Source organism: Tamandua tetradactyla, chromosome 6 (genome assembly GCF_023851605.1).
Source record: "Tamandua tetradactyla isolate mTamTet1 chromosome 6, mTamTet1.pri, whole genome shotgun sequence".
Classification (NCBI taxonomy): domain Eukaryota; kingdom Metazoa; phylum Chordata; class Mammalia; order Pilosa; family Myrmecophagidae; genus Tamandua; species Tamandua tetradactyla.
The window spans coordinates 172,842,968-172,987,146 of NC_135332.1; positions in this window are offsets into that span (position 1 = coordinate 172,842,968).

Here is a 144,179-nt window from a genome sequence, read left to right on the forward strand (position 1 = left end):
CACTGGCTTCTTGGGGTTGGTAAGAGGATTAGAGGAGACAATACATAATGCCCTTGGGGTTAGGTCTGTTGCATTTGCAAAATCTAATAAATAAACTTCCTTCTTGTACTCTTGTTTGCTTTCTTCCGTCTCCCCCAATGTCATCTCTTCTTAAACACACACACTGTCATCCGACCTCACACCCACTTCAGATTTTCAAATATTCTCTAAGGTGCTTTACTACAGGGTAACAGATGAGTAAAAATACAGGCTACATGCAAATTATCTCTGGAATTCATTCCACCCCCCACCTTTGCATTACCATCAGATTCCTGTTTGCAAGGCCAACGCCCTGTCTGACAATTCTGGTAATAGCTGCAGTGAGAACCTGAACCTGGTCTCCAAGCCCTTTTAAAAGCAAGGTTTGCTAGTAATCATAATGAACTGGATTTCAGAGCAGGCAGAGTGCTATCAGTGAGCAGTATCAGACCTTCAGAATCATCAGAAGAAACTAGGTTGAGTTGGTTGGGAGACAGATTCTATCTCATCCTGTCTAAAAGTGAATCAGTTACACCAAAGTGGCTCCTGATGCAGCCTGTGAGGGCAACAGCATGCCAGCATCCTTGCAGTGTAGGATTCTCTAATGCTTCGACTGCAGGGCACATTTACTAGAGCATACAGTTGCTTAAGTCTCAATACTCAGATCTAAGGGAAACACAGTTGGAGCAGAAGAGCAGATAATGGAGGATAAAAGAGAAATAAGGAGGAAATGAAGGAGCAAAAACAGACCATTTTAGATGGTTGTCGCTCCGATACTTGGTATCGCAGGTCTATTTTCTGAGTATTGGCTGTCTGTTAAGAATTTTCATTTTCTCCTGACAGCTACTAGAACTTGCAAAAGATACTAAAAAAATTCCAAATGCTCAATGAATTCTCATAAATGATATTCATGTTAAGAGAAAAAAAATTTCCCATTTTTAAAGAATTATATTAGATAATCAGAAATTTGAATAGTTGGCAAGTTTTCAGATATTCCAAATTTACAGTAAAACCCCAATTTTCTGGAAATAAGTGATTCTATGGGGACCCATCTTCCTAATAATTTAGTATGCAGTCTTTCAATTGCTAAAGATTTATTTTATTACTGGATGCGTTTCTCCCCCTAAAATAGCTTGCATACTTCCTAGTCTTGTGAAGCTATGATGTAGACTCCATCAAGTAAATTGAACTTGCCCTGATTGAAACTATTCATTTTCACCAGCAGTTATACCTTATTGAGACTTCAGGGTCAGTATGGGTAGCTTATTGACCTTCCACACACTAGCCTCAGGGTGCTTTGTGCTAGGGATTTTTGTGTTGATTGATTTGCCTATTTTTGTTTGGATTTCTGTCCCATCCCTTCATGAGGCTTTCAGCAATCACACATTGTTTGGGACAATGTGTCTGCCTAGAATGGAGCTTTGTGCTGCCTCCTGTCTGCGATGGGGCTGAAAACAAAACTTTTCTCACCCTAATTTCTTTCCTTTCAGAAACCATGGTGAGTATCTACTCTGTATCAGGTCTGTATCAGGTATGTGCTAGGAGTTGGAAGTTGGAGCTGGATGAACCCAAGCAACCCTTGTACTAGAGAAAGGACAATGCAATGCAACATAGATCCTAACAATGGTGAGAAGAAAGTGCTCTGACAAGGATCTCAAACTCACATGCCTGACAGAAGGTGAATGGGGAAGAGGCAGGAGGCAGCCAAGGGACAGTCCTACCAGAGAGGCTGTGGCCATGTAAGCTGGTTCTCAGCTCCAATATTTTTTTACATGAGCAGGCACAAGGAATCAAACCTGGGTCTCCAGCACGGCAGGCAAGAACTCTGCCACTAAGCCACCATTGCCTACCCTCCAGTTGATTTTTGTTGTGCAGAAATGGAAGATCCTGCGTAGCTAAATCTTCATTGTTTAAATTGTAATCTTCTAATTGTAAACAATCCAATGCCCATCAATAGACGAGTGGATAAACAAAATGTGGTATATGCATATGATGGAAAATTATGTAGTAGCAAGACAAAATGAGGTTCTAAAACATATGACAATGTGGATGAACATTGAGAACATAATGCTGAGTGAAATAAGCCAGACACAAAAGGGCAGATACTGTATGATTTCACTATTATGACTCTGTTAAAGGTAATCTCAGTGGTTACACTGTAGAATATAGCACACCTAGAGGTACACAGAAGATACAGAAGGGGGAAAGTCTACCCAATGAGGTTGAACTTAAATGCAAGGGAACAGATGGAAGCCTTGGTAATTAATTAGTGGGTGTGATGGTGAAGTCAATATGTCAACTTGGCCAGGTGATGGTGGCCAGTTGTCTGATCAAGCAAGCACTGGCCTATCTGTTGCTGTGAGGGCATTTCACATACTTAAATCATGAGCACATTGGTTGCATCCACAGCTGATTACATCTGCAATCAGCTAAGGGGAGTGTCTTCTGCAAAGAGTGACCCTTAGTCTAATCACCTGAAGGCTTTTATGGAGAATTCAGAAGAAACAATCTCTCTTTGCACTTTACCCAGCCAGCCTCTCCCGGGAGTTCATTTAGGACCTTCACTGGAGCTGCCCGCTTGTGGTCTGCCCTACAGATTTTAAACTCTTATGTCCCCACAGTTGTACAAGACAGTTTTATAAATCTCATATTTACAGATATCTCCCGTTAGTTCTGTTTCTGTAGGGAACTCTGACTAATACGGTAGGATTATGAGTAACATTTCCATATTGAAGATGAATATGATTGAAAGGGGATGTATAGTGCCATGTGTGCTACTGATTAAATCTACAATTATGCATGAGTCCTCATATAAACTATTGCAAAGCTTTGATATTGGACAAGAGTGAATAGTAGAGGGTATGGGGGAAAATTAAAATTGCATGCTATGGCCTACAGTTAACAGGAAGACATCAACAGTACCACAGCACTACCAGGGGCAACTAATTAGGGGGAAGGACAGGAGATAAGGGATACTTTTGATTTGATATTTGGTGAGGCTGTGTTTGTCAGTTCTTTGTCTCTATAGACCAATGAAAATTATCTAAAATTGAGGGTGCTGCTGATTGTATAACCAAGGGAGGATACCATAAGACATGGTTTGTTTGTTTTGGATATTACCCATGATGCCCAATAAGTGGAGGAAACTGAAATGTATAATTACTGAGAAGCAGAATGGCAAACTGTGATACATACATATATATATATGATGGAATATGGTGCAGCTACAAAAAGAAAGGATGTTGTGAGGCATGCAACAAACTGAATAAAACTTGGGGACAATGTGTTGTGCAAGATAAGCCAGAAACAAAAGAACAAATAAGCTGAAGTCTCTTTCAGAAAATACTTGTAGGAAAATTGGAGCCCAGATTGTAAGCTTTTATAGCAGCCACACTTAGTCAGAAGTTGTAAGTGTATTTCTAGATTCTGAGACACTGGGCTATATGAGTATCAGCCTGGATTTCCCTGGAACTTTGAGTAACTCTGTGATGCCTAAGACCCAGAAATGGAGTGTTGCAGCCCTCCCTTATGCAACAAGTTAGTGTAGTTGCATACAATAACAGTTGAAGTAACTGAAAAAGAGATCAGGCCTCAATTGGAGATAAAAATACAGCCAATCTGGCTGGGACTAAGGTAAATCAGAATACATGGTAAAATATGATAGAATATGTACTCTAGATCTTCATCTACTGTATGATACCAAAGGCAGAGAGCTTTATTATGTCCAGTACCTAAATTTTCTGTAACACACAATCTAAATCAACCTGTCTGTATAGCTAATTTAAACAATCCAAACTCCTGAAGTCTGCAATGGGAATGAGGCCTTGTAATTCTATATGGCTTAATGTAATACTAGGATACATCTCAGATTCTGGTGGGCTGATAATTAAAACTTATTGGTAGAATATGCAAAGGGAAAAAAAATGGGACTATTAAACTTTTCCATCTGAGAAACCCCAGGTACCCTGTCAACCACTGGGGATTCCCAAGATAATGGGCCAAGCCCTTGATTTTGAGGCTTCCTCTTATGAAACTGATTTCTGTAGTGGAGAAGCTAAGACTATCTATAACAAGGCCTAAGAATTGCTTCTAGGAAACCTCATTTGTTGCTTAGATGTGGCTTCTCTCTTTTAAGCCCAAATCTGCAAGGAAAATCATTACCCTCACCCCTATGTGGGACACGACATCCAGGGATGAAAGTCCGCCTCACAACATGGAACATGACTCCCAGGGATAAGTCTACCCTGGCACTGTAGGATGGACAACTCTTTCCTGATCAAAAAGGGGAAAAGAATGTAATAAAATAAGGCATCAGTAGCTAAGAGAGATCAAATAGAGTCAAGAGGCTATTCTGGAGCCTACTCTTATGCAAACTTAATTAAATAGTGCTAATTGACATGTTTGCTAACCCCCCAACCAACACACTCCTATTAACCTTAAAAACATCTAGGCTCAAACTGAGACCTTATAAAGGTTTCAGGCACTAAGTTTGCTTTCCTGAAACCTATACTTTTCAGAGGGTCCCTAGGCCAGATAAATCCTGAAACCCAGAGAGACCAGCTTCTCCAAGATTGTCAATTAATTACATCCCTTAGCTTATCCTTTAGTGTTGACACCCCTTCTCAATGTGAAAAAGATCAAAGGGGCATTGCCTAAAGATCCCTGTAGATTAGAAGAAGGATCAAAGGAGAAGGAGGAATTATAATAGAGAAAATAGGACTTAACCAATGAGTATGACTACTGAATCACTGTATTGATATTTCTTTTAGCCTCCAGTGTTTTGGAGCAGCTAGAAGAAAAATGTGAAGTAGTGGACTAGTAACCTATAACAAATTCTGAAATCTGTTCTGGAACTACTTGTTGAAGGGTACTTTGAAAATCATTGCTTTTTCTTCTTTTTCTTGGTATATATGTTATAGTTTACAATAAAAAACATTTAAAAATAATAAAAAAACACTTGGAAGGCTTGATCAAAGGCTGCCTGTTTGAGACTCCTGGGTACAATGGAGTAAGAGGCAGGGACATTTAGTTATGACTGCGAAGTCAGGAAACATTTTACAGCTGAATGGAGCCCTAAAAGATGAATATGAACAGTTGGACAAAGCAGGAATAGCATTCTGCGGTCTTAACACAATCTGACACACTGTATATCTTATTTATTTGTATGTCTGTTTCTCCTCAGTGGAATATAAATTTGGGGCACTGAATAAATAGCTTTCGAATAAATTTTTTAAAAAGCCTCAGAGAAAGGTAATAGCATTTAAAATATAATGCGATGTGAAAATGCTTGATGTGGTGAGTTCAAGGGATTGACCTTGTTGGCTTCTTTCCTTTTCTCTTTATTTATTCAACAATGAAATATCGAAGGTCTGCTCTACTGCAAGCACTGGAGTTACAGCAGTCAACCAAGCAGGCAAAACCCCTGTTTGCACAAAACATTGCATTCTAGTTGGGAAGATGCAGGCAATAAACAAATAGATGCATAAGTATATCAGTATGTGTGCATATATAATTATATATGTATACACTGATAGATTGATATACTGATACACTGAAGTGCATGTGTGTGTTTGTTGAACACCTATCACATGCCAGGCTCTCTCTTTTAGGCACTTGCGTGAGTTTCCAGGATGCCGGAATGTGATGTAACAGACCACAACAGCTTTTAAAAAGGTGAATTCAATAAGTTACAAGTTTACAGTTAGCCTATGAAAATGTCCAAATTAAGGCACCAACAATGGGTTACCCTCATTCAAAAAGGCTGATGGGTCTAGAACCCCTCTGTCAGCTAGGTAGCCATGTGGCTGGCATCTGCTGGTCCCTTGCTCCTGGGCTCCATTGCTTTCAGCCTCTGTTCCCATGGGGGTTCCTCATTTTACCTTTCCAGGACTGGTTTTCATCTCTGGGCTTCCCTTGGCTCTCTCCAGGTTCTGGCTTGCTTAACATCTCATGGCGATGTCTGCTGGGCTCCAAGCATCTCCAAACATCTGTGTCTCTGTTCTCCACATGTTGGCATCTGTGTCAGCTCTTCTATGAAGTTTCTGTCAGCTCTGAGGCTTCTGTCATTTCTGAGGTTTCTCCAAAATGTTTCCTCTTTTAAAGGTTTCCAGTAAACTAATAAAAACCCATCTGGAATGGGTGAAGTCACATCTCCATCTAATCGAAAATTAATACCCACAATTTACTGAATCAGGATTAAAAGAAATGGCTGCCTCCACAAGATGGGATTGGAATTAAAACATGGCTTTGCTGGGGTACATAATTCTTTCAAACCAGCATAGCACTAAAGAGGTAGTAGTGAGAAAAATAAGCAAAGCTTCCTGCCTTCATGTAGCTAACTTTTCAAAGGAAAGAAATAAATCATAAACAAGACAACTAAATTTATGCATATGTATATATATTTGTGTACATGTGTGTATATATACATATTAGCTTTTAGTCAGAAGGGGGAGGGGACAGAGATGAAAAGGAGGTCACAATTTTAGATAAAATAAGCTGGCAAGGAAGACTCAGTGGGAAGATAACTTTTGAATAAGGATGTGGAAGAAATAACCTCTTTAGCTTTCTTTCTCCTCCATCTCCAGAAATCAACAGGATATTGTTCAGAAACTGATTGTTGTGATGATTAATGAGATTAAATAAGTAAAGTATCTAAACCACTGCTGGGAGCTCAGTAGATGTTGGTTATTAATTGATTGAATATGACTATTGCCCATAATCAGACAATGTGCTGAAATCCGGTTTACCTAGGAATACATTTTTCTACCTCGTTCCACCCAACCTTAAAAAAAAATAAATCAACCTCCTGAACTCACTCTTAATGTGATAAGTAATATTTGCTTGCAACTAATACATCTTGCACTTAGGCTTGTCTCTATTCAACTTTTTTAGCTCCATAGTGCTGAAGATGCCAAATTTTTTTGTTCATTCCGTCATTGCTTGAGAGGTGTAGAAAAGTATCATAAATGAAATTTGGTTGCAATTCCAGGTCAGGATGAAAAAAGACCTCACCCAAACACGACGACAACCTAACACCTACCCGGAACAAATGTCCTGTGTGTCTGTAGCTGGGAGCCATGGATCAGATAGCACATCACCTTGTGGAGTGACCTTGATAGGACACTTAACCTTTTTAGATCTCAATTTTCTCATCTATAAAACAAAGGGAGTGCTAAGCTTCTCTGACTCCTTAGAAGCATTAGGAGGGGAAAATAAGTTAATGTTTGGAAAGGCCTGTGTGACCCTTTGAGCCAAGACATTATCAAAGTACAAAGTAAATTACAGGAACTGTTTGCTGTCCCATTAGTAACTCAAATAGTACAAGGGGCTCCTCCTGTCAAATCCTTGTGTAGGCTTGCAAATGCACATTTGCTTTCTTCACCAGGACGAAAGTAGAAATAGAATGGCTGGAAACTCTTTCTCCTCAGGCTCATTTGAAAAAAGTTGTGTGGTAGAAATACTTCTGGGCAAGGCTCCCTCCTGTAGGAACACCCAGCCTCAATCCTTCATTGAGCCTGGAAACAAGATAGGGTTTGGAGGCCTGAAGCTGGACCCAAGACATCCAGACTTGCTTCTGGGCATGAAAAATGAAGACAATGATAATAATAATATCTTCTTGGTTATGATGCCTCTTTTTATATAATAGCAAAGATACATAGACTCTTAACTCATACTATGTTAAGCACCCTATAAATACTCTCTCTCAAAATCATCACGTAAACCCCATGAGGTAGAGAATATTTTTGTCCTTAATTTTCGTATGAAAAAATTGAGGCTTTGGAAAATTGAGTAACTTGACCTTAGTTACAAAGCTTACAAGTGGAAAGGCTGTGATGCCCAGCAGATCCGCCTGAGTGCAAACTGGAGCACAGGCCCTGAGTTTTCTGTGCTCTACTCATCTTTGTGTGCAGTAAACTCAGCATAGAGTAGGCTCTTTGCACCTGCAGAATGAGAACGTGTTATGACTTATGAAGCATTGTTTAAATTATGGCATTAGGACTGATACATCTCCCCAGGTCATGTGTCCTGTGCAGGACAACAAGCACTGACACAGTGTGACTCATCTGCCTATTTAGCTCTAGGTAGCACAATAATAAATTCTTTCTAGCTAAGATGAGGAGAACAAGGATTAGTACATTACTGTACTAGACAAATGCTTGTATGAGACCAAACCCTCCCCACCCCACCCCAAGCATTTATTCAAGCTCTTTTCAACCTGTTAACTCAAAATGTTAAACCAAATCACAAGTACTATAATCTGTAGTTTATTCTTGAGTATACTTTCACACTAATAAGGGATAGAGGCTCTGGGGTTGTTGAATAAGAGAGGAAATGGTGGTAAAAGGCAAAAGAAAGTACAAAACATTTAGGTCCTGATAGGCTTTCATTTTCATCTTTCTTCTAAATCTTTAGGACACCAACCCATATTAAGGATAGAATAGCATACACAGAAATATTTGGCAAATTAGTTGAGAATGGAATCTAATATTTATCCTTTTCCTAGTTGCTTAGAGGGAAGTATCAAATTCAACTATGTTTATGGTGAAAGAAGAGGTCAATATTTGAAAATTGTATTTAAATGGATAACTTAATTGTCTCAATGTTCATATTTAATCTTTATGGAATAGGAGAAAGAAGGAAGGCAGTCGCTGAATCCTTACTATCCATGTTTCCTCTAAGGATTGTGCATTCTATTAGGGTGGGCCATGGGTGGGTGGGGACTGGTGAGACAAGAGGGAATGAAGTGGGAGCTCTTAACTCCAGGTCATAAAAAATAGAGGATCCGTGGGAGGCCATGATGGTGCTTTCATTCCAAGGACTCTTCGTCACTGATAGTCAAGCTGTTCCTGGGGTAAAGAAAGTGGATTCAAACCCAGTAAGAATGACTTTCAGTTCACTGCAGAAACTTATGCCTCTAATACGTATAACCGAGTATTATAGGATTGAAATAGAGAACTAGAGGCCTTTAAAAATGATCCCACAGCCTCCAAACTTAGGTCTTCCACATTCACTTTCCACAGAGTAGTGCTATGGGTTGAATCGTGTACTCCCTCAAAATATGTTGCGGTCCTATCCCCCAGTACTTCAGAATTTGACTTTATTTAAAAATAGGACTGTTGCCTATTAAATTAGTCAAAATGAGGTCATACTGGAGTAGGGTTGGCCCTTAATCCAATATGATTTATCTCCTCATAAGAAGTGGAGAAGACACACAGACACAGAATGGAATAAAAGGCTACATGAAGACAGAGACAGAGATTGAAGTGACAAGCCAAGTAACATCAAGGACTGCCTCACTCACAGAAGCTGGAAGAGGCAAGGAAGGATTCTTCCCTCCAGTTTTCAAAGGGAGAGTGATCCTGCCAGCACCTTGACTTTAGACTTCTAGGCTTCAGAACTGTAAGACAATATGTTTCTGTTGTTTTGAGACACCTATTTTGTGGTACTTTGTGACAGCAGCCCTAGGAAACTAACACAAGTAGAGTCTCATCATATGAACAAGCAACTCCCACAAATGCAGCAATTATCCACTTCATAAAGAAAAAGAAATCAATGGTTTGGGTGATTTCTCCTATCTCAGCACTAAATATAGTAACGTGCCAGAATAATCCTCTAGATGATGAGTGGGGTGTCACATGCAGGTAGAGGGATATGTCCTTTTCTGAAATACTAGGAATGTCAGATCTTACTGTCTCGAAAGGATGAATGCCAGTCTCCAAGTGGCCATGTACCTTTATAATCCATTTCAGACGTAATTTTGATTTTGAACTTTTCATCTCACACACTGACTTTAGAACTTTATCTTTGAGAAAGATACTATCTTATCATCCTGCTCCCAGAATGCTATTCTGAAAAGCAAGCTAGACCATGTCCCTAATCAGTTTACTCATTGACTCTGAAAATACAGCATTAAGTAAAATATAAATGATTCCTTCTCCCATTGAACTTCTATTGCAGTGGAGGAAGGCAGAAGATACATAAACAGACATGCACATAACCAACATTATTCCATATAGTAGAAAGAAAACAAGCAGAGTGGTAGGAAATAAACTGGTGAATCAATTTCAGGTTAAGTGACAAGAGTCGTCTTTTCTGAAGAGGTGAAATTCAAGCTGACACTTGATTGATGGGTGATGAGAAGGAGCCAGTCACGTGACCATCTGGGGCAGAGGGTACCAGAGGCATCCATTATTGCAAAGACCCTGAGGTAGAAAGGATGCTGGTGTGTTTGAAGAACACAAAGGTCAGCAGGGCTGGAACTTCAGAAGCACTACGGGTAAATCCTTTTTCAGCATATGAAACACTACTTGGTTTGATTCTACCCAACTTTCCAAACCCATCTCTCAATACTCTTCCTCTTTTACTCTATCCTCTAGTTTTGCTAAACTACTTGGAGAGGCTTGCCTGGGGCAGGCTGCTCCTGTCTCCATTTATGGGTACATGATAATGTGTTTCTCACTGCAACTGCCTGAAATGTGTTTCTCACTGCAACACTTGATGAATCCTACTCACCCTTCAAGATGAACTCACCCTTCGGTTCCTTTGGAATAAAAAGAAGGAATGATTGATTGAATAAAATTATCCAGACCTCTATCACTATCAAAATGCTCTACGATGCTTCTTTTAGAGCCTGTTTGCGAATTCTACTTTGACCTATCATACAATTCAGCATCATCTTTTAGGTAACTGACTCCAGAATAACATTGATCTTTCTTGTATCTAGCACAGCTTTTCTTTTTTACCTTCTGTTTTCATGCTCCTTAGAGACTATTCGAAACTTGTGATAATGCCCTGGAGAATGCGGCATGAGTTTCATCTGGAAGAGAACCAGTTATTTGTCTTAAAAAGATCCCTAGCCTTGGGCACTTATTTCTGTCACCTGGGTTTGATGATGACATGGTATGAATGGCTTAGATCAAATATATCTCTTCTTTTGCACTTATCGTAGGGTCTTGTCATTAAAGATTTATACACCCACCTTCCCACTAGTCTCTGGGATACTCAGTGGCAGATACTGCATCTTACTTGTTCCTATTCTTCATCTGATACCACTATAGTCCAGTATTTTTTCTCTAAAACAAACTGCCACAACAGTAATTAAGGTACTTGCTCACTTGCTTTTCTCAGAGCATGCAGGAAGCTTTAGAGATTATGTTGGTTACCTTCTTATTTTTTAGATGAAGAAAATGATGGGAAGGATAATGTTTAAAGCAAATGGCAGAGGCAAAACTGTGACTCAGGTCCATGATTGTAAGGCTCGTGTGCTTACCCAGGAGTCTGGTTCAAAGTCATATCTTTGCTTGGAAAGAAAGGCGCCATTCTTGAGAGTCACGCTAGGTTCATGAATTCTCTGCTCTTACATGGGAAGGCAGGAAACAAGAAATTAGACTGAATTCTAAACTGATGTTTATCTAGAAGAGAGGAGACATTTGCCAATCTGAAAGCAAGCAAACACTGCATATTCTGTATTCTAGTTTGTAAGCCAGAGTGCAATACCCCAGAACTGGAACAACTTTTAAAGGGGACAGTTTAATAAGTTGCAAGTTTACAGATCTAAGGCTGTGAAAATGTCCAAGTTAAGGCACCAGTAAGAGGTTACCTTCACTCAAGAAAGGCCGATGAAGTCCAGGGTTTCCCTTTCAGGTGAGAGGGCATATGGCAACCTCTGCTAGCTTTCTCTCCAAGCTTCTTGTTTCATGAAGCTTCCCTAGGGATGTTTCCCTTCTTCATCTCTAAAGGTCTCTGGTTGTGTGAGCTCTTGTAGCTTTTTCCAAAATGGTTCCCTCTTAAAGGGCTCCAGTAAGCAACCCTACCTTGAATGGGTGGAGACACATCTCCATGGAAACTATCTAATCAAAAGTTACCACCCACAATTGGGTGGGTCACATCTCCATGGAAGAAATAAAAAAGATTCTACCCAGCAATATTGAATGAGGATTAAAGGACATGGCTTTTCTGGAGTACATAGTAGCTTCCAACCAGCACACTTTGAGATTGTTATTAGCAGTAAGGAGTTAGGAGCTGGTACTACCTTCATCATATCAGGTGATGTCAAAGGAACACATTACTTTCTGGAGGCTGGTCTACTGCAGTGGCAATAAGGGATAAGACCTGAGAGCAAACTGAAGGTAACGGACACAGTCATCCCATTTAGGTCCATAGGATTGATATTTTTCAAGGAATTAGCATTTAGCATTCTAATTCTTAGATAAGCAATACACCTCATCAGTGATACATACCATGTTAACAAGTACACTCAAAGCAAGAATACTCCTATTTTCCAGTTTCTTGAGAAAATCCTTAGATTGCCCTGATTCTCTTAAGATCTCAGGAAAACAAAAGATAAAAAGAGAGACCGTAAATTGTTAAGAGCACAACATTTATTGACCATTTCTGGTTGGAAGGACTGGCTTCCAACATCAGTTTGATGGGTATGATGGTCTTAATTGTTTATGTAACATCTTAAGTCAATTCCTCTCCCAAAAAATGTTAGTTTCCTGTAGGTCCTGTTACGTTAGTATAATGTTTCATCAGTCAGATTCCATCTACATCTCAACAGCCCAAATACTTGACCTTTTATCATCTGGCCTGCTGATATATTCTGGACCTTGATCAAAGTCTTTCTAACGGTTTAACTATGGATTGCATACAAAGGTCAGACAGCAGGGCTGGGGAGACATCCCAGCTGGCGTAGGCAATCCTTCATTCTCAAAAACTGTTGCATTAGCCCCCAAATATGCAATAGAGCCAATATTTGCATATTCTGCAAAGTATAAAAAAAATGAATATATTTATTTTTGTAAAACAGCTTCTGTCTTATTTGGGGCCCTCATTCCTGCTGTGATCATTTCAAAGAATACAGGCAAGGCCGCAGGAGAAACCTTTGGCCTCTGTAAGAAAATACACTGTTGTGACACAGAGAAGGGAGGGTGTGAGGGGCTCAAGGATGGCACATGAGAGGAAGCAGTGCCTGAGTTGAATTGTAAAGGATGACTCATTAAATGCACAGGAAGCTGGAGTCATTCCAGGCAGGGGACAGTAAGTGAAAAAGAAACAAGGCAACCTTGGATAAAGAGGCATTTGACTTGACTCAACATACCTACTCACAGAAGGCAGACAATTACTTCTGCAGTGGTTAAATGTTGAATGCTGACTATTTAAAGAACATAAAACCAAAGCCCTTCTCTCAGGACACTCAGTCTGGGCACAGGACTGGGAGGACAGACTGAGTTAATAACCTACAGTGAGAAACTACGGTGTCTATGGGAAAATAAGGGAAGGGAGGTAGGGGTGTGAGTTATACTTTCTATGTAGACTGCAAGATTGTTTATGCTTTCCCTAGACCACTGGTTCACACGACTTGGAAGGCAGATCGGAGGGAAGTGATATTCTTTAGAGGGAGCAGTATTTTATAGAGAATAGTACAGGCAGAGACACTCAGAAGGGCTTACATAGCACAATCAGAGAGTGGGTTGACACAGAACCCATCCGACTGGGTTTTCTAATACCCTGAATTTTATAAGGCATTGTTTCCCATCACCATTTAATGATATACTGGATGAGATTTCTTTTTATAAGAGCAAAGACACCTTGGGAAGATGGATGCGTGCTACTGAGCTAAAGAATTAATCAACCTATGGGAGCAAAATCATCTATGAACATCTCATTCATTATAGAGTCACTAATTTCACATCTATGATTGCTTAGACTTTTATATCTTTAGCACTCACAAAAGGTATGGATATGGGAGAAAAGTTTAACCCCATAAGAAAATTCACAATGATCAATAATAATCTAGTGAAAGAACCAAACTATAATCTAGATCTTCTATTTCCCAATGTGGTACTTTCTCCTCTAGTTGAAATTCTAAGACATTTATAAAAACAAAACAAAACAAATTTTAAAAAAACAGAAAAAATGCCCTGCTTTTCTAAATAAATATTGCCTATGAGCCACTGATACATAGGAGAAAAAATATTTTTATACAATAGCTATGTTCCAGGCGCATGTCTAAGTATTTCACGTATATAAATTCATTTAGTCTTTAGGATGACTGTATGAGAGGTATGCAGTATTACTCCCAGTTTATAGATGAGGAAACTGAAGCCTATGGAAGTTAAGATTCTTGGCTAAGCTCAGACAGCTACCAAGGAATAAAGCCTGGGCTTCAAATCCTTCAAGGCCACTGGCCTCCAAATCTTATATGCTTACGCACTACAATAAACTGCTGCTTTCAAGCTTTTCTAGCAATTGAGCTTAGAATTTGGAAAATTGGGAAATAATCCCTGACTCATGATGTACTATGAGAAGAGGGCCTTGGCTTATTTCTGAGACAGAAGGGTTAAGTTCTCAAGGTCTCTAGAGTTTGGATGACAGGGGGCATTCTGGAGTCCTGGGTTTCTGAAGCGGTTATGTAGATTTTCAGTCCTCCTGGATGGAAAGTGGGACCCATCCCAGAGAAGCCTTGCAGGGGCCAAGGGTGTGGACTGGGCCCTCGGTAGATACAGAGACAGGGCTCAGAGGCTGTGAATAGGATCCCGGGATGTTGAGTTGAATTGAAACCCAGTGTGGGCTACGATATAATGGGCATTGGGGAAAGAAGAGCTGAGGAAAATAGGGAAGTTTACAAATGGATAAGGATAGAGGGAGGCTTCTTTTATGTGACAAGAGGCTGAAATTGTTACAGACTTAGAATTTACAGAACAATATTCCAGTGAAATGAGTTTTCACCAAAGCCCAGATCAAATTGTGCAAACATCAACCAGGAAATCTTGGTGTTAAGCCAGAGTGTTGATTTGAGACTTGGATGAACAGGCAAAGGGCTTGGGCAGGCTAATACTCTGGTATTCCTTCAAAAATATGTTTGTTACATACACGTTCAAAACTTAATTTTACATACCCACTCCATAATACATGTGCCCTGTGCTTCCCCAAAGCCATTCTTGTTATAGGGCAGTTGAGATACCATCCTTTGTGATTTGACCCGCCTGTGCGTGAGTCCTCTTACAGCCCATGGAGCTTACTGAAATCTTCTTTCCAACCATGCACAGAATTCACAGAGCATAGTTATAATGAATACAAATCTCTTCATTCAGAGACATTTCCAGTGAGGTTGAAAGCCCCCCTTGAAATGGGAGATCCCAGAATGTGCTCAGTTAGTATTCTGCTAAATCTAGCTAGTCCTAGTTCTTGTTATGCCCAGAAAAATCCATGTGAATTAGGTAATTTGTTTCATAAAGTGAGGCTACTTAGAGAAAAATAAACAGACATAAGAAGTCCAAGTATCCAATGACTCCATTTATAGGAAATATCCAGAATAGGTAAATCCAGATAGACAGAAAGGCGATTGGTGGTTGCCATCAGCTGGAGGAGGGAGGTATGGGGAGCGATTGCCAATGAATACAAGGTTCTTCTGGGGGCTTCTTTTCTCCCTTGCGAAATGTCCTGGAATTAGCTAATGGTAATGGTTACACAACTTTGTGAACGTACTAAAAAGCACTGGATTGTATACTCAAAAGGGTGAATTTTATGGCATGTGAATTCTATCTCAATTTTTTCAGTAGAACATCAAAAACATTTCTTGGTTCTGTCTTCTCTTTGCTCCCAAACTGCAGATCACAATTCTTGACACTTCATCCAATTGCTGGTTTCCCCAGCAGTGGGAACTTGTTAATTATTGACGAATTTACCAGATGGGCAAGTTCAGGGAGAGTGGAAGACATTCCCTGGATTTGAGCCTTAAGATATGTAAGATAAGTATATTTATCTCAACGGGCTTCACTCCCATTTTCCTGAGCAGTTTAAACTCAAGCGATTTGGCTGGGATACAAATAACACACATTATATGCAAATTGCCCGAGAATATGAACACAATCACATTCACAGTTGGAAAAAAGTAAAACAAAATCTATATATAACTGTAGAACTACTTATTGTGCTAAAAATACCACATTTTTCCTTTTCCAGTGGTTGGAAAATAAATGTGTACCATGCCCTCTGTGGCACTAATGATTAATTGTAAAATTATGGCATAACATTTAATCTGCTATTCCCCCTCCTACCCCCGAGCAATTGATTCTTGGAAGCAGAGAAAAAGTGTCTGTCTTGTGTTTCTAGGCCTTTGAGTAAAAGTGAAACACCTGTTTGGGTCTTAAAAATTATAAAATTCAAAAGTATGTTCAGTGACACATTACTCCCAGCTTTGCAGTACTTACTACACTTGTGTCATGGGGATACTTCTATTTAGACAGAGGCTGGGAGGGCTTTTCTTTGTTGATTTTGATCAGCATCCATACCTGGAATTGCTGCAATTCAGAGAGTAGGCAGAACTTTCTCCTTAGAGCATGCCTCCCAGCTCTCGGGTGCTAATAACATTCAGGACTATGAGAAGGAAAAGGCAAAACAAATATCAGGCTTTTTATCTTCTTAATTCTCCTCACATCCATGTGGCTTTATCTTCATTCTCTGTGATGGAGGCAATCAAAACAGCTGCATGGCCTATAAAAATGTTTTCCATGCTGTTTTTCGGGGAATAGTAGCATATATGAGATTTAGGTAGGTATTCCTTGGAAAAGCATATTTTCTTTGTCAAAAAACAAGACAAAACTGGAAAAATCTTTATATGATTTTCTGGGACCCGGGGATCCCATGGATCTCAGTGAGTTGAAGGGGGTGAGTGGGGGAATGATTGGGGTGAGGATGGACAGCTGTGTTAGAATGTACATTAGCATATTAAGGCCCTACGAAGCCTATGGAACACTTGCTTTCCATGAAATCCTCTTTGGGAAAATATCTACAGGTTAAAAATCTTAACTCTTCCTGGCATTTAAGGCCCAGGAAAATGCTCAATCTCATCTTTCTTACTTTATCACCCATTTTTGCATAAGCACTGTCTTCAGACACTGTTGTTCTCCTCACTTTCAATCAAATATTTTACATGAAATTGGAAAAGTTTTGCCTTTTTTGAGTCTCTTTGGGGTAATCTTATCTACTCTCATAACTTTAAACCACATATAAGAAGCCATGTTTTCTTCATAACCCAGGCTAATGTGTCCCCCTTACAGCTAATACACAAACCCCAAATCTCAGTGGCTTAATACAACAAAAATGTATCTCTCCCTCATATCACAGTCCAGTGTGGGTTGGATGGCTCTCCTCCAAAAAGTAACTTAGAGATTCCAGTTTCTTCTATGTATGTATATGACTCCATTAACTTAAGGTCCTGCACTTCCAACCATATGAATGGAGTTAAGAATGAAGACTGGGGTCCTCTTGGAATATTTTCAGACCATACATGGAAGTGGCTTCCTTTGCTTTCTCCCGCATTCTACTGGCCAAAACTAGATACAATCTAAGTACAGTGGAAGCTGGAGAACACAGCCCTCTTGCATTCCAGTAAAGAGGAAATGGAATTGGTGAGTATCTAATCAGTCTGTGGTCACCAGGGACCTATTTCATGCTTCCTTCTAAACATAAAATATGTTTGCCTCCTTCCCAAGGGTGGAAATTCCTGCCCACTAGACCTGGATCTCCTGATGGTGTGCAGTCCTGTCCACTAGGTCCAGATGTGGCTCTGCATGGTCCAGTGACCTGTTAACTTAAAAATACATCCTCTGTCCCCAAGCCCCTTCCCTAGTTACCACCACAATGGTAGAACAGGGAAGGGAGAATCACATTATGTATTCTCCTTTAGAACAGGGAAGCCGCGAGGCTCATGTGAGTCACTTATTATAGTGGATACTGCACTGCACAGCCCAGATCCCCCTGACAACTAAAGACTTCATTTTTCCAGTTGCCAAGAGTATTGACTGCCAATGGCTCACATGTCCCTCTCAAGGTCCAGCCTCTGAAGGAAGCTGCCTTGACAAAGGTTATATCCCCCTCCTGGGGCAGCCTGAATCCAATGGTTGACTCAATGTCACATACAAAGACACGGAGCTGGAACAACTTCAAGGGCTCTTCCAGTTTCTGAGCACTTGTGGGATTGGCTGAAGCCTCTCTTGCAACTATTTTACTAGTTTAACTTTTTGTCTCTGCCCAGTTCTACTTCCCTGGCCCCTTAGAGGTGGTATCTCCAATAGCAGAACTCTTAGCCTTGTGTACACCTATCTCAGCATCTCTGTGTCAATTTCCTGGGGAACCTGACCTGCAGCAACACTGGTCATTAAAGTTCTGAAATCCCACTGAAAAAATATTGTGAAGTGTTTGTAGTCTGGGTGGATAGAGGAATTTTCTTAATTGAACCTTGATTTTGTTCTGTTGGGGAGGAACTCCCTTGTTCTTTTTAGTCCATGACCCACAGCTCCACCTTCAGGAGTCTATTCTTTGTCCAGAGGTCCCTTTGGGGAAATCCAGAGTGGGTGTTGGAGAGCTTACCATCCTTAGGTGGTCTGAGACCTGGCTACTGCTCCCAGTAGGTTAGGGCCCCAAGGGTTTCTTCAAGTCTCAAAAAAGCGAAAACACATTGAATGAAGCATTAAACCAAAGGAAAGTGAGATTTCTAAGCCTGCACCCCTGTGTAATTTGTTCAAAGTATAGTCATATTTGGCTAGCATAAAATTCTGAGTCCATGTTATACCAGTTGACTTTCACCCCTGATGCTGGCTAGCCTTCAACCTAGGAATGGTCTTTTAAAATTAGTTTAGTTCAGCTTTGTTGTAAAGTTGCAACAGAGAAGAGTTGTCATTTATGAAAGATTTCACCTTCCTTCCCTCCAAAGACCAAAGTATGGATGGCAGAAGACTGACAGGGTGAGTGAGACGAGCAGGACAATTTAAAATGAGTGCAAGGGAACTAATGGAAATAATATTTTACTAAAAAGTTCTGTGAAACTTCTCTAAATTGAGATTTTTGTATTCAGACATGCATTGGAGGGGGTTTCCCACTTTTCCTTCAATGATCCTGGGAAATTCTCCAAAGCTGCCAGTGGCTTTTTACTTGCTCCATGACTGAGACAAAAAAGAGTGGGGACTATTGTTTTTTTTTTTTCATATTGAGCACAGTACAGCATAAAACAAAGGTACCTTCTACTTACTGAGATCACAGAGTGGGTTCTGAGAGAGGAACATTACATAGGTGTTACTATCTTTATAATGATGCTGTATGAATGTATGATTGTTCTCATTTTATAAATGAGGAGCTTGAGAGCTAGAGCAGTTAACTAATATAATAAAGATTTTTTTAGGTAGAAAGTGGTGGAATGGGACTTCAAACCCAGATCTTTCTAATTCCCCAGCACATGCTCTTTATTTAAATATTTGACATTGTGTCTCCTCAAGTATTTTTAATAAATGAGGGACCTTAAGGAACAAAGTTTGCCCATTTTGGCAAGATCATAGGTCTAATTAGAGTCAGAGCTAGGCTTCAGTAAATATTTGTTGGGCTGTCTCTTTTTGCACAGAGTTAAAAAGTGAAGTGGTAACTATCTCACTCAAACTGTTAAACTGTTGAACATATAAGAACTTAACCAGTTTCCATGATAGTCATGTCCTCTCCAAAGTAGTTCTTTTGGAAAGATGCCCACTTATTCCACTGGTGCTGGATGACGTCAAAGGATAAGCACAGACTTTGAAATCAAAAGACCCATCTCAGTCCCATGATTTTTCAGCTGGTCAGTCTTGGGCAAAATGATTTTCTCTCCAAATCTGAGTGTAGAGAAAGATATGAGTGCCTCACACACAGATGTGCTTAAGAGTAATGCCTCTAAGGATTTTCTTTCTTCTCTCGTTCTCTCTCTCCTCTTCCTCCCTCCTATTTATTTCCTTTATTTCTTTCATGAGTATTAAAGGACCTTCTGCTACATCTCCAGCCACAGCCACATCTCCCCTGGTGCATTTTGCCGTGACAATCCAGAATTCTTCCTAACATAATGGCATTTTTTTCACTTCTCCTTGACTTCCTCTGTCTGCAGTGACTTACATTTATTCTTGACTTGTTGAGATCATCCTTCAAGATCTAACAGAAGTATTACTTCTTCAGTGTTGTCTTTCCTATCTCCCCTCTTCCCCTCCTGATAGAATTAATTGCTTCTTTCTTTTATTTCCTTGCCCCCACTATATCCTATATAGATCCTTATAGTTAGAGGCTCCAGTTTCAGCCTATTCTCTTCCTACATTTGATATTTCACATCTTATCATGTCTGGCTCATTGATGGAAAAGAACCATTCTAAGACATTTTATGAAAAGGGTTGAGGATACTCATAGGAAATAATTTGTCGTAGGAAGGAGGTAAGGGAGATAATCTTGAGGTCATAATAGAGTTGTACCTTTGGAAACAGTAAAAACAGTACAGTGATCCACTAGGATTCACCCGACCCTTGAGTCTTATCCCTGTCCCACCCACACTCGAATCTGTATCAGAGAGAGAAAGAGAGTTGTCCATAAAAGAAAAGCATCCTTTTTTACATATGCATGGAACTGTTTGAACATAATAAAATTACCAAAGAACACAATGCACCTGAAAGGCACCAAGGCTTGCTACCCAGCAAAAACAAGGGACATGCCTGAAATGGTGACAGCTAGTAAAGACAGGCTCTGGACTGGATTTCAAACTCCACACCCACTTTATTCTACCTCACTGCCTCTTCAAACATGTCACTTAATAAACATTCATTTGAAACCAGTGCTTCAGTCTCGTTTTTGCCCCTGACTTAATGTAAGACATCAAGTGAGTCTCTTGGTCTCTGTGGTAGGTGTCTTACATTTCCCATCATTGAAATGGGGATAACATTTTCCACCTACCAGTTGGTGGCTTGGTGTGGATTATGACATAATATTTGCAAGAAACCTTGAAGGGAGACATCAAGGTGCAGAACAATAGTGCCATTGAATAATTTGCCAAGCATTTATTGAGCTCTGACTACGAGTCAGGGAATAGAATAGGTACTGGATTAAAAGGCAAAGATGATAATGAAATAAACTTATGAAAACAGCCTTATAAAGGTATTACAACTTTATTGAGATCTAGTATGACTCCATATGGGAGTGTGAGTTGTAAGCCTGCTGTGTCATATGCTATGAAACAGAGGATAAGATCAAAATGGAAAATATCTGCCTAACCTTAAAAGGATCTCTCCACCCATCCCCCATCTCTGCAAAAAATTCTACTGGTTTTTCTGGCCCCTAGCAGTAACTCACACAGCCTCCTGGCCAGGCAAATAATCTACAAATGCCTCAGGTTCAGGTGAGTTGCAGAAATGAGGTCAACTCTCTAAAATTCTCCTCTCCCTAGAGTCATTGGCCCCTGACTCATGTCATCTCAGCAATGCTGCAATGGAAAGAAAGGCATTCAAGTCAGAGGGAACAGCAAAAACAAAAACAAAAAGCAATTAAAAGGCATATTACTTGGGAAGCTTGGGGAAGTTAATGTTCAATTTAAATGCTTACAATGGATCTGCAGGTACCATGAGTAAAGCAGAAAGAAGTGAAAATGCAAACTGGAGAACCATACGCTGGGGGACTATAGAAAACTGAGAAGTGCAAAACTGTCTCTAGGGCCCAGGTGCTGGGCAGTATGGGCCAATTGTTGTCATCGGAAAAAGCAGATTTATTCTTGACTTTTAAAAAGCAATGGAAAAACTACATATTTAATGCAAAATCTCTTGGTTTTTAAATGGTAGGTGTCTTGGCTTGCCAGGCTGCTGTGACATGTACCACACAGGGGCCAGTTTAGACAACAAGCAGTTAATGGCTTATGATTAGAGGCTAGAAGACGTCCAAAATCAAGATGTCAGCAAAGCTTGCTTTCTCCCTGAAAACTGTAGTACTCTGGTGTAGGCTGCTGGTAAGCCTTGAGGTTCCTTGGCTTGTATTTCTACTTCCCATCACATACGATGTCCTTTCTTTTCTTGCTTCTGTGACTTCCATGTTTTCATGCTAGGGCCTCTAGCAATCCAGATTAAGGCCCACCTTTGGTTCAGTTCATCACACCTAACAAAAAATGACATATTCTATGGGTGCTATTTGCAATGGGTTCACACCCACAGTGACAAGGATTAAGATTAAGGACATGTGTTTCTTGGGGTTCATAATTTAACCTACTACATTGGGTCAATTTTCTTTTTAAAACATTACACAGGCAAAACTATGGGTTACCTGTTCCACGACTCTGTCTTGCAGTCTAATTTTTTCCTATTTCTAATATGGGGTTAAAAATTCTTACTTGGCAGTTTTACAAGAATTAAAGTATTTGATATCTAAGACTTGCTTGATACATGTGACACTAATGACACATATTCACTGGTGATTAAATAATTAGAACATGATAACTGGGCTATTTAGGGAACGCTTCATCTAAAGCATGCTTGATCAGAAACTTGATGTCCACTTGTCTGCAATATTATTGAGGAGATTCATTCTTTGGATTTAGGGTTGGACTTGATCAAAAATAGATTTCATCTTCCATGCCAGATTATAGTGACTGGACATGGCTGTCTGGAGTACTATTTTAAGAAGTGTCCTGTATCTGTAGCCAGGTTCAATAAAGAGTCATTTGATTGAATAATGGTGTTTTCCAAGGTCTCAGAAAGTGGGAGTGGCAGCATGCATATGCAAATTTTCCATCTCTGAACCAGATGATTTCTAAGTCCACATCCAACCCTGAGGGTTTAGAACAAGTTTCAGTCAAAGGCTGCCTCTATTTAATGCTTCAGAAATTATTCTGAAGTCTACATTCTGAAGATCAGTGCCAATGATGTATCAATTAATGGAGATTTCTGTGTGACCAATTGTTGTATAAACCAGCTTTGTCTGCTCTTATTCTCATGTAGCATCCACATTCAGCACTTTGAAGAACAGGCTTATTAACTAAATTATCCAAGACCATTAATTTTTACTATGCATGACAAAATCCTATCTGCTTCATTTTGGTTTAATTTGAGACACTTATTAGGTTCTGTTCAGTATGCAAAATGCTAGGACACACTGATGAATAACAGAGTGCCTTTACTAAATATGTTTCCTGACATCTTACAAACACAAAAATATAAAAATGAATAAAAGTTTCCACTAAAACTGAATGGAAAGATTGCCTACCTCAAGAAATCTGAAGTCAAGATCCAAAACTGGTAGCCACAGAGTAAATATTTTTTAAGGAGTCTTATTTTATACAACTTATAAAATGAAAACAACATTCTAAATCATATATTTTAGTTTTCTAGGCCGTTTCAAACAAATACCAGAAAGGGGTTGGCTTAAACAATGGGAATTTATTAGCTCGCAGTTTAAAAATGTCCAAATCAAGACATCGTCAAGGTGATGCTTCCTTCCCAAAGACTGGCTCCTGTGACCCTCGGCTCCTCTTCCACATGGCAAGGCACAAGGTAGCATGTTATGGTCGCTTCCTTCCATTCTGGGTTCTGTTTCAGCTTCTTGCTTCCTGCGGCTTTCTCTCTCTCACTCTGTCTTCATTTCATTTACAAAGAACTCAAGTAATAGGAGTCCTGAATGAGGCTGGACACCTTAACTAAGGCGGCCTCATCAGAAGGCCCTTCTTACAATGGATTCACACCACAGGAATGGATTAAACGTCATATGTTTTTTCTGCAGTACTAACAGCTTCAAAACACCACAGTATGATATATCAGTTTATTCTCATTTATGGTTCTTCTTTTCCTCAAAATCTTCACGCATAATTGGTGAGCAAAAAATCTGCTGGGCTTCTGATAGGGAATCCTGGGAGCTTCACTTACCTACAATGATACATAGACTCAGTTCAAGAAGCAAGGTGACTAACATAGAGAAGGATTGTGGGGTGGGCTGAGGAAGAAGTTATTAGTCTTGTCTGGGGAAGGAAAATAAGGGGAAGCTTTCCAGATGACATCAGACCCGAGAGGAAGGTCAGGAATGGTAATCCATTCAGAAAAAAAAGCTTGTGAAAAATCATGGAGGCATTATTACATAACATGGTACATCCAGGCAACTTCGAACACTTTCATATGGTTGGGTATAAGATTTCCAGATTGAGACTGGCATGAATAAGACTCAAAAGGGAGGGAGGAGTCACATTGTTTTTAAATATGTATTTTTCGTTATCTTTTTAAACTGCCCTTTTCCTTCTTGCTGCACTTCTCACTCATAGAACAAAAGGCAGATCAGGTGGAAGCATTTTTTCCATCATTCACAAACAGCACTTCAAAATCAAATCATCCGTGGTAAACTTCTGCTTTGCCTTGGCCACCTACCAAAGGCTTCCTCTCACCATTGATCAATGGTTCTTCTGGTACTGGAATTGAGCCAAGGAGGAAATAGCCATTGATGAAAGAGCCAGGCAGCAATGCAGCGAAACCCAAGCATCCTGCCCAGAGCGCAGGCTGTTTCTTCTTAATTAAGAGCATTCTGCTAGTTTAGGGATCATTCACTGAGTGCCCCCCAGAGGGTTGGCAGTGTCTTAGTGTCCTTTGACAGTCACTAATAACCTCCCTTTTGTGTTTAACCTCCTTATTATTTTGAGGAATTGTGTATATTGTATATTATAACAGATATTGAGGCTGTGCTATAGAAAACCAGCTCTACTTTGAGGGTTGCAGATCAAAACCTTTGAAAATGACCTCCTCTTCCCACATTCTTTGGCAATGTGCCATGATGGCACCCTTCTTAGGTTCAGGTTTGGTTCACACCAGAAAGAACTTCAATAGGTCTTCACATGCATAGGATGCAAAGCATCAATATTTTTCTTCCTTAAAGCCAAAAATACTTTAAATAATATTTGTAATGCACAGTGCCTTCCAAGTCATCAATACATTTTAATCAGTGGACTAACTGGCTGTACTGCCAAATTCTTTTGCATTACGCTTTTGTCTTATGCAATGTCAAGACTGTTGTAAATAAGGTGCTGAGAGTAACGGGAATTGTTAATAGGAGTTCTTTCCTCGATATTGAGATCTCAAAATATATTGTACTGAAAGCCATTCAACTATGTACTGCACTTTGCTTACATGCTATTTGAGGTAGAATGCGTATTTATCTCATTTCGTTTACTTATTGCTGTCAACAACCACTTAAGGAAGCAATGATAACTACCACTTCAGAGATGGGGGAACTGACACTCTGAGGGGTTAAGAAAATTTCCAAAATTTACAATAGCTCAAGAATCAAGCTACTGAGAACCAAGAGCTCCCGGATTTCAAGTATTTTCTCTTAATTAGTATTTTCAACTGGACCTCACACACCTGTGCCTTTGTCCTTGCTGATCACAGTGCCTGAATTGCTGCTTCATCTCTGCTTTTTATTTGGCCAACTCCATCTTTTCCTTTAAGATAAGGCTTGGATGGCATCAACTTTAGGTAACTTTATGTGTCCTCCCAAAGGCTGGCCTAGGCGGTTTCTGTCTGTAGTTCCTTAGAATCTTATGCTTCCCTTCCTGAACCAGCCACTCAGCTATTCAGAGTCTCCTGTAGGCAGACCCCTGTCTTTCCCCTACATGTGTTTCCCCAATCCCTGGCAGAAAGCTAGTGCTCAGCAGCTCTTGGGGTTTACAATGCATCCCCTCAAATATTTTGCAATTGTGTGGCACCTTCAGTTTTATGGAGCATCTATATAAACTGGTTCATTCAGTGATATATAAAAGCACATGTAACCAGTCTGGTACTCTACCAAGTGAAATAAAGTAAATGAAGCGCTGAGGATTCCCTGTAAGAATCTGATTGAAGAGGCTAACATGTTTCTAAATATTATACACAGGTACACTAAAGAAATACTTTTAAACAAATTTCTGAAAAAGTGGCTAAAAGGTAAATAACATCATCTCTAAACCGTAACTATATACATGCTAGTCACTGTTGTATGGTTGGAGTAGAGTTGAAATTAATCATGTGTTTTCTCCTTTGTTTGCTCTAGTAGAAAGTTACTCTTTTTCTTAAACCTGCAAGTGAACTTTTTTTTTTAACCTTTATTTCCTCTGCGATTCACTTGTTTGTTTCCAACAACTAAACTGTGCTTGATTATAATTCCACCTTCCTGGATCTAGAACTTTTCTCCTTGCCCCATTAGATTGAAACTATTATCATTCATTCATTCAAACAGCGAACACTTTTTACTGCCTATTGTGTGTCAGAGGCTCTACTGGGGCTAGAGCAGTAAAGGAAATGGACACTAACTCTGGGAATTTTACTATTCATAAAACATAAACATATATACTTTTTTGTGTCCTCCAAATTACAGTGGTAAGCGGATTTTGAAATTAAGGTTCATGCTATTCAAGCTAATTGCTCAGCCTCAAAGACTTACGTAACTGACTAGTCAGAAATTGTGTCAAGTTCTGGGTTTTTTCTGTAAGTCCCTACGCCTATAGCAAACGAATGCTATCCTGACCAAGAGACAGTGATTTCTAGGCGTGCTGAAAACCAGAGGAGAGAAACAATCTCTGTCTAAAGATGATTGGGTTGAATTTAAGTGAAGCATTCTGAAGCGTCTGAACCTGACCTGGCTCTGTCTGTCTTTACCATTCAACAAAAGCTCTGATTCATAAAATTTGCTGAGATGGAGATAACCAGAGCTCACTGTACCAATTTTCTTTTCTGGGCACTTAAGAAAAATATTCAACTGTTAGATTGGGCCCAAGGGGTTAACTCTGGCCAGTGGACTGTAAGGTGGCAATAGAAGATGGGATCTGCTGCAGTGGTGCCCTTGTTATGAGTTGCATTGTGTCCTCCAAAACAATAGGTTCAAGTTTTAACTTCCAAGAACTCACGATGTGATCTCATTTGGAGTAAGGCTGGTACGGATGTAATGAGGAGTAGGGTGACCCTTTAGTCTAATATGGCTGGTGTCCTTATAAGCAGAGGAGAGTCACAACGAGAAGACCATGGGAAGGAGACACATAGGGAAAAGACGGTCACATAAAGGCAGAGGCAGAGACTGGATTTATGCTGCCACGAGCCCAAGAAAACATGAGCCACCAGAAGGTACAAGAGGCAAGGAAGGATTCTTTCCTTGAGACTTCAGAGGGGGCATGCCTTACAGATACCCTGATTTCAGACTTCTGGCCTCCAGACCATGAGAATAAGTTTCTGCTTATTATTAAGCCCCCAGATTTTTGGTAATTTGTTACCACAGTTACCACAGTAATGCACTCCTTCCAAGGAAATTTTGGGTGAGGAAAAACTTATTTTGAAAGCAGAATAAACATAACATCTTAATATTGGACAAGAAAAGACAACAGCTGTTACCAAACCTGTAGGGAACTTCTGTGTTTCGAATATCAAGTGGAGTCTTGGGTCTTGGAAAGGATTGTTCCTGTTACCTTTTTATAGCCACGTCACTTACTTCCCACTCCCTCCGTAACTTATAGTAATCACTAACCTGTTCTCCATTTCTATAATTTGGCTTTTCAAAAGTGGTATCTAAAGGGAATCATGTAAGTGTGTAATGTTTTGGGATTGGTTTCTGTCACTCAGTGTAAATTTGTGGAGATTGACCCAAGTTTCTGTGTGTATCAACCGTTCATTCCTTTTGATTGCTGTTACTCGATGGTGTGAAGATATCACAGGCTATTTCATCACTTTCCTGTTGAAAAACATACAGGTTGTTTCCAGTTTTGGGCTATTACAAATACAGCTGTTGTAAACATTCTATATAGGTTTTTGTGTGGGCATTTTGGGTGAAACTGATAATAAAATAAATGTCTGGGAGTACAATGGCTGGGTCATATTTAGTATTTTTTTAATACTTCAAATCTTAAAAGCCCAAAGATTATTGGTTTGAAATGCAAATTTAGTTTTTTAGGGGACTGCAAATTGCTTTCCATTTTCCATTCCCAGAGGTGACATATAAGTAATCCTGTTTCTCTGTATCCTTGCCACCATTTGGTGTTCTCACTATTTTTTATTTTAGCCATTCTAATAGATGTGTAGTGACCTCTCATTTCCCTAGTAACATGACTGATGAAATTAGAAATTTTACACGTGCTTAATTGCCATCTGTATATCTTTTATTTGGTAAAATGTCCCTTCTATTCATTTTCAAGTTTTAAATTGGATCGTTTCTCTTTTTTTCTTTTAAGTTTTGAAAATTCTTTAATATTCTAGACACTAGACCTTTTTCAGATATGTGGTTTGCTTATATTTATACCCATTGAGTATATTGTCTTTTTATACTCTTAGCAAGGTTTTCCAAGTGCAAAATTTAACAAATTTATCTTTGATAGATCATACTTTTGGTGTCAAGTCTAAGAAATCTTGGCCTAAATGAAAATCCTGGTGATTTTCTCGTGTTTTTGCTAAAATTCTTAAGGTTCTATGCTTCCTATTTAAGTCTATGATTCATTTTGTGTTAATTTTTCTGTAACGTAAAAGTCTTGTTTATAATTTGATTACTTTATCTGGATGTTCAATTGCTCCAGCACATTTCTTTAAAAGATTCTCTTTACTGTATTGCATTGTGTTTGCTCCTTCACTAAAAATAATTTGGGCACATTCCTGTGGGTCTATTTCTGGCTCTCTCTTCTGTGTCACTGACCCACGTGCCTGTCCCTTTGCCAATACCACATGGGCTGCACTATTATAGCTACATAAGAAGTCATCAAATTGGGTAGACTGAGTCCTTTGCTTTTCCTTTTAAAAATTGGTTAGCTATTCTAGTTACTTTACCTTTCCAAACATTTTAGAATAATCTTTTCTATAGCTAAGAAATCCTGCTGGATTTTCATATGCAATGTATTAAACCTGTATGTCAATTTCAGAAGAATTGGCATCTTTACTATGTTGGGAGTTCCAATCCATTAACATAATAATATGCCTTTCCATTTACTTGGAATCTTCCTTGATTCCTTTCCTCAACATTTTGTAGTTTTCACCCTACAAATCTTGTCCATATTTTGTTGTATTTGCATCTAAGTATTTCTTTTTTGGGGGGTGCATGTTCCAGGAATTGAACCTGGGTCTCCAGCATGGAAGGCAAGCATTCTACCACTGAACTACCTGTGCACCCTTAAGTATTTCATTTTTTAGCAATTATATAATGATATGGTATTTCATTTTCATTGCTAGTACATAGGAATACAATTAATATTGGAATGCTTTATCTTGAATCCTGTGGCTTTGCTGAACTCTTTTTTATTGCATTGGAGTTCTTTTTTTTTTTTTTGTAAATTCCTTGGTGTTTTCTATATAGACAACTGTGCCATCTGCAAAAATAGACAGTGTTACCTCTTCCTTTCTGACATGTATGTCTTTTATTTTAATTTCTTGCTTCATCACACTGGCTAAAACTTTTAACACAGTGTTGGATAATGGTGAGAAGCAGCATCCTTGCCTCTTTCTTAGTACAGGAGAAAAATCATCTGTTTTTCACCAGTAACTAAAATAACAGCTATAGGTTTTAGTCATTGTTTTTTCTTTATCAATTTGAGGAAGTTCCCCTCTATATTCCTTTTTTGTGTGAGAGTTTTTATCATGAATGGGTGTTGAATCTTGTTGAATGCTTTTTCTGCATTGATTGATAAGATCATGTGGATTTTCTTCATTAGCCTATAAATAATCATCGTTAGATTTTCAAAAGTTGAAGCATGTAACCCTGGAATAAATTTCAGTTTGTTAAGGTATAGAATTCTTTGTATATATATCTGAATTCTATCTGAACATATTTTGTTAAGGATTTTTGTGTCTATATTAATGGGGAATATTGGTCTGTAGTTTTCTTGTTTTATTCTATTTTTTTCTGGTATTGGAATCAGGATGTTTTAGTTTGCTAAAGTTGCTGAAATGCAATATACCATAAATAGGTTGGCTTTTACAATGGGGATTTATTAACTTACAATTTACAATTCTGAGGCCATCAAGATGTCCATATCAACAGGCAATGCTTTCTCCCCGAAGACTGACCACTGGCAATCTTGGACTCCTGTACCATGTGGCAAGACACATGCCATGTGTCTGCTAGTCCTTTTCTCCTGGGTTCCATTGTGTTCAGCACCTGGTTGCTCAGCTTCTCTAACTTTTCTCTCCTAACTTCTCTGGCTTTTTTCTGTATCTTCTATTTGTCTTTTATTCTCTTATAAAAGACTCCAGCAAGAGGATTAAGACCTACCCTGAATGAGGTGGGTCACATCTCAAGTTAAACTCCTACTTGCCAAAAGATCCCACCTACAATGGGTCCATACCCATGGGAATGGATTAGCTTTACAAACATCCCTTTCTGGGGTACATACAGTTTCGAACCATCATACAGGTTAATAATAGCTTCATAAAATGATAAGAAAATGTTCCCTCCTCTTCTGTTTTCTGGAAGGGATTGTGTAGAATTTATATTAATTTTGTTTAAACATTTGGTAGACTTCTCCAGTAATGTCATCCATGCCTAGAGAGTTCTTTCTTTCTTTTTATATTTTGGATTTTAAAAAGGAAATTTATTAAGTTACAAGTTTACAGTTCTGAGGAAATAAAAATGTCCAGACTAAGGAATCCAGAGAAAGATAACTTGACTCAAGAAAGGGCTGATGACTTTAGGGATTTTTCTCTGACATCAGGGAAGGCATCTGGTAATGTTTGCTAATTTCCCCCCACCCATCCCTGGCTTCTCATTTCAAATGGCTTCCCCTGGGGCATTTTCTTTCTGCATTTCTGTGTCAGTTCTGAAGTCTTTTCCAAAATGGTTCCTTCTTAAAAGGTGGAGAGTTCTTTTAAGGAGTTTTAAAATTGTAAATTTAATGATGAACTAAATTTTCTTAATAGAAGGTCAATTCAAATTTTCTATTTCACATTGTGTGAGTTATAGTTTGTGTTTTCAAGAAATTGGTCCATTTCATCTAAGTTTTCAAATTTACATGGGTAAAGTTGTTCATAATGTTTCCATATTACTCTTTTGATGTCTTTAGAATCTGTAGTCTTATCTCATTTCATTCCTGATATTGGTCATTTGTGTCTTCTCTTTTTTTTTCTTTGTCAGACTTGCTGTAGTTTTTCAGTTTTATTGATATTTTCAAAGAACCAGCTCTTCATTTCATTTGTTTTTCCTATTGTTTTCTACTTTAAAATTCACTGATTTCTGTTAACTTTATTATTTTCCAATTCTGCTCATTTTGGGCTTTTTTTGGTACTTTTTTCTAAGTTCTTTGGTGGAAGTTTAGATTATTGATGTGAAAGTTTTCTGCTTTTCTCATGTATGCATTTAGTACTGTAAATTTCCCTCTTGGTAACACTTTAGCTATGTCCCACAAATTTTGATATGTTGTTCAAGAAAGAGTTAAGTTAGCAGGCTGACTTGGTTTTAACTGGTTCCTGGGTCATAGACTCTGAGTCTTTGGAATATCCACCTTGATAAGAGTGATTTTGTATGCCTGAGGCATTGGGCCATGCTGCATCAGTTTGACCAAATAGTTCATGCTAACAATCTGACTTATGGTGAACACTTATTTTTGTGTGTCTGATGCCCTGGGCTATACACTCTATCACTTTGACCTTTGTGGGGCTGCAGACTGAGTAGCTAGTCACATGGGAGCTGCATGCCTGCATGACTCACTCCCATAAATACCCAGGATACCAAGGCTCAGGTGAACTTCCCTAGTTAGCAATAATTTGTGTGTGTTATTTCAGATATTTGCTGGAAGAATTTAGTGTGTCACCTCTACATGACTCCACTAGGAGGGGACATCTGGAAGCTTGTTCCTCGACTTTACCATGCACCCTTTTCCTGAGATTATTTTGATCTGTCTTCTTTTACTGTAGTAAACCATAACCAGGAGTATAACAACTTTTTTGAGTTCTGTGAGGGTGGACTTAGGGAGACTCAACTCAGTTTCATTTTCATTTTCATACAAGACAATGAATTATTCTACTTCCTTTGAGACTTTCTATTTGACCTACAGATTATTTTAGAGTGTTTACAAGTGTTTGAAGTATTTAGGTTATTTTATGGATTTCTAGTTTGGTTCCATCCATCAGGGTCAGAGAACAATTTTTTTTCCAATTCTTTCCACACTTTAGACTTTTGCATTTCACTTTCTGGTACCAAAAACTGTTTTAGTTTCCTGGCTGATAAAACAAATACCGTATAGTAGGAAGCTTAACAACAGAAAGTTATTGGCTCACAGTTTCAGAAGCTAGAAGGTTTGCTTCCTCCTGGGTCAGTGTCTTCTGATTGACTGGCATTCCTTGGCTTTTCTATTACATGGCAACATGCAGATGGCATCTTCTCCTTTCTCTTTAGATTCTGCCCACTTCCAGCTTCAGCTTGCTCCCTGCGGCTTCTCCTTCCATGTCCAATTTCCTTTGCTTATAAGGATTTCAGCCCATTTGCATGGCCTGGGATCAAGTCACAGGTTTATGTTTGTATGGGTTACATGTGTGGGGTTTGACTGGAGTAGAGGAGTTATTTTGTAAAAATTTCCCATCTTGCTGAGATGCCTCTTTTCTGGTCCTTTGGCTAGAGAGAACAGGGATTTTCCACTGGGATATTTTTGTCTGCATCCATTAGCATTTCTAAGTTTTTGGCTTCTTCAGTCCTAATTCGAGGATATATGAGGCAAGACAAAAACCCAGGAAACTCACCACCATTTCATCCCTTGGGTCCAAAGTTTCTAGCCTGCCAACCTTGTCTCTATCTTTCAGTGGTTTCTTGTGTTTATTTTATGTTTAATATTCAAGATTGTTAGTTGTTCATTGAAGGAAGAATAGGGAAAACTACATTTACTTCATCTTCTCAGACGTGTTACACACCATTTGTTTTTGTTACAAAGGAGGAAAGATAGAAATGTTTCTTTTTTCTGGGCTAGGCACTCCTTTCTTTCCTTTCCCTACCCTTTCCTCTTGTCTTCTTCCCACCCCCGCTCTCTTCTTGCCTTGCCTTATTCTTTCTCTCCTTTTCCCCCTTTATGCCTGCTCCTTCTTATTTTTCTGTTCTAACTACTCTATATTTTGCATTTTATATTTGTTCTCTGTCCATCTGTAACTTTGTTTTAATACTCATTTCACTACCAGCTAACAAAATATCTCAGCAGAGAATATGGTGGTCTTCCAGTTTGTTTTTCTTTTTCTTCTCTGCTTCAATTTGTGCAAAACTGAAAGTTGTTCCTTGGAGCTCCACAACCAAAATAATTTTATTTATACAAATCCATGTTGGCCTATACTCCCTACTTTTAAAGAGAATCTAAACTCATGTTATTTCTCCAAAGTAATCCTGTAGAAATCTTCACCAAAATCACGTTTTTAACATAGTGAAAAGAGAATGGGTTTTGGAGTTAGACTGAGCTGGCTTTGAATTCTGACACTACAATTTTTTTTTAATTATGCAATTGTGAAAAACTTACTTAACTTCTCTGGTTCAAGATTTATCAGTAGTAAATTGAAGATTTAACGAGATAAAACTTTTAAAGTGTCAAATATAGTGATTGATACATAGCAGGTGCTCAAAAAATATTAGTTAAGTATGGAACTATTAACTCAGTGTTCTTCAACCTCCAGAGGTCACTTCATCCAAATTGGCTCTTAGCTTTATTAGTACAAGGCTAGCATATGACTATTATTGTTGTTGTTATTTTATTACTATCAAGTATGGTTGGCTGTGCATTGGATGAAATACTCTGAAATAATTGAAAGAATTCACTGACCATCATTTTAATCATTCTGATCATCATCATCTAACATGAGTTCTCATTTTATCATAAACAAGTTACCCAACAAATATTTGCTTGATTGACATAGTAATACTTCCAATGTACATACAGTTAACCTCTCATTTATGATGCAATTTCTATCATAAATGAGAGAGTATTTATGGTATTAGATTCAGGTGTTAACTTGAACAGTTGAAGGTGCCTAGTTCTATTGCTGTGGACGTCAACCAATGGCACGTGAACCTCATCTGTTGCTGATTACATCTGTAGTCAGCTAGGAGGTGTGCCTGCTGCAATGAATGATGTTTGATTTAATTGATTGGTGCTTAAATAAGGGCGCTCAATGTAGCACAGCCCAAGCAGCTCAGCCTATCTCATCTCAGCAGTTGCAGCTCAGCCCAGGCCTTTGGAGATGCAGAAAGGAATCATCCTGGGGAAAGTTGTTGGAACCAAGAGGCCTGGAGAGATGGCCAGTAGAGATTTCCCTGTGCCTTCCCACGTAAGACAGAACCTCAGTTGAAAGTTAGCTGCCTTTCCTCTGAAGAACTCTACATTAACTAACTAAATCCCCTTTTATTAAAAGCCAATCCATCTCTGGTGTGTTGCATTCTGGCAGCTAGCAAACTAGAACAAGTTTCAAATGTAGTGATCCAATATCCAGTATCAAACATAGGATTTTCTTGTCATGGCTGATTTGCTCTTCATTTGCTCATGATAGAAAGATAACTCAAGAAAAGTCAAGTTAAAGGTTGATAATGATTTGAGAAAAAGTCACTTTGACCCTTATCATTTCTTGTGAAAAACAGCTTGATTAGGGTTGCTTCCGAAAATTAGTTCCTTGTGGTTATCTGTTATACTAGCTGATTCTGAATTTGATGAGGTAAGCACAAGAGAAAATACAAAGGTTATTTCAAAATTGCAATTACATAGGGGAAAGTTTTCATTATTTAAAATCTAGGCATTGTTGCTGAATGCCAAATTCATCTTAATTAGAAAAGTAATTCCCGATGCTTTTTTTCTAATGTTTTTCATAAATTCCTCTTTTATTTGTATTCACCTAAATCATGTTACATTTTTAATAAAATCAAACCATGGCATAACTCTATTTAACCCTCCTTTCTGGTAAGTCCTCTACTCAAAGAAAACTAGTTTTGAGAACTTATCCTTTAAGTAGAATGATAAGTCCTTCTACTCAAAGAAAGCTAGTTTCATTTCTATTTGTGTTCCTTGTTGTGTTTTAATACTAAGTATTTTAATACATAATATTCTGCTTGCAAAACCATTTCTTGATTTATCAACTTTAGATATTTTCTACTGATTCTTATATCAGTGATAAAGATGTACAACTCTCACCCAGTTCTCTACTTTCATCAACCCAATATCATAATGTAATATATGTAATTAAATTTATATTTAGTGTTCAAATTATTCTGAAATTGTATTACTCTTTACCAATCCAAATAACATACACTGTTCGCTTCAGGGTAAAATTTTTCTCCTATACTTATTTTTATTTGTTTGGGTATACGTTTATATCAATATTTCTTCCTTAAACCTTCAAAGGAGTTTGAAAGCCTTTCTGCACAGTCATAGATATCACATTCTGTCATTTACTTTTTATTTGGACAGATATTCCTCTAGAAGACCCATATTCTACCACCCCATCATGGAATGTTGTTTTCCAGGCCTACTGCATAGCTGCCATCCTGGAACTTTCCCTTACCTCAACCTTTTGGATAATTTTGTAAACTTACATATGACTTTGCATAGTTTTGTGACCTTGTGTTTTTCTTCAGTGATCACATTTTTGAATTATAGTTTCACTGAGTAGATTATACATTCTTAAGATTATTTTTCCATTGAATTTTAAAGGGATCCTCTATCATGAGCTAGTGTCTAGTGTCCTTTTGAGAAGTCTAAAGCCATTCTGATTCTTATCCTAAATATGAACCATTCTACATAATCCTAAAAATATATTATTTTCTTTTTTCCATGGGCTTTTAACTTCATGATGATGTGCTTTAGTGTACATCTTTTTTTTACATTATTGTTCTTGGCACTTCAGAGATATACATTATTGAGTTCTGAGAAATTATCTTGATTAATTATTTTTATAGTTTCCTCTCTTCTCTGTGTTTCTTTCCCTCTTCCGAAATGCCAGTTATTTGGATGTTGAACAGTGGAATAGATAATAGAGATTTATCTTTTCTTTCCTATTTTCCATCCCTTTATGTTTTTGTTTATCTTTCTGGGAGATTGTATCAACTTTAAATTCTACATCTAATATTGCTTGCTTTTCAATCATATTTTTACTTTAAAAGAGTATTGTTCCTTTGTATAGTATCCTGCTCTGGTTCCATGGATGAACTATCTCTTTTTTTTAACCTATCTGAGAACATTATAGTTTTAACAACTTTTTTTTCTGTTTTCTGCATTTGTCTCTATTTCCTCCCAGATGTTTCTTTTTTCTATTCTGTTTGTTCTGATCTTTTTCTTCAAAATGGAAAGCTTTCCTTGATTTGCTGGTAATCCTTAACTGTTTGTTCATGTCTGAGAATGAGGCATTACAAAGCTTGTGGGGAGCTCTGTGTATGTGGAAGGGACTTTTCAACTGGTAAGATTTTGAATAAAATAACATGGTGAGGACCAGGTTATTTCATTGAAGTCTCCCCGAAAACAATAGTTGAAAGTCTGTTTTCAGTCTATTTAGTTTCACCAGAGAACACGCTACCCATCTCCTCTTTGACCAAGAAAATAGAGGTGGTGGTAGTTAGGACTGATTGGCTGCCTATGTTCTTGGAACCTAGCAGAAAGAGGGAGCTAGAAGTCTCTTTGTTGTGCTCAATCCTCATTATTTTCTCTGTATTTCTCACATTCTTAGTTTGAGGTCTTTCTGGATCAATTTATTCACAGAAAGTAACTCCTACTAGCATAGGGTAGATGTACTGCCCTGTCATGGAAGTAAGGACACAGTTATACTGGTTGTCTAATTGCCTCCTATACATTCTTTCAAAAGATCCCTTTGTTTTAGGCCCCATTCTCTATACTTGCATTCAAGAGCACATAGCACTAATTTTTGAAGCTCTTTGAATTCTGTGACATAAATTATCTTGCTTCTCAATGGGTCTCCACTCTATAGGCAGTTGGTGTTTTATTTCTCTGCTTTGTTATTTCTTCCATTCACTTTCAATCATCCTAAAATTTCTTTGATAGTTCTTTTATGCACTAGCTGTGTTTTCCATTTTCTTTGTCTTTGGAATTCATAGATTTGTTTCATAAAAGACCATAGATAATGACATGCATTTATGTAGATTTACCTAAGTAGAAGTCTCTCTGACTTGCTAAAAGAGACCAATTCACTTTCTCATTTTTGAAATTCTTAAGATTACCAGAGTAGACATTGGATTGCAAGAAATAAACACACTGTCTACAGAGATTTACAAAGGACATTGATATTTTGAGAAATTCTTTGGTCTAGATCAACTAGTTGAAAAATTCTGAACTGGAAAATTCGTTAACATGATATCCTCTTCTAATTGACCCAGAAATTAAAAAATAAAATTTTAATCAAAAGATGATGATAAATTCCTCCATCACCCTAGATTTTTATGATAGAAAGTTGGTATCATGGCTAAAGACATTTTCTTCCTTTCATCCCATCTAATCAGTCACCAAACCATGTTGATTTTTATGTCTTGAATCTGCCTGCTTCTTAATATCTCCAGGCAGCACTGAAGTCCAAGGCACCATCATTTTCACTTAGATTTCTGGCACAGCCATCTAACTGAATGGCTTTCCCCCTTTCTACCCATCCTCTAGTTGGTGGTTAATATCATCTAAGATCACGAATATGTCCATGTCATTATCTTAGAGGAAGCCATTCAATTGCTGCCTATTTCTTTTAGCATAAAGATCAAAGCTCTTTCCATAGCCCACAGGGTCCAGCCAGGCCTGGACCCAGCTGAATTCTCAGCTCCATCAGTCCCTCTGGCTGTGCCGAACTGCTTTTAGTTCCTGCTATGCTGCAAGCTTCTCCCTAGCTTAAGGCCTTCACTCAATTATTTTGCCTGGAACCACTGACTTGTCAGAAACTCTATTTCTCTGATACTTGGTATTCAGTTTCACTACTTAATAAAACAAGGGGTCAGGTCCAAGGGAAATCCTGAAACTTTTCAAACCCACATTCAAACCCCATCTCGACCTCTTACAAGCTCTGTGATTGTGTGTGGGTCACTTAGAGTTCTTGGGAGACCTCACTTTGTTCATCATTGGTTTTAATGAAATATGGATGTAAAATATCTGTTAGTTCCTTTTTCTTCCCTTTTTGCTTTTTCTTGGTGAATTATCAATAACTACTTGCTGAAGGCATGAAAATTTGGAGAAAGTTTAGTGTATAGAAACTTTAGACTGACAAACCTTTTTTCTCTCAGAGTTTAATTACAAATTTGTAGAATAATTTCCATAAAAACAATAGCTCTGCAATAAATTACAGACAGAGCTATTTCTGAAATTCTTTTGAGAATTTTCCTTACTTCTTTTTTTCTCTCTGTAAAAAATCCAAATGTGCACCATTTGCCATGCAACTTCTCTTGTGATATCTGAAGGAAAGTTCCCATAAATATGAGGTATTCCATCTAGAAGACAAGCAGAAAATGCTAATGATAATGGCAAGCTGGTGTTGACGTTCACATTTAGAGAGCATATTTGATTTCAAAGCATCACTTGAGCCTTCTGTAAAGGCAAGGAAAAATTTAAGTGATCAAAGATTTCTCAGATCTGGCTGACTGCAAATTCATGTCTTGGAGAAATAATTCCTAAATTCAGAAAGGCTTTTGTTTTATTCACTTATCCTGAGCCTAATCCAGGGAGTTCACAGAGAACCTTCCTCCACCAGTGGTCAATGCTTGAGGCAATCCATCAAACAACACTCTCACATGAGGGTTTGTGTTCATGGTTCTTGGCCAAAAACTGCTTCTTATCAAAAAAACTTTCACTTCCCTAAAACTCGTGTTATATCACATTCACAAATGCAAGTGTTCACCAAGGTGTTTATCTTTCTAGCACCTTCCTTCCAAGGTTGTCATGATGCCATCTGCTCCCCTAAACACCGCTGACCATAACTGTCAATCAATAGCACAAAATATATGTGGATGGATGTGGATCAATTACTTCAGGTTTGGCTTGCCCATTTCCAAACTTTGCAACAATCTTTACTTGGTTGTAAAATACAAGTTCAGTAACTCTGATCCCAGAGTTTTATTCTAACTCTATTCCAAAGTACCTATGACATACAAAATGAGCATCTTAATGCTAATACTTTCTCATTCTCCACTTTTCCCTCTTATCCCTTCTCTGTGCATTATTTTCCAGTTCTTTGCAAACCACAAAATGAAAGATATATCATTCATATTGAATTCCTACTTTGGGATTTTCTGAATCGCAAGTGATTTTAGAAACCATGCATAGAGTACACCAGATTATATTTTTTGTTGATTAAGTTTTTTGCTTTTAAATCTTCTATTTTAAAGCAGTTGTTCTATTTTAATGGTATTTCATTGTATTACATATACTTTTTCAACACTACCAGGAAAAAGATAGCATCTCTCAAAGTAGTTTAAGAATTCAGTTCCATTAATGTCGTGGGTAATTTCCCATCACTGTTTATTGAGTATGCTGGAAATATTAACTAATTTTCAATGTATCTTTAAATTCAGTGCAATGAAGACATATCTACAGCAAAAGAATAGAAATAAAATGCATTTCAAATTCAAATTGCACTTTACTGTGGATATATAGATGTACTTTTTTTTATTTTTAGAATTTTCTTTTCCTTCATTAGTACTTTACGCTTTCAAATCCCCAAGTACATGAAGACGGAAGAGGAAGTGCACAGAGATGAAAGGTATCTCCTGTTCTCAGGACCCCCTGATGAGACTTTAGCTCAGACTCCTCCTTTAGCAGGTAAGGACCTGAAGACTCAGAGAGGGAAATGGGCTACTCAAGGTCAACAATTTTCTTAGTCCAGCGTGCTAAGATTTTTTCTCTTAACTAGCAATTTCCTCCTCTACAGAGTATTTTACTAGTCATAGAATCTCTGTAGTGTAGATTAAATTAAAAAGCAAACAAACAACATCTATGCTACAGGCTACAGAATTGGAAAGGATCTTGATCACTGCATTCTCATTTTCTTTTTGAACAGACCTGAAGATGCAATTCAGCAGAACTGAGAGACGGGGGAAAACCCATTTTGAAGTTAGAGCAGTATAAATCTGTGGGTTAAATTAAGCTGAAATGAAAAAATAAGGAGTGACAGAAATTATTACACACATTGTGAAAATTACCCAACAACTTAACAGGTGTTATATTCAATTAAACAACATAATTATATTCCATGATGTTTTACAGGGGAGCAAGTTTAAACAGGAAAAGATATTAAGGCATTGCTCTGTTGTGAAGGTTGTTTAACAGATATGCCCTCTCTGAGTACCAGAATCTTCCTGAAGCTCCAGAGGGTCCCACTGGCTCAGAGTTCATACCTTAAAGTTACCAAAATTGATGTTTAATGCAGGTCTTAATAAAGAAGTGAAAATAAATAACTTCTTGATAATGGCAACTGGCATCATTTACTCAACACTTTCAGGGGGCAAATGTGGCTCTAAGCATTTTGTATATGTAACTTTTTCTTATATTCCCTGCACTTCTGGAAATCCAGAAGTGTGTATAATTATTTCTGTTTTATAATTGAGGAAATTGAATTTTGGAGTAGTTAAGTCATTTGTATGATTCTAAAGCCAAATTTCCAAATTTATGCCTGTATCTTTACACTCTCCATTTGTGCGCGCGCACACACACACACACACACATACACCTACACCCCAGGTTTATTTGTAGGAGAAGGTTTCAGATTAAATAACAATTCTTTATCACTAGGGAATATCAGTGAAGTGCAGTTTCACTTTAACTGGACTAAAATGTATTGTGCATCTACTCTGTAGTAATTAGGGGGTGAGGGATGGATCCGAAAGATCTTGACTTTGAGGAGCTCATGGTAGGGTGAGAAGGATGGCCGTGGAAGCATAATTTCATTCTAATGTAGAAAGTGGAAAGAGAAATGTCTGGGTTGTATCTACATCTGACCGTGATCTTCATCACAACCCTTGGGACAACAGTCTTGGCAATTTCTGTGCTGGAGGCTTCCAGCCATGCAAGTTTTAATGAGCTGAGTGCCTCTACTGGGTGCTGAGCTGTATAAGGGCCTCGAGGTACAGAGACCCTTCTCCAGGAATTTAGCATCAAGAGACTAGACAGGTAGACACCTCATGAGGTCCAGGGGACCAAATCGGTCATTTCTTCCTAACACAGTGCTTACTCACAGAGACGTTAAGCCTTGCTATGTGCAATTTGCTTGATTTGTTATTCCAAATTGAGTCCATCAATTATTCTGTCAGGGTTGCTTTGAGTGTTCTTTTGCTGTTTCAGAAATCCATAAAAATGCTGAAGATCTGGACTTTCCTTGATTCCAAACACATTCTGGAAAAGGCCTGCTAAGACATGCCTCTGTCTCTGCATTACTGTGGTGAGGAGTATTTTGTAAACTTCCTTTACTTTTGGCAGAAAGAGGATGACTTTTACCTGAAATAGGCTGTCTCAATTCCCTTAGAAGCCCCTGTCTGCTCTCAAATGTCTCCCAGGGCAGCAGTTCAAGTTAAGAATTATCTTCCTGCAGTCTCCTTGAGATCTCTCTAATTTACTGTTTCAGGCCCATTTATCTCCAAAATTTAGGAGCAGAGCTGCATAGTTAAACACTCTGGGTTTCTTACTTTCCTGCTCTTCACTAAACATGGGTCATTTGGTTAATAATAATTAAAAAAGGCAAGTGTGCTCCATATTTACTAAGTAAATAAAGTGTGAGAGAAGAGATTATTCATTACAGCTTTCTTTTTAAAATGGAGCTTTCCTTGAAATGGTCCTTAGAGACATACTTATCTCTCGATTGAATTTTTGAGCTTTGATGGTTATAATTTGCTATGTGATGTTGGGAAGGTCAGTTAAACTCTATTGGCATAAGCATACCCGTTTTTACAATGAGAGTTAGGTGAGGTGCTCTCTTAAGTTTTTATTTCAGCTATAACATTTGTTAATTCTATTGTTTGAAAGCAAGGATCGATTCTTATGAAGCTTCCTGAAAACTCCAACCAGCTCTGCAGCAGGCCAGCAGCCAGCATAAACTATGTACAAGTAAGTATGAATTTGTAGGTTCACAAAATCTCAGAGTTCAAAGGGATTGTCAAGGGCATGGAGCCCCACCCCCTATGGTGATACCTGAATGCCTTCTACAACATCCCCACCCTGTGGCCAATCCAGCCGCAGGTAAACACATCTAGACCTTAACTGCCTTCCAAATTACCTATTTTTTTCTCTTAGCTATTGTAAAGTTCTTTCTTCAACTGTACAAAAATCTGCTGCTCTGTCATTAACACTAATAAGTCTGAATTCTACCATTTATGACTTTATTAAAAATATGTATTTCCTTTTTACATAATAATTCATTGAATATTTGACAATGACCAATACAAATATCCTTGTCTTCAGGATAAACAGCTGCAGTTCTTTAAAGCTTTTCTGGCATGGTACGAGCATTTTCTTAATTCTAATCATTTTCCTCTTACTTTGACCCAGATTGGCAATGCCCATCTTACCAGCCTGCAGGATTTATCAAATGCTCTCTGATCTTTGGGGACAGAATTTGAAACTGACTTTTAGGGAGAAAGAAAGGTGAACTGACAAGAGATTGTCACTGTAATCTGACCAAAAAAAAATGATAGGGAAGTGAACAAAGGGGGAAGTAGAAAACTAATAATAGTTGGCTATCTTATGTCATGCTTTCAATGCATTATCTCAGGTAAAGTAGTTGCTGAATCCTTCTCATTATACACGCTGTGTTGCTCACAGAGGACGAGACTATGGTAGGCCTGGGATTCCAACTTATTTTCTATGATTTGAAAATCTTCCAGGTAAAAAGAAGATTTCAGATATGTTGTACAAGAAGAATTCAGTTTAATAAATAATAGGATGAATGGGATGGAGAAAAGTTTCCCTTAGGTGGGTTTCCAAATGGAACTCATTTTTGGAAATACTATAGGAAGTGGCTGCTTAGGTTGGGACCACCACATGGAAATGTAGCAAAGGGTTTTCATGCCCCCTTTTAGAAGTGAGAGTGAGTTCTATATGTCTGTGTATGGTAGTTTTTTCTTAGGCTAGTTCCATCCTTCCCACAAGGGGTTGAAGAAAAGATATTTTCTTTAGGCCCCTAGACAGTGCTCCTTGGCTTTGGGCCCATTGCGTGTGACTAGTCCACAGCAGCTCCTTTCTGGGTAAAGAGATTTTCGCACAGTCTCAACTGCTTTTCCTTGAGGTTTATTAATATATAGAACAACCAGCTCCTGGAGCACCTACCCCACACCAAGAACAGAATGGTGTCCATCTCCAGGGAATTTCCACCATATTACAGTCAATCTTCAAGAGAACAAGACAAATTGTCAGGAAAAACTTGAGTTAGGGAACAAAGGAGCAGAGTGTTTAAGATGATAGATGGGGTGGAAACAGGCCCCTGAGTATAGCAGATATTCAATTTGAGACACAACTGAACCATATCTATGGAAACTTTAGGGGATCAAAGGGAACATTAAGTGAGCTGATCATATGTGGTTAGAATGTACTTGGCACAGAGTAAATGCTTAAAAAAATGGTAGTGATTGTCCCAAGAATTATTACTGATTCAGGAATTTCATTTGTAGAAAAACAAAGATATCTCAGATCCATGCTTGGGTGATATATTAGCTAGGGTTCTCTAGAGAAACAGAATCAGCAGGAGATATCTGTGGATATAAAGTTTATAAAAACGTCTCATGGAACCATGGGAATGTAGAGTCCAAAGTTTGTAGGCCAGGCTGCAAGCTGGTAACCTCAATGAAGGTCCTCAATGAACTCTCAGGGGAGGCCGGCTAGACAACCAAGGGGATGGAAGACTCCAAATCCGTAGGGTAGACTGTGAAACTGGCAACTCCAAGGAAGGGTCTGGACAAACTCCACAGGACAGGCTCACCGGCTGAAGCAGGAAGAATGACTGTCTCTTCTGAATCCTCCTTAATAGCCTTCCTCTGATTAGATTAAGCATCACTCATTGCAGAAGACATTCCCAAGATTACAATACAATCAGCTGTGGATATAGCTGATATAATCATGATTTAATTCCATGAAATGTCCTCATAGCAACAAACACACCAATGCTTGCCCAAGCAGATGACTGGGCACTGTCACTTGGCCAAGTTGACACATGAACCTGACCATGACAGGTGGTATGGATTAATTACCCTTCCTGCACCTTCTAGATCTTCCCCTGTCCTGAAATTTGAGTCTCAACACTCAGAATGTTAAACCCTGAGGACCTACATGACCCTTTGCAATGAAGCACAAGTCAGAGAATTGTGGTCATTCCCTTATTTCAGACCTTCATTGGCTGTCCTCTCCATGGAGTAAAGTTTAAAGTCCTAGAGAGAGTTTCTGCACATATCAGCATATGGCCCCTGCCTCGCTCCCTCCCCTCAGCCTCTCCTCCTCCTCTCTCCTCACATTTATGCCTCAGAATCCTGGACTAGGTTACTCAGGTCACTGTATCTTTTCCCAAATGTTTTCCTCTTCTTGGAAAGGACATTACATGCCAAAAGAAAGAGCTGAGTTATATAATTTAATGTTCATGTCACTCGAATCCTCTATGCCCATGGCTTGTGAGTTATTCAATAATTGTGTTTTCATGATTGAAGATCATATTATTTACTGCACAATCATTTGTTGATTGTCCTCTGTGAGCCAGGCCAGGAAAGGTGCTGAGGACTGAGAGGAAAGATAAAATCCAAGTCTGCAGGTAGCTTATGGGGAGAGAATAAATAAGCACTGTGTATAAAGGATAGAAGAAAAGCTCAGATGGGAAGTTCTTTATTAAACCTGAGTATATCAGAGAGATGGGAGCATCTTGGCTTTGCAGAAAGAGCAATTCATCTAGCAAAGGAACAAGTGGGCAAGCATCCCAGCAGAGAGAGAAACATGATTGTACTTTGCCCAAGACAGGGAAGCATTTTACAAGAACCAGGCTTGCCAATGTCAATGATGTGGGTCAGAATGTGTCAAGGTCAGGATGAGAGGCTGGCTGGGCTGGGAAAGGTGCTCAGTATATGAATGGGACTTCACAGGGAGCTTCTGTCTTGGTTTTGTAATCATCACTCTGGGCCCAATTTGGCAATAAATGACAAGCTTCTCACTCCTTCCCAGAATGCAGTTGGCTAGAACTTGACATGGAGTTCTGGTCCAATGTGCAAATCCTCAAGTGCCTCCAGAGGCTAATGTGGCATAAATGTCAGGACAGGTATAAGAAAGGGGGACCCAGCCATATGTGTTGGCAACCACTGGGCTGGCTTAGTTACATTCTCTTGTAAACTCCTTAGGGCTCAAGGAAAATAAACAAACAAAAAGGTTCCTCTAGGCATTTTTCTGCCTCTCTATGTTCTCATCACCTAAATCTGTATTTCTGCCAGCATGTCCACGTAATCATGGCTGCCACATGAGGAAACACAAGCGGCGGGTTTTGGAGCGAGCCAGCCCTGGATCAATGCCATGCCTAGCTGTATAACGTCATTCAAATTCTCTGAGTTTGGTTTTCTTCATAAGGACTCCTATTTTGGAGAGTGGCTGAGTTTTATGTACAATATACATACATTCTCACTCCCTATCTGCCTATCAACATTGTCATCTGCACATTGCAAGCATCAACAAACAAATCATAGCACTGATAATAACTCCTTCCACTGCTGTTATTTCTACGTCTCTGGAAGGGACAGGAAATGTGATCAAGACTCTGAGCGCGAGCGTGGAGCATTCTGGAGTCTCTGGTCAGCTGGTCAGACAATGTGTGCTTCAGTTAGCTGTTACCTGGCCCATGGGCACATCCAAGGACGCAGGCCGCTGAGCGTTTCACCGTGTGGGTAGCCTGCCACCATCTTGAAATGCCCTCATTCATGTCTGCCCTCCTGGCCTCATGACCTGCCATCGCTCCTTTGGTTAGAGATGCTGCCCCCTCCAGGGCCTCTCAAAGATGTATTCAGACTTGACTATTTTAGCACCTGCCTTCGTAGTAGTATAAAAGAATTTGACCGATGTCCAGAGCAATCCGGTTTTGCTGAAGGTGGAGGAGGGGAAAGAGGAAAAGGAAGATGCTGGTGAGGTGCTAATAAAAAGAAGAAGGATGTGGTCACCAGATAACAGGGACAGGAGGCACCGTGAAAGGCACGAGGGGGGAGCACAGGTGAGCCTTCCTGTGGGCAACAGGGGTAGCTTTCAGTGGTGAATCACCTGTCCGGGGATCTCCCGACTCACAGAGCCCGCGCAGCCTATGAGCCCTTGAAGACGGAGGGGGTGGGGTGTGAAGCAAGGGCCTGATGCCCTGTCCTTGTCCTGGGTCTGCCTCTCCCTCTTCTTGCTGTGAGGTCACAGATGCAGGCATTCCCTCTCTGAGCCCACTTCCTGCTGTGTCTCCTGGACATGTGGGTGTGAGCGACGGGGGGGCAGGGGTGGTCACACATCTATGATTCTGTCTTAATGTGATTTGCATGGAAATGAGGCTGAGAAAAGTGATGGCAAGAGTCACCATCCATTCATTCATCTGGTGCAGGGGGCTCAAGCCGAGCCCCCAGCCCCTGGGCCAGGCACAGGCATGGTGAAGAGCAGGAAACTGAGTGAGATCCTCCCTTCAGGGAGTCCTGCAGGCCAGGCAGGCGGCATTCAAGAGCACACTGACACCCCGGGAGGGAAATGCTAGGGACACTCTGCCTTTGGCCCAGGGCCTGGGGCAATCGGACCCACTGGGAGACTCTTCCCTCAGGTCTGCCTTCCTTCCTGGGCCCTGGGGGACCAGATGCCCTGGGGAAGGCCCTTTCCTTCTTCCTCCATGTACATTCACATCCTCTCTTCTGAAATAAAAGTGTACTAAGGCAATGGAAATGCCCTCTGAGTAAGGGAATCAGGAAATGTACCTAAAGGAAAAAAAAAGCACTGAGAATTTCCTCAATTACAGAACTTGTGGAAATTTCTGAGCCTCCACTTTTGTTATTTCACATCTACTTCCTATTAAGGATAAAAGAGGGTGATGATGACGGTGACACTGATGGCGATGATAATTACATGAATACTAATAACTAAGATATATTAAGCCTGTAATGTGTGCCAAGAATTTCCCTTGCATTATGTGTGACACTAGTTTTACCACTGCCCTAATTTTACCAATGAGGAAACTGAGACTCAGGCTTAGGAATGATCACCCAGTATTCAAACCCAGGTGAGTCTGAGCTCTCAACCGCTCTGCCTGCCCGGCCCATGGCTTCACGGCTTTATCCTCCTGGTCCCATGTGCTGCACTTGAAGAGAAGCTGGAGGGGCTGGGATCTCACAGAGAGATGACTTCATGGAGGAGTTTGGTGTGGCAGCTGTGAAGAGGAGAAGAAAGCAGGCCTAATCTCTAGGGTCAGCAAGGGGAAAACAAAATGCATCCCTCAAAGACTAGAGCTGTGACCAAGGGAACCAGCCAAGGAAGAGCTGGCTGCCTGCGGCTTCCCATGCACTGGCCTGACTATCCTCCCAGGAGGGCAAAGAAGAAGAAAAAATAAATTTCTGGAAAGATTCCTTCTGGAGATTGCCACACCTACTTTTTAAGGACACCAATATACCTCTATTGTGCAGTTCACTTCCCCTCTGGAGGATCTTCTGGCCCCATCCCTCCTTTAGAGAATGCAGATGGCTGTTTCTAAAACTCAGTTAACTAGTCATTTTCAGTAGCTGCAAATGTTGTAAACTGTAAAGCAGCTTTCCCGCCTAGCTGAGTTCACAGGTGTGTGTGAGTTTGCACAATAGACCTAGAGTGGAAGAGGGGAACTCCCCCCCCTCCCTGCTCAAGCAAAAAAAGTAGGCAGCTTTGCAACCTCCTTCTCTGCGCCTGGTCCTGTCCCACATCTGCTCTCTGGAAATTGCATGGGAAACGTTATCACGGCCTCCGTTGCATGACATCTTCTGCAGAAAGATGTTTATTGAGTTTCCCGCCAATAAATGAGTTGTATCTAGAACCTGAAGGTGACTGAAACAGAGAGTTTGGGCTCTTTGGAGGCTTTTTGGTTTTTCGTAGCTAGAGTTCTATATATAGCTGCTACTTTTAAGTTTCTATCTACAGTGAAACACAGCTTCTTGCTTTCTCTAAAAAAAAGGTGCCTGAGCTCACAAACAGCGCTCCAGTCTCCCAAAATACCTGCATCCTGATCAGCATGGGTGCCTTTGAGAGGCCACGGGCACAATGAGTTTCAGGTGGGAGGGGGAAGCGGAACCCTTTCCCATGCACCATCCTCTCCACTGAGCCCTCACAGCCCTCCCACACCACAGTCTTCTTCCACATCCTTTATCTGAATTACTATTTTAACAAGGGAGTTACAGAGTGCTCCTATTAGCATGAAAATAGAATTCATACCTGGCCTGCCCCACAGCTTCTACTTGAGTAATTTTCTAATTTTGAGTACCCCTACTGTCATTGTTTTGAATTAACAGGCGCCAAGTAAAGAACCCTGGGCTTGTAGGAGGATGACAGAACCCTTACATTTCACTTTATACTTGAGCTTTATGACCTTGGCCAACTTTCTTTTGTTTCTTCAATTGTACATGGGTTTCTGGAATATCAAGTAAGCTATGTGGAGTATTTATCAGTAAGTTGCATGTTTATAGTAAGGTCTTGGGGTTAGTTGAACATCACCAAAATTACTCTAGTTATTACACACTGGGTGCTGAGTAAATATGTATTCCGGGAGGTTCAAGGATCGTTTTCATGCATTTTGTTGAGAATGTATAGTGTGCATGGGTGGCAAATAAGATCCTAAAATAGCCACACCTGTGACTGAAGTAATTTTTTTTTTTAATCAGCATTTGGTAATGTTGACTTGATCACTTGGTTAAGGTGCTGTTTTCCAGTTTTCTCTATGAAGTTACGGTTTTCCATATGCAACTAATAAACAATTTGTGGAGAAGGCACAATGGGGTAAGCTGAGTCTATGCTGTTCCTAATGCGGTCATCAGGACTGACATCACTTGAGTGGCGTTCCTACCCAAAATGCACAAGATGAATCTGATCATGAGGAAATGACAGAAAAGGCCAAACGGAGGAACCATCTCCTAAATAAGTAGTTGGTTGGTGTTCTCCCAAAGTGTCAGTGTCATGCAAGGCAAAGTAAGGCTGAGGAATCATTCCCAATTAAAAATGAAAAAAGGACATGGCATCTTGGGCCACAAAAGGAATTGCTGTAAAGGATATGATTGGAAAAGTTGGTGAAATTTAAGATGTGTAGCTGAATTAATAACGTTCTACCAATGTTAAATTTCCTGATTTTTATAATTGTACTGTGGTTATGTATGTAAACACCCTTGCTGTTAGGAAACACACACTGAGGTATTTAGGGGCAAAGGGGCAAGATGCCTGTCTCATTTATAGATAGAGTGGGAGAATGTTAAACACATGTGGCAAAATTTTAACAATTGGTGAATCTGGGTGAAAGGTATATTGGCTTTTTTTTTGTACTTTTGTTGTAAAATTTGTGTGAGTTTGAAATTATTTCAAAACAAAAAGTTGAGAAAAATCAAATTAGAAATGAATACTTCAGGAGAGAAAAAAATCTGAAGGCGAAACCAAATCCCTACATTTTTAAAGAGCTCAAGGGAGTTGAGTGTTGTCTGCCTCAATTCTAGGGGCAGAGATTGTGATTTAGTTGTTGTGATTGTCTTCACAGGGTATGTAAAATTATTGCCCCTCTTTCATAGTTGGTGACTGAGATGGGGCAGGGACCTAGAAAAAAACATCTAAGCATTTTATTTAAGCTCTCTCCCACAAAATTGTGAACAAATTTGCCCAATTACTTCCAAGCATTTACTCATGCATCTAACTAAGTTTTATTGAATATCTGTTTCAGCACCATTTTGGATTATGGAACACAGATTTGAATAAAGTATTGTTTCTTTGCTCAAAGCGTTTATAGTTCATATGGGGAACTATATGTCATCACATCACAAGTAGTTATAATCCCAGAAAAGTCGGGACTACAGAAGGTATATGCATAAAATGCTATTGAGGAGGAAATAAAGTAAAGAGTAAAAAAAAAATCTTCATAAGGAGATGACATTAACATATGAGCAGAAATACAGATAAAAAAGGGACTTTCACACAGAGAAAAACACAGTCGTCTGAGCAATATATGCAGTATATTTGCATAAAGCAAATAGCTTCATGTGAAAGGACTCTAGGGTGCAGGGTGGAATGAAAGAGAGAAAAGCTGGCAAAGAAGTTTTACTCTGAAAGAAGCTATACTTCGGAAAATTTTTTCATCCATGCTGGGAGTTTGTTTGATTTCAACATTTTCTTTATGATCCAAGTAATGAGTGTCCCTCAAATCTTCCAGTTGATGTTGATGAGCCACCATTTTCTTTTGCTATTGAGATGAACAGGCTCAAGCTGCCATCAATATACACTGGAAAACTCAGTGACTAACTACTTCCTCCTGGTCTTCCTTTGATAACATTTCTCTTCTGGATTCTTGATCTCACTAGTATCTTACCAATTATGGCTCTTTTCTTCCTACGTTGGGTCAACCAAATGAGGCACCTCATCCTCTTTCCTACTTTGATGTAAGCTTCAGAGACAAAAGAGAGAGGTTACTTGGTGGTACTATGCAAAAAACCACAGGAAGCTAATGAAGTTTCCATTTCCCCATGTTTTATAGACTCACTAGAGAGGGAAATTCTCACTAGCTGAAGCCCTCCTTACAGATTTCTTGGTGGCCAGGTTGCCCAACCCTTATTCTCTTCATGTATTCCTCTCTTTCTCCCCCATTTCCTAGACCCCTCCTTACCTCTATTTTGGCCCACACCTGAGAAAACTTCTTGGAGGTTTTCCAATTTCACATAGATAGCAATTTTTTTTTCACCCAAACTCTCAGCTCTGTCAATCTTAAAATATATACAAAGTTAATTATGATTTTCACCTGAACAAAGGGCCATTTCTTTGGGTTTTCACTTTCCACAACCAAGAAATCAGCAGAAGCTTTGGAATTTTAATCTTTCCTTTTACCTGATTCAATGTCTGGGCAAGGCTTCACTTGACTTTGTAAGGAAAGGAGCAATCTGAGGTTTTATTCTCTTTCTAATGTGCATTATTTTACCCTTTGTAGGGCAAGTGTGTTATAAACAATTATTTATTAAAGGAATAATTATTTTTCTTTGCACTACATATATTCCCTTGAATTGTTATTTGAAGTACTCAAGTACTCAGGGACCCAGTTTTGTCATCTGCAAAGCAGGAATAGAAAATATCTGCCGTACAGGATTGTTGCAAATACGCGACATAATAAATTTTAAAGCATCTGTTTGATGCAAAATAGGAATTTGATAGAGTGTACTGACTATTAAGTCCATTTAGCTTTAAGGGAAATGATAAATACAGCAACTTATGCTAAGCTAATGATGGTTCAGACCCTATCAGGTGTGTAATATATATCATCTCATTTATTCTTTGTAATATGAGATAGATATTATGTCTTTATTTTATAGCTGAGGAACCTGAGGCAAAGAGTAGTTAAGATGATAGGAAAACCCACAAAAGTGAAATGATCTGACCAGTCTAACACTAATTGATAATTGTCATAGATCTCCTTCTTGGTAAATGGCACCATCTACCCAGTTTCTCAAGTAGAACTTTAGGACTCTTCCTGGATTCTTCTATTTCCCCCATATTTCAAAACTGATGCCTTAGCAAGTTCACCTCCCAAATATATCTGAATCCATCCACTGTTCTTGACCATAGCTATGCCCGTTGTCAAAATCAACTTTGTTGTTACTTGGATTTCTGCAGCAGCCTCTTACCAATTGGACTCACTTTACCTCTTAACTCTTCATCTCTTACCTTATGATAAGAGATAAAGTCTTTTATGTAGGACCTAGTGTTCTATGTAGGACCCAAAGGGATATTTTTAAATATGTAAACCTGAAACAACAATGAAATACCAGTACAATGAACTAGCAAGCTAGGAAAAGACATGGAAGTCCCTTAGCAAAGTGCATATTGCTAAGCAAAGGAAAGCAATCTGAAAATGCTACATACTAAATGGTTCTAAGTGTATGCCACTGGAAAAGGTAAACCCATAGAGACAGTAAAAAGATCAGTGTTGCCAGGGGTTCAAGGGAAAGGAGGGTAGAAAATTAATAAGAGCACAAGGCATTTTTTAGTGCAGTGAATCTATTCTGTATGACACGGAAATGATGAATACATGACATTATGCATTTGTTAAAACCTATAGAACTGTAAAACACAAAGAATGATTCCTAACGTAACTATGGACTTTAGTTAATAATAATGTATTGATATTGGTTCATCAATTTGAACAGATGTACCACCTTGATGCAAGATGTTAATAACAGGAGAAATTGTGTGTGTGTGTGTGTGTATGTGTGTGTGTGTGTAATGGGGGTATATGGTAACTCTCTGTAGTTTCTGTGCAAATTTTTCTGTAAACCTAAAACTTCTCTAAAAAATAAAGCCTATTACAAAGTGGAAATTTGGTCTTTCGTGCTTGTATTCTGAATCCTCCAACAGCTTTTCAGTACTCATAGAATGAAGTCTAAGCTCTGTGCGGCACTCTCTGGGCCCCCCGTGCTTGCCAGCTGTCCATCTCCTGTTCCACCTCAGTTCTGCCACTTGGGCCTCTCCCTCTGTTACTCATTTTGCCTCCGCCATGTCGGCATGTGAACACTTCTAAAACTTCTATTTCCTTCCCACCTCATAGCTTTGGCATTAACTGTTCCCTGTGGCTGGAATGACCTTTCCTAGTTTTTTTTTCACAACAAGTGCCTTAATTTCGTTGAAGTTTTAGCTCAAATGATCCAAGCCACATTTACCCTGACATGCTCTGCCAATTGACACTGTTTTACTTTCTTCATGGTCTTTACTCTTACGCTCTAGGAGCAGTGAGCTGGATTGTCTGCTTGTTGTAACTGTGTATATATAGGATCTAGAAGCAAGCTTCTGGAGAGCAAGGACTTTATCCTGTTCAGTCTATACCCACCCTCACTTAGAACTGTGCCCTGTGCCCATAGGAGCACACAAGACATTTGTCGAGCCTTAAAATGGACAGAGTTTCTATTTGGAATGTGGGAATGGTTTGATAATGGATGGTGATGCTGGCAGCACAACATAGTGGACAAAATTAACAACACTGAAATATATATCTGAATATGGTTAAAAGGGAAATGTTAAGTTGCATATACGGTACTAGAATACTTTTTTTTTAATTTATTGAACTGCAAACACAAACAGCGACCCCTAAGTTAAACTATGGACTATAGTTAATAGAGTTAATAGCACAATTATAAAAATGTATCTTCATCATCAGTTGTAACAAAAGTACCACATCAATCCAAGGTGTTAATAATGGAGAGTAATTTGGGAATGCTATATTTTATGCATGGTAGTTCTTAAACTCACAACTTTCTCTAATAAAAAACAAAAAAATAAAATAAACATAAAAGACATTTGTTGAGTGATTTTGAATGAAAGGCATTAATCTGACCTTTAAGGAAATTCAGCTTATAATTTTGTAACAGAAATAGATCTAAGTGTTGTGAACACTTAAACTGAGAGCTGTGTTCTGAGAAGACACAGGCCAAGTGAGAAGTCTGAAAGATACTGCACAAATACTAATGTACTGTTTTTAGCCAGTACACGGAATATCTGAAATGAAATATCATAACATCTTTAAGCCAGGGTTAATTATTCTAAAGGTCACCACTTTCCAATTGAGTTAAAAAAAAAAGCTTCCAAAATTCTGCAGCTTTGAACAGCTCAATGGCAGTTCCCAGGACAACGCATTCAATTCCTGGACAAAGCAGCAAAACCACACACTATCCCTCAGAGCACAATCACATCACTATTAATTATAAGAAAAGAATGTACTGGATACTCTAGAGCAGGATTCAGCAAACTGTGGTCCATAGATCCAGTCCAGCCCACAGCCTAATATATATATATATATATATATATATATATATATTTTTTTTTTTTTTTTTTTTTTTTTTTGCATGGGCAGGCTCTGGGAATTGAACCCGGGTCTCAGGCATGGCAGGTGAGAACTCTGCCACTGAGCCACTGTTGCACCACCCTCACTGCCTAATTTTATACAGATGATGAACTAAGATTTTTAAAATATTTTTTAACTGTCAAAAAATATTTGATATTCAAATGTTAATGTTCATAAAGCTTTGTTGGAAGACAGCCACTCACATTTGATTACATATCGTCTATGACTGCTTTCTCTGCAATGGTGGAGTTGACAAGTTGCCACAGAGGCTGGATGGCCCCCAGAACCGAAGGGATTTACTCTCTTTATTCTCCCTTTATAGAAACAAACAACCACAAAAAGTTGTAGACACCTTTTGTGGAGAATGTTGAATAGAGAGAGTAACCACCTTTGATTCTAGCTTCCAAGGGCTATTGTTAATTTTCTGCATCTTATTACAATGATTTTACTAATTCTTCTTAAACAATTCTTCATGTCTCTTTACCTCTAAAGAGAACTTATGCCTGTATACCCACACGTATCATAAGGTACACTTGTTTGTGTTTGTGTGTGTATGCCATAGAGCTCTTTTTATATAGATTTATATCAACTAATGAAATTAGATGTTAAATGCTATCATTTTAGGTGGGCACAAAATAATTATATTTATTGATGGTCAAGGCTGGATATAATTACTCAGCATAACATGAAAGATTAAGCTCTAAAATGATTTTGTTTTAAAAGATTATCTGAAGCCCTTTTCTTTCTTTTTTTTTTTTTTGTGATACCTGAAATGATATATTCATTTCTTAGGTAATTTCTTCAATAAATAAACCTGCATAGGTATTGCTTTCCTTATGACGGTGACCTCTTATGGGAGACTTATTTTCATTTGACTTTGATGATGATGGTTTTGTCAGGTGCAGAGGAGTTAAACAATTTCACTTCTGTGTCACCTTTAGCAGATTATTTGAATCATGGACTTATGTGGTCATCTTCATTAAGATGAGGACTTGGTCAAATGGCACAGACTTTTCTAAGGATAGGGCAAGTTCCCCATTTCAACAAGCCCTTAGTGGAACACCAGTCTCAATTCAGATTTCAAGTTGTTGTTCAAAGAAATACAGATCTGGCACTTTGACCATGTGTGGAGGTAAGATCCAATGGCTTGCACACCCCATCACAGGACTCAGGGTTCTCAAGAGGAAGGAAAGAGGGAGGCAGGGAGCTGCAGTGGGAGGAGCACCAGGCAAGAAGTGGGATGCTCTCTTTCCTTCAATTTGTCTACTAATCTTCACTGAGAACTTAATCAAGCCACTTAACTTCTTACCCTTAAATTTCCCCACTTTGTTAGAGGTTGGTTGAAATCAGTAGTTTTCATATTTTTTAAAGTGGGAAAGATATTTTACTTTGACAAAGTGAAATCCCTGGTGTTAAGAACCCAGAAAATAAAACTACTGGGAGTGGAACTGATATGGTTGTAATGAAGGTAATGAGGGGTCCCTGAGCCTTCGCTGGACCCTGAGCAGCAGCTCAAGAAGCTGGGGACTCTGCAGAAAAACCTGACAACTGCAGGGCTGGGTACTCAAGTGCATTTGCCTGCTCCGAATAAACTGCGATACTATGGATAGCAGCTACCACCTGCATTGTTTGTATATAAATTCATGCATTGGATGTGTTGAAAAATAATTTGTTCTCTTAAATGGCCAACGCTTCCTTGTGCAGTAATATTTTCATTACCCATATGCTAGGCAAAACCTGCAGCCAGAGATTAGAAGCCCAGTCAGCTCATCCCCTTGCACTGACAGCGGGAGTTCCCATAGGCACAGTCATCACCAAAGAGCCGCAGTGTGTTGGCAATGTGTACCTTACCGTGAACCCTCACACCTGGCTCCCCTGTTAGGTTCAAGCACCACGAGGGAAGGGTCTCTAACTTCTTTTCCCAGCGCCTCATTCAGTGCTTCACAATATAAAATACTCCAAAAATTTCAATAAACAAATAAGCAAGTGTGTGGTTCTAAGATCATTGTACCGATCGCCAAAAAGGATATATCAAGGGAAAGAGGTTATCTAGGAAACATGGAAGTAAAATCTATCATTAGATAATTAAGTATTAAAATCATCGAGCAGTGTGGCGGGCTGAAACAGCCCTAGGCCCACACCTGCACGAACTCCACTTGTCTTAAGTGGTCATTCCCATCTAAAATCCCTAGATTTCCTCTCAGTTATGATGTGGTCTGCAGTTATGATTAAGGTAACTCAGAAAATTATCCCTTCAGTTTTTTCTATGTATTATTCAAGTAATTACTGAAAATCTCAACTTCCTAAATCCCTAATGTATAAACTCCATGGGTTCACCCTAGGACAGCATATCAAGAACCATGGAAAGGGAGTGGGCCATGGTGGCTCAGTGGCAGAGTTCTCACCTGCTATGCTGGAGACCTGGGTTGGATTCCCAGTGCCTGCCCATGCAAAAAAAAAGAACCATGGAAAGACAGTAAGTGACCTCAGGCCACACACATGACAGGGACCCCTGCTTCTGCACCATCCAATGACATCCTCCACCCTGACTTGTGTTCCTGGATTTCCTGTTCCTGGAGGTTCAGGGACAGGGATCCACACAAATATTTTGATACTAGATAACCACTGAGAAAGGAACTGCAGAGTTGGAGAACTGTAGAAACTTCCAGAATTTTATCAAAGAAAGCTATGCTGGATATTTGATATCAGTAGGTGTTCTTGTTTGAATACAAAAAAAAGCAAAAGCCTGTTCCAGCTAAGTAGCAGCGTCACAATGACACGCCATTACCCAGATTAAAGGTTTCTTATTTTTGTTAATTCAACTAAGATTGGTTTGGAACCCTAAATCTTCTGAACCAGAAGAAAAAAAACTTACCAGCTAATTACAACCTCAGTTTCTCCTGATACAAGTGGGATTCATATTTGTTAAAAATAATTCATTGGGGGTAAATTGTGAGTATTTCACATTTCTGTCCACCCCCATTCTTCTCTACCTGAGGCACTGAGGCATACCAGAGAGTTTTCTCCGTCCTTCTGAGAGAGGGGGGAGTTTTTTGATCCATGTGTGGGTCCTTGTCCCACTCTCCAGTTCTGGCTGTTTTTTCTGGAGATGATGCCTCTTTTACAGAGGGCCATTATTTGCCTGAATTGCATTCACTGCAGAATGCATGTTCTGGCCTGCTTCGTCTTTCTTGGTTGGCTTCCCAGCTGGATTAAAGTTTCAGCAAAATCGCTTTTCAACTATACAGCCTTGATCAGGTTATTTAACCTGTCTTCATTTTTTTCTTCTGTAGAATGGAGATTGTTTGAGGGTTCAATGAGATAATGCAGTATCTGACATTTATTAAGCACTAGGCATTAACTATTATTATTACTATTATTTTATTAGGAAAATTGCAAACTAGGCAAAGGAAACCACAAATCTAGAGGCACAGATGCATAAAATTGCATACCAGCTGCTATTATTAATTATAGTTTAGTCTCCAGGTCGGCATCAAACACACAACACTGCATGACCTTCTGTGGGGATTTTTAGTGTCTCAAATATCACGCATATGAGAAAATTATCACTTGACTACATTTCTCAAGCTTTTATAACTTCAAGTCTGAAAACCGGTAACTAGACAGTTATTGATAAGAGATCAAGTCAATTGATTTTTGAGAAACTCAAGAAGGATGGCACTTGCATCTTTGCTTCATCTGGCTTTCAATTACTTCCTTGCAGATCTTAAGGCCTTACATTAACTTCATAGCCATCTCTTGATCATTCTGCAAATGTGAGAAAGATCCTTCCAATACTGACTGTTAAAAGAAACCCTGTAGGGACTTCTGGCTGCCTGGCCATTGTACTTTCTAAATTAATCACCTACAAGGTATATTTATCTGTACTGGTAGTTTCATTGGCCAGTAAATGTATATTCCCTTACCAGGAGCTGTGTAGCCCTTTTGCTCACTTAGTCATTCTGCTCACAAGGATATCACATTTTTGGTTTTGAAAGACCTCAGCCTTTATTCTGATTAGCCCTTTAGTCAAACAGTCCTTCCATTTCCTGTGGTTATTTCATAAACTTTAGCATGTACTCCATGAAAAATAACTTTGGTCTTTCAACAAACATTTCATAGCATCTAATATGGTTAGGCTCTGTTTCCTAGGTTGAGAATACATTCAATTAAAAAAAAAAAAAAACTATCAAGGCTCACATTGATTCCTGGGGGAATAGACAATTATGAAACCATTGTGGAGTGTGGGTGTTGAAAGTGTTCTTGGAGCTCATTTGGTTTATCTGATGGTGGAGCTTACTGGACCCTATTAGGGTCATTTTCCTCCAGCCGCTGCCCTAGTTTCTTCTTTTCTAGAATTTTCTGTGTATGCTTCTCTATTTTCTCATCTGCCACTACATTCTGGCTTCTGTTTCTATCACTTCTAGTAATGACTCTCCAAAGGATCCCAGTGATATCCAAATTGCCAATTTCATGCAAACTTTGCACTCATCACCTCACACGACCTTTGAACAATATTGACCACTCCATTCTTGAACCTTTGACTTGCTTGGTGCAATATTCTCCTACTTTCACCCATGCCTTTGTTCATTCCTTCTCAGGCCCTTTAACATTTCTTATTCCTCTACCAAGCAGACATGTAAAGACTTAGGGTTCCACATGGCTATCTTTCCTTCTCAGGCTAGGCCCTCTCCCCAGGTCATATTTTCTATGCCCATGACTTCAATAACACCTCAAGGGCTACAACTTCAAGTCTCCAACCTTTTTTCTTTTTGCTATACCCTAGATGTCTATCTGACATCTAAATAGCAGCCAGCATATCCCAAACTGACCTCATAATCTTCTCCCCCAAAATATGCTTCCTCTCCAGTGTTTTCTATTTCAATAAGTAGCACCTCCCACCTGCTGGCTGCTTATGGCTGTTATCTTTTATCATCTTAGATTCCTCCCTCATTCTCAGACACATATCCAATTTATATTCAAATCTTGGAAGGGTCTTTATGAACATTTCTTGAATCCAACTACTTATTTCAATCTTCGCTGTCACAATCCAAGTCACTTCGCTAATCCAAGTCACTAACATCTTTCTAGAATCTCTTACCCAGGCTTTACATCTTTTCTCTTGCCACTTTTCTGGCTATTTTCCCAATATAAGTGGTTTTCAAAATGCTCTTCTGACCCTTTAACTCTCCTGCTTAAAACTCTCCAAGAACTTACTATTATATTTAGGATATAGACCAGATTTAACATGGCTTAGGAGTACAGCATGATCTGGCCCTTTCCTAATCCTACAGTTTCATCTCACGCTACTTTCACCCTCTTTCATATCCTCTCAGTCATCCAGACTCTTTTTCAGCACCTCTGCTGCTCAAAGCTGATTTCCATCTTGCTATTCCTTCTGCTGTTCCTCCTTTTCCAGTTAGTTCTTACTCATCTGGCCTAACCCTAACCTAACCCTTGGCCTAAATATATTTCCTTTGTGAGGCTTCTCTTAACACTCAGACCAGGTTAGATGTCTTCTTTTATGCACTCTCACTTCACAATATACTTATCACAATTAGAATTACATCGTGATTTTGTATGATCTTGTATTTATATTCTGTTTCTCTGGTAGACTATAAGAACTATGAAAGCAGTGGTCCTATCTGTATCATTAATTTTTGTAGCCTCATCACTAGCACAGTGCAAAAGTATCTGTTGGATGGATAAATGAATTAACTTCCAGCTTCTGCTTAAACGCTTAAAGCTTCAGACAGGAAGCTTTGATTTTCCTGAATTACTTCACCAGTTACTACTAGCATGGGGAGAATAATGCCTAACTGATAGTTTTGTTGTAAGGAGTAAATATGCTTCACATCCACAAAGATTTGAAATTCTGCAGGAGTAGGAGTTCAGATAATGTCTGATGAATAAATGGAGGTATGCAAATGGACATCTGCATACTGCAGCATCAAGATAACCAAAAAGGAAGTATGTGTCTGTATCAATAAGAATATGTTCCTACCTGAAGAGTAGTACATTGACTAGTGATGTACCAACAGGGAAGCATGGCTGGCTTCCTAAACCTTCCCCCTGCTTGCCTGAGTCAGACTCACAGAACTGTCTTCTGAGGTCCAGAAATAGAATGGAATATGAGATGCATGAAGTAACCATACCAGGGTACTCAGCTGTGACAGTATTAATCTGGAGGGCAAAAGATATGCCTTCAACACCACCCTTCATTTAATTAAATTCACTTAAAATAATTTTACCTTTCAGGAACTATGGTGAGGACCCACAGAAGAATGCTAGATCAGGCAAACTTCAGCACATCTGGTGTGCTTCCTTTCACCCCTACAGAAGAGAGGGCCAGGTGCCTTTCTAGGAAATAGAATTTTCAGAACTCTTTCATTGTCCTATACAAATTAATGTTGTTAATAGCCAAAACTAGTTTGGCAGAGGCAGATTATAAATAATCACCCACTTGGCTCCCTTAAATATAAATGGGTTAGAATTCTCTCTTCTCTCCACCAATTCTTCCTCCCCCTCCTTCTTCCTTTAAAAAAATGCTTTGATTTTTTTATGTGGACATACAAACAAACATCTTCCTCACCATCCTCCTCCTATCCCTAAGCCAGTAAGGAGATTATTCTACTAAAATTTCATTGTGAAAAATAGTAAGGAGCTGAGTAGAAGCAGTATAGGACTTACAAGATGGGGCTTTGAGTCAGGTGGATCTCTTCTGAATCTTGAAGCACTGTACAACCATTATATTCTTGGTTGTACAGATTCCAAAAAATTCAGGACTCAGTTTCTTCTCAATGAAATGGGGATGAAGGGTTGTGAGATTGTCATGAGATGTTTTCCATCTAATATCACAAAGCACCAAGTATAGTAGTATGTGGCACAGAAGTACTCAATAAATATTAGCTACTTATTTTCTAATTACTTTGAGTTTGAAGTTCAATAGTAGTCGTTAATTAATAAATAATGTCCTAGAAAGAGATTTAAATTCTTAAAGCAGCAATTTATTTTTCTAGGAATCCACCCCCACTCAGCTTTGTTTCCCAATGACCCACTAAATCATAGACCCTAGGAGATAGAAATAAATAGATGGAACAACTCTAATCTTCAGAGGCATCCCTGTAAGTATCCAGGCAAATCCTGAATTACAGAGGGATTCCAGACCTAGGTGGGGGAAAGCCTGTTTCAACTTACTTAAAATTTTGAGGTTTTGGCATTCATGCAGAAAACATTATTAAAATCTACCATATATAAGGCCCTGTGTGAAAAATAGAATCTATGAGATAAACATGAAGACAGTGAACCTCATGAGGGATACCACACATTTCAGTTCCCCAGTGATCTAAAATATTTATTTCTGGATAGCTAGTTCCAGATTTTCATTCCCCCTTAGGCTACAAACTTCCAAAACATACCTTCCAAATCTCTTTTAATGCACTGACTTGTAATTTCTGTATTACTCCTTTAGGGTAAGGACATATATTACTTTCACCCTTGCACAATACAGCTGGCAGAGGGAATGGCCAGACGGATGAAGGGAAGAATAGAAGAAAAATGGAGTCCTTCATTTAGCATCCATTAAAAATGCTGAGTCTGTTCTTCCCAGGAGTCTCCAGTGTGACAGCCCCTCCCAATAAGTTACTTTGCATTTCAGCCTGAAAATTATTTTCCTGCAGCCTCTGGAACTTTGGTCATAGTTCTTCTCTCTAGAGTTATACAGAATAAGTCAAATCCCTCTTCCACCTTTCAGTCCTTCAGATAATTAGATACCAATGCCAAGTGAAAGCCTTCTCTAGAAGACTTCTCTTCTGAAGAATGTACCAAGCTGAGGAGTGAGGTGGTTTTTGGATCAATTCATACAATAGACCATCTCATACATACTGTTCTAGCTTGCTAGCTGCTGGAATACTATATACCAGAAATGGAATGGCTTTTAAAAGGCGTAATTTATTAAGTTGTAAGTTTACAGTTCTAAGGCTATGAAAATGTCCCAATTAACGCAAGTCTATAACAATGTCCAAATTAAGGCACCAACAAGAGGTTACCTTCACTCAAGAAAGGCTGATGAAGTTCAGGGTTTCTCTCTCACCTGGAAAAATACATGTTGAACATGGCAACATCTGCAAGCTTTCTTTCCAGGCTTCTTGTTTCATGAAGCTTCCCAGGGGCATTTTCCTTCTTCATCTCCAAAGTTCTCTGGTTGCGTGAGCTCTCATGGTTCTCATGTCTCTCTCCAGAGGCTTCCTTTTTAAAGGATTCCAGTAAACTAATCAAGACCCACCTGGAATGGGTGGAGTCACATCTCCCTCTAATCAAAGGTTAATACCCACAATGGAACGAGTCAGATCTCCATGAAGACAATCTAATCAAGTTTCCAACCTACAGTGCTGAATAGAAATGAAAAGAAATGGCTGCCTCCACAAGATGGATCGGGATTAAAAGATGGCTTTTCCAGGGTACATAATCCTTTCAAACTGGCACACATACAATGTAGAATCTCATATATTCTCACTTCATCTAAGAGATAGGCACTATTCCCACTTTATAGAAAGGAACCTGAGGCTGGTTGAGGCAAAGTGCTTTGTCTGAGGTTACACAGTTGAGATGTGGTAAATGTCAGATTCATACACTGGCCTCTCAGGACTACTTTCTGGTTCCACCAGATGGGAAGTAAACCTTTATCGATGGTGATTCTGATTTACCCTCTGGATCTGACGTCAACTCCCCATTATGAAGGAGACAGAGGGATATGACTGCAGTGCATAACAACTGGGGCTTACCCTACCCAAACAAGGTCTATTCAACAAGAGCAGACACCAGCTGGCATAAGGGTTTGGTGCCAACAGATCTGATAGTGCCAGGCAAAACAGTCTTGATTGGCAGCTGTTGCCTTGTCCAGCTGTCCAACAGATGGGGAGATGAGCAAAGTGGGCTTAAATGGCACCAAATATTTCTGCCTCTTTTTTATGTTACTTGAATATCAGAGCAGACTTACCCTTAAAATTGGGGCAGACCTAAAAAAGTATCCAAAATCCCCCCTTATATTATGTAGAAGAAAAAAAAAATACTTGGTTCAGGGTGAGACATCTGGGTTTCACCCTTGATCTCTTATTGACTTGCTGTATAACTGGGGCTAGTCACTTGGCATCTTGGGACTCAATATCCCATTCATGAAAACCTCTCTTTACACTTTTGTTTGATGATCAAATGTGAGGATGTGTTTGAAGGTCTTTTAAAATGTAAAAGGTACAATAAAATATAAACCTATAAGAAAGTTAGGGTACTTAACTTGACATAAAATCCTTATCTAGGTTCTGGAAGAAAAAGTAAAGTATTTGGGTAAAACTACAAAGAAGAACCCCACAAAATTTATAGAGCAAGCCAAAGGACTTGTTATTCTATAAAGAGATCTGGAAACAACACTGCAACATTAAATACCAGACTGCTGAGCCTCTATGAAATTGACTTGTCTTTTATTCTGCTAGTGCCTTCAGAAAGCTACAGAATTTGTCTTTTTCATTTTGACTGCAGTGTTTATTTTCTGTTGTGCACCTGGGCTTTGACTAAAAGTTAAAGGCCCCCTTTATAAACTTTACTGGAATGGGGGTGGTTCGTTAATAAGGAACAGGTAAGAGGCAAATGTTTTGCACTCCAGCAGCAACTTTTTGGTGAACAGTGGATGATTTCTGAGAGATATGGTTTCTGAGAGATATAGTGGAGAATAGTTTTGACTCAAGGCTGTTGGAAATTGTGATGCTAATTAGGTGCTTATGCTATAAACAGAATACATGAGCTCAATGGGACCCACAAAGTTATATAATCTCAAATTCTCATTGTTAGATGAAGAAACTCATATTCAGAGAGACAGGATGAAAAGAGAGAAGTGATATTTATGAAGTATCTCAGGCCTTTCTTGCTTCCTCCAACTAAAAGTGATCTCTTTTTTCTTTTTAATTTCCCATTGAAATTTGTCTATTTTCTTCTTATATCCATGGAATTTGTCCATATCCATTACTGAGTGTCTCTGGATGACCCTCTATGCAGAAGAAAATATTTATATTCTTAGATTGATTTTGGTGCCATTTAGGCTGGAATGAAGAACTTTCTCATCAAGATGTTAGAGTTAGCATGGACCGGCCTGTCATGGGTGAGCATAAGGCCTAAGTGGAGATATCAAAGGACAAAATCCCTTTGCCTGTTAATTATCAGTGTGGGTCTGTCTTTTTATACCTTTAACTGGAAGGATCCTTGGAACTTGCTGCTCTATACTGTTGATTTAATCCTCACATCAACTCTACTGGTAATACTGATGAATGAGAGTCATAATGCAACATTTAACCTGTAAGTTTCAGTTTTCTTACAAAAAGTCTGGAATATGAAAACCAAGTTTCCCACTTTTGTGACACAGGATTTGGCTCAGGCTATTAATGTGAGGGAACAGGAAATTTCAGAAATAACAGAAATAGCCCAAATAGCGGACATTTAACAGATCAACCTTTATCCACAGTGGAAAATGTATATAATTTAAAAAGTGAATTTTGTGCAATTCAAACTGGGAGTGAGAATCTTCCATCATTAGGGCATCACATTCAGCATTGACTAGTCTGGCATAGACAATATGTGACATACTGTATTGAGATCATCCAGTACAATGAACCAAGGTCAAAAAAGGAAAAAGGAAGGGTGGTGGGGCAGTGTTGAAGAAGTTTGATACATTTTCACAAAGATGGACTCAACAGTTCCTCATTCCCTGGTATGCATGTCCCTTTGCAGTGTGACTATGCCATTCTTTCTATCAATTGGAGGGACTATTTCCCCTACCCTTGAAATTAGACCGGCTCTGTACCTTGCTTTCACCAATTAAACATGTCAGCAGGGCGGGCCGCGGTGGCTCAGCGGGCAAAGTGCTTGCCTGCTATGCCGGAGGACCTCGGTTCGATTCCCGGCCCCAGCCCATGTAACAAAAACGGAGAAACAGAATACAATAAAACAAGAAAATGTTTAAAAAGATGTTTCCCTTTCTTCCTTCCTTCCTTCCTTCTATCCTTCCTTCCTTCTCTCTGTCTTTCCTTTAAAAAAAAAAAAAAAAAACATGTCAGCAGTTGCACTATACCATTTGCAAGCCTCAGCTTCAAGGGTTTTGTGGTTTCTGTTCTTGTCCTTTCGGGATGCTTCCACCGTTACATGATGAAGAGTGATGCAGCAAGTCTGAAGGAGAAGAGGCTGTGGGAGCAGGGACAAATCATCTTAGCTGAGGGCCCCTGGGCCAGTTAACCAGCATCATTTGTCAAAATGTGAGCTAAGCCATCTTGCAGCATCTAGCCCCATTTGATGGTCCGAGGAGATGATGACAGCACCACAAGTGACCTCAGGCAAGACCAGCAGAAGAACCATCTAGTAGAGGTCAATTTGTTGAACTAGAGAATCATGTGCAAATAAGACGATTACTGTTTAAACCACAAAGTTTTGAGGTGAATCGTTATACAGTAAAAGACAACTGATATACCCTTCAGACTAAGTTCTTCAACCTAATTCAACAAGTCTTTACCAGTTATTATAGCCATATCTGTTTTCTAGTGAGGAGATAATTGGCAGTTAGTATTAAAAACAAGTTTTAGTTGTGGCTTAAGATGGTTAAGTTCATGTGACAACTTAGTTAGGTTATGGTGGTATCCAGTTGTTTGGTCAAGCAAGCACTGACCTGATTTAGTGGATTTAACTCATCAGTCAGTTGATTGCAACTATGACTGATTTTATCTACAATCACTAATGAAATCACCTTCAGCAATGAGGGAAGTCTCATTCAATCAGTTGGAGGCTTTAGGAGAAGTGATGATTTCAGAAGTCAGAAAAGAGAGTTTCAGCCTGGCAGCTTCTCCTGGGGAAGTCATCAAAAACCTTCATCAGAGTTCCCAGCTGTGGCCTGCCCTACAGAATTTGGACTTTCCTATCTCCACGGTCTCATGAGCCATTTCCTATAATCAATGTTTTCCTGGAGAAGCGTGACTAATACAATCATGTTTTAGAATTAATTTACCTATTCATACAAGATTACAAAAGTGGATATGCTAGGGAAATACAGAACAATAGATAAATTTTCCCCTTCATTTATTCATTTCTGCCGATTCCCCCAATGCCAATCATCTTGAAGAACCGGGCAATATTTCTTCAGTGAAAGAGAAGAACATATATATATATGTTATATTATATTAATTTTATATATAGTTTAAAATCAATTTTGTAAACTATATATAAAATAAATATTATGAAGTATTTTAAAATAAGAGTTTAGTTCTTCCTTTTTTTTTTCCAGTTTACCTGACTGACATTTAGCAGCCCCCTTATAGAGTCATATCAAATGGTCATGTCCTTTTGAGGTGTGTGCCAGCCTTCACTTATGTATAATGTCTCTAACAGATGAAATTTGAGGGCAGCTGAAGGGCCATCCTGTCTTATAAAATTTCCACCACTAATACCTGTGCTAGGGAGTCCCCAAGACCACACTCAGTTTGAAGATTTGCTAGGAGGACTTGGAGAACTCAGCAAGTTCTTGTACTTATGTTTAAGACTTATTATACCAAGGGGTACAAAGCAAAATCAGCAAAGAATGCAGAAGGTGCACAGGCAAAGCCTGGAGAAAACCAGATGCAACCTTCTAAGAGTTACACAGGACCTGCTTAATTCCTCAAGTAACAACTTGTGACAATATTCGTAAAATATTGACTACTGGTAAAGCTCATTAAAGCCTCAGTGCCCTGAGTGTTTATCGGGGCTGGTCACATAGACACCCTAAGTCTAATATGTACCAAAATTCTGGACTTCCTGAAAAAAAAAATGGGTGTTCAGTATATACCCTATTTTTCATACAAACAATTCAGGCACAGTGATTCTGTTCTAACAGGGAATGGTGAGAACTTTCCTGAAGTCCCAGTTCCCAGACATCAGCCACAGGCCAAACTTGCAAGCAAGCCTTTCTAAGATAGCACTTTCAAGCCTGCTAGTTTATTTTTTTCTGGAAAATATCCTTCCAACATTAGCATCATTCATTCAGTGTTTCCCTTTTACCATTGACTGGAGAGCATGCCTGCCTTATGGGTCACAAGTGAACATTCACTGATATAGGACAAACATTTTTCAAATTTCTTCTACCACTTTTCATCTATATGTCAATTATGCACTAGACCCTGGGGAGAATAAAAATATGAAGTTACATTTTTTACTACCAACAAGATTTCTGTCAAGTGAGAGGGATAGAGGCACATATACGTTAATAAGTGATACAACAGCTCAATGATCCAAATGTTAGTGGAACCTAAAGAATTAAAAAATATACCACATTCAGTTGCAGGGGAATAGAAGGGATAAATGAGGAGTTGGCATTCAAGCTAAGTCTTGTTATAAACTTAAAAGTTACAGGCATAATTACATCTTCTATCTTCATTGTCTCCATTTCTGAGCTTTATTGGGTGCTTCTAGAAGAAGAAGTGGAGGAGAAGGACAAAAAGAGGAGGAGGAAGAAAAGAAGAATAAAAATTAATTTTGCCTCTTACTTTGTTTCCTTTATTTTAGAGGAGATTCTAATAAATAGTGAACTGGCATGAATTCTGTTTCCCAAACACTTTAGGAATGAGGCACTGGGTTGTAGAAAGAATACGATAAAGAGGAAGGAAATCTGTGTCCGCCATATATGTAGCTTCTCTCATCTATACGACTTTAATGGTTGTTAAATATAACTCACTTTGTTAATGCTAAAACAGGCTATCATTTTGATCAGTTTCTGAATGAATACAAATGTACTGTGCCATAGGCAATCTATATTGCTGCATAACAAAACACACCAAAATCTAGTAGCTTAAAACGCCCATGATTTAGTTCGCTTGTGAGTCTGTAGGCTAGTGGCGTATTCCGCCCCTTCATTGGCTTCGATGAGCTGCCTTGGACACTGTAAAGCACCTGCAGTCAGCTGGGGGGTCAGCTGGTGGACTGATGACCTAGGACAGCCTTCCTCATCTGTCTGGCAGTTGACCGTCTGCCACCCATGGCAATATGAGCGACTGGGCCACTTGTGCTTGTTCTCAGGGTGGAAGTTTCTCAAAGCACAAGAGGGGAAGCTGCAAGGTATCTTGCAGTCTAAGCTTAGAACTTACGCAATGTCACTTTGCTGTATTAGATAGTCCAGATTCACAAAGTAGGGGAAAAAACTACCTTTTGAGGCCATTTTTACAGATGTAAACATTTAGACTACTTGGAAGACTACTCTTTTATTATAGTACATGGCAAAAATTGTTCCTGGAGATACTTCTGTGTGGTTTATAGAGTGCACAGTGAAATAATAGCTGGTAACTATTATTTACATAAAATGCACAGTGAAATAATAATTGGTAACTACTGGTTATTTAATACATTTAATCACTCATTCAACAAAAAGTTATTCTACTATTTGCCAGAAAAATGTTCTCATCATCTTGAATACAATAGTTTAGAAAAACTTTGCCCTCATGGAGAATACATTCTAGGCAGTTGGAGATATAATATATTTATCAAGGATATATTGTATCTCCAAACTGCCTAGAATAAATTGATAAATACATTCTAGGCAGATGGAGATATAATATATTTATCAAGGACAAAGAATTGGTAAAATGTGCTAATGAAAAGTTAATCAGGGTGCCAAGTTATGCTGAGTAACTAAGTAACATATAAGCTCCCCAGTCCAGCAGTTTAACATAGTAAATGTTGATTTCTTGCTCATGCCATATGTTCAACATTTGCTGGGAGAGGATGCTCTGTAGAAAATAGTTGCTCAGGTAATTAGGCTGACAGAGGTTTCATCCTTACATCTACCTACCTCTACGGTTACCTAGGAGAAAAGTCAGAATTTCTCAACACAGCTGAGTAACTTGGCAAGTTTTTAAAAACTTGTTTAGGTTTCTGAGAACACCATGACCTCATAACATTGTATAATGGACCCTAGTTTAAGACACTGAGGGTATTTTCCAAAAGCTAGTGGTTCCCCAAGAAATATCATCCCTTAGAAAATAAGAGGAGGGTTCAGTACAAACTTTTCTTGGTCTTCCTCTTTCAATGTGCTTTATATCTTTTCCCAGGTCTTTTTCCATGCTGCATAATTTCCTTTTTATTTTTCTTTCATTGTCAACTAGTTTTTATTTAATAGTTAATTGATAAAACCAAAGGACATTATCATAGAAACTGCAGGGAAATGGATTTAACTGATATCTGAGGGGGTATGTCATCATCAGAACTTCCGGAAATTGAAATGACCAGACTCAGAAGAGATCTAGAACCAAGTCATTGGGTATATTTAGAACAGCAATGTCATAGAGGATGTGCAAATATTAGGTAGGAATAAAGATCTCTCCATCCTTGGGGTTCTTTGATTTCTATCAAGTCAGATCATAAGGTGCCCGCATCTCTGCCTATTCCTAAGAAGTTGCTTACATCCCTAATGAATCCACCTGAAACAGGGCTTCTCATCCTCAGCACTCTTGATACTTTGGGCTTGTTATTTCTTTGTTGTAGGGTAGCACTACACATTATAGGGTGTTTAGCAACATGCCTGCCTTCTAATCACTTAGGTGACTGTAGCAACCTCTCCCCCATTCCTTACTCCCAAGTTGTAACAGCCAAAAATGTATCCAGTCATTGGCAATGTCCCCTGAACGGCAAAGTTGCTCCAGTTGAGAACCACTAACCTAAACGCATGCTCATTTCCCCTTCCACTCCAAGTCAATTTCCTATGGTACTGATAGAGGACCCGGGCTTCTAAAGTCCTGGTCAAGCCTATTGTACTCAAATACTCTTTCCCAGACTGTGTCTCATGAGCTACAATGTAAAGCTAATATTCCAGACTTTGTCAGTGTCCTCAATGACACAGTATGGGCCCAGACTATTGATCTTCCATCACCCCCCTCCAACTTCCCAATTTCGATCTATTCTCTAATTGAATTTTACTATTTGTATACTTTCAAATAGTGCATTTCCCTTCCCTTTGGGTTTTCTCATGCCTTTCACTCTACCCAAATATTCCTTCCTCTGACCTCCCCTTTTGAAACTCTGCCATGTTTCTAAGACCCAGCAAATATGCAAGCCTCATACATACTGTTTTTACTTGCTTCCCACTGTCCATATTAACTACACATCTCCTAGAGTATACTTCCTTATCACCGTTAGACTTTAAAGTCTCTTGAATGCAAAGACAAATTTTCCATGTAGTTTACACCTTCTCTAGTACCTAAAACAACATTTAAAGGAAAATTGAAGTTTGTTGAACTGATTGAATTGAAAACTCAAACTACCTAAGAAGGTACTTTCTTTATGTTTTTGAAGCTGAACCTCTTTACCCATGATGTCTCTCTTCCTAAGGATCTTTGATTGCATTTTTAATAACAAAAAACATGACTACAAAGATGGCATTTTCCATCCCTCCCTCACAAAACAGGGTTGTAAGGCCATTGTCAGAAAGGGTGGGAGGTGAAGCAAAATCATTTGCTCAGAGTTATAAAGGTGTCGTCCCATTTCTGTGAAACCACAGGACTGACTCATTCCTGCTACAGATCTTTGGGCCATTATGCCCACCCATGCCTGCTTGCCAGTCACTAACGTCCCTTAAAAAGTCTCCCCCCCATCATGCACTAATATCAGTACTTGATCTTAATTGATGCCCTTATTTGAAAACTGTGAAAATTACCAGCCCCATTTGAAGAGCTTGGCTGCTAGTAGAGTGTACCTCCCCACCCTCAGTCTTGGGCCCAGCTTTGAAGTTACTGTTCTTACTTTCAGTCATTTCCTGCCTTTGGAAGACAATTTAGGGTGGGCCTCAATATATCGGAGATTCTCTTTAACAATTGGAGATACAAGTTGGAGTTCTTGGAACTTGCACACACACACACATACACACAATATAAACAAAATAAAACACTCATATTGCATTTAAAACATTTTTAGAGCACAGGAAATAAAACAAAACAAAATCTATGACCCATGCTGAAAACCACAAATGTTTATACGTTGTCAGGTTTGCTTTCAAATTTTACTGATCAAAAAAGGAAAAAGAGCATCCATGATAAACTTGAAGTCTTCTTCATTTTCCTTTCCGATGTCATGCTGCTTCCTCCATCTCATGATATAATAACTATATCGCGTTTGGTAACTTCCCTTTCAGTCCTTCTTTTATACTTTAGTTTCATGTATACATGTCCATAAACAGTATTGTTTCTTAAAGGTTTATAAATGACATTCTGCAACTTTTTTTTTTCACTCCACAGGTATTTGAGATGAATCCTTATGAGTACACTTAGATTTCACTTAGATTCATTCTAATGCACAATATTCCATTACTAGACCTTACCACAATTCAAATGTTAATGCTTTTACTGATAAATATTTGGATTTTGCGTAACTTTTTTGTTTTTGCAAATGATCTTGCAACAAATGAACAGATGCTGTACCATGTATGGCTTTCTCTAGACCATTAACTTAGAATTGTTAGGTGTTTAGTTATTTTAACTTCATCAGAAATTTCTCCCCTATCACTGCTTCTTACTTTCCTCCAACACTTCTTTTCTAGTAATACTCAAGTGAACATTTGCAAATGCAAAGTTGATCATGTCTTTAATGTACTAAAATTCATTAGTGACTTCCCAGATGTGGCCCTGCCAACTTCTCCAGGCTTCTCTCACTCCATTTTATCCTCCAGCAATATCAAATAATTTTTCACTTACTGGCGGCACAATGGATCATGATGCCTCTGACCTTTGCACAAACTCCTTCTCTTTTTGGTATTCCTTCCCTTTACCTCATTTCACCTTTCAAAACTTATCATAGATGTCACCTCCCCTAGGAATAATAATAGTTAACGCTTATTAGGTATTTTCCATGTACTTGAAATGATTCCTTCTGATTTTGTCTTCCTGTCAATACTTTGTCCCCTCTTATTGGAATATCTTTCCTGGTCTTCCCAAGTAACACTAAACACTTCATCCACAACTTTCCATTATTTTTTCTATACATCTTTGTTATTGAATTTGTAAGAAAAACAATTATAATTATCATGATGGTTTTCATTTATTAAATGCTTGCATTGTATGTCAGTACCCAAACTACTTACTTTACTTACATTTTCTTGTTTAAATGCTTATGAGATAAGAATTATTATCACTAGGTCATCATTTAACTAAGGAGGAATTGAGACTCTGATAACTGAATGATTTGTCCTTCATTTTTTCTATCTTGCAGTTACTGGTTTATATTTCTATTTCCCAACTAGTTTATGAATTCCTTAAAGGAAGGGACTATGCTGAAATATGCATATTTGTAGCACTGGTGCTTAGCATAAGGTAGGGGCTTGCCAAATATTTGTTGAGTAAATAAAATTAAGTATTCTTAGTAATAAAGGATAATTATTAATTAGTAATATTTTCCATTCCTGAAAGCGATCACATAGAGAAGAATTTATGATGAGTTCTAACCACTGTGCTCTCCTATTGCCACTAACTCTTGTGGTAGAGGCATTTTGCCAAATATGAGTTAAAAGCTACCTTTTGATGTTAAAACCACACCTTAATAATCAAATCATGAAGCCACAAAAGCTTCACACATTTCATCCTACCGGTTTCATTGACAGCTCACACCGTTCCTTTCCCAGGGTTTAATGCTCCTGTCATCTCATATTGGCTTGGTTAGGTTCCAATTTTCAGAAGTTATTGGTAACAAAAAGAAAAGGAGTGTGAAGGTTCTGCCAGCTCCCTCAAACTTAAATGCTACATGAATTTAAAACAAAATGGATTTCTTTCCTTGGAGTCTAGCACACAACCTCACTCAAAGTAGGCATCAACAAGCTTTTAGAGGAAAGACTCATTTCATCTTGATAGAGCAGCCTCCATTTCCAACCATAAGTAAGAAGGAGAGAAGATGTTTGATCAGATGAGAGTTGAACAATTAGAGAGAGCAGACATGCATAGCAAGGTTCAATGGTTTGGAGCATGCCTAGGAAATATAAGGACTCTGAATACACTGACCATTTGCCAGTGCTATTCCCAGAGCCCTTGGTGGAGAATCTATCATTTCAGGAACAGAGAAAAGAGACCTAGCAGCAGCGGAAACAGCAATAATCCCTGGAGAAACAAAATTGTACAATTGGAACTTTTGGTGGAGACACCTGTTTTGTGTTCCTTGTGGACATGCATTGCGAATTAATTGATCTATTGCTTTATGAATAAGAATCTGAGGAGCTATCTTCCTAAAAATTGATGCTGAAAGAGTGCTTGTCAATTAGAATTATTTTATTAATTTTTTTCAAGTTGTTGGAAATTTAATGCTTAGAGTATCAATGACTCAAGTTAATTTGAAGTGGATTAGAGTGCCATATCAGAATGTCTGCTGAACGCTATGCCTTGAAAGTCAACAATATTGGTTCTGCCATACAAAAGAGATGAACTAACTACCATTTCTTTGAATACTTACTTGAAACTAGGCACAAACCGAGACACAGTCTTACTCTAGTATAATTTGTACTAGACAAATGATCCTTACAAGCTGCTGTGAATTATGCTTCAGCCACCAAGCCCCAATTTTTAAAGATGAGATCATGAGGGTGAGCAACTTGTGAAAGTCACTAAGTGGTGGCTATGGTAGTGCCAGAACCAGAACTTAGAACTCGGGGTTCTCAAAATCACACCAGCTTTTATGTGAATCTCTTACATCATAGGTGCCAATTGCCAATAGATGACATTTTGAAAGTGTCAGCAGGAAAGTTGGCATGACACAGCATAACTTTCTCTTCAACCTAGCTGCCTGGCAGTGCTTTCTCTTTCTTTTTAGAGGCAGGCCAGTCCACATTCTTTCCCAGATACACACAGTGTGGTAAGCTGCTTTTGGGGAGTGATGTAAACTCAAGGGAATTTATTGGTAACTGATAGTAAAACTTATGCAATCAGAAACAAAAATCCAAAACTAGTTAAAATGGGATGTTAGAATTCCAGCAGGATTGTAAGTTGATAACATAGGAGATACAAACTTCATGTCGTAGAAAATAAGCCAAATCCTATTACATGTTCAGTGCTTTCTACCAGATGAAAGAGAGAGAGAGAGAGAGAGACAGAGAGAGAGAAACATAGAGCACTACAGTAATGCTACACTGCGCTAGGTGAAATCATAGTGGTCAAACGTAGGACTGAAATAGCCCTTACTACAATCCCACATATGCAAAACAACACTTGAATAATTTACCTAGCCTCATCTCCGGCCTCAGTTTCCTCATAGGAAGAAGAAGAGTACATCCTCCGTTGTGCTACTCTGATGATCGATGTGGAAAACAACTCAGTGGTGGTTAAGTCTAACTCTGAAGCCAGATTACTGGGGGTTAAAATTCTGCTCCATCACTTCTAAACTTTGTGACCTTGGACAATTTTCTTAACCTCTCTTTGCCCTGTTTCCTCACATACAGAACTGAGGAAATAATAGTACCAACTTTATACAGTTTTTGTGGGAATTAAATGCATTCATATGTACAAAGCTCTTGGAATACTACCCAACACACCATAAGGACCATGTGACTTTGTAAATGATTTTTTAAAATGCAGATAAAGTCCTGAGTTCATTTTCTGCTGCACAGGAAAAGCCCTCTAGATTCTAGCCTTGATGTTGATGGTTCATATCTCAGGATGGTGTTTTAAGATAGTCACGAAAAAGAAAAATTTTCCTCTATCTTGTTTGAACAACTCAAAATAGTTAAGGCCATGACTTACTAAACTTGAGTTGACTTCATACCCTTCGGAAGGTAAGTTCTATAATTTCCACCTCTCCCCTGATTTCATTCTCTTAGGAAAGATACTAACTTCCACACCCTAGTTACTGATACATCAAGAATCTGAAAATCAGAGCATATTGCTTCTAATTTTTTTCTTCCACTGGCCCAATGATCAAAGTTCTAGTTGTTCTTCTATCATGGTCTCCATATTTTATAGCCATAAAATGAAAAGAATTCCTACCCCTTGATCGCTTCATAAAACTAGAAATTTTTTTTTAAAACCTCAAAATTGAAAATTGATGACAAGTATTTTTTTGAGCTGTCTTTTTGTCCTCAACTGATCCAGATGGATGCTTGTGAGTGTGAGTGGGTCCTGAAATAATACTGCTTCAATTCTACCAGTTCCTGTCTCTGTGGTGGTGGAAAATGTACTTCATGTCTCTGGTACCCAGTTCCTCCATCAGTAAAGGGGGAAAAAAATAGTACTTAGCTTTTAAATCTGCATGAGAATTAAACGAAGTAGCACATATAAAAGCCTTAGAAAAGTATCTAGCATCCAAAAGCCCTCAATAAATGTTAGGTATAATTCTTAGTGTAGTCTCTTGTGCTGAAATTAATATTGTTCGATGGGACAGGAAATGTGAGTTCAAATGTGGACACTCACTACTCAAGAGACATTTCCATATTTTCATATGGAAAAACTGAAAATGTGAATGCAAAAATCCCTTTAAACTTTAAAACTTTATAATTCTCTAATTTGTTTTATCTAGGCATCTCCAACCCTTTTAAGAAATAGATATTTTCAAAGCTAAAAAAAAAGAGCTAAAAACATATGAATCTGGCCATTGGTGAGATAGTTTAGCAAAGACATAGTCACTTTAAAAGACGTTTTTAAGTGTATGAACTCATTAATGTTTTTTCAGGATTAGAAGAAGTCGAAACCTGAAACCAAACCAGACTTCACATTTCCCATTCTCAGAAAAAAATTTCCTGCAATTGAACTATATGACATTTAATGACACATGATGAAAATTTTAGGGTAGGCCTGTATTCTCTGACTCACAACAGATTTTCTAGAAATAAAAACAGTGCCCTATAAACCAAGATAGGCCTTCTGAGAAAATGAGTTGGAAAGGCTGTTCAAGATGACTGTTTTCCAAGCATAGCTGCCATTGTGGGCATCTGTACATTAACTTTAACTCTGTATATTTATTAGGAAACATTAGACATAGAAAACACAGAGAAGAGTTCAGGGAGTTTTATGGCAAAAACCTAGGTATACTCACATACAATCAAAGCTATTAGCATATTATACTTTTTATTTCTGCTTTTTATCTCATTTAGAATTAAAATTTTATAGATGTGGTTGAAATCTCATTGGTATTTATTTTATTTTATCATCCTCCCATTCATTCCAGGGGTAATACTTATGATGCAGTCAGTGTCTCTCCTTCCATATCCAGGTTTCCCCAATGTAACATCTTGCAAAACTGCAGTGCACAACCAGGATGCTAACACAGAGTTAACATACAGAGCATTTCCACTAACATAAGGACTCCTCAATATTCCCTTTTGTAGCCACACCTACTGCTTACCCAAATCCCTCCTTATCACCTGGTAGGCACTGAACTATTTTCTATGTCTATATTTTTCACTTTAAGAATGTTATGTAAATGAAATCATACAATAGGTAAGCATTGGCAATTGACTTTTTTCACCCAGTAGAATCGTCTGGAGGTTGTATGTATCAATCCGGGTTGTGGTGTCAATCAATAGTTTCTTTGTATTAATGAGTTGTATTTGATGGTATGGCCATGGTTAATTGAAGCATTCATCTATTGAAGAATAATTTTTTTCTAGTTTTTGATTACTAGGAATTAAGCTGATATAAACATTTATGTACAGGTTTTTGTCTAAACACAAGTATTTGTTTCTTTGAGATAAATGTCCAGGATATACTTGTGTCATCATAAGGTAGCTGTATGCTTAGTGGCTTTTTTTTTAATTAAAGTGCAAACTATTTTCCAAAATAGCTGTACCATTTTAAATTTCCATTAGCAATATAGGAGTGATGCAGTTTCTGTGCATCCTCACCAGTATTTGGTGTCAGTTGTTTTTTTTAAATTTTTTTTTTTATTTTAGTCATTCTAATAGGTAAGGAGTGACAACTCATTGTAGTATTATGATTGCATTGAACATATTTTTATACGGTTATTTGCTATCTGTATATCCACATCAATAAAATATCTCCTCATGTCTGTTGTCCATTTTCTGACTGGAGGTTTTAAATTTTGCTGTTGTGTTTTGATAGTTTTTAATACATATTTTTAATACTTTTGTCAAATTTGAGGTTTCCACTCTGGAGTTTGTCTTTTCATCCTCTTAATAGGGTCTTTTGCAGAACAAATTCTAATTAATTTTTTTGTTTCCTTTTATCGCTTTTAGTTCCAAGTCGGAGAACTCCTTGCCTAGTGCTAAAGCTTGATGATTTTCTCCTATGTCTCCTTATAAAAGTCCTGTAGTTTCATGTTTTACATTTAAATCTGTGATCCCTTTGAAGTTAAATTTTGTATCAGCCATAGGATGTGAAGGTGGAGTTCACTGTTTTTTATTATTTTGCCCATGGATACCTAATTTGCTTCAGCACTATTTGTGGAAAAGAGTATGTTTCCTCTTTGGATTGCTTTTGCACTTTTGTCAAAAATCTGTTGGACATATTTGTGTGAGTCCCCATTTCCCAAAAAGACTTCCATTGATCTATGCCCCTCTCTTTCTGCCAGTACTCCACATTCTTGATAAATGTAACTATATAAAAAGCCTTGGAATAGGGTTGACTGATTCCTTTAACTTTGTTCTTTTTTCAAGATTGTTTTGGTTAGTGTTATTTCTTTGTCTTTCCATATAAGTTTTAGAGAAATCAGGTTTATATCTGTGAAATCCTTGCTACAATTTTATGTGGATTGTGTTAGACCTTCATATTAACTTGTAGAAAATTGGTATATTATTATGTCAAGTCTTCCAGTCTAGGAACATGATATATTTCCTCATTTACCTAGGTCTTCTTTTATTTATTTCATCAGTATGTGTAGTTGTCAGAATGCAAGTTTTGTACATATTTTGAAGATTTAAGCCAATTTATTGCATTTTTGGGTGCTGTGTTAGTTCTTAGTATATAGAAATACATTTTTTGTATATTTATTTTGTATTCTAAATTAAACTATTTGTTCTAAGGCATTTTTAATACATTCATTGGGATTTTGTACAGACAATCATGGCTTCTGCAAATAATTATAGTATTATTTCCTCCTTTTGATCTGTATGCCTTTTATTTTATTTTCTTGACTTATTGCGCTAGCTAGAACTTCAAGCACTATGTTTACTAAAAGGGCTGAGTGTGGATATCCTCACTTTTTCAAAATTTAGGGCAATACACTTAATCTTTCACTATTAAGTATGATGTTAATAGTACATTTTTCAAATATGCCTTACTAAGTTCAGGAAGTTTCCTTTTATTCTTGTTTTTCTCTGGTTATTTATATCATTGAAAAGTCTTAGATTCTTATCAAATACTTTTTTTTTGCATTGATTGATATGATTATGAGATTCTTTTTTACCCTGTCAATATCGTGGATTATATTGACTCATTTTAAAATACTGAATCAGTCATGCATCACTGGAGTAAAACCCACTTTGTAATGGTGTATACTTCTTTTCATATATTGCTGAATTTTATTTGCTAATAAATACGTGGTTAAGTATTTTTGCATCTAAATGCATGAAGTATACTGATCAGTAGTTTTCTTCAATTGTGCTGTTTTTGCCTGGTATTCATTACAAAGGTAACAATAGTTATATAAAATTAATTGGGGAAAAATTAATTGGGGGATGTCCTCTCCTATCCTCTCTTGTGGAAGAAATTGTATAGAACTGGTATTAATTTTTTATTGAATCTTTGGTAGAACTCTATAGTAATAATCATCAAAGTGGAAATTTCTTTTCAGGAGTTTTTAACTCACAATTTCAATTTCTTTAAGAATTACAAGATTACTCAAACTATTCTGTACTGGTTCAATAGTGGTAATTTCTATCTTTTCTAGAAATTGATGCATTTCATCAAAATTTTCAAATTTATAAATGTGGAGTTGTTGTTAGGGTTCCCTTATTTATCTTTAAGGGATATTGATATTCCATTTTATCTCTGATACTGGTAATCTGTGTCTTCTTTTTTATTTGTAGTTTTGCTAAAAGTTTGCCAATTTTGCTGATCTTTCCAAAGAACCAATTGCTTATTTCATTGATTTTTTATAGTTTTTCTGTTTTCAATTTCATTAATTTTTACTCTTATCTAAATTACTTCCTTCCTTCTGCTTGCTTGCTTTTAGTTGAATTTATTCTTCTTCCAGGATCTTGAAGGACAAGTTAGAATATTTATTTGAGGGTTTTCCTCATTTTAATATATATTTGTATCAGAATAGTTGTAAGTTTACAGAAAAATTGTGCAGAAAATACAGTTCCCATAAACCCTATTATAACACCTAACAACTAATGCAAAACTATTCTTCCAAGTGTACTATTAAATATAGTCAATAGTTTACACTAGGGTTAACTTTGTGTCATACAGTATTGTGTATCTAAAAATGTTTATTCTAGTAATGTATATACAGCCTAAACTTTCCCTTTTGACCACTTTCAAATCTATAATTCAGACCCATTTATTACATTCAAAATGTTGTACCACCCTCACCACCATCTATTACCAGAACTTTTCCATTACACCAAACAGAAATTCTGTAACAATTAAGCATTAATTCCCTATTTCCTACTACCACCCTGGCCAATGGTAGCCTGTAATATAGTTTCTGATTATTATGAATTTGTTTATTCTAATTATTTTGTATCAGTGAGATCATACAATATTTGTCCTTCTGTGTCTGGCCTATGACTCAACACAATGCTTTCAAAGTTCATTTATGTTGACCCATGTATCAGAAATCCATTCCTTTTCATGGCTCAATACTATTCTGTTTATGTATATACTGCATTTGGTTATCCATTCATCTGTTGATGGACACTTGCGTTGCTTCCATCTTTCATAAATTTTGATTAATGCAACAATGAACATCAGTGTGCAAATATCTGTTCAAGTTCCTGTTTCAATTCTTTTGGGTATATAGCTACAAATGAGAATGCTGAGTCATATGGTAAGTCTATAACATTCTGAGGGGCTGCCAAACTGTCTTCCACAGCAGCTGCATCATTTTACATTCCCACCAACATGGATGGGCATTCCCATTTATCCACATCCTCTCCAACACTTGATTTTGTCCATTATTTAATAGTAGACATTGTAATGAGTATGAAATGATATTTTATTGTGATTTTAATTTGTATTTCCCTAATGGCTAATGATGTTGAACATCTTTTCATTGTTTTTGGGCCATTTGTTTATCTTCTTTGGTATTAATGTCTATTAAATTCTTTTGTCCATTTTTCAATTGTCATTTATCTTTTTACTGTTGAGTTGTACAATTTCTTTACAAATACTGGATATTAAATTTTTATTGGATAAATGGTTTCCGGTTATTTTCTTCTATTCTGTAGGTTATCATTTTACTTTCATGATGAAGTCTTTTGATGCACAACAGTTTTTAATTTTAATTTTTTTTATGTGGGCAGGCACAACAGTTTTAATTTTAATGAAGTCCCAATTAATTTCTGTTTTTGTTGTTCATGCTTTTTTAAAAATTTTTTATTAATTAAAAAAAGTTATAAGAAACACAAACATTCCCAACACATAAACTCAGCAATTCACAATGTCATCACATAGTTGCATATTCATCATCATAATCATTTCCCAGAAAATTAGCATCAATTCAGAAAAAGAAATAAAAAGACAACAGAAAAATACAACAAACAGAAAAAAAATTTTACACGCCATGTTGTTCATGCTTTTGATGTAAAGTGTAAGAAACCATTGCCTAACACAAGTTCCTGAAGATGCTTTCCTATGTTTTTTCCTAGGACTTTAATAGCTTTGGTCCTTATATTTAGGTCTTTGATCCTTTGAGTTGATTTTTGTATGTGGTATGAGATCGGGGTCTACTTTCATTCTTTTGCATGTGGATATCCAGTGTTTCCAACACTGTTTGTTGAAAAGACAATTCTTTCCCAATTGAGTGGACTTGGAGACCTTTCCAAAAATCAATTGGGCTTTTTCCCTGTGGTTGCCAACCAGGTTGGATCTCCCCTCAGAGCTCTGGACATGTGAAAGAGACCACTGTGGATTTTGGGCAGATGCAATCTGGATGATTTGAAAGGAGGGCATCCTTGGCTTTCTGAAGAGAGGAAGTAGTGACAGACAGGCAGCCTTCATGTGGAGTTATCAGGTGCCCTAACCTAAGCAAGAAATCTGCCTTCCTCAGAATCTCAGATGTCTGACAGATCTGTGTGACACCAAGATAAGTAAAGATACCACAGCTGTACTATCTCTTTGTGCTCCTCTTGACTACGACAGTTTTGAGAAGGAGTGTCCATTAGACTGTGGTTATGGGTTTGTTGGAAGACTATGTACAGTGCCATTCTCATCACATATCAAGGGTATGTTGATGTTAACCTTGATCAGCCTGCTGAGGTCATGTTTTCCAGATGTCTCCACTCGAAAATTACTACCTTCCTTTCTGTATTTAACACTTTTGAGTATGGGAAGTTCTGCTATACACTTCCTTGAAGATAGTATATCCACATACATTATTTGGAATTCTTTTGCACAGATTTGACTTTTCCCCATTTATTTTATTTGCTTATTTCTATGAGTATGGACTCATGGACATTTATACTATATTTTGTTCTAGTTTTGGCCATTGGAAGCTCTGTTACTTGGCTCCTGTGCCCTTCTGACATATCCCATTATTGCAGTTGTTTTTTGTTTGTTTATTTGTTTTTTCTTAAGCATTTCCTCACTTTATGAAAGTACAAGGTACCCAAGGCTCACCTTGTCTGTTTCTGTACCAGGCCAAAAATCAGCCATTTCTTCAAGGATCCTCTGTTTCATTTTATTGGAGAATAGGACAGGAAATCAATGCCATTCTAATCATGATTTTTGTTCATGGCCATTTATATTCTGTAAATAAATATTTTTGTAAATAACAAATTTTCTCTTTCTAGGACTCTTATACTACTGTTAACACTTCTACTGCTATCTTTAATTGTTAGTTTTTACATTTTTTTGTTCCTTATGCTTTTGATTTTATCTCCTAGTTCACTATTCTGTTTTTAAATCAATTTTATTGATGCATATTATTATATACCCACATACCATATAATCATCCAAAGTGCAAAATTAATGGTTCACAGTATCATATAGCTGCACATTCATCACAATTGATTTTTAAATGTTTTCATTATTCAAAAAAATAATGAAAATAAGAGTAAAAGAGAACACTGAAAAAAAAATCAATTGGCCATAGACATGAGGGTATGTTTCTGAACTGTCAGTATGGTTCCATTGGTCTATATGCTGGTCTTTTATCAGTACCAGACTTTTTTGATTACTGTGACTTTGTAATAAGTTTTAAGATCAGGAAGTGTGAATTCTCCAACCTTGTTTTTTTTCAAGATAGTTTTAGGAGTCGCTTATCTTTCCATATACATTTTTTTTTTTTTTTTTTTTTTTTTAAAGGAAAGACAGAGAGAAGGAAGGAAGGATAGAAGGAAGGAAGGAAGGAAGAAAGGGAAACATCTTTAAACATTTTCTTGTTTTATTGTATTCTGTTTCTCCGTTTTTGTTACATGGGCTGGGGCCGGGAATCGAACCGAGGTCCTCCGGCATAGCAGGCAAGCACTTTGCCCGCTGAGCCACCGCGGCCCGCCCTTTTCCATATACATTTGATGATTGACTTTCATTTTTGCAAAGAGGCTGCAGGAATTTTTAATGGGATTGTGCTGAGTCTGTAAATTGCTTTGGGAACACATGACATTTTAAAATATTTCATCTTCCAGTCTATGAACATGGAATGTCTTTCCATTTATTTAGGTCTTCCTTGACTTCTTTTAGCAATGTTTTGTAATTTGTATGTACAAATCCTTTACATTCTTGGTTAAATTTATTTGTTCCTAAATATTTGAATCTTTTAGCTGCTATTTTAAATGGAATTTATTTCTTGATTACCTTTCAAATCTTTCATTACTAGTGTAATTACTGATTTTTGCAAGTTGATTGTGTAGTCTGCTACTTTGTTGAATTCATTTAGTAGCTTGTGTAGCTTTATTATTGATTTTACAGGATTTTCTGTATATAGGTTCATGTAATCTAAAAATAGAAAACATTTTACTTCTTCCTCTCCAATTTGGATGCCTTTTCTTTCTTTCTTTCCTTCTTTTTTTTTTTTTTGCCTAATTGTTCTTACTATACCTTCCAGTGTATTGTTTAATAACAGTGGTGATGATGGGCTCCCTGGCCTTGTTCTTAATCGTAGGTGGAAAGCATTGTCTTTTGCCATTGAGTATGATGCAAATGGTGGAATTTTCATATATGTCTTTTATCATGTTGAGGAAGTTTCCTTCTATTCTGAGTTTTCTAAGTGTTTTTTTTTATATCAGCAAGGGGATGCTGAATTTTGTCAAATGCCTTTCTGCATCAATTGAGCTGCTGATGTTTTCCCCTTTTCTTTTGTTAATGTGGTTATTTCATTAATTGCTTATGTTGAATCACCCTTGAATATCTGGGAGAAATCCCACTGAAATACGGGGTAATGTGCTACTGGAGTCATTTTTGGTATTTATATACCTAAGGGATATTGATCTGTAATTTTCTTTTCTTGTGGTATCTTTACCTGGCTTTGGTACAGAAATGAGATTGGCTTTATAGAATGAGTTAAGGAGTGTTAGCTCCTCTTCAACTTTTTGGAATAGTTTGAGGAGTACTGGTGTGAATTTTTCTAGGAGTATATGGTAAAATTTACCTGTGAAACCATCTGGTCTTGGGCTTTTCTTTATTGGGAAATTTATTACTGATTCAATCTATTAGTTATTGGTCTCTTGAGATTGCCCATTTCTTTTTAATCAATGTAGGTCATTTGTGCATTTCCAAGAATTTGTTCATCTCATCTAAGTTATCTAATTTGCTGGGGTACAGTTGTTCATAGTATCTCCTTATAATTCTTTTTGTTTCTGTGGGGTTGGTAGGAATCTTCTTCCTTTCATTTGTTAAAATCACATTATTAGTTATTTGTTGCCTCACTCTTTTTTCTTTGTCAGTCTAGATAAGGGTTTGTTGATAACTTTTAGTTTTGTTGATTCCATTCTTTTTGTATTGTCTGTTTCATTTATTTGTGCTCTCATCTTTGTTATTTCCTTCCCTCTGCTAACATTGGGTTTAGGTTTATCTAAATCTCCAGCTGTGAGGCTAGGTCTCTGATTTGAGAACTTCTTTTTTAATGGAAGCATTTAAGAACTATAAATTTCCTCTGAGCACAGTGTTTTCTGAATCCAATAAATTTTGGTATGTTGTATTTTCACTTTCATTCAGCTCAAGATGTTTCCTAATTTCCCTTGTGATTTGTTTTTTGACCCATTGCTTTTTAAATGCATTTTTAATTTCCACATATTTTTGAGTTTTTCTCTTCTCCCTTTGTTATTGATTTCTGGCTTCATTCCACTGTATTTGGAGAAGAGACATTTTATGATTTCAAGATTTTTTATTAAAATTATTGAAGCTGGTTTTGTTACCTTACATATGGTCTACCCTGGAAATTGATTCACTTGAGAAGAATGCATATTTTCCTAATGTTGGGTGTAATGTTCCAATTATGTCTATTAATTCTAGTTTGTTTATAGAACTGTTCAAGTCTCCTATTTCCTTATTGATTTTTCATCTTGATGTTCTATCCTTTATTGAAAATATGTGTTGAAATTTCCTGCTAACAATGAAGAACCATCTAAGTCTACCTTCAAATCTGTCAATATATGGTTTATATATATATCTGGACACTGCTGGGAGGTATAAATATATATATAACTGTTATGTCTTCTTGTTATATTGACCCCTTTATAAATATATTGGGGCCTTCTTTGTCCCTTGTAACAATTTTTGTGGTTAAAGTCTATTTATCTAATATTGGTATAACTACTCTCTTTTTGTTACTATTTGCATGGTATATATTTTTAACATTCTTTTACTTTCAACCTACTTTTATCTTTGAATTAAAAATTAGTCTCTTATAAACAGCATAGCATTTGGGTCATGCTTTTGTATCCATTCTGCTAATCTCTGCATTTTGACGGGAGAAGTTAATCCATTTACAGTTAAAGTAACCATTAATAATCATGAACGTTCATATATTTTCTTTGTGGTTATCATGGTGTTTAAATGTAAAATCTGAAATCCATAAAAATCACACTTTTTTTATACCAGTTTAACTTAAATAACATAAAAACACTATTCTTATACCCACTGCCCCCCACATTTTTGTTGTATTTTTTACAAGCTGTATCTTTACACATTGTATGTCCCAAACCATAGATTTATGATTGCTTTATATGTTATTGCATTTCAAAATTGTAAGAAATAAAAAATGGAGTTACATACACATAAAAAAATAAATTATACTAGTACTTGCATTGCAATTACCCCTATGGTTACCTTCACTAAGGATATTCATGCCACCCTATCTACTGCCTAGTTTCCTTTCCTTTCAGTTTGAAGAAATTCCTTTACCATTACTTGTAGAGTGGGTTTAGTGGTGCAAATCTCCCTCAGTTGTTCTTTACCTGGGAAAGTCTAAATCTCTCATTTTTGAAAGTCAGTCTCACTGGATATAAAATTCTTTGTTGGCAATCTTTTTTTCTTTCAACACTTTAAATATTTCATCCCATTGCTATCTCATCTCCATGTTTTTTTTAAAAATTTTTTATTAAAGATATCATATACAATCAGTAACTCTTAATATCATCACATAGTTGCATATTCATCATTTCTAGAACATTTGCATCGATTTAGAAGAAATAAAAGACAACAGAAAAAGAAATAAAATGATAACAGAAAAAAAAAAGATTATACATGCCATACCCCTTACCCCTCGCTTTCATTTACCACTAGCACTTTAAACTAAATCTATTTTTAACATTTGTTCCCCCTATTATTTATTTACTTATTTATTTTTTAATCAATTAGAAAAATTAACACAACATTTAGAAATCATTCCATTCTACATATGCAATCAGTAATTCTTAATATCATCACATAGATGTATGATCATCATTTCTTAGCACATTTCCATCGATTTAGGAAAAGAACTAGCAAAACAACAGAAAAAGATATAGAATGATAATATAGAGAAAAAAATAAAAATAATAATAATAAAATATATGTATATATAAAAAAACACAAACAAACAAAAAAACTATAGCTCAGATGCAGCTTCATTCAGTGTTTTAACAAAATTACATTACAATTAGGTAGTATTGTGCTGTCCATTTTTGAGTTTTTGTATCTAGTCCTGTTGCACAGTCTGTATCCCTTCAGCTCCAATTACCCATTATCTTACCCTGTTTCTAACTCCTGCTGGTCTCTGTTACCAATGACATATTCCAAGTTTATTCTCGAATGTCGGTTCACATCAGTGGGACCATAGAGTATTTGTCCTTTAGTTTTTGGCTAGACTCACTCAGCATAATGTTCTCTAGGTCCATCCATGTTATTACATGCTTCATAAGTTTATTCTGTCTTAAAGCTGCATAATATTCCATCATATGTATATGCCACAGTTTGTTTAGCCACTCATCTGTTGATGGACATTTTGGCTGTTTCCATCTCTTTGCAATTGTAAATAATGCTGCTATAAACATTGGTGTGCAAATGTCCATTTTTGTCTTTGCCCTTAAGTCTTTGAGTAGATACCTAGCAATGGTATTGCTGGGTCGTATGGCAATTCTATATTCAGTTTTTTGAGGAACCGCCAAACTGCCTTCCACAGTGGTTGCACCATTTGACATTCCCACCAACAGTGGATAAGTGTGCCTCATTCTCCGCATCCTCTCCAGCACTTGCCATTTTCTGTTTTGTTGATAATGGCCATTCTGGTGGGTGTGAGATGATATCTCATTGTGGTTTTGATTTGCATTTCTCTAATGGCCAGGGACATTGAGCATCTCTTCATGTGCCTTTTGGCCATTTGTATTTGATCTTTGGAGAGGTGTCTGTTCAAGTCTTTTTCCCATTTTGTAATTGGGTTGGCTGTCTTTTTGTTGTTGAGTTGAACAATCTCTTTATAAATTCTGGATACTAGACCTTTATCTGATATGTCATTTCCAAATATTGTCTCCCATTGTGTAGGCTGTCTTTCTACTTTCTTGATGAAGTTCTTTGATGCACAAAAGTGTTTAATTTTGAGGAGCTCCCATTTATTTCTTTCCTTCTTTAGTGCTCTTGCTTTAGGTTTAAGGTCCATAAAACCTCCTCCAATTGTAAGTTTCATAAGATATCTCCCTACATTTTCCTCTAACTGTTTTATGGTCTTAGACCTAATGTTTAGATCTTTGATCCATTTTTTTTTTTTTTTTTTTTTTTTTTTTTTTTTTTTTTTTAAAGAGAGAGGGAGGAAAGGAAGGAAAGACAGAGAAGGAAGGAAGGATGGAAGGAAGGAAGGGAGGAAGAAAGGGAAACATTTTTAAACATTTTCTTGTTTTATTATATTTTGTTTGTTTGTTTGTTTTTTACATGGGCTGGGGCCGGGAATCGAACCGGGGTCCTCCGGCACGGCAGGCAAGCACTCTTGCCCGCTGAGCCACCGCGGCCCGCCCTCTTTGATCCATTTTGAGTTAACTTTTGTATAGGGTGTGAGAAACGGGTCCTCTTTCATTCTTTTGCATATGAATATCCAGTTCTCTAGGCACCATTTATTGAAGAGACTGTTCTGTCCCAGGTGAGTTGGCTTGACTGCCTTATCAAAGATCAAATGTTCATAGATGAGAGGGTCTATATCTGAGCACTCTATTCGATTCCATTGGTCGATATATCTATCTTTATGCCAATACCATGCTGTTTTGACCACTGTGGCTTCATAATATACCTTAAAGTCCGGCAGCATGGGACCTCCAGCTTCGTTATTTTTCCTCAAGATACTTTTAGCAAATCAGGGCACCCTGCCCTTCCAGATAAATTTGCTTATTGGTTTTTCTATTTCTGAAAAATAAGTTGTTGGGATTTTGATTGGTATTGCATTGAATCTTTCAATCAATTTAGGTAGGATTGACATCTTAACTATATTTAGTCTTCCAATCCATGAACACGGTATGCTCTTCCATCTATTGAGGTCTTCTGTGATTTCTTTTAACAGTTTTTTTGTAGTTTTCTTTGTATAGGTTTTTGGTCTCTTTGTTAAATTTATTCCTAGATATTTTATTCTTTTAGTTGCAATTGTAAATGGGATTCGTTTCTTGATTTCCCCCTCAGCTTGTTCATTGCTGGTGTATAGAAATGCTACAGATTTTTGAATGTTGATCTTGTAACCTGCTACTTTGTTGTACTCATTTGTTAGCTCTAGTAGTTTTGTTGTGGATTTTTCCGGGTTTTCGATGTATAGTATCATATCGTCTGCAAACAGTGATAGTTTTACTTCTTCCTTTCCAATTTTGATGCCTTGTATTTCTTTTTCTTGTCTAATTGCTCTGGCTAGAACCTCCAACATGATGTTGAATAATAGTGGTGATAATGGACATCCTTGTCTTGTTCCTGATCTTAGGGGGAAAGTTTTCAATTTTTCCCCATTGAGGATGATATTAGCTGTGGGTTTTTCATATATTCCCTCTATCATTTTAAGGAAGTTCCCTTGTATTCCTATCTTTTGAAGTGTTTTCAACAGGAAAGGATGTTGAATCTTGTCGAATGCCTTCTCTGCATCAATTGAGATGATCATGTGATTTTTCTGCTTTGATTTGTTGATATGGTGTATTACATTAATTGATTTTCTTATGTTGAACCATCCTTGCATACCTGGGATGAATCCTACTTGATCATGATGTATAATTCTTTCAATGTATTGCTGGATTCGATTTGCTGGAATTTTGTTGAAGATTTTTGCATCTATATTCATTAGAGAGATTGGTCTGTAGTTTTCTTTTTTTGTAATATCTTTGCCTGGCTTTGGTATAGGGTGATGTTGCCTTCATAGAATGAATTAGGTAGTTTTCCCTCCACTTCGATTTTTTTGAAGAGTTTGAGGAGAGTTTGTACTAATTCTTTCTGGAATGTTTGGTAGAATTCACATGTGAAGCCATCTTGTCCTGGACTTTTCTTTTTAGGAAGCTTTTGAATGACTAATTCAATTTCTTTACTTATGATTGGTTTATTGAGATCATCTGTTTCTTCTTGAGTCAAAGTTGGTTGTTCATGCCTTTCCAGGAACCCGTCCATTTCATCTACATTGTTGTATTTATTAGCGTAAAGTTGTTCATAGTATCCTGTTATTACCTCCTTTATTTCTGTGAGGTCAGTGGTTATGTGTCCTCTTCCATTTCTGATCTTATTTATTTGCATCCTCTCTCTTCTTCTTTTTGTCAATCTTGCTAAGGGCCCATCAATCTTATTGATTTTCTCATAGAACCAACTTCTGGTCTTATTGATTTTCTCTATTGTTTTCATGTATTCAATTTCATTTATTTCTGCTCTAATCTTTGTTATTTCTTTCCTTTTGCTTGCTTTGGGGTTAGTTTGCTGTTCTTTCTCCAATTCTTCCAAGTGGACAGTTAATTCCTGAATTTTTGCCTTTTCTTCTTTTCTGATATAGGCATTTAGGGCAATAAATTTCCCTCTTAGCACTGCCTTTGCTGTGTCCCATAGGTTTTGATATGTTGTGCTTTCGTTTTCATTCACCTCGAGATATTTACTAATTTCTCTTGCAATTTCTTCTTTGACCCACTCGTTGTTTAAGAGTGTGTTGTTGAGCCTCCACGTATTTGTGAATTTTCTGGCACTCCGCCTATTATTGATTTCCAACTTCATTCCTTTATGATCCGAGAAAGTGTTGTGTATGATTTCAATCTTTTTAAATTTGTTAAGACTTGCTTTGTGACCCAGCATATGGTCTATCTTTGAGAATGATCCATGAGCACTTGAGAAAAAGGTGTATCCTGCTGCTGTGGGATGTAATGTCCTATAAATGTCTGTTAAGTCTAGTTCATTTATTGTAATATTCAAATTCTCTATTTCTTTATTGATGCTCTGTCTAGATGTTCTGTCCATTGATGAGAGTGGTGAATTGAAGTCTCCAACTATTATGGTATATGTGTCTATTTCCCTTTTCAGTGTTTGCAGTGTATTCCTCATGTATTTTGGGGCATTCTGGTTCGGTGCGTAAATATGTATGATTGTTATGTCTTCTTGTTTAATTGTTCCTTTTATTAGTAGATAGTGTCCTTCTTTGTCTCTTTTAACTGTTTTACATTTGAAGTCTAATTTGTTGGATATTAGTATAGCCACTCCTGCTCTTTTCTTGTTGTTATTTGCATGAAATATCTTTTCCAAACCTTTCACTTTCAACCTATGTTTATCTTTGGGTCTAAGATGTGTTTCCTGTAGACAGCATATAGAAGGATCCTGTTTTTTAATCCATTCTGCCAGTCTCTGTCTTTTGATTGGGGTATTCAGTCCATTAACATTTAGTGTTATTACTGTTTGGATAATATTTTCCTCTACCATTTTGCCTTTTGTATTATATATATCATATCTGACTTTCCTTCTTTCTACACTCTTCTCCATACCTCTCTCTTCTGTCTTTTCATATCTTTCTCTAGTGCTCCCTTTAGTATTTCTTGCAGAGCTGGTCTCTTGGTCACAAATTCTCTCAGTGAGTTTCTGTCTGAGAATGTTTTAATTTCTCCCTCATTTTTGAAGGAAAATTTTGCTGGATATAGAAGTCTTGGTTAGCAGTTTTTCTCTTTTAGTAATTTAAATATATCATCCCACTGTCTTCTAGCTTCCATGGTTTCTGCTGAGAAATCTACACGTAGTCTTATTGGGTTTCCCTTGTATGTGATGGATTGTTTTTCTCTTGCTGCTTTCAAGATCCTCTCTTTCTCTTTGACCTCTGACATTCTAACTAGTAAGTGTCTTGGAGAATGCCTGTTTGGGTCTATTCTCTTTGGGGTGCACTGCACTTCTTGGATCTGTAATTTTAGGTCTTTCATAAGAGTTGGGAAATTTTCAGTGATAATTTCTTCCATTAGTTTTTCTCCTCCTTTTCCCTTCTCTTCTCCTTCTGGGACACCCACAATATGTATATTTGTGCACTTCATATTATCATTCAGTTCCCTGATCCCCCGCTCAAATTTTTCCATTCTTTTCCCGATAGTTTCTGTTCCATTTTGAAATTCAGATGTTCCATCCTCCAGTTCACTAATTCTATCTTCTGTCTTTTAAATCTACCATTATAAGTATCCATTGTTTTTTCTATCTTTTCTACTTTGTCCTTCAATCCCATAAGTTCTGTGATTTGTTTTCTCAGACTTTCTATTTTTCCTTTTTGTTCAGCCCATGTCTTCTTCATGTCCTCCCTCAATTTATTGATTTGGTTTTTGAAGAGGTTTTCCATTTCTCTTCCTATATTCAGAATTAGTTGTCTCAGCTCCTGTATCTCATTTGAACTATTGGTTTGTTCCTTTGACTAGGCCATATCTTCAATTTTCTTAGCGTCATCTGTTATTTTCTGCTGGCGTCTGGGCATTTAATCAAATTTCCCTGGGTGTGGGACCCAGCAGGTTGAAAGATTTTCCTGTGAAATCTCTGGGCTCTGTTTTTCTTATCCTCCCCAGTATGTGGCACTCGTGGCTCTCGTCTATCTGCGGGTCCCACCAGTAAAAGATGCTGTGGCTCCTTTAACTTTGGAAAACTCTCACTGTGGGGGAGGGTCGCCAGCCGAAGCAGCTTGGGGGAGTTCCGATTCAAATCTCCCAGCCGGCCTGGGAGTCTGCACGTGGGGGGGGCGCTGGCCTCCGCGGCTTGGGGGTATACCAGTCCAAATCTCCCAGCCGGCCCGGGAAGCCAAGCGTGGTGTGGGGCGCCGGCCGCCGCGGCTTGGGGGAGTGCCAATCCAACATTCCCAGCCGTACCAGGAAGCCACGTGTGTGGAAGGGACCCCGGTCGCCGGCCTCCAGGGCTTGGGGAACCTGCTATCCAATTCTCCCAGCTGGCCCGGGTGGCCGCACGTGGGGGGGGCGCCGGCCACTGCGGCTTGAGGGGACTGCCTGTCCAATTCTCCCATCCGGCCTGGGAAGGAGGGAGGGAAGTACTCCGGCCGCCAGCCGCCCCAGCCCAGGGAAGCGCGCACCCCTTGGGTATCTCACCACCGCGGATTCTCCCTGCCGGTTCAGCCTTTCCAGAATGGGGAACACTGTCTTTCTGGTCTCTGTTGTGGCTCCAGGAGCTGTTCTGTACCATTTCTATTTCTTTAGTAGCTGTTCTGGAGGAGGAACTAAGACCCGTGTGTCTTACTAAGCCGCCATCTTCTCCGCATCTCCATGTTTTTTAATGAGAAATTGGCACATCATCTGTTTTGGGTCTTCCTTGTACATAACATGTTACTTTTCTCTCACAGCTTTTCAAACTCTGTTCTTGTTCTGGACATTGAAGGTTTTACCTATGTGCCTGGACATGGTTCTCTTCAAGTTAACCCTGCTTGACATTCATCAAACTTCTTGAATATGTATATTTATGTCTTTCATTAAATTGGAAAAGTTTTGTGCCAGTTTTCTTTGAATATTCCTTTTGGGAAATATTTTGGGGCTCCCATAATGCGTATATTGGTATGCTTGTTGGTGTTCCACAGGTCTCTTAGACCCTATTTACTTTTTACAATTCTTTTTTATTCTTGCTCCGCAACCTGCATCATTTCAATTGTCTTATCTTCAAGATCATTGATTTCTTTCTTCTGCAAGCTATAACATTATATTTGAAATGAGTTTCATGTAGATAGTATAAAGTTGGGGCATGTTTTAAGTCAGTCAGCCAATAACTCTATTTTAATTGGTGTAATTAGACCATTTTCATTTAATGTAATTATTGACATGTTAGGGCTTAAGTCTGACATTTTACTTTTTCTGTCTTCTCTTCATTCTTTTGTTTTTCCTTTCTCTGTTTTCATTTTCCTGCCTATTGTGGCTTATTTGAATAACTTTTTTGAATTCCATTTTGGTTTCTATAACATTTTAAGTATATCTCTTTTTATAGCTCTTTTAATGTTTTTAAATGGGTGTTTCATTATGTATACATTGTCACTGTCTACTAGTGTTATCATTTTGCCAAATCAAGAGAGGAGTATAGAAAATTTACCTCCCTTTATCTTCTTTTACCTTAACCTTCTATAAATAATTGTCTTAAATATTTTCTCTCTATATAATTTGAGTTATGTGTGACAATGTTCAACCATCAAATAAAATTTAGAATATCCAAGAGAAGAAAGCAAGGAAATCCTTGCTTTTGCATACTGTGCACTTTCTTCCTTCCAGATGTTTCCATTTATTTTCCTCTATCATTCCTATTTAGAAGGGTTTCCTTTAGCCATTCTTTTATGATAGGTCTATGGATGACATATTCCTTCAGCTAAGAATATCTTTATTTCTCCACGATTTGTGAAGTCTATTATTAGTAGATGTAAGATTCTGGGTTGACAGTTCTTCTTTTTGTGTACTTGAAAATAACATGCCCTTTTCTTGTGGCCTCAATGATTTCTGATGAGAAATACACTCTTACTTAAAATTGGCTTTCCTCTATAGGGAAGATGCTTCTCTCTGGAAACTTTAAAGATTTTTCATGTTATGTGTTGATGTAGATTTCTTTGTGTTTCTCTTTTTGTGATTAACTCAACTCATAGGATTTGTTGGTTTATGGAACTTTTCCATTATTTTTATTTTTTCTATTTTAATGTAATTTTATTGAACTCTATTATATATTCACATGCATGTAATCATCCAAATTGTACAGTGAATCATTCATATCATCATATAACTGTGCATTTATCATCACAATGAACTTTTTTTTCCAATTTTTTTGTGAAAAATAACATATATACAAAAAAAGCAATACAGTTCAAAGCACACTGCAACAATTAGTTGTAGAACAGATTTCAGAGTTTGGTACAGGTTACAATTCCATGATTTTTGGTTTTTCCTACTTAGCTACTCCAAGACATTTGAGTCTAAAAGACATATCAGTACAATGATTCAGCATCATATACATTTGTTAAACCCTACCTTCTCTGTATAAGTCCACCATCTCCTTTGATCTTTCTCCCACTCTTTAAGGATATTTGGGCTATTCCCATTCTAATTTTTTCATGTTGAAAGGGGCTGTCAATATTATGGGATAGGGGAATTGAACTAGTTGATGTTCTGGAGAGGTTGGCCCCTCTGTATTTCAGGAGTGATGGTCTAGGAACCCATCTGAAGGTTGTATGTTTCTGGAAAGTGATCCTAGTGCATGGAACCTCTGTAGAGTCTCATATAAAGCCCTAGGAGTTTTTTAGGACTGGTTTTTGCTAGTGTTTGGCAAACTATGATACATAGCAATGTCTAACTGAAGCTTCTATATGAGTAGCCTCTCAACTCTGTTTGAACTCTCTCAGCCACTGGCACCTTTTGTTATACTTCTTTCCCCCTCTTTGGTCAGGATGGCATTGTCGATCCCATGGTGCCAGGGCCAGGCTCATTACTGGGAGTCATATCCCATATTGCCAGGGAGACTTTCAGCCCTGGATGTCATAGCCCATCTATGGGGGGGATAATGATTTCATTTGCAGAGTTGGGCTTAGAGAGAGAGAGGCCACATTTGAGCAACAGAAGAGGTCCTCTGGAAGTAACTCTTAGGCATACCTATAGATAGGCCAAGCTTCTCTGCTACATACATTAGCTTCATGAGAGCAAGCCTCAAGATCAAGACCTTGGCCTATTGATTTGGGTATCCCTAACACTGACACAATATCAGGGGTTTGCCCAATGGTAAAGTTTGATAGTTCCATATTTTTTCTCCCATCTCTCAAGGGACTTTGCCAATACTTTTTGATTATCTGCTTAATGTAGGCAGGGATTATACTGAGCTATACAGGATTACAAGCCCTCATTCTTATTCTGGGCTCTCTGTGTTTGGCTTGTTTAAATGATCCATCCAGACAGGTTGAGTTAGATTATGTACTACAGAAAATTTAGGTTCTAGACAAAATAAACCTTTCTTCCTTTGGTCTCGTGGAGTAGGTGGAGTTCTAAAGTACAAATAATGTTTTCTTACTTCTGTATTCTTAATTATCTTAATCCAGGCCTAATCTTATTTCTAAATACCAAATTCATTCTTATTTCTGAATAACAGCTTATACATATATAGCACAGCCTCTCAAAATCTAGAAATAACAATTACTGCTGCAGACTGAATGTGACTACTATAAGAATTTAAAATCTAGGCCCCAGTCTTCTTGAAAGTATTTTCTAAATGAGACCATACAATGTTCGCTCTTTTGTTTCTGGCTTATATTGCCTCACAAAATGGCCCACAGGTTCATTCACCATAGTTGTTATTGACGTGAGTAGATTTTTCATTCCTCTTTTCTCTTTTCCCTTCACCACTCTGATAACATGTTATCTGCCTACACCTCCTTGAAGCTCTTTTCTTTCTTTCTTTCTTTCTTTTCTCGAGTTTACTTTCTTGCCATTGTTCAGATTTGGTAATTTCTATTGTTTTATCTCCCATTGACATCTTGGAGTTGAAGCTACCCAGTGAAATTTCTATTTCACTTATTGTATTAGTCACTGCTAAAATTTTTCATATGTCTTTATTTGTGTTCTATTTATTTTCTGGAGCTCTTTATTTTATTTTTAAGGCTTTCTACTTTTTCCTTTGTTTCACATATATCCATAATTGCCTTCTGAAGCATATTTAAATAGCTTCTTTAAAATCTTCATCAGATAATTCCAACATTCTATCACCTGCATTTTGTCTTGTGTTTACTGTTTTCTTTCTTTCAGATCTTCCAGTTTCTTTGTATGCTAAATAATTTTCTATTAAAGCCTTGACATTTTCATATTGTGTTATGAGACTCTGGAACTTATTTAAGCCTTTAGTTTTAACTTGCTTTCTCTGACACCACTCTGGCAGGAACCAAAGGCCCTATGTTATGGCTGTCAGGTGGATGTAGAAGTTCAAGTTTCACACCTGTTGCTGTTGGTATCCAAATTGAGGGTGCATTGTTATTGCTGGGCTAAGGCTGGAGTCCCTGCTCCCAATATGGACTCCACTGGTACTGTGGTTGTGGTGTCCTCATTACTGCTAAGCAATATTGAAAATCTTGACCTTCCTTTAGTCTTTTCCTCTGATACCACCCCATCAGGGAGAGGAAGGGACAATTTGCTACTTTCAGGTGGGGATGAAATTCTAAACTCCATGTGTTCTCCACAAGTTAAAGAAGGCCTTGCTATTGCACAGCTTCGTTAAAAGTCTGGAGTCCCTGCATGGCCTTTTCTGACCCCACCCCAGCAGGTATCTTGGAGCAGCTTGTCACAGGCTCAGGAGGGTAGAACTATAGGCTCCCCATTCAAGATTTGCTACCATTATTTGGGGGTGGTGTCACAGTTTTATTCTGTGGTGTGGGACATGAGTAAAATGTTTATTTCAAAACTGTTTTCTGTCTTGGGAGGCTTCGCCTTTCCTGGCCGTTTGTCTAGTTAAAGCAGGCTCCATTGGGAATATATATATGCATCTGTTGGTGTTTTCAGTTTGTTGGCTACTTTATCACCAACTCTGGGATATATGAAGCATGAAGAAAACCCAGGGAATTCACCACTTTTCATTCTGTGTGCCCTTCAATCTCTAGGAGTCTGCCTTCTTCTCTTCACTTTTTAGACACTTTTTTGGTTGTTTAATATATAAGGTGCAAGGTTTTAATTGACTTAGCAGAAATAATAGGGAAAAGTACATCATTACCATTTTCCTAGAAGTGGAGGTCCCTTGCCAAATTTTTAGAGTTTAAATAGTTAATAAGACACAAGATTATCATTCAGCAAAACATAGGAAACCTTCCAAGGCAATACATACAGATGTTCCCTGGCCCACACACAGCAAATTTGGAAAGCAAGCTAATCTCTAGCCCCCTAAAGCAATTATCACTGGCAAAATTATGTTCTCATAACACAGTATTTACCATTTCCAAAAAGCATAGCAGAAACTCAGTAATATCTAAGTGAAAAAGAAATCTTCTTAGTATGGTTGCACAAGAATGGTAGTCAGTTGACGCCAGTTTTCTGGAATTCACAAATTGTGAATTTTAACTCAGTTGGGAAGAAAACCTCCACTAGTATTTTGACATTATGCATCCACTTTATTGGGGAAGAAAATCTACCTGTACATAATTTATTTCTGGAGGACAGCCTAGATCCCTTCTTTAGTGCCCACAGACCCATGTCTCCAATGTCCTAATGGTTTGCAGGTGAGTCCCTTATTGGAAATATTCCTCAGCCACAGGCAACTGCCTTACTCCAGGCTGCAGCCAGTCCAAGGTTGCAGTGACCTGGACAGGGATAACCAACGTGATGACACTGGATCCCAGCATATCGGTGCAATTTTGGGCACTCCAAAAGGTAATCCCAACTTCAGATGCTCTCTAGGACCTGTTGAAGCCTCAATTCAACCCCGTTGTGGGTCAGCTTCTTCTTGTGTTCAAGGTGCTTTCCACACTTCCCTAAAAGGGCTATCTGATGATAAGCTTACTGCATGCACTCTCTGTTTGAAATGTTTTCAAGAGAAGCAATCTAACACACTCAATTTTCATTTCCACTTTGAACATTTCTAGCTTTTCAGTCCTGAATTGACTGTGAAACAGTATCCATATTCAGTCATGGACAGAAAATTTTGGTCCTGTGCCTCAGTAACTCCGAATTGCTTGAGCTTAAGATTTCTGCTTCCTAGAAGTTTTCTCTCTATATGCTCATAGCCCATTAGAGCCAACTAGAAGCTTCCTGGTAGAGAGTGATGATTTGCTGAGTGTGTGGCCAAGACACTTAGATCCAAGGGAGAGCCTCCATAGCACCCTCCTTGGCCTTGAATGTACGTGGCACTGAGGAGGGAAGGTTGTGGTCTCTACCTTGGCCTGAAACTAACAATTTAAGGCCAGGATTTCATTTTGAATTTGGCTTCCTTGCAACTGCAAATATGTAAATAAGTTTTTGACCACCACTAGTTATAAGGCTTGGAATAAAGTCTTTCCTTTATCTTTGAATCTGCCTCCACTCCTTTTTAGGAAGATATGCACCTGCATTAAAAGTTACAGTGCCCTATTTCCTGAATCTGTCACCCTGGATGAGGCTTCCAGGCATATGCTTTTGCAAGGCAGACATGGTTGAGACACCTTATGTCTGCTTCCTATAGTTTAATCTTTGCTTCGGCTGCACCTGCCTACTCTTGTGCACCTGAATCTGTGAGCAAGGGCTGCACATAGATTTTCCTAGATTCTGATAACCTATCTTTAAGACCCCATTTTGTTTAAGTCCCTGTCTTTACATAAAGGTCCTCTTGCCTCTGGAAAAACGCCACCACAAATTGCAGCCACCCTCCAAACTCAAAATGGTCTGCTTGACCAGGCTGCATCATTTAAAAGCTTGCCTGAGATTATCCCCTAAATTAAACAGTTGGGGCCAAAATGCCTGTCATCACATACTGAAATCCAAGGCTTGCAGCCAAACTTCCTGGACACACTAAAAGCTTCCCTATATGGAATTTTGCTCACCCTATTTCTACTCAATGCTTCCAGCCAACGCACAAAATATTAGTGTCTTGAAGAGGGACCATTAAGCAGCAACTCTTTTCTCCATCTGGGTTCTGAATAATATGAGAAATCAAAGATGTGGCAGGTGGAGGCAAAAACACATTAGCTAAGTACAAAAATCAAATGGACCTGTTTAGTGAATTCCAGAATGGAACAGAGTCATCCCTAGACCCCTGGCAGTGCTCAGCCTTTGTAAGGTAAGACTCAAGGCATGGAGGAACAGACAACTGTCCTTTCCCTGCAGGGAGCTCTTCCCAAAGAAGAAGTAAAAGGAAGAGCCAAGCACCCAAATCATTCTCAAATTTACCAACCTGATGAGTCATTCCACTTACTCAGAAGCAGAGTAAATACCGCAATTGGAGGAAGTCAAGAGTGTGTTCAGGGAAGTTAGTCTGAATCCAGAAGATTGGAGAAGATTCCCAACGTATAGGGAAATCAAATGTCCACATTCTTCTCATGTACTGTTAAGACTTTTGTTTATGTGCTATATGTTTAACTAAGAAATGTTATATGTATATTTTAATTTTATAAAATACAAATTGTATATTTGGTACTAGAATAAAAATCCATGAAACTGCACAAACAGAGAACTCTAAATTAAACTGTGGATATAAAGTTAATAGTTCAGTTATAAAAATGTGCTTTCATCACTTGTAACAAATATACTATGCCAATGCAGGGTTTTATAATAGGGTGGATGACATATGGCAATCCTGTATTTTATGAAAATTTTATATACCCATAACTTCTCTAATAAAAAAAATAAAGCACTGGAAGTCCAAAATATAGAATTAGAAGTCCAAAATTTAAGACTTGCCTCTGTTCTCTGCCCTTGGTTGGTTAATCCTCTCTTATAATGAAGCATGTACTGCTGACTAAATATCAATTGGGGAGGATTCAAGCCTTACCTTATATCTAAAACTTTCAAATTTGGAATTAGGAGGAATAAATGCTTAACATATTTATTGGAAACCTGATGTTCCTGGAGGATTTGCTATATTCATAGTATTAACAAACAGCATATGTTCCAATCCCATGCTTAAAAACCTTAAATATTTCCTGGAAAGAAATCCAATTTTCTTCTCACGGAACACAAATATTTTCCTGATCTAGGCTCCAAGCCTGCTCTACCACTCATATCTCACATTATACTCCCGTAATAGTGAACAACTCGGGGTGTTTGCAGTCCATCCCTTCTCCACTTAGGCTCAAGTATGGCCTTGAATCTGGAAGGGCTTCCCCATTATAAAAAAAAATATGAGTTTATATATGTATTTGTAATTGTGAAAATGAGATCAAGCCATACATATTGCCCAGTAACTTGTTTTTCTTTTAAACTTAGGGACACATTGTAGCCTTCATTCTATGTTAGTCCACAGAGATCTTCAAACTTCTTTATAGTATTTGTCATAGTATTATGTGGTAGAGGGGCACATTATTTATTTCAGCCTTTTCCTATATAGGGTCTTTCAGTTTGTCTTCAAGACTCTGCTATTAAAGTTGCACTTAATACCCACATGTACATTTGCATATTTCAGGAATCTGAAAATTGAAATTGTTTGGCCAAACTACATACACTTGAAATTTTTCCTTTCAGAATTTTGTACTAGTTTGCACATATTTAATTTCTTTGGACAATTAGATTTTTAATGTAATTGAATCATTGGAATTATTTTAAAAATTCATAAATTCCATAACACAAATATTATCAAATTGTAGAGAATACTTAGAATTTATATAAACTACAGATTCATGCCTGTTTTATGAAATAGAAACAGTGCCTTTCATCCTTCCTGTAGTAATCTTGGTGTCCTTATGTAACATTTTCTGTCACTAATATTTAAATCCCAAGTGGTATCAGCTACAATGCAAGAAAGACAAAATATCATCATCTCCTTCAATGCAAAGTTTCCAAAATTCTGCCAGGAATAAAGATAAGCAGTAAGGCAATAAAAGTCTTTTTTTTCCCCCTTTTTCTATAAGTTGCATCTAAAGTGTAAAATTCAATCAAGTTAATTCATCCTTCAATTGCTTAGGTCAGAGTCCTGACTTTTCTCTTCCTCCTGAACTCAATTTGATCCAGCAATAAGTCTATTGGCTCTAGCTTCAAAATCTGTCCAGATTCTGAGTACTTCTCAGTGTCATTAATTTGCCCCCCTGGTGTTCAGCCAGCATCATTGTTTCAGCCAAGGAATGTGAGGATCTGACCTAAGTCTCTGAGGTCTCAGAGGGATAGGTGGCTTTAGTATAGAGGTATTTTAGATACAAATTAATCCTTTGTGACTAAGGATTCTCACTGCTTCAGTTCAATTTTATCTTCCTGGTGTTGAAGGAGCCATCTTTAAAGAAAATTGGGCAGAGTTTTTGCTGAAGTGTCCATTAAACAGCTCAGGTTGTCACTGTTAGTCTGACCCAATGTGCACGAAGATACCTGCTGGCCATTCCAGACCTAAGGACCTGGCTTTGAGGGCAGCAATAAATAGGTGGGTGGGTGGTAGCAAGAGGGGAGGAAATGTGGAGAAGTGGAACAAGGGTGGACATGGGGAGATAAGTCCTCAGAGCAGAGTGCATGGGAGCAGCTGCTGAAAGGAGAGAAAATCAGGCCAAGAATCTAAAGTCCATGGCGAAGAAAGGAAGACTACCCTAAGGAGCCACGTGTCTGAGTTTAAGAAAGCACACAGGAGCTGGGCAAGAAAAAGGCCGTTTAGGCTCATACATCAGACTCACTTTATGCATCGTCTTGAATCCATGCAAACCTACCTCTGTTCCCCCACCCCGACTCCAGCTGAGTCTCCTGTCTGGAGCATCTGAGACATGCAGTTGAAGTGCCATGAGGTAGACTTTGACTAACAAGAGATGAGGGACAGGAGGGAGCCAGAAGATATATTATTATTATTCCTTTTCTGCTGTTTGGAAGGACTGTTTTGAGACACAGTGTATTAGTCATGGTTCTCTAGGAAAAGAGAATCAACAGGAGATATCTGTAAATATGAGATTTTATAAAAGTGTCTCACGCAACTGTGGAGATGCACAAGTTCAAATTTTGTAGGGCAGGCCATTGGTGAGCTGGCAGCTCCAATGAAGGTCTTCAATGAATCTCCCAGGACAGACTGGCTGGCTGAAGCTGAGAGAGCAATTCTCTCTTCTGCTAATTAGATTAAATGTCCTTAATTGCCGAAGACACTCCCCTTGGCCCGGCTGCAGAGGTAATCAGCCATGGATGCAATCAATGTGCTGATGATTTAATAAACCAGACTTGCGGTTTATTAACCAGCCACAAAATGTCATTGCAGCAACAGGCCAGTGCTTGCTTGACCAGACAACTGGGCAACATCACCTGGCCAAGTTGACACATGAATCTAACCATAACACCTGGTATATTTTATGGTATCTTGGAAAACATCTCTGGAAACCAAAGAATTAGCTGTACTTATTACAAGGCCATGACGAGCTTGGTGGCGCACCCCTGAAATTCTTATCCTTTCTTCCCTAACGCACTTTACTTTTTTAATTTCACTCCTGCTTCATTGGGATTTCAGTCCCCAAAAACTTTTACTTCACGTTCTTTTTTTTCTTTGGAAATCTGGATAAGGTGGGCTGGAACACACTGCATTTATTTATCCAACAAGTATGTTTTAAGCAGTCACTAGTTATGTACGCTGGCTATAATTTTATAACCTACTACATGGAGTGTTTGGGGAATTAAACCTGTCAACCTATGCAACATATCAGATACAGTGCCAGGTACCAAGTGGTTATTCAAGAAATGTGAATCCGATTACTTTGTTTTCTCTCTAAATTGTCTGGAATTACAGTAAAACAAACGACAACAGAAATGCAAACATGAGACACACCAAAGCTGGCATTATCTTCGGACTACTGTACTTGTTGACAACCACTGTAAAAGGAAGACTAAAGGGTGGTGACTGAATGAAGCACCATCTGTGACTTGGCTTCTGGGTCAGATTGTCTTGATGATCAGTTCCAGGTTGTTCAATGTCACAGGTGAACAACTTCATTGTCAAGAGACTGGAGTGACCACTTCTCTGTGATTTCTTCTAGAAATTCAAAATATGTCTTTCTTCTGAAGAAAATAGGGAAATGCTGTAATGACACAGATAATCATCAAGTGTCTTGAGAGTTGCAGTTAATATCTGATTTCCTTGTTTCTGGTACATTTATAATTGACTTGAGCAATTTCCAAATCTCAGAGCCTGTGAGAAACTTTGACATGGCTTTGTCTTCAACTCCAGGACTCACTTGTGGAAGACTTTTTCATCAAAACAGGCATTCCACAAAGTTTCCTGAGGTCCTACTCTAAGCTGGGCGGCCTGTTAGTCCCTGGAGATGGATGGGAACTAAGGGTTGGCCCCGACAAGTTGAGTCACAGCTCATCTTCTGGTTGGGGAGACAGATGAAATAGGCAATATCAGTACAATGTGTACAAGTTATGAGCACCATAAGCATGAGATACTATGGTAGCACTGAATAACCAGAAGAAAAACTGATGAATCTTATCTTTCTGGTCTGGCAGGGTCCCCAAAAAGCACACTGATAGGAGGTAACTTGGCTTTTACAAGGGGCTAGGGAAATATGATGATTTAGTTGGATAGGTACAAACTGTAGTCTTAAATCTACTTTTCAGCTTTGTGAGTTTTGTTATCACCCTTATCTCTCTTGTTCCCTTCTCTGTAAAACAGGCATATAAAAACCACCAAGTTTGTCTCTTATGAGACTTGTTTCTAATATAGTGACTGGGATATATGAAGCATGCAACAAATGGTGAGAGTTTCAGTATCTCAATATAATCTGGTCTGGGAGAAGAGTTTTGGGGTTATACGGACATGAGTTGGAATCTCAGGACTTCCATTTAGCACCTTTTGACTTACAAGAATTAAGTAACTTCTCTGAGGCTTGATTTACTCATATGAATGTGATAGTACTACCTTTTAAAGCATCAGGTATGTCATGGCTGTTTGACAATATTTTCTCTCTCACTGTGAGTCTGCAATTAATAGACATCCAGATTTATCTTGAAACCATATACTCTTAACCCATAATTGAAACCATAGTCCCTTTTTTGTCCCCGAGGGTCTCTCTCCTACTGCCCTCTGAGAAGAGAAAGTCAGAGGATTCCATTTTATTGCAATAAGCCCAATTAATTACTGGAGATCTTTTACCAAAAAACTTATACGATGTTTTCAAAGCCATATGAAATATGCATGAATCTGCTTGTGTGTGGGGGTGGATGAGAGAGAGAGAGATGTGTGTATCTGGTGGTGTTATTTGGAGGATGTGGGGGGACAGAATACAATTTCCCTGGTCAAGTTTTTTGCCTCATTATTAGCAAAAAGGTAAGTTTTCATCACCTAGGCCACTAGATGTACCTTAAAGTTTTTGAGCTGTCCCAGGTGAAAATTCTCCCTAACTATTCTTCCCTATCTCTTGCAGCATTTTCCATTCAATGCCTTTCCTTATCTTATAAGATATTAATGTTCTTCACCTACAAAATAATCAAATATAGGTCCTCAGATGGCTTTTTTTGCCATATACATTTTGTAACTCCAGCTTTCAGATAAATGCTAACGAGTTTCTTCCATTGATCGTATTCTATTGTGCGAACGTGAGCCCCCTTCTAGTGTACAGCCTGCTAGCTCCACCAAGGAAAGGGCCAGGTTGAGTGCTGGTCCCAAATCTAAAATCAAAATTAAAATTTTCTCCCCCATTACCATCACTGTCTTGTATCACTTTTCTAGGAAAAGGAACATAGATTTGAATCCTTGATCCTCTATTTCTAAGCTTTGGTTCATTCTTGGGTTACATTTTCTTACCTACAAAATGGAATAAAAATTATTTTGTTACATTCATTGGATTATTATGAAGAGCGAGGATAATGTAGTAAAAAGTACTTGTCAATATTTGGCAAGTAGTAGATGATCATTAATGAAATATTTGTTCTCTCGACCATTTAAGTAGTATTTTTCAAAGTGTGGTTATCTAACTAACCACCTACATCAGGATTGTCTGGTTTTCTTTAAAATGAGGATGTCTTTTAATCTATGAGAGCACTTCAATTGTCTTTTATGTCCTCTAGACTTTCTCAGGTAGCTGAATCACTAGATAACACTTTTTGATATTTTCCTGGTCTAAGACGCAATGCTTCTATCATCACTATTGAAATATTCCTACCAATTTCCAGTCATTCTTATGAAAACAGTCAGCATTTGTATAAATGTGGATGACCAGGGGCATAAAAGCCCCCACCCCATATCTAGCATGAGAATACATTTCATACTTACCCATTACCCTTGAGGAAAGGACTTAAATTGTTTCTGAGTACTCACAATTCTTCAGGCAAAGTGATAAAATTATGTTTAAAGGTCAACAGAAGATACTCTATAGGGAGAGTGCAATTTTTCTGCTTTATTACCAGCTTAGTGGTCTCCTGATTTGGAATCCTTACTATTTTTTATCATAAAATACAACACATTCTTGGGATTAGAAAACATTTTTTACAAAACTAATAAAAATACACATATAAATATGAATGCTCATAGGTGCATGCAAAAAGCAATTGCTTTTATGTAAATCAATTCATAAATAACACGAAACTCTTGATAATACTTGCAATTTAGGGCTTCTTTTTCTTGAACAAGTGATTCCAGTTGAAACAAGGGGAAACTTTTTAAAAACTGTTATTTCTTTCTTCTCCACCCACCCGAGAGATTGGCTTTGTGGCTTTCCCTCCTTTCATACATTTTGAGAAGACCCTGTGTGACAGAGCCATAATACAAAAAAAGATATTCTTTCAAATCTTGCTAATTTTTTCCACATCTTCTCTTTATTCCCCGCCCCTCCTCCCCCCCCAAGCTGATGTCCTGATTCTCAGCACAAGTGACTATAACGTCAGAAGTAATAAAAGGAAGGCAAAAGATTGATGTTATTTTGGGACAAATTGATTCTTAAAAAAAACATTTAACATACACAACACTCCCCAAAAGGGACAGGAAATGCCCTAAGCTTTAAGCTATCCCCAAATTGGCTAATACAATTTTCTTTGTGAAGTGATATCCTTAACTTCAGCGGCAAAATTTCACTTCCGGAGACGCACCTCTGATTTGGATTCCCATGCTGGAGTCTGAATAGGGTAACTCTCTGGTCATGCTGAGAGCCTTTATTAGGGCACGTGCTGTATTCCCTCCTCTCTCCTGCTAGAAGCTCATTTGCTGGCTCCCATTCAATGAAGAATTGACTTTTCTCTCAGTACCAAACCACCTGAACCATTTAAATTTTCCTTTTAGAAAAAAGAGAAAAAGAAGTTTTTATTTTCCCAAACTCACCCTTACTTGGGCCCCATTAATGCTTAATTTACATTTCATTGTCAGAAAACTATACAAAAGCAAGGCTTCAAAATTAAGCATTGTTAAACCATCGTTTGTCTTGAAGTAATTATTAAAGATAAGATTTACAGGACCTGAATAATCCAGGACCGTGCTTGGTTTCTAGACTACCTCATCTGATTCGTTATTTCATCCATTTGTTTCATCAGTCCCTCATTCAGAAGATGTTCACTGGTCCACTGTAGAAACAGAGTTGGGTCTAATGATATGATGAGGAGGATGGTTGATGTGATGGCAGTGAGGATGATATTGATGATGATGATGTTAGCAAAAAGTAGAAATTTAGGATCTTGAACCCAAAGTTACTGCAAATTTTGTTATGCATATGGCATAACTGTGTTGAAGTTCCAAAAGTGCTCTAAACTCAGTCCTTGTCTTTAAATGCTACTTCCAAATCCTTAATTATCTTTATATGATGTAAGTGGATTTTACCAGAGATTGCAAATGTGTGAACATATTATGCCACTCTCATAATCTACCCCCATGAAGACAACACTGAACAATAATGGAACTACTTCTTGTAGCACCAAATTAGCCAAAGGAGAGTTTTCCACATGGCAGTCTTGGAACACACTACCAATTTATTGTTATTGCCTTGGGAGTCAAAATCTACTTCTTATAGTTAAACTAGAAAATTCCAATCTCCATTTAAGTGCTGTGATTTCAATTGCTTAATGATTTCAGTAGACTTAGGTGATCTTAACAATCTCTTCAATCATAAGAGTCTCTTATTTAAGTATTAAAATTATTTTAGGACAAAGAGCTATATCTCATCCTTTGTGGTAGGTTGAATTATGTGCCCTGACACACACACACACACATCTTCTTAATCTTAATCTGTATCCCTGTGGGTACGAGCCCAGTGTAAATAGGACCTTTGAGGATGTTATTTTTAGTTATGGTTTGGCCAACTGAATCAAAGTGGGTTTTAGTCCATATGATTGGAGGCCTTATAAAAAACCAAGAAGTCATAGAAGACAGGAAGGAGATGAATTCAGCATGTGATGGAAGGCAGAGATATAAACCAAGGAAGCCTCAGAATTATGGCAAGGCAGCACCAGAATACTGCAAACTGGAAAGTAAGCATGTCTTCATTAATGGCTTGATTTGGATTTTTGGCTTCTGAAACCATGAGCCCATAAATTCCTGTTTTGTGATATTTGTCATAGTAGCCAAGAAAACTGACACACCTTTCTTTGTACCTCCAAACTACATAAATTACTGCTGGGTGCATAATAACTTTTCAAAGCACTCATGATGAGGAATGAAAGAAGGTCAGACAAAAGCATGGTATTTCCGCTCAATAACAATCAACACCTGTGTACTGAGTGCAGATGTATGCCAAGCACTGACTAAGTTTTAGAAATAGAAGGGATCATCGCTACTTACACGGAGCTTACAAGAAAGTAAACACTGACTAAATAAACTCACAAACACATAATTAAAAAGCAGAACAAAGATGAATTCTGGCTATCACAAAGTAGTTCGTTTCAGATTAGCACTCTTGTCAAAATATGATAGTAAAATTTGGGTATAATACATAATATAGTTGTTTGAAGTCATTTAGAAAGAAACCAGGAAAGCAACCCATGAGGGACATTTTAGTTTTTAAAGCTGATGGAATGCAATATACCAGAAATGGAATGGCTTTTAAAAAGGGAATTTAAGTTAGAAAGTTATAGTTCTAAGGCCATGAAAATATCCAAATTAAGACATTCAGAAAAAGATACCTTAATCTAAAGAAAGAGCTGATGAAATTCAGGGTTTCTTCCTCACCTGAGAGTGCACATGGTGACCTCTGTTAGCTTTCTATCTTTATTTCATAAGGCTTTCCCGGGGCTCTGTCCATTCTGGCGTCTCTGGTTGCTCTGAGATTTTTCCAAAATGTTTCTTTTAAAGGGCTCCAAGAAGCAATCCCACCTTAAATAGGTGGAGACATATCTCCATGGAAACCATCTAATTAAAAGTTACCACCCATAACTGGATGGGTCGCATCTCCTTGGAAACAATCAAAAGATCCCACCCCAGCAATATTGAATGTGGATTAAAGGACATGGCTTTTTTGGGTGTACATAATACCTTTAAAGTGGCACAATGAACCAAGATTCCACAGAGATTCTTCCCTCAAGGTATGTTCCAATTTCTAAATTATGCTGGGCCAAAAGGCCAAGCAAAAATGTAGATGGCCCAGGTCTTTCTTTAGTCCTTTGGATTAAGGAGAATAAGAAAAGTTTAGCTCTCTCTCATGCTTGAAAGACAAAAACTGCAACTCAATTTCTGGTAAAGATGAATCCTAATAAACTCCATATTTTCAGTTAAAAATCCTGCAAGGTTTATTTTATAAATGAGGATAAACTAGAAATAGGTCAGTCCTCACTGTGACTGATGACCAGCCTCAAAATAGTCCCAATCCTTGATTGTTGTAAGGAGTTCTTCTCCACTATGAAAACCAGGTAGAAGGAAAATCAAATCCTTTTCCTTTAACATTTTTACATACACAATGTGTGACATTCAATAATAGCAATTTTTTATAAAAAAGGTTCACAAATAAGTACCAAAACTGAAAAGCAAGAGAAAAAAGTGCACAACAAATGAGGACCCTCAGATGACCCAGATTTTAGAGTTACCAAATGCAAACTTTAAAAGTAACTCTGAGTGATGTGTTCACAAAAATATAAAATAAGATTAAGAATTTTGCATAAAAATAGAATTCATAAAATAAATCAAATGGAAATCTATACAATGACACAATTTAGGAACCCCATTAAATGGGTTTAAAAGTAGTTGGCATACAGTAAAAAAGAAAGGAGTTCTGAATTGGAAGTTAGATCCTTTGAAATTTTCCAACATGAACTATAAAGAAAAAATAAGGAATAAAAACACAGAAAACAGCAAAAGAGGTATATGAAACATTGTGAAAAGGTTGATGATTTGCAATAGAAGATACAGAAAGAGAAGAGAAGTAAATGTGTCTGAAGCAGTATGTAAAAAGATAGCAAGCAATTTTTTCAAAATTAATTAAAGACCTCAAAGCGTGGGTTCAAGAGGCACCATAAACCCTAAGAACACTACAAAGAGTAAAATTTGCTGAAAATCAAAATCAAAAAGGAAATCTTAAAATCAGCAAGAGAAAAAATATCAAAGGGAGTAAATAATAATACTGATAGCTCCCTTTTCAGCATAAACTGTAGAAAACAAGTGACAATGGAATAACATGAACGTGCAGAAAGAAAATGACTATTGCCTATAATGCTGTACTCAAATTCTTAGTTTTTCAGAGCTGCTGTGAAAAGACCACACAGTGTGTTGTCTTAAAAAATAAGCATTTATTATCTCACAATTTTGAAAGCTAGGGGTCTAAGCTCAGACATCAGCAAAGCCATGCTTTCTCCTGGGGTCGATGGCATCTTGGTGATGGCTTTCCCTGTTGCACGGGAAGTGCTCTCTCCTGCTTCTTCTGACTTCTGTATTCTTTTGATTTCTGGCCTCTACTTGTTTCTTCTGACTGACTGCATTCAAATTTCCTCTATAAGGCCTCAAGTTACATGGATGAAGATACACCCTGATTCAATTTGGCCACAACTTACTAATAGTATTTTTAAATGTCCTATTTACAAATGGGTTCATATCCACAGGAACAGGAATAGGGTTTGAAGAAATATACACCAAAATAATAGTAAAAGGAATCTTTAGAAAGACGGCAAATGATCCTAGATGGAAGTACAGGTATATAGGAAGAAATGAAAAGCATCAAAAAAGGTAAACATGTATGAACCTAAGAGGATATTGAGTAAAAAATGGCTGGTTGAGTAAAACATATCTAAAATTAAACTGCATATAATAACACCATAAATGGTAGAAGGGGAAAATAGAGTTAAAGTGACCTAGGTCTCTTGAATTGGCCTAAACAGTTACCTAGAAATGGTAAAAGTAATAAGTCAGGCACATTTGTTATCACCTCTAGAATAAATAATAAAAGACATATAAAAATTATTGTGTCAACGGTTGGTACAAAAAATAAACTAGGTGATCTGGGAGAAGGCAATGAAGGAGAAGTAAACAAATGCATTGAATGATATATAAAAAGTAAGATGATACACTAAACCCAAATACAATTGTATTTATTACAAAAGGCAAAGACTGGCTGAAGGGGAGAGAAAAAGTACTATACATTGCTTACAAGGACACGGTTGAAATATCTGTATTCTCAACTGGAGACCCAGAAAGAGAAGATAAATAACATGTCAGAAGCAATATGTGAGGAGATATTGCATATATATCTCTGTATATATATATATATATATGCATATATATATATGTATATATGTATGTATATACAGAGAGAGGTTGAAAATAAAAGAATAAAAAATATATCTTTTGCAAATATTAATCAAAAGAAAGTTTGTGTATGTTTACTAATAGCACTTAAAGTAGACTTTAAGGCAAGAAACATTGCTCAGATAATGAGGGGTATTACAATACAGTAAAAGAGTAAATCTATCTATTCTAAATTATTATGCACTTGATAACATAGATTGAAATCATTGAAAAAACAGACAGAACTAAAAGTAGAAATAAACAAATCCACAATCAAAATGGCAGATTGTAACACACTTCTCTCACTAATTGACGGAATACCCAGGGGAATAAAAAGAAAGAGAAGAGCTCACTTTAACATACTTAATCAAGTATTTACTAGTATAGAACTTTGTACTGAACGGGACAAATATATATTTTCTCAAGAATACATTGTGTGTATGTGTGTGTGTGTGTATATATATATATATATATATATATATATATGTAAATTAGCCATATGTTGAACCATAAAGCAAGTGTCAATAAATATATGAAGATTTAAGGTACAAAGAATATGTTCTTAAACACACTGGAATTAAGATAGAAATTAATGGTAAAAAATAACTTAATTCCAGTGTGGTTTTAAAAAGGGGATTTTGGTAAGACAGTGACAAGCATAGTATAGATTTCTGAATCCTTCAGAATCCTTATTTTAAAAAGACCAAGTAGATAACAAAACCAAAATCCATGAGCACCTGAGACTCAGATCTAGACTTCTGTAGCTGTGAAAGTCAGCATTAACCTATACAGCAACTGTTAAAAAAAAAAAACTGAAACAAGAAAAAGAGATTAGGCTTCAATTAGAGACACAAATGAAGACTATTTGGCTAGAACTAAGGTAAATCAGAATGAAGTGTAAAGGATGATATGGACTGTGTTTTAAAACTTCAATTTCCATATGAGACCAAAGGAAGAGATGTTTATTTGGTGAAAAATTTCTATGTTTTGTGTACTATCTAATTTAATTTGTACAGTCAGTTTATTTGAACCATAATTACATGAAACTTTGTATAGGGATTGAGAAGTTTGTTTGTAAAGATTAGTGTGATGCCCTGATACACCCTAGAAGAATCTGGGCAGAAAATAAAAATGTATTTGCAAAGTCCTCTTGAGGGACTGGGGGAAAATGTGAAAATATTAAACTCCCCCATCTGGGGAATTTCTGATGTTCTCGCAAGCATGTGAGCTACAGTTTAATAGGCCAAGCCCTCAATCTTGGAGTTTGCCCTTATGAAACTTACTCGTGCAAAAGAGGAGATAAGACTACTTACAATTATGTCTAAAAGTTACCCCCAGAGAACCTCTTTTGTTGCTCAAATGTGGTGTCACTTTAAACCAATTGCAGATAAATTTACTGCCGTCCCCACTATGTTAGACATGACTCCCAGGAGTGTAAACCTCCCTGGCAATGTGGGACCTGATTCCTGGGAATGAGCCTGGCTCTAGTATTGTGGGATTAAGAAAGACTTCTTCTACCAAAAGGGGAAAGAGAAATGAAACAAAGTTTCAGTGGTGAGATATTGCAAATAGAGTAAAAAGGTTGAGATGCTATTCTATATTATTCATATAGAAATAGATATTCTTTTTAAGTTTTGGTGTATTAGAATAGCTAGAAGGAAATACCTGAAGCTGATGAACTATAATCCAGTAACAACTGCATAACTACATAGCCTTTATGATATAATTGTGAAAACCTTCTGACTGGCACTCTCTTTATCCAAGTGAGTAAAATGAGTAAGAAAATAGAGACAATAAATAAATAATAGGTGGGTAGAGGTGGTATGGGATGTTTTGGGTGTTCGTTTTTACTCTTATTCTTTTTTTAGAGTAATGAAAATGTTCAAAAATTGTTGGGGATGAAAGCACAACTATATGATGACATTGTGAACTACAAATTTCATGCTATGGATGATTATATAGTATGTGAATATGTCTCAATAAAATTGTATTAAAAAAAAACATGAGTAGCATTTACAACAAAACTAGATGACGAAAACATCCTCACGAGTCCTGAAATGCAAGCAAGAATGGACAAACCACTAATAGCCACAAGACCTGAATGGTGTTGGCTTCTGACCTGGAAGAAGCGGAGGGAAACCAAAGAGGCGAATCCAAAAAGGCTCTTAGGTATTCAGTAGAAGGCACGGTTGAAAACAACAGTTATTTTCCCACTCCAATAGCAGTTGAGGACAGAGTCTGCTTTAAGGCGCTGGATCCTTCCAGATCTGGTGAACTCTCAACATCACCAGCAAAAGCCCCCTTCCATGACAGGGCTCCACACTGAGAAGAAACTTCTATTTGAACAAAAACTAAACTGATTATTCACCATAGAGAAAAAGGGAGAAGGTCCAGATAGAAGAAAAGGAACAGAGCTGTGATATCTCTGAAGGCAACCTGCCATATTTTTTAACACTATCTACCTCAAAAGAAGAGAGAGAGAAGTTAAACACATACCCTGAGCCTTACTGGCCTCCTAAAAATGCATGAAAGTTAACTTCACATGAAAATGAGAAACTGAAATGCACTGAGATCAAATTTCATGTGAAGTTTTTGTGAGAAAAAAATGGAATAAAGAACACACAAAAGATCCTTGTACACAATAAAATCATATCAGAAAGTCATGCCCATAAAATAGATCAAAACTGTAACTTTCTATTCCTAAACAAGCTAAAATGCCTTAAGAAAATGATGCAGTACATAAAAGAACACCACAAATCAAAATAGAAAAAACTCAGACATGAGATGAAAATACCAGGAAATAATTTGAAATAAAAAATAATATTAAAAATGAAGCTAAACTAGGCAAAAGTCAATAAACAAATATAAAATGCTCACATATTTGTAAATTAAAAATAACCTAGAAATTAAAAAATATTTTTGTATTTTATTGCATCATATACAACACAACATATTGAGCAGCTGAAGCCATGCTTAGAGGGAAATTTATAGTCTTAAATGCAGATGTTGGATAAAAAGAAAAGCTGAAATTCAATGATGAAATTAAGTATCTACATCAAGAACTTGTTAAAAGAATAGTAAATTAATTCCAAATAAAGTAGAAGAAAGGAAATAGTGAAATAGAGAATAAATATATTTTCTATATTTGTTTTTTTATATTTTTCTAAAAAACATATATTTTCTATATTTATTTGTTTATTATGGAGGCAATAAACAAACCAGAAATTATTGTGCATGTTTGAGCAGATGGGTTCTTTGAAAGGCTAATACATAAATACTCTTATTTAGTTTATTGTAGCTTCTTACCCCACCATTTCCTGGGACCAACATGAAATAATGAATTGGTCCTGCAAGTGACAGTAAAGTACGGACACAGACCATTGTGTTGGTTTTTTAGGGAAGAATAACAACACAACAAAAAAGCAGAGCTCTGAGCAACCACATAGGCACAGCTTTTACAGATGACTGTCCAACTCCTGCTTGCTATTGTTTGGTTAGGGCAGGTTGAAAGGAATGAAAATTATATGTAATATCAACAGTTCCTCTGTCTATAAATTGAGGATACTAACCATACCTTGCGTGGTTGCTACAAGGACTAAATAGGACAACTGGATGAGGTGTTGGAGAGCATAGGTTTTAATAACTGATGCACTCAGAACTGTCAGGAAATGTGTGAACGTAGGCACATTACTGAGTCTCAGTAATTACATGTACTATAAGGGAATAATAACAGCATCAGCCTCGTGGCACAGTTCTGAAGGTTAAAGAAGGCAAGTGTAAAAATACTTAATTCAGTGCTCAGCATGTATTAGTTATCAATAAATTTTATCTTATTATTATTATTATTACCCAATACATAGAGAGCTGAAAGCTGTCCCTGGCAGACAGAGCTATTTCCTATGTCATTAGCATTGTGCTAGAGGCACATGAAACGGTAGCTATTATAATGAATATATAAATATAATTTTTATTATTAGCTTCCTATAGTACTGGTAAGTAACTTACTTAAAAAGTAGTGTTTGGTTGATATGACATTTGCCTTCATTATGAGCATGCTATCTACTAGTTGGCTTTTTGCTTTCTTTCCACAAAATAGGAATAAGAATAGTTATTTTACTGACAAGTTGCAAGGCCTTATATCTGAGAAGAGCACCAGGTTTGGAAACATTGATAAGATGAGACTCTGAGAGAGAAAGGAAGCTTCGCTGGGGTAAACAACGGCTCTACCTTACAAGTGGCCCTTGAATTCTGCTGGCATAGAATCCTAGACATATAAAAGCAAAATTGGAATGACCCCCACTCAAACTGAAATTTTTAAATGTTTTTTTATTGTGAAATATAACTTATATATAAAAAAGCAATAAATTTCAAAGTACATTGTAACAAGGAGTGATTGAATAGATTTCAGAGTTGTATGGCTTACACTTCCACAATTTCAATTCTTTCCTTCTAGCTGTTCCAAGACATGGAAGACTAAAGGAAATATCAATATAATAAATTAGCAGTCATACTCACTTGTTAAATCCTATCTTCCCTGTTATAACTCCTCCTTCTCCTTTGATCTTTCTCCCAATCTTTAGGGGTATTTGAGCCATTACCATTCTAACTTTTTCATGTTGGAAAGGGGTGTCGATAATATGGGATGGGGGATGGAACTAGTTGATGTTCTTGAAGATACTGGCCCCTCTGGGTTTCAAGATTTATCTGTTCTAGGAACCATCTGGAGGTTGTAGTTTTCTGGAAATTAATCTTAGAGTGTGAAACTTTTGTAGAATCTCAGACAGAGCCCTAGATGTTCTTTAGGGTTAACAGGAATCATTTTATTTGGAACTTGGCAAATTGGCGATATCTAGATGAAGCTCACATAAGAGTAGCCTCTAAAATAGCCTCTCGACTCTATTTGAAGTCTCTTAGTCACTGATACCTTATTTTGTTACATTTCCTGTCCCCCTTTTGGTCAGGAAGAGGTTGTGGGTCCTATGGAGACAGGACCAGTCTCATCAATGAGAGTTGTCTCCCACGTTGCCAGGAAAACTACTGTCACCCCTGGATGCCATGTCCCACATAGGGGAGAGGGTAATGATTTTATTTAGTGGAGTTAGGATTAGAGAGAGGCCACATCTGAGCAACAAAAGGGGTTTTCTAGAAGTAACTCTTAGGCATAACTATCTAAACTGAATTTTGTATATCTTATTTTTGAAAGCACAGATATACTTCTCTACTTCTTTCAAATGTCTTTGAATGCAAGGACTGTCTTTCATATGCTTGGGACCTGTTCTAGTTTGCAAGCTGCCAGAATACAATATACTAGAAATGGAATGACTTTTAAAAAGAGGAATTTATAAGTTGCTAGTGTATAGTTCTAATGCAGTGAAAATGTCCAAATTAAAAGCAAGGCTAAAGAAATGTCCAATCTAAGGCATCCAGGGGAAAATACCTTGGTTCAAGAAGGCTGATGAAGTTCAGGGTTTATCTCTCAACTGGAAAGGCACATGGCAAACATAGTGATGTCTGCTAGCTTTCTCTCCAGGCTTCTTTGTTCATGAAGATTGCCTGGGGATGTTTTCCTTCTTCCTCTCCAAAGGTCTCTGGCTGTGTGGACTCTCATGGCTCTTTCCAAATTAGTTCCTCAATAAGCAACCCCACCTTGAATAGGTGAAGACACATTTAATCAGAAGTTACCACCCATAACTGGGTGGGTCACATCTCCATGGATAATCAAAAAGCTTCCACCCAATATATTGAATGAGGATTAAAGAACATGGATTCTCTGGGGTACAGCACATATTCAAACTGACACAGGGCCTGATATATAAAAACTGTTCATAAATGTATAAGATTGAATGAATGGACTGATAGATAGAAGTTAGAATTACGCATCTATGTTGTCATTGCATTGGTAAAAGAATGTCAGAACTGGGGTTGAAGACTAGTGCTCAGATTGTGGGCTGGGATTTATTTGCTGTGTAATGACCCTTACAAAAGCAATTAACCTCCTGATTCTGAAGTTTCTCTTCTATAAAACTGGATTACTACTAAAACCTTCTTGATAACATAATTTGGAGTTCAATTAGGGTACATTAAATATTGGAAATATGAAGCATTATGCAAATGTGGGGAATTATTATCATGATTATTATAACAATCTTGGTTGTATTCTTAGTTGCTACATCTCAAGTATTCTGTTGCTCTGCAGACATCTAGCTCGGTGCCTCCCTAAGGATACTGGTACACCAGACCTTCTTTAGAAGAAGAAGATTGATCTAAAGAAATAGGACTTTTCACTTTGGCATTTTCATAAAGCCCACATGTGAATATTCATTTAATGACTTTCCCATCAGCTTTCCCACTTTTGGTAGCATTTGCTACTTGTCCCTTAATACTTGTTCTTATTTTCTTCCTTATTAATAGAACCCCTAAATTTTAGCAGGGTACTTGGCTACACAGAATAAAGATTACATTTCCCAGCCTCTTTGCAGCAAGTTGTGTTTAAAAGCCTACACTTTGGCATGTTATTTGTAAATGGAAATGTATATACCACTTCTAGAAAACGTTCTTAATGTCCTCTTTCTCCTTCCTGCTGGCTGGAATGCCAACATTATGACTGGACTTGAGCAGCCATCCTGAGACAAGAGTTGGAAAACACATACTGAGAATATTGAAGCACAAGATAAATAAATCCTATATCCCTGACATGGTGGAGCCCATATCAACCTGGATTGACACAAGAACCCTAAAGAAAGAAAGCGGCATATTGATTCTCTCCAGGCACTCTTCTCTCCATTGAGAATGTTTTATTGTAATCTGGACTCTCTTGTCCTTTCCTCCTGCTCAGTCCTAAATTCTGCTGGCAGCCTGCTCCAAATTTGATACCTTTAAGCACAGGTATCTTTGCATTAAGACACTTGGTTAGAGAAAACAAAAACTTTTGCACAGTACTACAGCTGTATAAAGTTACCTTCTTAAAATTGTCTGTCTGTAGATACCTATGAGGCTATCAGGAGGAAAAAACCACAGGGAAATGAATTAAGAAGGACGGAGAGGGCTTAAGCTTTGGGCTTCCAAGGGGTACACAAGCCAGCTGATCTGAGAGAAGTCCACAGTAGTTGGAGTGCCTTGGTGAAGCCCTTCTAAGAAGCCAGAGTTTCTAGTCCAGCATGCACAGCTCCTTCTACTTGGACCTACAAAGAAAAGAGGAGATTGTGCCTCATGAAAGAGAAAGTCCAAATTGAGAGAAGACAGGGGGGTGGGGGTGGGGGCGCATTCCATGTTGCTTTCTGTCTCTATATCTCTGGCTCCAGCCCACGGCACTTACAGAATGACTGCTCAGCAAAGACCGCTTTTAATGGAATACATTAATTTTATCCCCTGCTCTGCTGCTAAATTGTGCAAGTCATTTTACCTTTCTATGCCTCAGTCTTTCAATCCATAAAGTGGGGATGAAAACAACACTTACCTCCAGTGTAGTTTTAAGATGAAAATAGATATTGTATTAAATGTACTTTAGAAACTTGAAAATCCTGAGTAAATTTAGATGGTAAAATAAAAATTAGAACATTGTCTCTATACCCCTTCCATTAAAATATGCAGAGATATTAAGATTTTGTATTCATGAAGCAGTGTCCATTTCCTCACTGTGTAATGATTCTAATTCATTCCATTTAGAGGGACAGGAAACCTACTAATTTAAGTACAAGGGAAAAATATTAAAATGATAGGGGTGTATCATGGAATTCAGGCTCAGAGACACATGTGGAACCAGGACACGGATATTACAGATTCCCTTTCTCTTCTCATTGTTTTTCTTTGCTTATCTGTTTCATTTCTCTTTCCACTTCTTTCTGTTGTCTCTCTGGTTCACATGGTGGAAAATACAGATGACCCAGTGGTTTTCAATCTTACATATTATATCTTACAATCTAATATATGTAAGTCTATTACAAATTTTCTGGAATAAGGCTTAGCTTCGAGTAAGTGCACACTCCTAAACAAATTGCCTGTGGTCTGGATGCAGGAACAGAGACAGTTGCTGATACCACTGCAGCCATATTAGAATGGGGCAGTTCTCAAAAAGTTGGGGCCCTTCTCCTATGATAACAAAATAATAGGAACTCACTATACGTACAATTTTTCTATGCAATATAATGATTACTGTTACTGATATAATTAGACTTTTATATCCCAAAACTAAAAATACTGCTTCAACTTTGGGTTTTAAAAATGTGGCTTACAAATAAATTGATTTTTCCAAAACTTCTTATACAAAGAAAAGAAATTGTCTTACACTCATCTAGCCATGTTAGAAAAAGCAGCCCATTCTCCAGCCTTCCAGGTTGAAGCGCTTCCCTTCTTTGTTAATTATCCCCAGGGCCATGGCACAGTTCCTCTTCCCAGAGAGCAGATTCTTGATTTACAGCTGTTTTTACCAGAAAACTCTTGCTTATGATGAATCAAAACTAGGTTTTCTATAACATGATGTGATGATCCTAGCTCTGTTTTCTAGAACCACTAAGACCAATTTTCTTTCAATGGGATTCCTTCTAATATATGAGCTAAACCATCATGAGCTCAGGTAAGGCATAGCCTTTCCAAGACATGGGTGAAGGCAAGTATTGAATTCAAGTTAGAAGGAACAAAATAAAGTCTTCTGCTGTTAATGACCAAAAATATTCTAGCTTCATTGGTAAATTCAGTAAAATCCAAGATAAACAATGTTTACAAGCTCTACCCTAAGTATTAGTACTTTCAAAGACGTGACTACAGATATGCCTTCACCTAGAGAAATTCCCAGCCTATTACAGGGGACACACACGTGACAAAGAGAAACACCAGCATGTGATGAGTGCTATCATAGTCTCCAATGGTTAACATGTTGCCATGATAACAGGATAGAAGGCTCATTATTCAAGGAAAACATAGGTAGTGAGGGAAAGGCTCAAAAAAGAAGTATTAGTCAAGAGAGGTTATCTCTAGGCAGGAAATGGAACAAAGGAAATTTAGGGCAGAGAAATCTACCTGAACAATGACCTGAAAGTGGGGGGTGTGCTTGGTATTAAAGACCACCTGCCCCCAAAGGTGACTACAGCCTAATTCCCACAACTCATGAATATATTTCCTTACATGGCAAAAGAGACTTTGCAGATGCTATTAAATAAAGATCTTGAGATGGAGAGAATATCCCAGATTATCCAGGTGGGCACAATGTAACCACAGTAGTCCTTATAAGTGAAAGAGGGAGACAGGATAGGGTCAGAGTCAGAGAGGCATTTAAAAATGCTATGCTGCTGGCTTTGATGATGGAGAAATGGGGACATGACCCAAAGAACACAGGCAGCCTTTTGAAACTAGAGAAAGTGAGGGAATGGATTCTCCCATAGAGTCTCAAAAATAAAAAAAAAAGCAACAACAACCCACAGTCATGCCAACATGTTGTTTATAACCTAGTGAGATCCATCATCGACTTCTGATCTCCATAACTATAAGATAGTAAGTTTGTCTTGTTCCAAGCCACTAAGTTTTTGGTGATTTGTTATAGTAGGAATAGGAGAATGGTTAATATGTAGGGTGTGTGTGTGTGTGTGTAGGAAAGGAAAATTGGAAATGACAACAGGGGAAAAGAAACTCAAAGCCCATTGATAAAGGCCTTAATGATATGTACTTTGCCAAGGACTCTGAATTTTATCCTTAGAGAATGTGATCCTGAGAGTAAGCGTCCATTTATAAAAGCTACCATTCCATTGGCTCCTTGGTCTGCTTCTTTCCCTGAGTGTCATATTTGGAAGCTACAAATGTCACCTTCATATCTAGAAGAAATTCTAAATCTCCACGTGAAAATTTTAGGTTGTCTTCTCACCTTGGCAGGCATTGTTCTAAGACACACAAATGCAAACATTTGCACACACACATCCATCACTATAATTTTGGTACCTTTATTTGAGGGATTATTGAGCATTTATGAGATGGTAGAGGTTCCAGTAATAAAAAATGCAACTACAAATTTTATAAGAGTTATAAAACAAAATGAGCAGACTTCTGTGATATACATTAATATGGAGATCTAAATTTGATTTGCAAGATAGGAAAGGTCTCTTTCAGGAAGTGGTGTTGCCTGTCTCCTCCCCCTCTATCTTCCTATGCCATTCATGTCTTCTGCTCTTATTCAGTTACTTTGGTCTGAGGAAGTGGCCAAGAATACTACCAAAGGGTCAAGAAGGTACCGTGAGGTTCTTTGTCTCTTTATCTCCTCAACCTTAATCCATCTCCTGTGCTCTCGATCTCTCTGTTACAACAGAAGGCTGGGTTTTTGTAGGACTAAATTCACCAGACATGCCAGCTGTTAGGGAAACTCTCTGTGCAGGGACTAGACCATCAAAAATCAGGCCTGGGGGAGAGGAAGGAGCACATGTGATACTAGAAGCTCTTGGAAGTACAAGAAAGAGGCCTGTTGGATGTTAGCAGTATTTCTCTAGAATTGGAATCTCTCCTTTGCTGTGGATAGCATTGAAAAATGCACTCAGAGTTTCACAAGCACCACATGGCTTGCTGTGAAGTCACTGGTGGCCTCTGTACTCCCCAAATCACTTTCCAGTGAACACTTTGATCCTCTGTGATATCAGTCTCTTGAGCCACCGATTGCTTCCAAGCGAATTTTGTCTTGCCAAGAGTCTGGGTGGTGTCTCCCATCTGATACAGTTCTTTGCACTTATATATTTGTTTGCTTCCAAAATCCTCTGAACACTTTACCAACAGAAATTCTCTCAACACAACAGAGCTGAAATATATGAAATTGGCTGGAAAACAGGATATTTGTATTCTTTCCTGGCTTCAGCAGCTGACTCTCAGGGGGAAATTCTAAAGTCACAAGCTCCTAAAACTTGGTTTTACATCTTGAGGGAAGTTTATATCGCCTCCTATGGATTTCGAGGTAATGAAATGAGAAGAAATGTGAGAGATTTTAAACTCATTGGAGGAGATTTTAATTCAATTTTGACTGCCTCTCTCCTTCATGACTGCTATACTAAATTGGTGACCACACTTTTAACTATACTTTCTGAATACTTCTCCAATATATTGTCTCCCCACCTTCCCTTTCCTTACCCTACAATCTCTCCCATTTCACTCTTCTATTTAGATATACTTTTGGTCTTCCCTAGAATATGAACCCTAAATTTCTCAATTTCTATTCCCTCTTCCACTGCCAGTTTCAGTGGTCAGATTTTTCATCTGCTAAATGAGGATACTAATGTGTAATTTTGGTGTTATTGTAATGATTAAATGAAGAAAACTTCAATAGCATCTGTGAAAGCCCCTAATTTATCACTTGGCATATAATTAACATTCAATAAATGTTTTCTTCCTCCTCAAGATCACTTTCTCCACCTCTGTTGGGGTTGACTGTTTCAGAATAAAAAAATTTGATTTTCACAGTACTCTTCTTAAAGGAAATCAATAACTTATTATCGTTCATGTGATGATATTTAAATTAATTATTGAGCATGGCAGGGCCTTTATTATCCGACACCAGTCTATGCTGCTAGTCCCATCTGCTGCCCTTCTCTATAATATCCCTACTCTGACCACCTCAAGTTTGTTTTTAAATGGCAGACAATCTCATTCTTTTGTACCTAGGCATCTACTGTTCCCTCTACCTGGAATGAACTCTACTTTACCACTAGTTTGCCTTCTCTGATTTCTGTTGAACTCTCTTCTTCCATCTGGCAAACTCTCACCCATCCTTTAGGCCTTCATTCAATTTTACCTCCCATCACAAATCTTTTCAGAACTCTGGAGCTCTGACATTTGCTCATAAGTCCTACAATGTTTATCACTGCCAGGATATTTAGCACACTGAATTGTCATTATTGGTTTACATTCTGAGTCCCTTATAAGGCTGAGACCTCTTAGATGACAAGGAACTAGTTTAATTCATCTCTCTGTCTCCAATGCCTAGAAATAGCAAATCTTCATTGAACAAATATGCAACTTTATTTTATGTTACACCTTGTGCTGGTTTGAAAGGAAGTTTGCCCCCTAAGAAAAGCCATGTTTTAATATAAATCCCATTTCATAAAGGTAGAATAATCTCTATTCAATACTGTGTGTTTGAAACTGTAATGAGATCATCTCCCTCGATGATGTGATTCAGTCAAGAGTGGTTGTTAAAGTGGATTAAGGGACAACATGTCTCCATCCATTTGGGTGGGTCTTGATTGGTTTATTGGAGTCCTATAAAAGAGGGAACATTTTGGAGAATGAGAGACTCAGAGAGAACAGAGAATGCTGCAGCACCATGGAGCAGAGAGTCCACCAGCCAATGACCTTTGGTGATAAAGAAGGAAAACACCTCCCGGGGAGCTTCATGAAACCGGAAGCCAGGAGAGAAAGCTAGCAGATGACCCGTGCTCACCATTTGCCTTTCCAGCCAAGAAAGAAACCCTGACTGTGTTTGCCATGTGCCTTTTCACTTGAGAGAGAAACCCTGAACTTCATCGGCCTTCTTGAACCAAGGTATCTTTCCCTGGATGCCTTTGATTGGACATTTCTTTAGACTTGTTTTAATTGGGACATTTTCTTGGCCTTAGAACTGTAAACCAGCAACTCTTTAAATTCCCCCTTTTAAAAGCCATTCCGTTTCTGGTATATTGCATTCTAGCAGCTAGCAAACTAGAACACACCTATTCATTCATTTATTCATCCAGTATATATTGAGTTTCTGTTTTGCCAGACAGTGAGCTAGACTCTGTGGAAGATGCATAGATAAATAAAACATAGATCCCGCCCTTGGGAAATTTATATTTTAGTTGGGGACTTAGCAAATATTTGAAATATCTACAACAAAGAACTGAAAGTGTCAAATTACTACTAGAAAAAGAAGGATAAAACTTTCCGCCTGATAAAATAATCACACCAAGTCATACTTACAGATTAATCAGCAAGTAGTCCTGAGTCCCAACACACTTTCCAGTCAAGCTATTATTGTTCTTAAAATTGATGATATTCTATTGCCTTGGAAGTTGTCCTTTTCTTAAGATATATTGGCAATAATCCATAGAAAAGAAATGAAGGGACAATTTTGTTTCTATCCTATGTAAAAGCTTATATCTTATTCACTTTGCTTTCTTTTTGGACTCAATACAATGTCTGGAACCTTTTGGTTACTTAAGGTACGTTTATTGCAATGGTCCATATTGCCAAATTAATTAGATCAATGTGGAATGCCAATGCAAATAATTCAAAGGTGATTTAACTTGCCTTGAATTATTTTGTCAAAATGTTAAGGCACAAGATTTAAAGCTCAAGACTTCATATATTCACTCGTTCGATCATTTATTTATTCATTCAGTCATGTATTCATTCATTTATGTAATTAGTGAATAAATATTAAACTAGCTATTTCTTCTTCTGGCCTGTAATTTCCCTGTCTTTCTTATGGAATAGTTTTCAGCCCCCAACTAAAATTACGGCAGAAAACTAATCTCTTTCTACGTTGAGCAGAGTATTCAATGATGATTTGCTGCTAGAAAATTATTTGATAATTTCCCACTCTCCTCTTAATTGTGATAAACGTCTCAAACCACAAATGTAGAACTAAAATGGATTCCTATTTATAAAATTCAGAATTGATAAAAAAGACTCCTATCTGTTTCATCTCCATGGAAACTTTTATTTTGACTGGCTGTGTGGATGAGGAAGCACCATGGGGAGGGATGACATAACCTTGGAACAGCTCTCTTTTTGGGTTGGAGCACTGAGAAAGCACTGGCATGTGAGTTGAAGTCCCTAGCACTGGGAACATAAAGCAACTCGTAAATATAGGTCTTGAGAAACCAGAAGATTAAACAAATGCCAGCTTCACAAGGCCACACTCTTTCAGTAGAAGAGACACAATGCAAACAATGAGCTTGAAGGTGAAAATGCAATTGTAGAATAGGAAAAGAACACAAAAGAAGGATTCACAGCAGACCAAGGTAGAGGAAAGGAAAGAAAAGCAAGGAAGTAGGGCACGAAAGAAGCAGAAAGGCTGCAGAAAGAAAAGTCTATAGTTAAAAGCTGTAAGTCACTAGCTTCCTGATTCAAGGAGGCTAGTGACAGGGGATTCAATTAAATTTAACAAAGATTTATTGATGGCAGAAGTGGAAGTAGAAAGAGTGGTTGGGAGTAGAGTAGAATGGGGTGTTCATTATGGGTTATGCATACTGGAGGTTTGAGATAGTAACATTAATTGCACATCTACATTGTGCCAATCTCTCTCTATATTTAACACTAATGAATACTTGCAGGAAAATTCTGTTCTCACTTTGAGGAAACCGAGGCTCAGTGGCTAAATAACTTCTCAAAAACTCACTGTTAGCAAGTGTTAGAACCTATTTCAAAATTTAGGTGTGTCTGACTAAAAAGTCTGTCTCACCCCATTTTATCACCATGCCTCAGTCAGTGCATGTGATAGGGTCTAAAAGTGGGATTATAAACATGAATACAAAGCTGGTCTTAATTTTTTTAAAGTATTCTGAACTAGTAAAGGAAGAAAGACATGCAAATAAAGAGTCATATCACATGGTAGAATGAAATATCTATGTAGTTGGCTAGATATAAACAGTGCACTGAAGATCACAGATAAGGGAGCAATTAATGAAGATCTCTGCAAGGAGCAGGGAGTGTTATTTAGGAATGTGATGTTACTGTGCTTGCATGAAAAGATCTTGAATTAGGACTATAGGTGAAGAATGAAGGAAAGTCAGTAATGCATAAGACAAAGGAGATCAGATAGGAAAAGCTGCTTGCATTCAGATTGTTGAAACCTTGGAATACCAGCCTAGATAGTTTGGACTCAAATTTGTATGCAATTGAGATACACAGAAGATATTTGAGAGAGGTGGTCTGTCTGACCGATGTATAGGGAAAAGCATTTCTTGAAGAATTGTCATGGCTTATTTTGAGTATGTGCTGCAAGGCTAGGGAAACTGCAGAAGAGCCTCTGACTCCTGTTTCTTTCTCTCCGAGCTGGAAATCTGGAATTTTATTCCTATGTTTTTAGAGTTTGTAACAAGTAACCTAAGTGTATAAACTAGAATTTTCATACTTGTGATTTCCTACATGTGACGGATTAAATTGTGTCTCCTGAAAAAATATATGTTGAGGCCCTAATCCCTAATACTTTAGAATGTGACCTTATTTGAATATAGGGTCTTTTCAGATAGAGTTAGGCAAGTTAAAATGAGGTCATACTCCTAAAGCTGACATCATACTCAATGGTGACAGACTGAAAGCTGTCCTCCTAAGATCAGGAATAAGACAAATATATCCTATTCCATCATTATTATTTAATATTATACTGGAAGTGTTAGCCAGAGCAGTTGGGGAAGAAAAAGAAATAAAAGGTAGCCAAATTGGAATGGAAGAAGTAAACCTACCTCTAATCGCAGATGACACATCTCTATAATAGAAAGTCTGTAAGAATCTCTAAGAGAGTTACTCAATTTAATAAATGAATTAAGCAAGGTGGCAAGATATGAGATCAACACACAAAAATCAACGATATTTTTATACCTTAGTAATGAATAATCTAAAAGGAAATGAAGAAAACAATTCCATTTAAAATAGCAATTAAAAGAATATAATTTCTAGGAATAAATTAACCAATGATGCAAAGGTCTTATACCTAGAAAACTAAAAATTGTTGCTAAAATAAATTAGGAAGAACTAAATAAATGGAAGGATAATCCAAGCTCATGGCTTCAAAGATTTAATACTATTAAGCTGTCAATACTACACAAATAAATTTATAGACCTAATGCAATCCCAATTAAAATTTCAACTGCCTTCTTTGAAAAAACGGGAAAACTAATCATCAAATTCTTATGAAATTTTAACACTTTGACTTCTGTGTGAGACCAAAGGAAAGGATGTTTTTTTGGTGCAAAAATTTATATTTTGGGTAACACATTATCTAATTTAAGTTGTATATCAGTTTATTTGAATACCATAATTACAAGGAATCTTGAATAGGGTGTGAGATCTTGTAGGTTTGTACAGGTTAATATGATGCCACATTACATGGCAGAATAATTGGGGCAGAGAACAAGAAAGTATTTGCAAATTCCCCTTAGGGACTTGGAAGAAAGCAGGAAATATTCAACTTTCCCATCTGGGAAATTCCTTATATTCTTGCAAGCAGTGGAGACAACCAAATCAATAAACTGAGCCCTTGGTCTTGGGTTTTCCTCTATGAAACTTATTTCTGCAAAGGAGAAGCTAAGGCTACTGATAATTATGCCAAGAGTCACCCCCAGGGAACCTCTTTTGTTGCTCTGTGTGGTCTCTTTCCCTAAGCCAACTCAGCAAGTAAACTCACTGCCCTCCTCCCTACACAGGGGACATAACTTCCAGGAGTATAAATATCTCTGGCAACATGGGACAAGACTCCTGAGATGAAACAGAACCCAGCATCATGAGAAAGCTTTCTTGACCAAAAAGGGGAAGAGATTGAAATAAAATAAAGTTTCAGTAGCTGAGAGATTTCAAACAGAGTTGAGAGGTTGTCCTGGAGGTTTTTCTTATCCATTGTGTAGATATCCCTTTTTGGTTTATGGTGTATTGGAGTGGCTAGAGGGAAGCACCTGAAACTGTTGAGCTGTGTTCCAATAGCCTTGATTCTTCAAGACAATTGTATAACTATAAGCTTTTACAGTGTGGTCATGTGATTGTGAAAAAAAAATTCATATGCAAGGACAAGAACCCCAAATAGCCAAGAACATCTTGAAAAATAAGAAAGTTGGTGGACACTCACTTCCCAATTTCAAAACTTACAACAAAGCTACAGTAATCAAACCTGTGTGGTATTGGCACAAAGACAAACAGTAACAATGTAATATAATTGAGAGTGCAGAAATAAACCCACACATTTTTGACCACTGTTTTTTGACAAAGGTGATAAGTTCACTTAAAGAGGAAAGAATAGTCTCTTAAACAAATAGTGCAGGGAAAATTGGACATCCTTATGTAGAATGAAAGTGGACCCTTATCTCAACACCATGTACAAAAATTTAACTCAAAATAGACAAATAAAACTAAATATAAGAGTTAAGAGAATAAAAATATTAGATGAAAATATATAGAAATATCTTCAGCACCTTGTTTTAGAAAAGTGGATTCTTAGACATAATAATGAAAGCACAAACAACAAAAATAGATTTAAAAAATGAAAAATTTTGCACATCAAAGGATATTATCAATAAAGTGAAACGACAACCAACAAAATGGGAGAAAAGTATATGGAAACAATATATCTGATAAGGGCTTAATATTTAGAATACATTAAAAAACCTGCTACAACTCAACAATCAAAAGACAACCCAATTAAAGGTTGAGCAAAATAATTGAATAGACAATTTCTCTAAAGAATATATATAAGTAGCCAATAAACACAAGAAAAGATGTTCAATATCATTAGCCTAAGGGAAATGCACATCAAATCATGGTGAGATACCAACTTAAACACATGAGAATGACTGTTATTTTAAAACACAAACAGAAAATAACAAATCTAACAAGAATGCATAGATATAGGAACCCTAGTGCATTGTTTCTGGGAATGTAAAATAATGCAGTGTGATGGTTAGGGTCTGTTGTCAACTTGGCCAGGTGATGATGCCCAGTTGTCTGGTCAGGCAAGCAATGGCCTAACCGTTGCTGCAAGGATATTTTGTTATTAATTGATAAAGCAGAAGGCTGATTTAAAAATCATCAGTCAGTTGATTGCAGCTGTGGCTGATTACATCTACAATCAACTAATGGCATGTCTCTTGCACACAAGATAATTCAATCAGTTGGATTCAACCCAATCATTTGAAGACAATTAAGGAGGGAGAGAGAACTTTCACTGCTTCTTCAGGCAGTGAGCCTCTCCTGTGGAGTTTGTGAGACCCCTCATTGCAGTTGCCAGCTTCACAGCCTGCCATGTGGATTTTGGATGGACTGACTCTTTCATTCCTATGATTGTGTGAGACACCTTTACAAATCTCATATTTACAGATATCTCCTGTTGGTTCTGTTTCCTAGAGAGCCTTGATAACATAGCTTGGTACCAGGAGTGGTTCTTGAGAAACAGAATCTTAAAAATGGGCTTTTGTAATTTGGTTTCTACTCTGATTACACTCAAAGGCACTAATGACTCTGTTTCTGATAATCAAAATAGCACTAGCAGGCCATGGCATGAGCTGAAAATAGAGATACACAAAATATCTCGATTTGATTCTGCTAATTGTATGCTTGTACAAGGCAAGCTCTTGGTGAGAGTGTTTTTGACACCTTAATGGAGTTTTGTGGAATTAAGAGGTATAATCATGTTGACTGGTTGTTATTGGACATGCTAAATACATTTATGAGGGAAGGGGATGAGTTGAAGTCTTCAAATTTGCAACTTAAGTGCTATATGAAAGAAGTAAAAGTTTCCATGTGTGCCCTGAAAGAAAATCTTATTTCCTGTGGTCACAGACTTGAGATCTCTGTAAAAGAGACACAAAGCCTCATTGTGCAAGTAGCAGATATACAACATAAACTAAAATCTCAACCTTATAGAGTGTCTACTGTTAAAGTAAGGGATTTGATTGGAAAAGAATGGGGATCCTGAAACTTGGGATGGGAACATTTGGCTTGATAATGATGGCAGTGGGGACATGGAAACCCTGGAATTTGCTGAGCCTTTGCTGTGTGCACATGTAATGATCTATCCTGAGAAATAACCACCCCACTTCCAGCCTGTCCTGGGGAAATAGCCACCCCACATCTAGCCTTCCTGAGGAAACAGCCACTCAGTCTCCAGCCTGCCTTGAGGAAACAGCTTGCTGGCTTCCAGTCTGCCCAGAGGAGTCTGCCATCTAACATCCATGTAAAGAAATTAAACCTACAATGCTTGGTCAGGCAACAATGGCTCAGTGGCAGAGCTCTTGTCTGCTGTGTTGGAGACCTGGGTTTGATTCCTGATGCCTGCCTATGCAAAACAACAACAACAACAACCTACAATGCTTACTAAACCTGTAACCACCTTGCCTGAGGAAAGAGCCCTCAGGCCTCTACCTGGAGTGATTAGTCCAATTTCACCAGATGAAACTGCAATGAAAAGCCCTGAGGTAATTGGCTTGAAAGATGCTTCTGTTTAATCAGGTGGTGACTCCAATTGCTGCTGCTATTCCAGATATGGTATCATTGCTTGAGCAAATCAACACATCCCTTGGTACTTGGTATGTAGCTATTGATCTGGCAAATGGTTTTTTCTCAACAACTCTTCACAAAGACTACCAGAAACAGTTTGCATTCAGCTGTCAAGGCCAGCAGTATACCTTCACTGTCCTACCTTGGGGGTACAAAAACTCTCCAGCCCTATGACACAATCTTGTCTGCAGGGATCTTGATCATTTCTACCCCCCACAGCTTTCACATTGATCCATTGTATTGATGATCTCATGCTGATTGGACCTAGTGAACAAGAAGTAGCAACTACTCTAGATTTATAGGTAAGACTTTGCATTCTGGGGATGGGGAATACATCCAACAAAATACAAGGTCTTCCACCTCAGTGAAATTTCTAGGTGTCCAGTGGCATGTAGCATATAAAGATATCCCTTCTAAGGTGAAGGATAAGCTGCTGCATCTCGCCTCTCTTATGACCAAAAAAGAGGCACAATGCTTAATTGGACTCTTTGGATTTTAGAGACAACATATTTCTCATCTAGGTGTGCTACTCCAGCTACTTTACCAAGTGACCAAAAGTATTGCTAGTTTTGAGTAGGGACCAGAACAAGAGGAAGCTCTGTGACAAGTTCAGACTGGTGTTCACACTGCTCTACCACTTGGGCCATATGATCCAACAGATCCAATGGTGCTGGAAGTGTCAGTGACAAATAGAGGTGCTGTGTGGAGCCTTTGGCAGATGCCTATAGGAGAATCACAATGCAGACTCCTAGGATTTTGGAGTAAAGCCTATCATCCACTGCAGATAACTTACTGTCCTTTTGAGAAACAGCTTTTAGCCTGTTACTGGGTCTTTGTAGAGACTCAATGCTTAATCATGGGCCACCAAGTCACCATAAGACCTGAGTTGCCTATCGTAAGCTGGGTGTTGTCTAACCCACTGTGCCAGAAAAACCATGTCTTTTAATCCTCATTCAATATTGCTGGATGGGACCTTTCTGATTGTTTCCATACAGATGTGACCCACCCAATTGTGGGTGGTAACTTTTGATTAGATGGTTTCCATGGAAATATGTCTTCACCCATTCAAGATGGGGTTGCTTGCTGGAGCCCTTAAAGAAGGAACTATTTTGGAAAAGGCTTTAGAGCAACCAGAACCAACAGAGCTCACACAGCCAGAGACCTTTGGAGCAGAAGGAGAATGTCTCCCAGGGAAGGCTTATGAATTAAGGAGCAAAAGCTAGCAGACATCTCCATGTGCCCTCCCAGCTCAGAAAGAAACCCTGAACTTCATAAGCCTTATTGAACCAAGGTATATTTACCTGGATGCCTTAATTTGGACATTTTTATAGGTTTAGAACTGCAAACTTGCAACTTAATTTACTTCACTTTTTAATTACAAACTAGAACATCCACCAAGCCATAAACTTGGGCATGCACAGCAACACTCCATCATAAAATGGAAATGGTATATGAGATAAGGCTCAAGCAAGTCCTGAAGGCACAAATAAGTTAATAAGAAAGAGGCCTAAATGCTTATGGCCCCCATTCCTGACACATTATCTTCTCTCTCTCAGACCAGAGCTATGGCCTATCAGGGAGTTCCTTACTGTCAGTTGACTGAGGAAGAGAAAACTCAGGCTTGTTGTACAGATGATGATTCTTCATGATGTCCAGGTACCACCTGGAAATGGACAGCTGCAGTATTACAGCCCCTTTCTGGGATGTCCTTAAATGACAATGGTGAGAGGAAATCCTATCAGTGGCTAGAACTTTGAGCAGTGCACCTGGTTGTTCATTTTGTTTGGAAAGAGAACTGACCAGAGGTGCATCTGTATACTGACTCATGAGCTGTTGCTAATGGTATGGCTGGATGATCAGGGACTTGAAAGGAGCATGATTGGAAAAATTGGTGACAGAAAGGTCTGGGGAAGAGGTATGTGGATAGATCTTTCCAAATGAGCACAAAAACATGAAGATATTTGTGTCCCATGTGAATGCTCACAAGGAGGTGACTTCAGTAGAGAAAAGTTTTAATAATCAAGTGGATAAGATGACTGGTTCTGTGGATGCAAGTCATCATCTTTCCTCAGCCACTTCTGCCATTGCCTAACAGGCTCATGAACAAAGTGGGCATGATGGTAGGGATGGAGGTTATGCATGGTCTCAGCAACATGGACTTCCACCCACCAAAGTTAACCTGGCTATGGCCACTGCTTCATGCCTAATCTGCCAGTAGCAGAGACCCACTCTCAGTCCGCAGAATGGCACCATTCCCTGAGGTGATCAGTTTGCTATTTTGTGGCAGGTGGGTTACATTGAACCACTCCCATTATGGAAGGGGCAGCGATTTGTTCTAACTGAAATAGACACATACTCTGGATATGGGTTTGCCTTCCCAGCATGCAATACTTCCACCAAATTACCATCTGAGGATTTGTGGAATGTCTTATCCACCCTCATGGTATTCCACAGAGCAATGTTTCTGATCAAGGAATCCACTTCATAACAAATGAAGTATGGGAATGGGTACACACATGTTCTCTGGTCTTACTATATTCCCATCATCCAGAGACAGCTCAGTTGATAGAATGGTGCAATGGAATTTTGAAGACCCAATTATGGGACCAACTAGGTGGCAATACCTGCAGGGCTGGGACAGTGTTCTCTGGGAGGCTATGAATGCTGTGAATCAGTGTCCACTGTATGGTGCCAGGATTCATGGGTCTAGGAATCATGTGGAGAAAATGGGAGTGGCACCACTCACTATCACCCTATATGATCCACTAGAAAACTGTTTTTCTTCCTGTCTCTGAAATCTTAAGCTCTGCTTGTCTACAGGTCTTGGCTCCAGAAGGAGAAGTGCTTCTACCAGGAGACACAATAATGACTACATTGAATTGGAAGTTAAGACTGACACCTGGCCACTTTGGGCTTCTCTTGCCTCTGAATTAACAGTCAAGGAAGGGGATTACTGTACTGTCTGGGGTGATTGACCCTGCCTATCAAGGGAAAATAGGACTGCCACTACACAATGGAGGTAAAGAACAGTTTTTCTGGAATACATTAGATCCTCTAGGGCATCTCTTAATACTCCCATGCCCTGTGAGTAAAGTCGATGGAAAACTGTAACAACCCAATCCAGGCAGGATTACCAATGGCCCAGAAATTTCAGGAATGAAGGTTTGGGTCATTGGACAAAAAAACACAGCCAGCTGAATTGCATGCTGAGGATAAAGGGAACATGGAATGGGTAATGGAAGAAGATAGTGATAAATATTAACTATGATGACATGACCAGTTACAGAAATGAGGTCTGTGATGGTTATGAATATTTCCTTACTGTTTTGCTATGCCTATATTTGTATTTGTACAAAAAAGCAAATATCTTGTTTTCCTGTTATCATATGACATAAATTGTAATGTTAATGTCATAGTATTTAAGTTGCAGGACATCAGGTTTAAGAGTGAATGCTACCTAAGGACTTGCACCCTATTCCAGAGGGGTGTAGTGCATTTTTGGTTGTATGCCAGACAGTTGAGTATTGTTAGGCAAAACATATGTCTGTTATTGTGTACTATTTAGAAAGTAAGCATGATTCAAAAACATATGTCTGTTATTGTGCTCTATCTAGAAAGTAAGCATGATTCAAGTATAGCTGCCAAGTTGGCAAAGGGTAGACTGTGATGGTTAGGTTTTGGTGTGAACTTGGCCAGGTGATGCCCAATTGTCTGGTCAGACAAGAATTGGCCTAACCAAGGATATTTCATGGATGGTTGATAAACTAGAAGGCTGGTTTATTACATCATTATCAGCTGATTGCAGCTGTGGCTGATTACATCTACAATCAACTTATCCCCACACAAGATAATCCAATCAACAGGAGTTGATCGAGTTGCTTGAGGACTTTTAAGGGGGGGGGGAGAAAATTTTTACTGCTTCTTCAGCCAGCAATCCTCTCTTTTGGAGTTCGTTGAGAACCTTCATTGGATTTGTCAGCTTTACAGCCTACTATACAGATTCCTTGCATTTCCATGGTTGCATGAGACATCTTTATAAATCAATAATTTGATTTATAAAGTTAAACATAGAATTGCCATATGACCTGGCAATCCCACTTCCAAGTGTGCACCCAAAGAATTAAAAACAAGAACTCAATCAAATATTTGAACACCAATTTTCATAGCATTATTCATAATAGTTAAAAGGTGGAAGCAACCCAAATGTCCGTCAACAAGTGAATAAACGAATTGTAGTATATACATACTATGAAATATTATTCAGCTGTGAAAAGTAATGGTCTTCTGGTATGTGCTACAACATGGATGAACCTTGAATATGTCATGTTGAGTGAAATGTCAGACACATAAAGTTATAATTCCTCTTACATGAAATAGCTAGAAGGCACAAATTCATGGAGATAGACAGTAGAGTATAAGTTACCCAGGGCAGGGAAGGAGGGGATATGGGGAGTTAATGAATAATGGATGTAAGATTTCTGTCTGGAGTAATGGAAAAATTTTGGTAATGAGGGTAACAGAACAGTGAACATGATTAATCCCATTGTATTATATGCTAGGGAGTGGTTGAGATGGGAAATTTATATTGTATGTATTTTCCACAATTAAAAAAATGACATAATGACAAATGCAGTACATATTCCTGAATTTGAGCTAATAATGGAAGAAAAATGTCATAAAGACATTATTAGACAATTGAATAGAAATGGAATACAACTGAACAGAAATGGAATATAGACTAGATGTTTTATAACAAGGATATTAAATTTCTAGAACTTGATAATTAATGAGATTATGTTAGTGAAGAGCGAATATACTTGTTCCTAGGAACTATTTTTGGAAATATTAAGTGCTCAAGGAGCATGATGTATACAACCTACTTTCAAAAGTTGAGATAGTAGAAATTAGATAGAAAGAATGACATCAAATGAGGAAAATATTAAAAGTTGTTGGAGTTCTCTGTATTACTTATGTAAAATTTTTGCAATTATCCTGCAAAGTTTGAAATTATTTCCATTTTTTAAAATGAATTCATGCTTGAGTAAGATGACCCTTAAGTGAATGTGATTGGTGTCCCTATAAGAAAAGCAAATTTGGACACAGAATAGAGACAGAGGGAAGAACTCCATGTTATAGCTGAGGCAAGAAACTGTATAGATTGCTGGTAAGTCATCACTGGGAGCTGGGAGAGAAACATGGAACAAATCCTTTTCTGCAGATTTCAGAGGACAAATGGCCCTATCAGCACCTTAATTTCAGACTCCAGTGAGACAATAAATTTCTGATGTTTTAAGCCACCCCATTTGGGATATTTTGTAATGGCAACTCTAGGAAACTAAGACACCACCCATCATGAACCGAGAAAAAAATGCCATAAGGCTCCATATCTTCTCTACCTACCTGGTATGAATAAAATTTGGAGGATGATTAAAGTCTAAGATAAGAAATAGGTCAGCTACCTGGCAGTATTGCACAGGTAGAAAAGGGGATCCAGCTATAACAGATTGGATTCACAGTCAAAACTCCTGCTGCTAGGACCCCTCAAAGGGATCAAGGTAGGGACTGCAGTCCTAAGGAAACTGGAATGCCAGGCTGGTACTTAGATTTGAGAATCAGTTGCAAAATGCAGACCTTGAAGCCAGATTCTAGAACCAAGTCAATTTGGAATAGGATCTGGAGCTTGCCTTTCTTCACGATGGATGTCATGGGATTATTTCCATTCTCCAGAAACCAAACTGGTTACAAGGAATGAAGTAGGTTAAGTATGTTAGCAAATTGGAATAACTCCTGTTTTAGGATCTAATGACTATGGGGGCAGAAAATTAGGCTAATCCACGCATACAAAGAGGCATCTAAGTTATTATGAGGTAACGAGCCTGGAAAGTTGAAAGCAGGAATATAAAGGAAGAGAAGAAATTTTGAGAAAGTTTCCTCTGTTCTCCAAAAGGTGTTTGCAACCATGGGTATTGGAGAGGGCTGTATTGGAGAAATGAAGTCTATGGAGTAATGAGAGTTGGCAGAAAGCAAAAAGGTGTAAATTTTTCCAATACAAATTTCTAATGAAAAAGAAGAGGAAAACCATAATGGCTTTGGAAACATAGGTTAAACAATGCTTGGAAATAGAGAAAGAAGTATGTTTTCATTGTTGCTTAATTCCAGTATTTTTATTTTTCATCCCCTTTCTTTATGATACAATAGAAAAGATTCAGCTTTTTGCTTGCAGTCTACCAGTTTGATTAGCAGCTTTGCTTCTTACTTGGTGTATTATACAAGCCCTCTGAGCCTTTATTTCTAAGATAAAATGGGAATAATAACCTAAGAATCAGGTTAAAGAGTATTGCAATAAAATAGCTTGCCTGAAATCCAGATGTTAATTAAGATAAGCTGTCTGTGATAGGCAGACTCTAAGATCATCCTGTTAGGGATTGAATCATGTCCTCCACAAAACACGTGTTCAAGTCTTAACCTGCATTCCTGTGGGTGTGAACTCATTCTTTAAGCAGGACATTTGAAAATGCTATTAATTAAGCTATGGACTTATTTGTGAATAGTATCTTCATAAATCTTTCGAGTGAGTCCAAATTGAATCAGGGTGAGCCCTTTAAAGGGAGGAAGTTAGGTCCTAATCAGTCAGAGAAAGCCACAAGAAGAAGCCAGAAGTCAGTAGAAGCTAGAAACCAGTAAAAGCCAAAAGTCAGAAAAAGCCAGAGAGGAAAGGGAGCTTACCATGGTGATGGAGGACTGCTGTCACCAGAGTGCTACTGACTCCAGGAGAGGCCCTACTGGCACCTTTGTTTTAGACTTCTAGTCTTCAAAACTATGAGACACACTAGCTCAAAGTCTCATAGGAGAGAAAGATATGTTGGCAAATTTCTTTAGTGCAATGTGGATAAAATTGGTGCTGAACAAAGACAAAATTAAGAGTAACATAATGAAAGCCAACAAAAAGTGATTTGTGGTGAGCAGTAGATAGGACAGACTGCAGGGTGAGGGTGGCAGGAATGGTGGGGGAAGTGTGCTCTGTGCCCAGAAAATGCAGGACGAGCAAAAGTCCAGGCTGATCTGTCCAAATAGTGGTAGAGAGGAATGCGGGGATTCAGCAGGCAGGATGAGGATCTTGGACTTTATCCCACAGGCAGTGGGGAGCCATCAAAGGTTCTAAGCAAGATGAGGCTCCATGTGGATGATGGGTTGGAGGCAGAGAGATCTGTGAAGAAGGCAGCTGCTGCAGGAATCTAGAAGGTAGGGCATTGAGAGGAGACTCAAGTCCTGGGATAGAAAAGAGGGGGCCCGAGGAAGGAAGGGAACAAGGGGGAGACTTGGGGTTGGGGCTTGGCATAACTGGCAGGAATTGGAAGCCCAGGAAGAGTCAGCAGGTGGGGAAGGATCAAGGGGATGTGTTCTGGCTTGGTCTCAGACACTCAGCAGCTTGGATGATCAGGAAGAGGCCCTCAGACTTAAAGCCGGGTGTCCAGATAGTTCTTCTGGAAATAGAATAAAAAAGCCCCAAAGCCAGTGGCCAATGAGATAGGGATAGGTTTGTTGGGAAGGGTCCCCTGGGTTCCCCAGGAGCCAGTGGGCAAGGCCAGGCCATGAGAAGGCTGGTCTAAGCAGAACAAGTACCCAGAGAGGCTAGGTGAGATACTTACTATCACACAGCAAATTCACATCTAGGTCTCGAGAGGGGCATCTGTTTTCTAAACCCAAGCCTCATGCACATACTGCCACTGCCAACTGCCTCTGGCTAGTGAATGTCAGGTTTGCTAAGGGTCTGGCTTAGCAGTGGCAAGTTGCCCTAATAAAGAGATCCCCAAATACTCTGGATCAAACAGGGTAGAAGTGTATGGGTCTCTCCTGTACAGTCCTGGAACTAGTTACAGAAGGCAGGGCAGCTCTGCTCTGCGTGGTCCTTCCATTTTGTTGCCCTGCCTTTCCCAGGGTATTGTCATCTTTCATGTGGTAGAAACAGCACACCAGCATCACATCAGCATTTCAGTCCATAGGGAAGAGGGCAGAGGAAGGGAAAGGTCAGCTATGCTGGCTCGGAGGCTGAAAGTAACACATCTTTCCTTCTCTCATCTGTTGATGAGATGGAATCAGCTACATTGGTGGACGACATTGGCTGGGACCTGTAGTCTCTACTTGGACAGCCAAGGTCCTGGCTAATGCTAATATTATTAAAGGAAGAAATGGAGAATGGTAAAAACAAAAACAAAAACAAAAACCATGAGACAATAAATTTCTCTTTTAAGCCAACCAGTGTGTGGTATTTGTCACTGCAGCCCTGGCAAACTAACATTCCCCTAACAGTCCCCATTTCCTGATGTTCATGCCCTTGTGTAATCCTCTCCTTTAAGTGTAAATTGGCTTAGCAACTTGTTTCTAACCATTAGAATATGGCAAAGGTGATGAAATATCACTTTCATAATTGGTTAGATGAGATTATGCCATCTGTCTTGCTAGCAGACTCTCTCCCAAGCTGCCATATGGAACAGCCTACATAGCAATGAACCAAGGGCAGCATCCAGCCAACATCCACAAGAAACTTATGCTCCTGGTCTAATAGCACACCAATAACTGAATTCTGCCAATAACGACATGAGCTTGGAAAAAGGGTCTTCCTCAGTCAAGCCTTCAGATGACACCTAGCCCAGCCAACTTCTTTACTGCAGCCTTATGAGAGACCTTGAAATAAAGGATATAACTAAATAATATCTGTATTTTTGTCCCACAGAAATTATGAAATAATAAATATGTATTGTTTAAGCTTCTTATTTTGTGGTAATATTTTATGCATCAATAGAAAACTAATACACTGTCCAGTGAGATTTTAAATAACTTATATCATACTACATATACCATGTCCAGTGGAAAGTCCTTTGTCTTCGCCAATATTTCTACAACTTCTTGGAGGGAGACAGTATTACATTCTCATAGTTACTATTAGCTATTGAGTTCTGTTTTCTATCAAACTCCACTCATTCTCCTCTTCTTCCTATTTATCATGTTTCATTTACTTTACACCAATAAAATATGAAATCACCCACTTTTCTTGGTACTAGGCACGAGTGTGTATCATTACTAAACGTTTTTGTAAGATGATGAAGGTTTATATCACTAAAATTAATTTTGTAATAAAACAGCTATTTCTTTTTTTCAAAAATATATGTGAGTTGCTGTACCATCTTTAAATTCTTATTAGCCACTTTTCTATGTAAGCTGTGAGTTTAATTCAGGACCGCTATCTCTCTTTCTGTGCTCTTTTACACGAGCTTATCTCTCGTGAACAACCCTCTTCATTTGAGGCTTTACCTCTTCTATCCAAAGTGCTTTATCAAGGTATTTTTTTAAGGGAAGAGTTTCTTTTTTAAGGGAGACTCTGATATCAGTTTTGAATAGTTTTTTTACTCTGCTACATATGTAAAACTCCCAGAATGGTGCCTAAGTGAAAACAATTATTTGACAAACAAAGCATTCTCTCTGTGTCACCACCCTACCCATCCTCCCTCATCTTCAGTGGGGGCCCCCCCAGCCCTTTGTGGTGCCCCAGAGGGAGGCCAGACCAGTGAGGTTAGTGAGCTGCTGCCTGATCAGTGCTTCCAACACTAGGAATATGATCTAAAGCAGTATCTTTCAAACAGTTTAAAGTGAAGGTCCAATTCTTTTTTTCTTTTAAAGAGTTTCAATTCCTTATGGAGGGAATAGAGGACTAAGGATCTCACACTTTGTGGTGAACTCTCCGGGTAGTTATTGAAAAGGTTTCATCAGTTACACAGGATGGGACCTGGGCTTTAAAGAAGTGTTCTGGCAGTGGACTTGGGGGATGCATCTTGAAGTCCCTTGGGGAGCTGTGTTAAATTCAGGCTGAAGAGGGACAGGAGTTATAGTGGAAAGATATTTAGAAGATACAGTTGGCAGGATTTAATTTTCATTGAAGGGATGAAGGAAGACAGATTCAAAGAAAGATGCCACCGAAAGCAGAGGTCAGGATTCAGGGCCATGTTCCAATCCACACTGCCTTTGTCTTAGACCAGATGTCTACCAGGCCTTCTAACCATCCTCCCTGCCTCTGTGCCTGGCCCTCTCGACAATCTTTTCATTCTTCAGTCATGAGATTCAATTAAAATTGCAACTCAGATCTTATTGCTACTTTGCTTAAAACCTCAGGAAAAAGGCAAGCAACTTTACAAAGTCGATGCTTGCTTATTTATCTAACTTTACTGTGTGTCAGTTTCTTCATCTATTTAAAAAGCAAAAAGCTTATATTGGCACTTTCTAAATAATGGAAAAATCCATTTATTCCCTGAAACTTTTCTAAACCTCACTTAAAAGGATGGCAAAGAGATTTCCTTTTAAAAAAAGTATAATTAACAAAGAAAAAGGAAGAGGAAACAATAGGAACAATAATTTTCATTGCTGAATCTCAAATTGCAAATCTGGGGATCCTAAAAGCAAGCACTTTTGTACTATGGAACTCCAAAAAGTTTTAGAAGTTCAAAAGATCTTCTTAAAGAGGTGTCAGGATAATTGCCTGGAAGACTATTTAGAAAAAGTTAGGTCTTTAGAAATCTTCTCCTCTCTCATCCAACAGGAAATTCCTCTTTCCTATCTTAATAAAAGAATAAAGGTTTATCTCCAGAGATTTAACCAGAAGGACAGCAAACAAAGCTGAAGTCAGAGAACTGAATTGAAAAAGGAACGTTACACACTTTACAGAAGGTCTACATGCCCTACAGTGATATTCTCTTTCTCCAAAAAGCCACAAGTCATTGGCACACTGATCTAATCCCTCAAGGAAGAGTTGTTAGATTTCTTTATGTGGTATCAGTAAGAATCAAGCTAAGGTTAGCTTTCATACAAGGTGACACAGGCAGGGAAAGGGGCGAGCCTCTGATGTAAGCCTAGAACTGGCAGCAAAGCCTTAATGTCCAGGGACAATAAAATGTAAAATATAATCAAAGGGGGAACCTTCAGCAGAAAGTTAAAATTAGTTAAACTATCTGGATAGGCTGTAACCTGTGGAGTATCCAATCAGCGGAGAAACAGGGAAGGGTCTACTAGCTAGGCACAGGTATAACCTTTGCGGCATTCAATTGTTTGGCATGCTGGCCACCATTGTTCAGTTAGGCATTCTTGCAAGATCATGAATAAATTCTTTTCTTCTCCACAATTACATAAGTGTCTGTTTTCCTTCAGGTATGGAGTTCTTTCTAACAGTAACTGACCAGACAAAGAGAAAGAAATATAAATACTGACATGTGGGCATCCTTCAAGAAAATGAGCAATGCAGACATCCTCAAAGAAAGCCAACCAGTGGACAAAATTTATACCTGTAGAATGATTTTCAGTCAGCATCTAATTTTTGATTCTTTAGTGTTTTATATGAACAAGCCACTAGTGATCACCAGATATTTGAGAAAAATCTCTTACTTAAAAAATAAAAATCAAAAATAAGCAAACAGTACAAAGAAGAGGAGAAGGAGGAAGAAGAGGAAAGAAATTCACAAGAAAAGGAAAGAGAGAATACAGCAGGCAGGGAAAACTTCATAGAATAATTAAATTAATGTTCTCAAAAGTGTAACCATAGGCGGGCCACGGTGGCTCAGCGGGCAAGAGTGCTTGCCTGCCGTGCCGGAGGACCCCGGTTCGATTCCCGGCCCCAGCCCATGTAAAAAACAAACAAACAAACAAAATATAATAAAACAAGAAAATGTTTAAAAATGTTTCCCTTTCTTCCTCCCTTCCTTCCTTCCATCCTTCCTTCCTTCTCTGTCTTTCCTTCCTTTAAAAAAAAAAAAAAAAAAGTGTAACCATAGCAGAATATTGTAAAAAAGGGAAATTTCAGAAAAGTGTTCTTTTAAATTAATAATAAGATAGTCAAATGAAAAGTCAATAGAAGATATGGAAGACAAATTTGAGGAAAATTACCTGAAAACGGAATAAAGAGAAATGGAAAATAAATGAGCCAGGAAATTTGAGAAAAGACTCCAGAAAGTAGAAGAAAGACACAGAGGGGAAATAGGAGAGAAAGAATGAGAGAATTAGAGGCTCACTCTGGGAGATCAAGATCTTAATACTAAGAGTTCCAGAAAATAAAATTGAAAAAGGAAAAACTATTGTGATGCACTAATTGCCAACAGATTTGGCCTTGCACAATTAACAGGGAATGGGACAAATTTATGAGAATTGTTTCAAGAAGTTGTACAACAGAGAGTGCAGGATTGTGACTGCTGATTAAAGGGAAATGTGATAAGTCCTGTGACATCTTTGGCTTTCTAAATGACATCACTTACCAGTATGCCATGTTAGAAGGCCAAATCCAAGGAAAGCATGACAAGCATAAAGAGGCAGAGATTAGAGTCTGTGGAACAGAGTGCTCAGAAGAAAACATCTGTAGAAGAAAAAGAGATCCAGAAATCTACATAGTAGTCCCCTTGTTGCCCAGGCGTAGATTGACAGTCCACAGACTTGGCCAAAATTCAACTACTTAGGAAGAAAAACTACTGGGAAACAGTAAGCAGCACAATCGTTAGAACTCATAAAGGGTTGCAAGATGTTTGACTTCTGAACAGACAAGACAATCAATGGAAATCTTAGAAAGTTCATTCCATAATAGTAGGAAAAAACTAGTTCACACTAAAGGCTACTCTAGACCAACTTGAAGAAAGTTGTTTAGCTTATTAAGCTGCCAGAAAGCAACATACCAGAAATGGAATGGCTTTTAAAAAAGGAATTTTAGCTTAGTTTAGTTTATATATTTGTACTAAGAAATCTTCACATACATACAGTCCATACATGGTATATGATGAAATGGCTAACGACATCACCACATAATTGTGTATTCATCACCATGATCATTTTTAGAACATTTGCATCACTCCAGAAAAAGAAATAAAAATTAAAAAGGAAAAACTCATATATCCCATACCCCTTACGCCTCCTTCTCATTGACCACCAATACTTCAATCTACTCGATTTATTTTGTCCCTTATCCCTACTATTATTTATTTATTTATTATCTATATTTTTTTACTCATCTGTCAATACTCTGGATAAAAGGAACATCTGACACAAGGTTTTCATAATCACACAGTCACACTGTAAAAACTATATAGTTATACAATCATCTTCAAGAATCAAGGCTACTGGAACACAGCTCAAGAGTTTCAGATATTTCCCTCCAGCCACTCCATACATCATAAACTAAAAAATCTATATACTGCATAAGAATAACCTCCAGGATAACCTCTCAACTCTGTTGAAACTCTTTTAGCCACTTAATCCCATGAGGCTGAGTCCTGGCTCATCCTGGGAGTCCTGGCCTATATAGCCAGGGAGATTTATACCCCTGGGAGTCATGTCCCATGTAGAGGGGAGGACAATGAGTTTACCTGCCAAGTTGGCTTGGAGAGAAAGTCCATATCTGAGCAACAAAAAAGGTGAATCTTAGCCATAATTATCAGTAGGCTTGGCTTCCCCTTTGCAGGAATAAGTTTCATAGGGACAAACCACAAGATCAAGGAGTCACCCTATTGATTTGACTGTCCCCACTGCTTGCAAGAATATCAGAAATTCCCCTGGTTAGGGAGTTAAATGTTGTCTCCTTTCTCCCCAGCCCCTCAAGGGGACAATTTTGCAAATACTTTTTTACTTATTGTCCAAATTACTCTGGGATATATCAAGGCATCTTGCTAACCTGGACAAACCATCAAGATCTCATGCCTATTCAAGATTCCTTGTACTTATGGTATTCAACTAAACTGGCCATACAAGTTATATTAGGTAATGTGCTTCCCTAAATATAAATTTTGTGCCAAATAAACATCTCTCCCTTTGATCTCACACAGAAGTTGAAGTTTTAATGTGGACCATATCATCCTTTACCCTGTGTTCTGATTTACCTTAGTCTTAACCAGATCAGCTTCATTCATAATCCTAGTCAAAGTCTGATCCCTTTTTCAACTTTTTTAACAATTCCTATATGGGGTAATGCTGACATTTAAAAAGGGAATTTATTAAGTTACAAGGTTACAGTTCTAAATCCATGGAAATCTCCAAATTAAGGAGTCAACAAGAGGTTACCTCCACTCAAGAAAGGCTGATGCCATCCAGCACCCTTCTGCCAGCTGGCAAGGCAAGTGACTGGTGTCTGCCGGAGTCTTTGGCTTCTGGACACCTCTCTTAGCTGGAAGGGCACATGGTGACATCTGCTAGTTTTCTCTCCTCATTTGATAAGACTTCCCCAAGGGCATTTTCCTTCATCTCCAAAGGTCTCTGGCCTCATGGCCTCTAAAGCTTTTTCCAAAATGGTTTACTCTTAAAGGGCTTCAGTAAGCAATGCCACCTTGAATAGGTGGAAACACATCTCCATGGAAACCACTCATCCACAATTGGGCAGGTCACATCTCCACGGAAACACCTTAACCAAAAAGATCCTAACTAACAATTTGAATGAGGATTAAATAATATGGCTTTTTGGGAGTATACAACCATTTCAAACCAGCACAAAAACTTAAAAATAAACCTCAAAAAAAGACCAAGCTGATATGCAAAAAGCAAAAATGCCTGCAAAACAGAGTTCAACTTTTGGGAAAAGTCAACAAAATTAGACTCTACAATGTAACATTCCTGTGTTTAGCATTGTTCTAGTTTGCAGGCTGCCAGAATGTGATATACTGGACATGGAAATGGCTTTTAAAAAGGGGAATTTATTAAGTTGCAAGTTTACATGTTCTAAGGCTGTGAAAAATGTCCAAATTAAAGCAAGGATATAGAAATGTTCAATCTAAGGCATCTGGGGAAAGGTACCTTGGTTCAAGAAGGCTGATAACATTCAGGATTTCTCTCTCAACAGGAAATGCCAATGTCAAACCTGGCAATGTCTGCTAGCTTTCCCTCCAAGCTTCTTGTTTTGTGAAACTCC